General features: G+C 34.3%; 1 long non-coding RNA gene and 1 pseudogene across 1 annotated transcript; one reads left to right on the top strand and one right to left on the bottom strand.

Moving 5' to 3' along the window:
- Positions 1–47,559: 47,559 nt before the first annotated feature.
- On the bottom strand, positions 47,560–130,744 carry LOC120588978 (uncharacterized). The gene is made up of 4 exons (XR_005649358.1): positions 130,389–130,744; positions 108,793–108,923; positions 96,340–96,505; positions 47,560–47,604 (listed from the first exon to the last, which is right to left on the bottom strand). It is a non-coding gene; the product is annotated as an uncharacterized LOC120588978 (long non-coding RNA).
- A 12,448-nt stretch (positions 130,745–143,192) lies between these two features.
- LOC120588977 (RNA-binding motif, single-stranded-interacting protein 2-like) overlaps positions 143,193–144,179 on the top strand; it is a 1,268-nt pseudogene continuing 281 nt past the window's right edge.

Genomic DNA, 144,179 nt, shown 5'->3' with positions numbered 1-144,179 from the left:
TATTACAGAAAATGTTGGAGGGACTTAAGAAGAAAAAACATGTATCAAAAACATAAATAAGGAATGATAATAACTACATTCCTATCAACCAGTATCACGAATGAAAAAGAATTAAGTGCTCCAACCACAAGACAAAGTGGCTGAATGGATAAGAAAACAAGTTCCCTAAATATGCTGCCTACAAGAGACTCACTTCAGATTAAAATAAACATAGAGACTAAAAGAAAAGGGATGGAAAATGATATTGCCTTGATGGATCTAGAGGGTATTGTGATGAATGAAATAAGTCAGATATAGAAACACAATTATCACATGATTTCATGTACATGTGGAATCTAAAGAACAAAATCAACAACAACAACAACAACAACAACAACAATAAAAGCTCAGATACATTTTGAGAGCTACTAGATGGGAGGAGGTTTGGGGGGACAGCGAAAAAAGGGCAAAGGGATTAAGAAGTACAAATGGATAGTTACAAAATAGACATGGAGATATAAAGCGTAGCATAAGGAAAATAGTTAATAATGTAATAAATATGTAAGGGGAAAGAGTGGTACTAGGTTAAGTAGAGTGATAACTTTGTGAGTTATATAGATCTCTAATCACTATGCTGTACAACTGAAATTAATATATTATTATATGCCAACTATAATTGAAAAAACTCATTGAATTGTACAATGTAAATATGAGCAACTAATTATCTATTATGGTTCAATAAAGCTGGGAAAAAAAGGCATAGAAATCATAAAAAAGAACTAGTAAGAAATGAAGAATATTCTAGAAGAAATCAACAATAGATTAGATGAAACAGAAGATCAAATCAGGGATTTGGAAGATAAGGTAGCAGAAAACACCCAATCGGAACAGCAAAACAGACTAAAAAAAAATTAAATGTGGATAGTTTAAGGAACCTCTGGGCCAACATCAAGCATAACAAACATTCGCATCACAGGAGTACCAGAAGGAGAAGAGAGAAAGCAAGGGATTGAGAACCTATTGAGGAAATAATGATTACGAACTTCCCTAACCTGGTGAAGGAAATAGACATACAATTCCGGGAAGTTAAAGAGTCCCAAACAAGATGAACCATGACACATCATAATTAAAATGGGAGTGGCTAAAGACAGAGAGAATTCCCAAAGCAGCAAGAGAAAAGCAGCTAGTTACTTACAAGATTACTCTCAAAATAATGTCAGCTGACTTCTCAACAGAAATATTCAAGGTGCTGGAAAGTTAGGACCTACAACCATGCCTATTCTGCCCAGCAAGGCTATCAATTAAAATTGAAGGTGAGATAAAGAACTTCCCAGACAGGAAAACGGTAATGGAATTCACCGCCACCAAGCCAGTATTACAAGAAATGTTGAAGGGACTTCTTCAAGAAGAAGAAGGGGAAGAAAAAAACATAAATATGAATAATAAAATGGCAATAACATGTACCTATTAATAACTACTTAAATGCCCCATTCAAAAGACACAGAGTAGCCAAATGGCTAAAAAAACAAGACCTATACATATGCTGTTTACAAGAGACCCACTTCAGATGAAAGTAATGAGATAGAAAAAAAATATTTCATGCAAATGGAAATAAATAAGTAGAGTAGCAATACTTATATAAGACAGAATAGACTTTAAAACAAAGGCCATCATAAGAGACAAAGAAGGACATAACATAAAGGGATCAATCCAACAAGAGGACATAATCCTAGTAAACACTTATCCACACAACAAAGGAGCACCTAAATGTATAAAGCAAACATTTATAGACATAAATAGAGAGATCGACTGTAATACAGTAGTAGTAGGGGATTTTAACATCCCACTGACACCAATGGACAGATCTTCCAGACAGAAAATCAAAAAGGAAACAGCAGCCATAAATGATACACTAGACCAGATGAATTTAATTGATATTTTTAGAGCATTTTACCCTAAAGCAGCAGAATATATATTTATCTCAAGTGCACACAGAACATTTTCCAAGATATATCACATGTTAGGCCATAAAACAAGTCTCAGTAAATTTTAGAAGACTGAAGTCATATCAAGAATCTTCTCCGATCACAATGTTATGAAACTAGAAATCAGTTACAAGAACAAAAATACACAAACACATGGAAGCTAAATAACATGATACTGAACAATGAATGGTTTAACAATGAGATCAAGGAAGAAATAAAAAAATACCTTGGACAAGTGAAAATGAAAACACAACAACCCCAAATCTATGGGACACAGTGAAAGTAGTCCTAAGAGGGAAATTCATAGCAATACAGGCCTACCTCAAGAAACAAGAAAAAGCTCAAATAAATAATCTAACCTTACATTTAAAGGAATTAGATAAAGAACAGTAAACAAAGCCCAAAGTGAGTAGGAAGAAGAAAATAATAATCAGTGTGGAAATAAACAAAATAGAGTCTAAAAAAATACAAAAAATAAATCAATGAAACCAAGCACTGGTTCACTGAAAAGATTAAACAAACAAACAAACAAACAAAAAAAACAAAAAAACAAGTGATAAACCTTTAACCAGATTCATCAAGAAAAAAAGAGAGATGACCCAAATAAATAAAATCAGAAATGAAAGAGAAGTGACAACTGACTCCAGGAAAATACAGAGGATTATGATAAAATACTATGGGCAATTATATGTCAGCAAATTGGACAATCTGGAAGAAATGGATACATTCCTAGAAACATACACTCTTCCAAGACTAAGTGAAGATAAAAACAATTACTACTAATGAAATCAAATCAATAATCAAAAACTCCCAACAAATAAAAGTCCTGGACAGGATGGCTTCACAGGTGAATTTTACCAAACATTCAAAGAAAAATTAACACCTATTCTTAAACTATCTCAAAAAATTCAAGAGGAGGGAAGGTTCCCGAACTCATTATACAAGGCTGCCATCACCCTGATTACAAAATCGGACGAAGACATTACAAAAAATAAATAAATAAATTTTTTTAGGCCAATCTCTCTGATAAGCATACATGCAAAATCCTCAAAAAATATTAGAAAATTGAATTCAGCAATACATTAAAAAGATCATAACCATGATCAAGTTAGATTTAGTCCTGGGATGTAAGATTGGTGCAATATCTGCAAATCAATTAATGCGATATACCATATTAGCAGATTGAAAGATAAAAATCATATGGTCATATCAATAGATTCAGAAAAAGCATTCGACAAAATCCAGCATCCATTTACGATAAAAACTCTCAGCAAAGTAGGAATAGAGGGAACATACCTCAACATAATAAAGGCCATATATAATAAAAATCACAGCTAACATCATATTCAATGAGGAAAAGCTAAAGCATTTTTATTAAGATCAAGAATAAGAAATATCTACTTTTACCACTTTTATTCAACATATTAGTAGAATTCCTAGCCACAGCAATCAGATAAGAAAAAGTAATAAAAGGCATCCAAATTGGAAGAAGTAAAACTGTCATTATTTGCAGATGACATGATACTATATATGGAAACCCTAAAGGTTCCACCCAAAAAACTGTTAGAACTGATTAATGAATCAGTAAAGTAGCAAGATAAAAAATGAATATTTAGAAATCCGTTTCATTTCTATAAGTCAAAAATGAACTATCAAAAAAATAAATTAATTGTAAATCCCATTTACAATTGCATTAAAAAAATAATAAAATACTTAGGAATCAATTTAACCAAGAAGGTAAAAGACCTATATTTGGAAAATTATAAGTTGTTAAAAAAAGACTGAAGAAAATACAAATAAATGGAAACATATACTGTCCTCATGGATAGGAAGAATTAACATCATTAAAATGTCCATACTACCCAAAGCAATCTATAGATTCAACGCAATCCCTATCAAAATACCAATGGCATTTTTTACAGAACTAGAACAAATAATCTGAAAACTTATATTGAACCATAAAAGACCCCAAATAGCCAGGACAACCTTGAGAAAGAAGAACAAAGTTGGAGGTATCATGCCTGATATTAAACTATACTACAAGTTTATAGTAATCGAAACAGCATGGTACTGGCATAAAAACAAACCCATAGGTCAATGGAACAGAATAGAGAGGCCAAAAATAAATCTATGACTATTTGGTCCTTTAATCTGAGACAAAGTAGGCAAGAATACACATTGGGGTAGAGACAGTCTATTCAATTAATAGTGTTGCAAAAACTGGACAGATACATGCGAAAAAATGAAACTGGACCACCTTCTTACACCATCTACAAGATTAACTCCCAGAAGAAAACAGGCAGCAAACTCTCAGAGTTTGGTCTTAGAAATATTTTTTCTGACATATCTCCTGGTCAAGAGAAACAAAAGAAAAAGTAAATAATGGGACTACATCAAACAAAAAAGTTTTTGTATAGCAAAGTAAATCATAACAAAACAAAAAGAAAACCTACTGAATGGGAGAAAATATTTGCAAATGATACATCTAATAAGGAGTTAATATATAAAATTTATAAAGAACTCATGTAACTTAACACTTAAAAAACAAAAAATCCAATTAAAAAATGGGCAAAGGACCCAAATAGGCATTTCCCCAAACAGGACATACAGATGGCCAATAGACATATGAAAAGATGCTCAATGTCACTAATTATCAGAGAAATGCAAATTAAAACCACAATGAGACATCACCTCTCACCTATCAGAATGGCTATTATCAATAAAACAAAAAACAAGCATTGGCAAGGATGTGGAGAAAAGAGAATCCTGGTGCACTGCTGGTGGGATTGCAAATTGGTACAGCTACTACGGAAAACAGTTTGTAGGTTCCTCAAAAAATTAAAATTGAACAACTTTATGGCCCAGTAATTCCATTTCTGAGTATTTATCCAAAAAAAACCCAAAACACTAATTTGAAAAAATATATGGGCCTCTATATTCATTGCAGTGCTATTTATAAAAACCAAGATATGGAAGCAACCTAAGTGCCCATTAACAGACAACTAGATAAAATAGATATGGTACATATATACAATGGAATATTAGCCATAAAAAATGAAATCTTACGATTTGCAACAACAGTGATGGACAAAGAGGGTATTATGTTAAATGAAAAAAGTCAGACAGAGAAAGACAAATACCATATGATTTTACTTATATGTCTAAGGAACAAAATAAACAAACAAAGCAAAAACAGACTCACAGATACAGAGAACAAACTCATTGATGGTTGCCAGACGGAAGGGGAGCTGGGGACTGAGTGAAAAAGGGGAAGAGATTAAGAACTACAAATTGGTAGTTACAAAATTGTCGCAGGGATGTAAAGTACAGTATAGGGAATATAGTCAATAATATTCTTATAAGTACATATAATGCCAGGTGGGTACTAGACTAATTGTGGGGATAACTTTGTAAATTATATGTGTCTAACCACTAGGCTGTATACCTGAAAGTAATATAAAATAATATGGAATGTCAACTCTAATTGAAAAATAAAAAAATTTAAAAAGACACTTTTGTTTGTGACTTTGTGGTCTGTCTCTTATAAGGTTTGTTTTAGTGGCATCTCATTTTTCATGAGAAGAATAAATGACTTGGAAAAGCATAGACTGAATTTGGAATGCAAAGTTTGACTCTGCTAGTCTTCTTTAGGGAAAAATAAAAAATAAAAGCTTTCCCATGGAGACAGACAAAGCTAAAGAAATCCCTTTGGCAATAATGTTTACAGTCAATCTGGCCAGGGTAATGCCATCAGCACAAGTGAAATTCTAAGCAGCTCTCAGTGTTCCAAACAGATTAGCTCTCACAGTTACATAGACAGATGTGAATCTCACCCACTTGTCGTCTTAATGCTTCCCTGTTGCTAATGATGTTCCAAAGTATCGAGGAATGAAAATAAATGACTGGCCTGGTGGCTGCCTGGAGCTGCCTTAAGTGCTGGGCCTGCTGGGTATCAAATGTTTGTTTGGTGGCTTTCAAGGTAGAGAGGTACATTGATTTGTTTAAATGCTGCAGTGCATTAGTGCTTCTTGTCTCCTCCCAAGACTTCAGCCTCACTCATCTCATTCAGAAGATAACATACTTTATTACAGAGAGAACACGTGCTATTCGGTGACTTGAAATAGGATTGACTGAACTGTATTGATGTTACCAAACTATGTCTCAGAAGCACTTTTGAACTGACACCGTGGGTAGGGGATGAGAAGAACGGATTTGGGGGAAAAAAAAAAGCATTTACACAGGCACATTGGCCACTTTTCTGATTCTCTCAGGAATAACTTTCCCAAATTAGCTGCCCTAGGAAGTTGCCACTATTTCACCTTCCTTCCTTCCTCCGTCCGTCCCTCCCTCCTTTCTTCCTTTTCCTCCTTCCTTTCTTCTTTCTGTCCTTCCTTACCTCCCTCCCTCTCTCTCTCTCCTTTTTTTATATCTTTTAATTTCCTTCCTTCCTCTTCTTTAATATCCTTCTTCCCTCTCTCTCTTTAGCCCCACTTTCCTCTCCCTCACCCTCCTCCTGCATTTTTTCCTTAATGATAAACTCTTCAGCTAATCTCGTACCCAATCCCTCAAAACATATAACTTCGAAATGATGAAGCACTCCAGGACAACAAATGTAAAATAGTTTAAGAGAACACTAAGAAACTTAAGGGACAGATAATAGTAATGAATACAAGTTGTCATTCAATACCAGTACTTCAGAAGGCAGTTTTCCCCTCTGATAAATTGTTCAATGTGACAGTTTTTCCATCAATTTTGATTTAAATTCAATAAACTCAAGGCTTTCTTTTTCTCTGTGCTTTTCCTCAATATACTCTCTCAATTCCAAGAATGCTTATGAAAAATTATGGTATCAGAGAGAGTACTCAATCTTTGGTTTTCTGGCGATGACATCTGGTCTTTGACAATCTGCTTCTATCTCCACTGGCATCTGCAGAGATGGCCAGAAATTTTACAATGATGATGTCCTCTGAGCCAGCTGCGTCTGGCCTCTAGCTCACAAGGTGCCACACTGATGTCTACAGCTAGGCATCCCATCAAGACTACCAGACCTTTAAGAGCTCTAACTCCTTCTCCTGGCAAACTTCCTTCTCCAACCACCAGACAAGGCATTTAGGACTTTTAAAAGATTATGAATGTAAATGATGCCAGTCTCCTTATGGGGTACCATGTTGGACATAAGTTTCAACTATTCTTTGGGGCCAAAACTTATGAGAGAAAAACTTTCCAGTAAGTATTCTTCTCTGTCTATTGTTTAAGCCCAGACCTGGGCTCACAAAAACCTCAAAAGCCTTACCTCGCTCCCAATATTATTATACTTTGTGTCAAAATTCAGAATTTCCAAAATGATTATTTCTCTTAGCTTTTCTATTAGAATAAAGATACTCTTCCCTAGCTTATATTGGATGGTGTGAGTCCCCTCTAAGTGAAGGGAGAACCATAACTAATGTCTCAAAGTTTCACCATATGACCCCTATGCTTACTGCTGGCTTCACTCCACAAGGCTGAGCTGCAAGTCCTTCCTTGAAGGCAGATCAGAATGGCTCACCTCTGTGTCTCTTACAGAGGAATTGATGGGAAAAAATAATACAATAGAGAAAATATTTTAAATTGTGATCTAAATTCCCATTCTCCAAAAGGAAAGCACTAAAAATAATTAAGGAATAAGGCAATTCTAATGAAGATATACAAACTTTTAATTTTACCTCAAAATAAAATGCAAAATATGTACCATTGATATAATTGATACAATTAGTTAAGTGTCTTCATTTGAGCATTTTTATTCCAGTAAAAGGGTAAAGAGCGGGAAGTTATTTAAGGATTAGTTGGTTTCCGATAAGTTTCTAATATTTGAAAGGCTGTATCTTATCTTTGGTATTCATTCTCTTTCACTGTCATCCAGAACATGGTTCAGTAAAAGTTTTCTTTCTTATCCTATGTGATTTAGACAGCAGCACTTACTGATTTGAACCATGGAGACCTGAATTCAAATGCATCTCTGCCCTGACATATTCTGACTGCATGGGCTTGAAGACTTTAACCTTTTGCAATCTGTTTCCTCATTTCTAAAGAGGGCACAATCATACCTATCTCATGGTGCTGTTATGAGGATCTCAACTGAGATATTATAAAGGCCCAAGAGGCAAGCTCAACACAGGTAAGTACTGAAGTCCACACGCTGTGTCCAACCCTCATCTCTCTGGAGAGTAAGATTTAACATTTTACAGTCAGAACTTGAATGTAATTGTTTGATTTTTACTGGAGTGTAGCTGCGTACCATCCCAGGTTGAACAACTGACATTTGCAGTAAAAATAACCTTATCCACAAACAACAAATAAGACCCAGCTCCGTGTAGAGACATGATGCCTATCGGAGATGTGCTGCCTCCCATCTCTGCCACTGAGTCATACCTCTGACACCTTACCCAAAAGGTATAGAACCAAACATTTTACACCAAGCAAGAATTCTAATAGGGCCAATGCTTTCTGCATGCCCTAAATTAGGATATGCTTTGCCAGGGCTTTCATCACGGTAAGGTTAAAAGAAGCACCATAGCCCTGAGTAAGAGTGATAAATGCCATATTAAATCAGAGATAAAAATATGATTAGTTATGCAATGTTTGCCAGTATTCTACTTATAGCCTTTATTTCTTGAGAATGAAGAATTGGTTTCTTATATTTCTTTTTTTTTTCTTTTTTTAATGTGCTATAGATTGTAGCTTATGCTAGAGTTATAATAATTACCAACGCTTGTTGGTTAGCTGAATAGCTTCATGGAGTTTTTATAAAACTATAAAATTTTGTGCCTCCATTTATCAAAATAGGATGCAAAAAAGAATCTTTAAAAAGTTATTTTTCAGCTAGAGGTATAATAATTACCAGTGCTTATTGGTTAGCTGAATAGTTTAAGGGAGTTTTTAGAAAACTGTATCATTTTTTGCCTCCATTTATCAAAGTAGGATGAAAAAAAAAGATCATTAAAGAGTTTTTTTTTGTTTCCTGTACTTTTTCACCTTTCCAGAATAAATAATGACTGCGCTTCCATAAAATGTCTTTCTTTTTTTCTATTAGGCACATTAGGCTGTCCTCTACCCTAAGGCATATATGTTCTCCTTTCAGAGAGTGGCTATGAGGCTCACTGGGAGAAGTCTCATAATCAACATTCGAATAGAGCAAAAGAACTTCCAAAGACAGGTATGAGTCTTGGAGAATATGTAATAAAGTCATTTATTTAGATTAGTTACCCTGGCACTCTAACCAAGTGAAATCTGGAATAGCGAATGTTGTTAAAGATACGCTATCTTATTAGTTTCTGTACATAGGGTATAAATTCATAACTAAAATCAGGAAAGAACAAGAAGAGTATTAATAAATGGACAAGGAAACTGTAATACCATGTTAGCTGACTCAATTTACAGATCATTGATTAAAGTTCTTGAAAAGTGTTTGTTTTCTTAAAGTAAAATTTCTACTTCACAGTTTGATAGATATCACTGGACTCTGAGTTAAAATGCTAAGGGTTCAAATCCTGGTAAGACCATGGATCAATAGAATATATCGAGAAAGTTTTCCTGAACTTATTTTCCTCATTTAGTGTCTACCCTAACCCCTGGCACAGTATGTATTCAATATTTTCTAAATCGTACCCTTTAATTGGGTCATTTACCACATACATGCCTGGTACTGTGCTATGTTCTTTGAGGAAGGACCCCGAAGGAGCTTACAAATACAATTATGAAGTAACACTTAAATTTACAAAATAACCAAACGATTTACAAGCACAGTAATTGTAATTAAACAATAATTACCAGTAAATCATAATTTGTTGAAAAAATAATACTGAAAACAATACTGATTAAAGCTGGGGAAGGAAATCTGGGGAGGTTTTTGGACTGAAGGTTAACTGAAACTGAACTTTGTGTTCAGTGTAGGTTGTTGTTATTGATGTTGTTGTTGTTGTTTGTAGTGGATATGATAAAGTTGACAAAACTGATTGCATAACTGATAAAATTATGAGGAAGTGGGTAAACTCCACCTGAAAGAAGATAGTTGAAATCAAGGAGAAAAGTTTGCACAAGGCTGATAGTATCAATTGGTAGAGGATCTGGAGTGTGAAGGTAAAAAGTATATTCGATCTGATAAGTTATGAACGAAGTCCCAAAGGTTTTACTCCAAAGAGTTGTCGGTGACATCATTGCATTGTCTACCCAGCCCAGGACCCTGCTCTGAGAAGAATAGTCCACTCATCCACACATGGGGCCCTTGAAAATGTAATTATATAATACAACCTTGAGCACCCTCCCACAACATTATTCTTCTGAACACTTTTGGAAAAATATTAGAAATGAATACCTCATGTGAGAAAGGGAGGGATAGGTCGGATATCAGATTTTATCCACTCTCTAAAGAATTTAGAAATGAGAGTTAAGAATGTTTTTATTGGGAGGGGGAGGTAGATGGGTTAAAAGGGGTCAAATATGTGGTGAAAGAAAGAAATCTAACTATGGGAAGTGAACACACAGTAAATATATATATGCCTTACTGTTAAAATGTACAGCTGCAACATTTCATTAACTAATGTCACCATAAAAAATTAATTGATTTTTAAAAATAAAAATAAAATAAAATAATAAAAATAAAAATTAAGGATACTAATCAACAACAACAACAAAAGAATATTTTTATCAGTCTCTGTTGGGCAAGTGAGTGGAGACCATGGGAGTCATGTGCCTTATGAGCATTATATTGGGCTATAAATCAATTAAACATGGTAAACCTTAACAGAGAGGATTTTGCACTCCAGGAAAGAAAGGATGAAAGCTGAAGGTGCAGACGTAAGGTTTATTGGTATAGGAATAAACATCAAAACTTGAGAGTGAGAGGTTTGGGCAAAAAGGGGTTACAGTTTAGCTTTAGGGGAATTTTTGTTGAATAAATACTTTAGTACTTTATACTTCAACAAAATTATTATAGGCTTGAAAAAATTAAGTGCAAATAGGAAAACATTTAAACAAGAATAGCCATTAAATTCACCGATACTCTGTAATCTCATATCTACTGCATAGGTCTGTGCTATAAGCAGCTTTCTCCTTTCTCAGGGCAAGGCTCGATACTTATTCCTCATCAACGTGAATCATGTGCATCTACAGATCTAATGATATTAAGTGCCACTGATAATGCCTTAGGGATTCCTCTCACAGGTGTTACTAGCCTTACAGGTCTCCGAGAAATAGAAGTTGAGAGAAAAACATGGGGCATCTAATCCCTCTGAGGAAGCCATATACATGGCCAGTACAAGAGCCGTGGTGAGTGGAACTCAGGTCATCAATGGCGAAATCGTATCAAGCAGCAAGAATAAGGGGCAAAGCAAGAAATGGAAAAAGAAAATGAGAGTGTTCTAATCAAGGTGGAATCATGATTAGAAAGGGCTGTGTTGAGAAATACTGTTCAGAGCAATGATTTTAATGGTGAAGTCAGGTTGGATTCAACATGAATGTAATATTTCGTTTGTTAAGTAGATACAACATAATCTGATCAAACAGGTAATGTTTATCTATAAAAATCTACTAGGTCACTCTACAGATTATTGGTATATTTAATACTTACTAGCCATGCACATAATATATGCAAGACATTGCTCTGGAAACTGGGAGAAATTCATCATGAACCTCACAGAAAACTTGTTTTCAAAGTTGAAATTAGCAAAACTTACAAAAGAGGCACACTTGAAGTAGTTCGGAACATTCAGAAGAAAAATTTTTAATGCTCTCGGAAGATTTTACCTAAAGTAAGCTCATTCCTAATGAAGGGAAAAACCTCTGTTCTACTATTTCTAAGGAAAAATCCAGCTAGTATGAATGAGGGCTCCAAGTTCATATCTATGCGCAAGAAAGAGGAAAGGAAAAAATGAATAGGAGGTCAGAAAACAGTGGGGTAGAAATAAAAAACTACACGAAAAAATTCTAAGAAAGGCATGTAAGAAGAAATTACCCTTTAGGCTTCCCAGCTGATTCACAACAGACTCATGATTAGAGTTGGTCAGAGGAGGCCAAGGCATCGGGGGTTGGGGGTTGGTATGGGCTCTGACATGTTTCTTCCTGGGCACAGCCTGGAGTTAGAAGCTATCAAAAAGATGTCTCCACCTTGGATGGAGTCCACACTGCTGCTGGTCCTCTTGCTGCTAATATCCCTCAGCTCCCACAGAACTTGCTCTGCTGTGACCACAAAGTTGAGCTGCTGGCAGGGGGCAGATTGCTTTCAACAGAGATGACCAGATGTGGTTTCCTTTGCTGCTGTGGCAGCACTTAGGTAGCGGCTCCATTGAAAGAGGCGAGGCAAGTGATTAATGTGCCAGTTTAAGCCAAAAAAAATTCCAAGTACTCTGCTCTAGAGAAGATTAAGTCAGTGGGAGATCCAAATAATGAGAGCCCTGAAGAACCATTCTGAAAATCAGAGGAAATTGAAAGAAATACTTAAAATAAAATCTTTTTAAAAGGAAAAGAAAAAAAACAGAGAGGTTTAATAAATTTATATGGCCTCTTATTGGACTGTAAGCATTTAAAGTGAAAAGTAAATAGAAGAGGGAGTGATGCAAAAGAGAAAGAGACTTTAGATGATGCTTACAACTCTTCAGTGTTTGCCAACCAAATTACAATTCAGATCAGACAGGCAAACTGGCTGAATTTCTTTGGGGATTCCTCAGAGTATGAAGGAGGAGAAAGGGAAAAGTTTGAGCTGCAAGAGAAAAAAAGAGAAAAATAAAATCTCTATAATTTTGCTTTTCTAGTCCTTGAATTTTAATAAGCAAACACTGAAAAAGAGGATTTAAGAGAAGAATATATACTAGAGATGCAGATGAGAAATAGATGACACAGTGCCTGAATATCTAAAGCCGATGATTTCTGAAGATTCTTACCCAACTTCGAACTCACTGGTCCCATGTTTCTGGGGCTCTGGGAGTAGAAGTAGCCTCTAAAATTCTGTGCTGTCTTAATTCACTTAGTCCTGGAGAAAGGACAGAGGAAGAATCTTGCTTCTGTGTTTGAACCCTCCACTCTCATGGTACAGCTTCTGCTTTTAAATTTTTTTTTAAATTTATTTTTACTGATTTCTCTGGCAACTGCACAAGAATGACAAATAACCATATGGCAGAATGGGTTTTCATTTTTCTATTATCTTCCTTTATTTCAGGGTCATGATGCTGTTCGTGGAACTTAATCAAGCATCTTAAAAATCTTCCTTCTCTCTCTCTCTCTTTTCCCTTCTGTCCCTGTCTAGGGGCTTGGCTCAAGCAAGTTTTAGATGACACTCAACTGAAAACTGAGGAAAGATCAGGGTATGTCCACGACTTGCCAATGTTAGCCTAATCACTTCAAGGTCATCGCATCAACCAACATTGTACCAGCATCTGCAATTTCTAGGTGTTTATAGAGTATTGTGGGAATCCAAAGATGACTAAAACACAGTGAGTCCCTCAGGCTAATATAGTGGGAAGAGCACAAGGCTGAAATCAGAAGCGCGTAGACCTGATTCTGCTGCTATAGTTATGACTGCCTTCCTTCTACATTCCCTTTTTAAAAAATAGTACTCTGCCAACAGTCCAGGGTGACATGATGGGCCTGGCTGAAGAGGCTTCTTTCTATTCTGTGTCACCAATGCACACACCAACCACAAGTTCTCAGCTCGGAGATAAAGTTGGGCTGAGATGATCAGATGTTATCTCTGAAATGTAAATTTAGAACATTAGACCTTATAGTGCTAGATTTAGGGCCAGAATCAATGCTACGATGAGGCAGAGCCAAGGCAAGCTGAGGTTGAAAGGTACAGAAAGTTAAATAATTGCAGAGAAAGCCAGTATACAGAGAAGTGAAAATAGCAAGTAAGCAGAGAGAAGCAAATGTGAGACAACTATTGAGAGAGTGAGACAGAGGTTAAGAGGAACGGGAGACAGGGAAAGAAGAAGAGAGGAGAGAAGCAACTAAAGACTATCTTATGAGGATGATGCCTTGTTGCAGTTCTTGCAAAGTGATCTGTGACATTCTTCGTATTCTTATAGTGACTCTTGTTTTGACTTCAGCTTGCGTATTTTTGTCTTTGGAACAACAACAACAAAAAACAATTATAATAAATATTGAATGATGTGTGGGTCATCTTACCTTGCTTCTCAAAGCTATACATTGCTTAATTGTATGATGGTGACATTAATGTCTCCTGGTGACAGAACAGGTGCCACATGTGAAAATGCTGCTGTGATCTTTGGTACTTATTTCGTAAAGGGTCTCTGAAGCTGAATCTGGACCACTAGCCAAAGTGTTAGTGATGGAGAGTATTAGGAATACCCCCACCCATCAGGAAGAGTAGAAGATCAGAGGTCTTTGGGGCAGATAAAATGGCAAAGGCAGGGGAAGGCAGGAGAATCCAAAATGGTACCGAGGTTGACGTGGCACATTTTGGCTGGGCTGTGGAAATAGAGATTGAAAAAGACATTGGAGTTTGGCCAGTGCTTTCCTGACCAGATTCATGGGTTTGAATTGCAAGTTGGTTTTGCTTTATTCTCTTTAAGACATGTTCAGCTTATTAAAAAATCAGGAAGGGGGGCTAACAAATGCACTATTAACACAAAGTTCCTTAATCTTTTACATCCATGTCACTCCAACAAAAATTCTGCTGTGTTTTGTAGTCTAAAATTTGCATTTATAAAAGGGCTGGAATTTTTCCAAATATAAATTTATATTATACTATTAAATATATTTATGAGCATTATATTATTCCAGTAGATTAATACATATAAGAATCCTAGTTAATTCCCCCTCCCTAACCCTTTTCTCCATTTCAGAATCAGCACATTTGAAATGCTACCCTTATGTGTACTGTGTACCCTATGCCAGCTACATTTTCTCTTAATACAAAAAGCAAGATTTTTCTTAGACATACTATAACACAGTGCCTGGCATGAATGAATTAATATTTATTCTCAGTTTCCAATGATTATTGACAAGTTTTACTTCAGGCATTTCAATTCTATACAGAAGAATGAAGAAAAGGAGAGAGTGGAGGAAAAGGAAAAGCAATCTTTACTTTTTCTTTAAAGAGAAAATCGGACAACCTTCCAATCATAAAAACACACTGCTATTTAAATACAAATGGTTTATTTCTACATCTTTACTCCTCACCATCTTATGATCTGCAACCTTGTGCATATCCTTTTGATTTTTAGGTTACCGGCCCTATTAAAAGAAATCATTATTTAAGTTAGAGAATATAGATGAAAAATTAGAAGACAGGTTAAAAGTTTTATTCTAGTTATATAAATGCTACATGTTCACTGAAGGTATAATAGAAACAAAAGTCCAGGTATAAAAAATTAAAAATAGGAAAGCAGTAATTTATAAAAGAGAAAAATCAAGGCAAGGACAAAATATATTTTAGATTGGCCCTAGGATGGGAATACAGATTACAGAAGGGAAAGTCAATGAAGATATTTATAAACAGTGTGAAGGGTAATTACCCAGGTCTCTAAATTTTGTAGCCCCAAGGCCCCTTATGGTCTATTATTATTGTCTTTTTAGTTAAGTGTGGGTGCTGGTAGACTGTACACAACACAATTTGTCTATTCTTTACCTTAGTAGGGTTTTTGATTAATTCAATCATCAGCAGTCTATTCCTTGGGGCTTATCTACCCTTTCCCCCGCACCCCAACCACAGCGTGCACGCGAACGCACATACACAAGACTAAATGTTTGAGATAGAAATGCTATCCTTCACGGAGTCTCCCTTAATTTCTTTCCATTGAGGCAAACACATAAACCTATTTCTTTTCAGTATTTGAACACTGTGAAAAAATGAAAAGGATGACCAAAATAACATTCATAGAGAAAGTTTAAAACCCACTAATTCATATAGGATAGTAATCTTAGTTTTGTTTTTGTTTTTGTTTTTGTTTTACCATAGATGTGACTCCTGAATACCTTATATGATGAAACAAAGTTGTCTAGGCTACTGCTCTCCTTTTTTTTTCCCCCCCTTCAAACTAGGCATCACAATTCCTTCATTCTGGAATTGCCTTAGTAAAGGCATTCTCTGAGGTAAGTTTCTAAGCATGCCAGTATTTTCACTTGCAGGAAAAGGGATAGGAACAAATTGCTCTCTCTGCGATTACACCGGGCTGGTCTATTGACACACAAGGGAATGAAATGTTTATACCCTGAGAGGGAGCCCCTGCATTATTCTCAAAATTACAGTCCCTCCGATCAGCAGTGATTGTCTAGCCCTAGAAACTTGCAGAGATAGACAAAGAATAGGGAAGGAGAACATAGCAGGCAGCAGTAAATAGCTGTATTTATGGTATTGTGTCATAATAGAAACATCAATTCTGTTTTCTGGGCAAACTACTGAAAATCCTAACCATAATGTTGTCCTCTACTCGACTGCTAGATTGGCTTATAACTTATTCTTTCAAAAAGCCAGAAGCTAAATTCTCAGTGCCATACAGAGTACAACCTGAAGATGAAACAATTTCGAAGGCTCGTTTAACACAGAAACAAATATATCCAACCATCAAACCATTGATTCCAAGGTTGGTTTCTGAGCAACATACAAATTTGATAGGTAGGTGAGGTGGAGGAGTACTCCAGTACCTAGCCTGATATTGGACACAAAATAAACAATTATAATACTGACTAATTGATTGATTGATTTGAAAAGTAAGATAGCACAATTGATTCAGAATTTGTACAAAAGTTTCTGAAGCAAAAATCACATTTGGATGTGTATGAAAAATAATTTGAGATAAACTCTAATGTTGTTTATGTTTAGAAATACAATCTTTTCCAACCACAAATCTTTTATCTAATAACTAGACCAAAAGAAGTGTAACACTGTAGTGCTGACAGCTCAAAGGGGATTCATGAGGAAAAAAATAATAGTCTCTGATGACTTCATTGAAGTGTCCTGCTGTCAAAATCTCTAATATCTTTGCCTCTTCTTCACACAGGATCTCCTTCTATCTCCAAAATTTCAACTACTACACACATCAGATGGCTTTGAGTGGACTCAACTTAAGATTTTCTCCTGAATTCTAGATTTTACAAACATCAGTATTTCAGCATTTATAGATCATCTCTTCTCCCTCCTCCACACCCACCCCAAATATGCACTTTCTTTATTCTCTATTCTAGAAACTCAAAAAATAGGAGCTAACTTTGCACTCATACCCACCCTAATATGAACGACTCAGCCACTAAAGTTAGAAAATGTCAAATTTATATTTGTATACTCGTATGTAGTCTTATTCCATTAGGCCCTGTCATACAAATTCTATCTTTTTAAACATCTCTCTATTTCCTCCTCTCTACATATTCTATCTCTACATTAATTTTGTTTTGTACTGCGTTAATATTATTTCATATTTCATCATGCCTCATAGTCCATCTAATAAAATGACACAATCATTGTTCTTATATGTAGATTCAGTCATGTCATTCATAAGCATAAAGAAATCTCAATGCTTTCTAATTTTCTATTAAATGAATACTAAACTCCTTAGAATAGTGTTCAAGTCCCTTCACAGACAAAAGTTGACGTGAGCCTACTAGAATATAGGCTCCATGCAGGTGAATATTTTTTCAGTTCTGTTCACTGCTGTATTTCTAGTACCTAGGAACAGTGTCCAGGACATAATATAGTTCCTGGTATCAGTAATTATTTGCTAAATGATAAACACTTCCAGCCTTACTCTTCTTCATTTCCTCCGAGGCCCATAATGATGATTTTTCCTGATATGCTCTACTCTTATCTACTCCTTTTTATTCCCTTAGACTCTCTAGTTCACCTTGAATTTCTATGTTTAGATGTGAGCCATTTCTGTGGAATTTTCTCTACTTCTTGTAGTAAACATTTATAAAAAAGTTATGTTCCTCAAGTAGTCTGTGTAGATATCTAATTGTCTTACTTAAACATTTTAATGCAAATATTTGTGTATATCTTCAGGAACTGTCATGAGCATCTATGTACCCCCAGGTGCTAATCAAAAGCTAGATGCATAACAATAATTCAATAAATACTTGGTGAATGTAAAATGAATGCGCATGTTTACAGAGGTTTGTAGGAATTCTATAAGAAACAAGCATTTTTTAAAAAAACAAAAGTTTGAACCCAAATATAAAAAGGTAGAAATGTTTCTTTTTTATTTAAGGGAAAACACAAAATACAGTTAAAAGTAATTTGTAATAAATATGTAAATTTAAGAAGAAATTTTTATTTTAGCTACTAAATGTCCTATGATAAACCAGGGCAGAGATAGACTGCAGTATTGACAGTATAGAGAAATGCTAGAAAAATAAATAACTAGTTATTTATTTGTCTAGCATTTCTAAATAGACTCTATTTCAAAAGTTGTTTTATAAATGAGTTAAGTCGTGTTTGAAAGATATTTCTTAAAGAAAGGAAGGAAAGGAGGAAGAGAAGAAAGGAGGGAGGAAAGAGGAAGGAAGGGGAAGGAAGGAAGGGGAGGGAAGGAAGAAGAAACTATATTTATATTCAGATCATTCCATGGAATATAATTTAATTCAAAATATACCAGAGATGGCACATATACTACTGCTGAAAAAAATTAGCAATATATATTCCTCTGACCACCTGTATGTTGTCTTCTATCTTGAGAAATGTTCTCTCACCAAAGCTGTACAATTGTTATAAGTGACACTTTATAGATCTGGCTTTGCTCTGAAATTATACTGACATGCCCTTAGTAAGAGGCCTTATACTGGCTCAATTCAGACTTGGAATTGTGGGGCAATCTAATTGCCTTAAGAGTAGTAACCCATCCCCAGAGAGGCTGGAAGAAGGGTTAGATTTCGTATTCGAGTTTGTGTGTGAGTGTTTTGGCATTTTTAAAAATTATATTTGGAGAATGTTATGCTCAACCCATGTTCTATTTCAGTGCCAATAAAATTTAGCAAGTTTTCAAAGTAATAATAATATGAATAATAACCCTCAAGTATCAAAAAAAGAGTGAGATGGTAGGGACTCAAAAATTTCTATCCACATATGTACATCTTTACCTTACCTGCCTTGGCTTCACAATGCTTCTGTATTGGCTACTCTATCATTATTTTAGTCACTGATAAAATGGCTTAGATTTCTCTTCCTAGAGAAAAACAAAATATCTGGAGAAACACATACAAAACTGTTTCTTATACCTTCCTATCACAAGAGCCTTCGCTTGGTGTATTAAACAAGTGTAGTAGGTTTTCTGTTTGATTACTTAGGTTCTCGGTCAATTGTGACCAATTAACTAAGGCAAGAGTTCATTATGCTTGGGTGCTGTTTTTATAATGAGAATCATTCATTGAAAAAGATTGTGTGTCTGCTTTCTCTACACATACATGGCTGGGTTAGCCAAGTACAAAAGGAATTTAAAGCAGCCCCCAAATAATGATTTCAAATCAAGAGATATGTGATATCAAATTTCTTTCTTTATTCTATTTTTTCCACTTCTTCCTTGTGCCCTTTTCTTCTTCTATCCATACATCAGTCTTTTGACTCTTCTTACCTCATGTAATGAGATAGCACTTGTGTACTTGTGGGCTCTCATTCTCTCTCCTTCCCTCCCTCTCTCTCAGAGAAGACTGACAGTAAATCAGTGTACCACTCCCAATTGTCTTTACTTGCTGCCCCTTGACAGATCACAGAACATTCCACAAGTCCAGGCAGTACTAAATGTATCAGTGAACTCCAGAGGAGAAACATATTTTCTTTGTCTTAGTAATTATCCAGTCTTGGCCACATGACTTGCTAGATGTCTCTCCTAAGTTGAGCATTAGCAAATCTAAAGTCAGATCACTTTACCTAATGGAAATAAGTAAGGGGAATGGAGAGAAATGGGATCCCTTTAGACTCTGGAGAAAAAAAAAAAATCTTCCATTGCTTGATGACTACCATGCTTCTCCTTCATCAGACTTAAAACCTCTTCTACCTTTTCTAAATAAATGGTGCCTGGATGCTTTTTTTCTCTGTGTCTTCTTCCTCCTTTGGAATACCCCCTGCAGATGACATGATAAGCTGCCAAACAATTTAAATTAATTTTGCTAAATTGGGAAGAAGTAGATGTCTCTTTCTGACACAACAGAATCTATCCTCTAGATACCCAGAAATAACTCAGGAGAATGATTAGCCCTGTAATAGATTCCCGTGGTATGTGCCAATCTTAGACTGTCACTGATTTTTTTTTTTTTTGCTAATAGGATTTTGTATTCCATGCCAAACATTCTTATGTCACTGTTACATTTTTATAAAACCATAAAATTATGACTAACATGTTTTCAAAAAACTAATTTTCTCCCCAAGAAGAACCCTGGAAAAATATTCTGGTGAACAAAATAATTTATTTCTTAAGTGTCTGATTGCAAATAAAAAAAAAATGCCACTGTATTCAACTTTCAAATAAAATAACCATAATTGACAAAAAAAGAAAGAATTTAATTTAAATTAGAAAGAGGCTTAACTATCTAAAGGGAAAATATTGGTTCCGTGATCAAAAATCTTCTAGTGACCACCATCACTAGCTTTTCTGAGATAAATTTGTTTACATGGTAAGTAAAGAATAGAGTGTTGAGGAAGTCATCATCAAGACAAAGGCCTGCTTTTTCAGGTACCAGGATATTTTCTGAAATACTCAATATTCTCCTAGGGACTGACTTATAAGTTTTATAGCTATATCCATTTATGAAATCAAGATACTCCAGGAAAATTCCTATCATTAATCTAATCCTTTAAAACTTGGAATACTTAGATCATCTTTACATGCTCAGTAAAAATAAAATAGGATTTCATTTTCTACAGTTTAATGCTATTATAAAGTTTTAAGGGGAATAAATACCATAGAACTATCAATTTCAACTATCAATTCTCTCTGTTGGAATTTGTGATCAAAGACTGAACTAAAGTTTACTCTTGTCCCATAATACCTTTCATTTTCTAGCAATTTATAGCTTACAAAGAACTTTCATGCAGATTATCTCCCTTATTTCTTAAACAGCTTTAGAAAGTTGGTAGTAATTTACACCCTTTTACAAGACAAAAAATGAAAGACTATGTGCGACTATAGAGCCGAGACTATTAGACATGATATCTAGGCAATTTAAATAAAACACTTGCACAGGCAAGGCAAACATTCACTCACACAGCCCAAGGTTGCTTTAATCTACTCAAAAAAGTAAATTGTTTTCTTTTTCTTTTATATCTTTATGAGATCATGGATGTTAATCAAACTTATTGTAGTAAATATTTCACAATAAAGTAAGTCAAATCATTATGCTGAACCTTAAGCTTCTATATGCCATATGTCAATTATATCTCAATTATACTAGGGAAAAAACAAACAAAAAAAGATTTTATGAAGTAATATAAGGATTTTTTATATGAAAATAGATACTGTTGACCTCTAGTGTTGGCCAAAACAGAATCATTGGTATTACAATTGACCTTTTACTCAAAACTATAAAACTGAATAAAGTTTATGAAGAAACAGTATCTATCCACCTTAAATAGGAAGTAGCACAGGAATATGATCCTTGAAAGAAGAAAAACAAGTGAGGTGAGCTTATCCATGATATCGGCCTCGGCTTTCTGCTTTGAACGCATTCTTGCAGTGGAGCAGGAAGTGGACCAGTAGTGGAACAGCAATGTTGATACACAAGGAGGTGGAAGCAAGTGTTCTAGGACAGAAGTCTCTAACTTTTTTGGCACCAGGAACCAGTCCTCCTATGAGAATCCAAAGCCTGACAATCTGAGGTAGAGCTGAGGTGATGATGCTAGCGTTGGAGAGCAGCTGCAAATACAGATGAAGCTTCATTCACTTGCCCGCTGCTCACCTCCTATTGTGCAGCCCAGTTCCGAACAGGCCATGGACTGCTACCCAGTCTGCAGCCTGGGGACTCGGGAGCCATGTTCTAGGACACTGAAATGAAGCAGCTAGAATTTGTGACAGAATGCCAGCAAATTTGGAATGTAGGCAGAATGAGGACCCCACAAATCTGTGTAGGCATTCACTGTGGGTGAGATTATACAAGGCTCAGGAGAAAGCACCTGCCAGAGGACTGACAGTTGAAGAGCGACATCAGTGACTTAGTAGAATGGAATGAATTAGAGTTCCAGCTCAGCCAAAATGCAAAGACCTCACTGAACACATCAGTCGCTCAGTTAAGACAGCAGAATGTCCACTAATAAGGAATTAAAACCATACAATAGAATCATGAGTATGCCCTAAAACTAAATTCACAATTTGAAAAGATCTACCCAAATAGAGAGCTGAAGCAGTCTTGACAGACCAAAATAATGTTAGTAATTTAATGACATTATCCATACTCTACATATACTATACCTGCAACATCCAGCAAATAACTGCACATAATTAGACCTATGAAGAGACAGAAATGTGATCCATAGTAAAAAGAAAAATAGACTAGTGGAATCTGCACACGGGTCTTTAATTCGGAGTTATTTTAAAAGTGTTCAAGGACTTAAAGGCATAATCATAATGAAATAATATACGGGAATATCAGAAGTAAAACAGAAATCTTAAAATTTAAGTGAAAATTCTAGAATTAAAAAGTATAATATCTGAGATAAAAAATTCAATTCCGGCAGATTGAAAATGATAAAGAAAAAAATCATTAAACTTGAATATATACCAATAGAAATAATCTAACCCAAAAGACAAACAGGAAAAAATGATTTAAAATAAAAAAATAACAGAGCCTCAGTAACTATAAATCTATAAAACATGTATTTGAAATCCTAGAAGAGAAAAGAGTGGGGCAGAACAATACTTGAAGAAATAATGATATAAAATTTACAAATTTGTTTTAAAAAAAACCATTAGGCCCCCAAATCTCTGTAAACTCCAAGAATAAATATAGAAAAACACACCTAATCACATTATAGTCAAACTTCTGAAAAAAAAGATAAAAGGAAAACTTTGAAGTAACTATGGAAAAAGGTAAATGATAGAGCACAATGATATAAATGACTGTTTTATCAAAAAAAATGGATAGACAACAAATTAATTCTAGCTTTTATAAAACGAAAATATAAATAGGTTTATTTTATTTGGAAAAAATAGATACTGTAATTTACCACATTAACAGTTATTAGAAAATATGATTCCCTCATCTAATGCAGAAAAAGCATTTGACAAAATTAAAACAATTTTTTAAAATAAAATATCTCAGCAGACTAGGTGCGAAATGAACTTTCTCAACCTGATAAATGGTATCATTTGAAAACTGATACTTAACATCATATTTCATGGTGAAATATTTAACTTTTTACAAGTATGAATGGGAATATGACAAAGATGTTCTTTCACCACTTCTATTCAACATTTTAATATAGATTTTTCACAGTGAAATAAGGCAAAAACAGTGAAAAAAGTATATGTACACTAAATAATGTTCAAGAAATGCCAAAGTAATTTAAAGAAAAAAATATGTCACAAATGTGTTAGACTAACTAGCTATCCATATGTGAAAAATACAAAGAACTATGATCCCTTACCTCACCCCATACACAAATATTGATTTAAAACAGATCAGACATAAATGTAAAAAATTAATAGTATTAAACTTTTAGAAGAGAACATAAGTATATGTATTTATGATTTATAGATGGCAAAGGTTTTTGAGAAAATATGTAGAAGCAATAACCCAAGAATAAATTAAAAGAAAGATAAATTAGACTTCACCAATATTAATAATCTTTGTGTCAAAAAATATTAAGAAAATAAATAGGCAAACAACAGATTGAAAAAGAGTTTGCAAAGAATGTGTAGGCAGTTTAGAATTTTTACAACTCAAAAAAACTGAATGCAAATTATATTTATAATGTGCTGCCACACACTTACTAGATGCCTAAAAAATAAAAACAGAAACAAAAACAAATAAAACAAAAACAAATTTTTTTAAAAGTCTGACACCCCCAAAGTGTGACAAATATAGTTCAGCCAGAACTTCCATGTATTTCAGGTATAAATGTAAAGTAAACCACTTTGGAAAAAGGTTTTAGTAGTTTCTTATAAAGTTAAATATATGCCAATCCTGTTATTTTGCAATTATACCCTATGATATTTACTCAAGATAAATAAAAACATATGTCCATAAAGACTTGTATATATCATAGCAGCAATATTCAGAATAATCCCAAACTGGAAATAATACAAATATCAAAAAAAGAGAATGCATAAATGTATATTAGTATTCATTCATAGAATAGAATACTACTCAAGTAAAATACATAATACATATATATTCATATATGTATATATGTTATATATACACACACACACACACGTGTGTGTGTGTGTGTGTGTGTGTGTGTGTGTGTGTGTGTGTGTGTGTATAAAACGTGATTTCACAGATGAATCTCATACGTAGAGAGAACGAAGCCAGAAGCAAAAACAAAAGTACATAATGTGTGGCTTCATGTACATGAAGTTCCAGAAGGAATCAGGCCATGCTAATTTATACTGAAGAACTTTTCATACAAATGACTCTTCTGGGCAGAGGAGTAATGACGGACATAAAGGCAAACAAGCAAACTATACAGTGATAAAAAGTGCTCTGCAATTTAATACGGGTGTGAGTTAAAAGAGTATTCACTTTTCAAAACTCATCTAATTGTATATTTAAGATTTATACATTTCACTGTGTGAATTTTATCTCAAGCAGAAAATAAGTTTGTAAAAAATGATGAATTCAGATTTATTGTGCTTTTCACAGTAGTATGTGTTGGCAATTCTAAATCTAATTTCTATATATTCTAGGCTTGCGCTTAGAGAATTAAGGATAATGAGAGCTCACTGGATAGGAAGATTAAAAATTAGCTTAAGTAGGAAAGTTAGATTGTCTTCTGTGGCATGGTACTATTTTTTTAAGATAGATAGCTAGGTAAATTTATATCTAATCCTAGCTGTTTGATGAGAGGGCCTAGAGATACTGATATACAAGTAGCAATGAGTTCATGTAACATTCAAATTTTATTTCCTAAATGAGGCTGTTGAATGATCTGATCCTGAAATTCTGAAATGTCTTGTGGCACCAAAAATATAAATAAATAAATAAAAATTTAAAAGGCCCTGAGGCTGATTTCAGGGATAAGAAAAAGTTTAAGCTGATCCTGGAACATCTTATTGGAACAGAAAGTAAAGAAATACTCAAAGAATGAGAGTCATATCAAAAGAACAAAATCATCAGCCCAGAAGGACCCCAACTGGCCAAATCTAGGATAATTTGAGCTTCAAAATTAATGATGATAGCAAAAATTTGTAAGTCATTGAATAAAATAAGAATTTATAACTCCATACCAATATAAATAAATCAAAAGTTTACTGGAGAAAGGATATTCTCCTTATAGTAGAAATCCAACGATAATAAGGAAGGAGTGATGGATTTAGAAAATTATCAATGTATGCTATTCCTTCTTAGTGAAAGTATGATAAGGAACAAAATACATAGTTTCAAAGTATGACCGTATAAATTGATTATTAATTACAAAGGGAAAATAGTAACTTTACATTAAAGAAAACTGGTGGACACTACTTTTATCAAATGATCAACACTAACATCATCAATTTTGAGAAATCAAAATCAATTGTCTCCCCATATGATGCACTTAGTTATCAAACAAACATGTCAAAGTGAAAAAAGACAAAGGCTGGAAGAAGTGTGTCAATTTAAAAAAGACTAAAAAGACATGACAAATGAAATGCATGAAACTGTATTAGATCCTGGCTCAGGAAAAAAATAGCCATAAAGGATATTATTGTGACAACTTAAAAAATTCAAATGTGGAATATAGATTAAATAGTACTGTAGCCAGTTAAAATTTCCACCTTTTATTTACTGTACAGTGAAATATTCACTGAATAACTGGGAGTAAAGGGCACTATATCTCTTACCTACTCTCAAAATGGCTCAAAAAGTATTTCATACACATATTCATAGAAAATATGATGAAGCAAATAGGGAAAAATATAAGCCAACAGTAAAGCTGGGTAAAGACTACATATGGAAATTCCTTGTACTATTTCTGATATTCTTTCATAAATATGAATTAATATCATAATAAAATATTGTAAGTAAAATATATATGCTTCTAATTACAGATAATGTATCTTTATGTTTTAAAAAGCAAGATTTTCTACCAAGAGAGCACATTAATAAATGACATTGGATGTACATATGCCAATCATTTTAAAACCTGCTTTATAATATAGACATTAAACTGACTGAAAAAATAGATCTTATTTAGTATGCATAAATTACTATAAATTAATTTCCTTGATATCAACCCAATTGTTAGAAGTATGATGGTCTGAACATTTTTTTCCAAATTATATTGCACCTTTTTTGATTAAGAAACTAAAGTTTCACGGAATTTGAGAGACTGGCATCCAATTAAGCATCCTGAATTAAGAAAAATGTCTCCCAACTTGCTAAGTAAATCAACAATTTAAGATTTTAGAGATAGGAGTATGGGAATAAAACTCCCTCACTGTATATTGAAATGGCATATTTTAAAATGCATACTTTACATTCGGGAAATAAAGTTTAACAAGTTCTCTTGGGAATATTATGCTTGGAAAAGGAAATGTTATAGCTCTGAATTAATCCACTTCACTAAACATAACTTTAAAACACTTTTTTTCCTTTGAAATGTGAATTACATTAGAAATGTAATATAGTAAGAGAATCTGCTATATCAATGACAGAATGATGTAAATGGAATAAACCTATGGACTTAATTTTAAATTCAAACTTTGTTGAGTATTCAATTGATTGTTAAAGCTTGAGTCAGAATCCCAACTATTATTTCTATCTAGAAAAACAATTGCTAAATTTGAATTATGTCTTTATTTAGGTTCCTCCTGGCACAGTTACTTGTTTACATAAGAGTGTCCTTTTGAATGTCCTTGAATATTCAGCTAGGTGATCATGGTCAACATCAACACCGAAAACATTAGGAATGTCAGGAAGAAAGAAAAAAATAAAGCAAACAAAAATATAAGTTAATATGGTAGACTGTCCTTCTCTTCTTGAGTTTTCTAACTTATGTTTGAGTTTGAAGGAAACAGTGAAAGAACATCTGATGTGGTTCTAAATGTATATAAAGGAAATAGTTAAGGTGCTAATGCTATAAACAGGAGAGCAAAGGAATGTAAAGAGCGGTAAGTTTTCTAAACTACATTCACACATGTAAATGTGAGATCACTAGGCTGTGATAAGTTATATATAGACTGTACTACAACTAGAGAAATGACCAAAATTGTATAACGAGTAAAATAAACTCAAATCAAGCAGAAGGAAAAAAAAGAACAATGGAGAACAGAAATCAATAAAATCGAAACAACAAACTACAAAAAAACTAATAAAACAAAAATCTGGTTCTTTGAAAACAGTAATAAAATTGACACACTGTAGCAAAACTGACAGACACAATTTACTAACATAAGGAATGAAACAGGGAATACCACTACAAACCCCATAGATATGAAAAGAGAAAGAAGAGGTGGGGGGAAAGATAGAGAATACTATAAACAAATCTACACACATAGTAGTAAAGAGAACTTCCTCAATTTGATATAGAGCATTTATAAAACAACAACAAAAAGAATATGCAAAATACCTATAGCTAATATTATTCTTAATTATCTAAGACTGAATGCTTTCCCAATAAGATCAGGAATAAAGTAAGTTTATCCACTCTAACCACTCTTATTTAGCACAATGCTTGAAGTTGTAGACAGTGTGATAAGTCAAGAAAAGGAAATAAAGGTCATACAGATCAGATAGAAAGAAATGACATTCTTAGTTTTGTAAGTGACATAATCATCTACATAGAAAATCTTAAGCTACTTAAGAAAAAATTTGAGAACTAAAAAATTAGTATAGCAAGGTGGCAGGACACAAGATAAACATACAAAAATTATTTTTATTTCCATATGCCATCGATGAACACATGGATACTAAAATTAAAAATATAATACCATTTACAATTGCCAAAAAAATGAAATATTTAGATGTAAACCTAACAAAATGTGTATAGTACTTGGAGGCTGAAATTACCCAACCTTGATAAAGGTAAACAAAGAAGATCTAAATAAATAAAATATATTACATGTTTATGAATCGAAGACAATATACTAATGATGGATGTACAGGTTTAACATAATTAATATTGAAATTACCCCATAAATTTTTGTAGATATAGACAAGAATAATATAACACATATAAAAAAAGCAAAAAAAAAAAAATAGAAAAGCTAAAATAAACTTTGAGAAAGGACAGTAATGTAGGAAAAATCATTCTACACTATTTAAAGACTTAAATAGCTACAGAAATCAAGACTGTTGTACTGGAGGAAGGATAAGCACGTAAATCAGTGGAACTGAAGAGAGAATTGAGAAATAAACCCATACATATATGACTGATTTTTGACCAAGGTAGAAAATTAATTGGACATCTAGAGAGGGGAAAAAAGAAACTTTGACTTAAATTTTCATACTTCATAATAGTACATCAACATGGATTGCAACTTAAATTTATAACTTAAAACTATGAAGCCTTTGGGGAAAAACATAGATAATATTTCTGAGATAACACCAAATTCACAGTCCATAAAATAAATAATTTGTAAATTGGACTTCATCAAAATTAAAAACTTTCACTCTGAAAAATACCCTGCTAAGAGTTCAAAAAGCTAAACCATTTGCTGGGAAGAATCATGTCAAACTACATATCCGATAAAATAGTGACATGTAGGGAATACACACACACACACACACACACACACACACACACACACACACACACACACACTAAAACCATAACAATACAAACAAAAAACAAATTCAATTAGAAAAAGAGAAAAACACATAAAGAGACATTTCACAGAAGATATCCATTTGGCAAATAATCACATGAAGGAATGTTCAACATTAATATCATTAGTAACGTACAATTACTATTTCCTTAAAGAAGACATACAAATTATCAATAAGTACATGAAAATTGCTTATATCACTAATCATCAGGGGAATGAAAATTGAGACCACATTGAGATATCACCTCATACCTTTCAAAATGGCTAATATTAAAAAGATGAGATAGCAAATGCTGGTGAGGATGTGGAGAAAAGGGAACCCTTGTACACTTTTGGTGGGAATGTATACTGATAAAGTCACTATGGAAAACAGTATGGAAGTTCTTCAAAAAATTAAAAATAGAACTATTATATAACTTACCAAATCCATTGCTATGTATTTATCTAAAGGAAATGAAATTAGACATTCATAGAAATATCTGCACTCCATGTTCATTGTAGCATTATCCACAAATTCAAGATATGGAAACAACCTAAATGTCTATTAATGATAAGTAAAGAAAATGTGGAACACACACACACAGATACACACACACACACACACACACACACACACACACACACACACAGAGGAATATTATTCACTCATGAAAAAGATGGAAATCCTGTCATTTCCAACAACATTAAATGGACCTTAAGGGCATTATGCTAAGTGAAATAAATCAGACAGAAAAAGACAAATACTGTATCATTTTACTTATATGCAGAATTTTTAAAAAAGTTTAATTCATAGAATCAAAAAGTAGAATCGTGGTTGGCAAGGGTTGAGGGATAGGTGAAATGAGACGCTGGTCAAAGGCTATACACTTTCGGTTACAAGAGGAATAAGTTCTAGGTATCTGATGAATTGCATGATAACTATAATTAACTATATTATATTGTATATTCATATGTTGCTAAGAGTAGATTTTATCTGTTCTCACCAGAACAACAAAAACGTAATTAGGTGAAGGATGTATTACCCAATCTTACTGTGGTAATCGCTTCTCAATGCATGTATCGAATCATCACATTGTACACCTTAAACTTACACAATTGAATATGTAAATTATATCTCAATAAAGCCAGGAAAAACAATTTATGACATATCCATATCATGCTATTCATCAACAAAAAGGAACAAACAACTGATACACACAACAACCTTAGTGACTCTCTAGAGAACTGTGCTGGGTGAAAGATCCAATTCCATAAGATTACATGCTGTATGATTTCCTGCATGTAGTATCCTTGAAATGGCAATATGACAACAGATTATTGGTTGCCGCAGGTTAAGGAGGGAGTGGGTGAGAGGGAAGTAGATGTGGCTCTAAAAGGGCAACTTGAAGGATCCTTGTAGTAATGAAAATGTTCCACATCTTGACTGTATCAAAATCAGTATCTGTGTTATAGTATTCTCTTTTAGTTTTGCAAGATGGTAAAACTGGGTAACAGGTATATGGAAACCTTCTGGATCATTTCTTACAATTGCATATGAATTATCTACAATTATGTAAAATAGCTACAATTATCTTAAAGTTTAATTTAAAAAAGACTTTCTGAAAATAAAATATGTGTTACATGCAAACATACCTAGTAACTAAGCAAACAAATTAAATAAAAACTGTTTTGATTCCTGGATTTAGTAATTAAACTTCTCTGCCATGACTTTAAGTTCTGTTTTTAAGTCCTACATAAGTTCAAAACTTGTGAAGAGAGTCAAATGCACACATACCACATACTTTAACTTGAAAATGAACAAGTAGATTTGTATTTTTACTACATGGTATGGGTTATGCCTAAAGTATTTTTTATATTGTGATCCTGGCACAGTGCTTTTCAAGAAAAGGGCAATGTTCTGTAAAGCAATAATCATATTGACTGATAAATCAATAACTGTCAACACACATTCTCTCACACAAAAATCTCTGACCCAAATATCCTGACATTGTGGCAGCAAACATGCAAATAAAGAGAAGTGGGCTGATGTTGTTGACATTCATTTAGGAATCTATATTTAGGAACCTTCAATATAACCCCATTTGTAGAGACCAGGTCCTTGAAGCAAAAGCTACCCTTGCAACAAAATTTCTTTAGTTATCCAACCAATTAAACATATGTTTATGCCTATAGACACTAAATTATAAGCAATATCATGGTACTTCTGTATTGTGAAACCATTTGAATTTAAGGAGAAACTTGATATTAAGGTATAATCAGCTTTAGTGATTTTTTTTGAAAAAAATTGATGGATTAATTTCATTTAGTTGGTGACTGCAAATAGGAACAATGAATGTCATCCACAAGAAGGCTCTAGTGCTTTTTTTCTTTTTCAATATTAACCTGAAACAATAGAATAAGAAGTCTAGTAGTGTTTCATCTGCTAGAATCCACTAACTGAGTCACTTTCCCTGGGGCTGAGAGCATTTAGTTTTGGTGTTTTTTGGAGATAAACAGACTTAAGAGATTCCTCAACCTCAAATCCTTTGACACAATGAGGCAATCTCATCTGGTAGAAGTGGCTTGCCTTTCGAAGAACCTTTGCTTTTTTCTCCACTGAATACGGCAATCACTAGGATGCAGCACTAAAATTGGCATGTGATATACTCATATCTGCTGTGTTTGTTTTTTGGACGTCAGCATCCACTCAGAAAAATTTAATGAATTTAAATGCCCTTAGTTCTTATCTTAGTCTTTTAAAGACTAATTCCAAGAGCAAGGTTTTGGAAGTGGAAAAATGGTGTGTCAGTGATGATGCTACTTAAATGAACTACGTAAATATATTTTTACAGCTCGTTATTATTTGCCAGTAGCATAAAAACAAAAAGAGAAAAACAAAAAGCTGACTGGCATTTAATAAGGTAATGTGTTTAGACAGGTTCAGGATAATGAAATGACACACACAGTCGAAATGTTCCCTAACCGTGTGTATTTAGAAGGTGGATACATCTGAGACCTAAATAGGTGGACACATCACTCATTCTAACATCAGCCTCCCAAGATTTTCATCTGTGTAGGAGATGTTAAGCACAGAGGATTAGTGAAGTCTTGTTCATTCTCGTGGGTATTCGATTCTGGGCCAGTGCTGAAGTTGAACCCAAAAATGAACCATAAAATATTTGAAATTGTAACCACCTTCCCCCAGCTCAAATATAATGAAAATAAAAAGGCAAATAACATATAAGTGGTTGATAACAGAGCTAAGACTGATAATCTAATTAAATTGTGACCTACTCATGGTTCAACTTAACAAGAAGAGAAATCTGAATAATCGGCCCCTTAATACAACTACCAGACAGAAGAGAGAGCTTGCATACATTGGTGCATAAAGAAGCAAATCCAAATATTATTACACTTTTGCCTCCACTTTTATACTCAATATCTTTAATATTCAAATAGATGAGTCATATAAAGACACAGAAAAACATGGTCCATAATTAAGAAAAACAAACTGAATAAAAGATGATCTGTATGACCCAGTCACTGAAATTATTAGACAATGATTCTAAAGTAATAATTAAATATTTTTTAAAATAAGTGAAGTTATATAGTCAATATTATTTTAATAAGTTTGTACAGTGATATAGTTACCAGACTTACTGTTATGATCCCATCATAAGGAATATAAATGTAGAATCACTATGTGTTACTCCTAAAACTAACATAGTATTGTATGCCAAGTATATTTTAATTAAAAAATAGTAATATGTATATATAAAGAATGGGTGAAAAAATGTGAAGCAGAAAATGTTGAATGATGGGAGAAACATGATTTGGAAATAAGACATGGGAACAAAGAGTAAGTTGATTTCTCCTCCTAGAGAAAGAGAAATAGAATAAATAACCTCATGAGAAGAGCCAGAGGTAAATAATTCATATGGAAAAGGCAGATGGCAAATAGAAGTATTTACTCAAAAGAGAACGGTACCATCAAAAAACAAGAGTTCTATTTAAGCAATACTCATCTGGCATTTATAAATATCCTATTGTCAAGCATCATGTTATGCATTTTTATATATGCTCTCAATTAATTTATACCATGATGTGATCATGCATCTATAATTTGGAATTTTATAGATAGGAAATTGAGAGATTGAGAAATTAAATAATTATTCTCAATGTCCGATTCTGGACACTAATCTTAGGTTTATTAGTCCAGTGTTGTTACCAAGAACCATACGGGCAGAGAAAGGACTAAAAGGAGAGAAGGGAGGTTGGAAGAAAGACATGTTGTACGTATGAATAGGGAAATGACATACTAATTATGAGAAATGCATATTTTATAGTTATGTTTATTTTAATTCTTAATTCTTTATAGTACCTTAAAAGCCCATCTTCAAAACTTCTCAAGATATAACATTAGTACAACATCTGGGTTTATGACCCCTATATAAGTTACCTCCAGCTGAAATACATTTAAATTTCTATAGTTCAATGGTTCTCAATGGGCAGTAATTTGCCCCCCACCAAGAGACATTTTGCAATTTCTAGAGATACTTTTGATGATCACTACTATGAGGCTGCTACTGACAACTAGGGAGAAGAGGTCAGGGGTGCCGCTAAACATCCCACAATGTACAGACAGCACTACTTAACAAAATGTTGACAGTATTGAGGATAAGAAGTACTGCTGTACTGGGAAATGCTTGATTTGTTGGTACCAAAATTTGTACCAAATTAAATGCACTGATAAGTAGCCACCTCTAAAAGAGAGGCTGCTTTGCCTTAAGGAGCCCGAGTCTTTTATGTTTAATATTCATACATATTCAGTGAAAAACTGAAAAGTACTTCTATCATTTGACTGAATTATCTTGATCCATCTTTTGGATCCTCATTCTTTACCTTGTTTTCTCCATAATACATCTCAGGGTAGGAACGTAAACTCAAAGACTAGGGCAAGAAACAGGCTGCAGTGCCCAATCCAGAAGCATGGGCAGGACAAAAAGTTACTCCTGGAAACTCCATGTAGTTTTTCACTTAATGGTCATATGCCCAGGTACAAAGGAAAGATACCATTCGCATCTTTTTTGTGTAAGTGATACAATCTGTTTATCAGAATTTGTAAATTCCAAGATTAACCTTCAGTGCTTTTGCTTCTTTAGAGAAGAGAAAAACTGCTATTAACCTTAGGATTATTCTTTCTCTCAATTCCTTTTCACCAGCTAGAGAATAGAAACCAAATTGCTTTACATTTTAAATCAAATTCCACTAACTAGATAAATCCTGAACACATGTTTTCAACTCTCTTGGCCTCATCTTGTTCGCTTTTAAACTAGATGTGATAATACCAAAATGACAAGTTTATTAACACTACTCGATGAGGCAATTTATAAACCATCTAACACAGTAGTAGGCATAGAGCAGTTAGAAATCTTAGTTTTCTCTCCCTAATATCTCACTAATAAAAAAAGAACAACTTCAGGACCAAATTCTGACTATCATGAATAATTTGAGGTCATTGGGTTCATGAAACACTTAATATAAAGAAATTTACTGCCAAAAAAAAAAAAAATTGTACACCAGGGAAACAATGAACAATTATAAACAGAATCCTGTATTCTACTGTTACATCTTCCCTGGTATATTTCCGTGGTAACACTATTTAGAGAGAGTTTGAAAAGAAATGGAATTCATTTGAATTTGTATATCCACTTGAGCTTCCTTTGTCATTCACACTTGTTTAATTATATTTAATATTTACTGTAAAATTTATTTTGAATGCTTCCCTATCCTTGGATTTCATATACAACCTTCAAGGCCAACAACATTTTCTTTAAAAAAAAAAAAAATACACCATTGATATCTGAAATTGCATTAAGTGCTTAATGTGGCAATATTATATAAGTCCCCATGCGGAGTTAAGAAGCAAGTGGATTTGGAGTAATGTTCTGTAAATTATGAAGTTAGCAGTGCCAAGAAAATGATCTCAGTAAATCTCCATTTTCTAGATTTCTACATATGTTTTATTTGATTTGTCATATAAAGATTTCTAAAAATCAAATCTATTAGGAAACTGTAACTTAGCTAAGCCTCAATTATTAAGTCATAGATCGTATACCTTTATTTAGAAAATTGTTATAGTAATATTTTAACTAACTATGTAAAATGTTTTTCTGGAATTAAAAGGAATATTTGAGATTATTTATTCTTTCCCCACTTAGTTTATATGCAAGAAAACTGAAGTCCAACTACATTAAAAAACTTATGCTGGGCTATACAATTCTAGAATAATAAAAATTAAACTATTCTAATGTCCAGATTCTAAGTCCAGAGTTATTTGCACAGTGTTCTCTATATTTATAAAACTTTTAAAATATAATGGAAGTATAATTATCATACATGTTTCCAAAATCTGCCATTTTTCCCATTAATTGTCTCAGCATCTTAAACAGGCAATAATGCAGATACACTCATGGTTATGTTTTTTTTAAAGAAAAACTAGATCATATCCCTATGACAAAAGTTAACTCTGCAGTAGAAGACATAATCGATAAACAGAAAGAAACATCTATTTGAAGAGAGGTTTGTGTTATTTGACCTTAAAAATATAATTCTCTTTCACCACTTATAAAAATAAATCTGATCATTCACTGGGGATAAAAGAATAAGATTTGGGGCTAATAAAAAAATCATTTTAACAAAGTAAATAGTAGCAGAAGCACTTACTCTGTCAGAAATTTTATTAGATGAATCTATAAACCAAATCAAGAAAGTTTTAGACCTATTAGTCTCAATATTTTTCAGCCTCAATTCAATAGAAAGATAGGTCACATCTCATCAGCAACAGGTTTATTTTTAGGCCAAGTTTAGTAAGGACTTAGAGAAGGACTGAATAAAGTTAGGTAAAAACTTTGTAGTTTTTAAAAGCAGGTAAGTCTTACACGGCATATGCGATATGTTCCTTGTCTCTAGCTTAAAAAACATGTTTTGAGGAATTTATGCTTATGCACAATAAACCTAACAAAGTACTAATTTCCAAGCTCTGTTTGTCTTCATGTTCTCCCACAAATTATTCCTTGGAGTTTACGTGAGAGTGGGAAATTTGAGCTGGACTGACATTTTTCTACACTAGACTGGCATTTTTTAATTTTAAGGTAACTGATTTGACAGACTTGAAAGGGGACAATAGAAAAGACAAGAGTAGACTGAACTAAGGAGAGAGAGAGGGTCAAATAGAGAAGTCAGTTCCTCTGAGAAAGTCATTTCTGCAAAAGCCTAGCCTTGTGAACTCAAGGGAATCACATAAAATATCATTTTGAACTTTCTACCTTCTCAATCTATTTGCATTCTAACACCTCCCCAGCATTATCTCGATATTATAATGTCATGAATAGAGTAAGCTGATAATATATAGTAATCTAAAATTTAAAAAAGTAAAGATGGTCAGACTGGATAACAGTAGTAAGCTCTTTACAGGAGATGCAATAGGAATGTAAAGATACAGGAAGTTTGAAAGGATAAGGATAAAATTCATATAAAGGTGAATCCTAATAAAAATAAAGCTAGTACAGTTATGTTAATGATAGAAAAGTAGGCTCTAAGGCAATTTAATGCAGATAAAATCCTTAAAGTGCATTACTTTGACCTCTGCTTCTGACTGCTTTCACTTTTAAGGACCCTTGTGATTACATTGGGCCCATTTGGGTAATCGACCTCTACCTATCTATTGGGCAAATCTATCCTATAGAAGATTGCTTGAGTTATATAGTATCATTTCATAATGTAAAAAGTAAAAATTTATAAAGAAAATACAATATTTAAATAGTATGCGCTTAATAATATAACCCCAAAAGAAAAAATCATTGACAGATATTAATAAAAAGCAGACAAATAACAAATTAGAGTAAAATGTGGAGTTAATATTAGATATTAGACTGAATAGTTTCACTTTAAATTCATGAGCTATTCCCCTCTTCACTTTCATTATGTATTAGCCATGAGGTTTTCTGGGGAATTTAAATTGTAACTTTAAAGGCATAGATTAGATTATATGGAAGGGTGAAAGTGAACGAGTTAAACTTTTTCACAAAAATATTGTAAAAGAAGAGAAAAATAAAACAAAAAGTAAGTGGAAAGCAGAATAATGGCTTCCCAAAGATGTCCCCACCCTAATCCCCAGGATCTGTGAATATGTTCCGTTGCATAGCAACAGGGAACTAACATTGCAAATGGAATTAAGGTGCCAACCAGCTAATCTTAAAATAGGAAGATTATCCTGTATTATCTAATTAGGCCAAATATATTCACAAGGGTCCTTAAAAGTGAAAGAGGCGGAAAATGAGGTCTGAGTAATACGAGGATATGACTCACTATTACTGACTTTGAAGATAAGGAAGGGTAAGGTGCCATAAGCCAAGGAATGTGGACAAGCTCCAGAAGCTGGAGGGAAAAAAAAAGGAAAGAGATTTTCCCCTAGAGCCTCCAGAAGTGTCACAGTCCTGTGAACACCTTGATTTTAGACTAGTGAGACCTCCAGATGGGAAAATAATGTTTTAAGCCACAAAATTTGTGGTAATTTGTTGTAGTATGATAGAAAACTAATGAAGAGGAATAAGAGAGAAAATGATAAAGAACAGAACTGAAATCAATTAAATCACAAACAAATACAAAATAAAAATAATTGAGAAATTTTGTTCTGTGAAAAGATGAAAAGACATGAGACGGCACAATGTCAGAAATGAAAAAAGGAACATCAGAACAAATGATACAGATATTAAAAATCATGAAGATTGTATGAACAACTTTTGAAAATGTAAGTTAAATAGGTAAGTTCTTAGAAAAATATAATTTACCAAAATTGATTCGAGACAGAATAAAAATTTTGAATAATCCTTTACTAAACAAAACCAATTAGTAGTGAAAACATCTTTCCTCCAAGAAAATCCCATACAGGGTGCTTTATCAGTGGGTTCTAACCATCACTCGAAGAAGGCATATTTTTCTGTCCTTTAGAACATCTTGCAAAGAACATGATATTTGACCAGAAATTTATCAATAAGAGGTAATTACAGGCTAGTCTCACTTATGAACATAAATGCAAAAATCCAAAGCTAATTATTATAAAATCAAATTCAGCAATAACTAATGAAGAACATGCACTCTGAGCAAATTTAGTTTATTCATGAATGAAAACTAGTGGGAATTGGTAAAGATGAATCTCTATATGAACACTAAAAGAAACTTGGTAAGAAAGTTGAGGAATAAGTATAGTTTGGAAACTATGGAATTACTTTTTCTTTATACAAAATCAATGTAAAAAAAAAAGATATACTTTAAAAAAATGCATCCTTCCCTTTCACAATCAGCAGCAATTGTCTGAGATACAATAAAAATATTAGTTAAATTTTTAACATCACAATAAAAATAAAAACGTTTTTAAATCTTGATGTTTGAGTCTATTTGAAAATCTTCACAAAGATTTATCTCAATTTGTAGAACAATATATATTTTCAGATAAAAGCTTCCTCATTTCTTTAATTTTGTATATTTTTCTAAGAGTTACATTCATTGCAACACATATTTTCATAAAAGGTACAGGACTTAAAAAGAGTTTAAAAACTCAGTCTAAAATATAGTTCAAACCTCAATTTTAGAAATAAAAATAATTGTTCTGAACTATTTCTTGTGATTTTCTGCCTTTATTAACCTTAAGAGTGCAATATTAGCATTTTAAAAAAGCCTCCATGATGATGTAAGGAAATATCTGAAATCTAAAACCGGTAAAGTGGTCCCTTCTCAGAGAGAACACTATAGAAAGAATATATTTCTACACGAGGTCAAAAATACTCTACAAAAATATTATTCGAAACTCTAAATAATTCAGAATTTTTTGGTGGATAAAAAAGTTGTATAAGAGTGAAATATATATCATCGGTTCATAATTATCAGCCCTGTGATCCAATGATCATCAGCTACTTACATGCCCATTAGAAGCCTAGCATTTTGGTGTAGTGGGGTCATATCATACTCATTAGCTACAGACTGGGCTGTAACTTTAAAATAAATGTAATTTATTTTACATTTATAATTGTAGTGAGATCGCCTACTCTTGGTTGCATATTGATTGACATTGGTAGTGGTTATAGTGGGTACAGAGAGTAGAGACAATGTTTTTCCCATAGCCCACAAAAATGCTGTGCCTAATGCTAACATTTACTCATTTGTTTTTATGCTGATTCACCTGATTGAGGTTAGAGGATTATTTGGTACCACATAACAGAGAAAACTCAGCTAGTCTCGGGAGGATGAAAATTTTGAGTGTGGTCTCATTTGAACTGGGGCGTAACCAACTGAGGTTCAGTGGACCCTCCAGCACCAGTTAAACCTTTGAAAACTGCAGCTCTCGTCAACATCTCGACTGACCTCATAAAATATATCAAGTCAGAACTGCTCAGCTAAATTTCTTCTAAATACTCAGCCCACAAAAACTCTGAGAAAATAACATGTATTGTTTTAATCAACTAAGTTTTGAGTGATTTGTTACACGGCAATATATAATTAATACATAGTGCTCATTCTAGCAGCTTTCCATTAAAAGAAGATTCAAGATGTTTAATTTACTTGAGTCTCCTCACTTAATGTTGAGGAAACTGAGGCCCAAATAAAGTTAGTGACATATTGTTCTCTAGAATCTCAGTTAAGTGCATGTTATCTAATTGGAAAAGTAATCAATAAACTATTGTATAAGCCATGGAATAATCATTAGCAAGAATCACATTAACACATTTTGCATATGCAAGCTTTTTTGTTGTCAATAAACCTAATATTGTGTTTAATGGTTTTCCTTGGAAGTTCTTAACCCATAAAATAGGCAGTTAGAAATGTAAACCATTGGTGGAAGAATATAAAGACATACTGCTTATTTCTTTTCTTGGTTCATAGAAAACTTATTAGAAAACAATGGTTTCTGTCCCTTCTGAACATTTACAGAAACATAAATGTGACTAGAACAGAATACCAAATCAAGAACTCACAGTTAAAGTATAAATGGTAATGAGAAGACGACTCAGTGCTTTAGTTACCCTGGATCAATCTGTGTGTGTGTGTGTGTGTGTGTGTGTGTGTGTGTGTGTGTGTGTGTGTGTGTGTGTTGGGGGGAGGGGTTCCTCAACACCAACAACAAGCAATACTACAGACACTAGCTAGGTGTCCTACAATTCAATTCAACTCCAACACTATCTATCCAGAGATAGGATCACATTTCATAGGGTATGCATTAGGGGTCAGTCCTACATGATTGTTCTTTCCCCCACTTCCTTCTTGTTAGAATCAAAAATATCATGTCTCTTTATCACATGTTGCTCTACTATAAGGATAGCCTATATCATAAGCAGCTCCTGTAATCATGTTTTTAGCATTACTTCAAGAATAAAGATAGTTTTCAATGAAATTCAAACACTGAATCATCACAAGCAATGTTAAATTATTGTTCCATCTTTCTTGGCGATTATTGAATTTTTGTCTTAAATATTGGCAACAGTATTAATTCAGTTCCCTAGACTATTTTTATGTGATATTACCTTGGTTTACAGATTTATATGAACCTAAACTTCCACAAGATTGTTATAATGTAGCTTTGTAGCCACCAGTGGAATCAAAAATAATTTTCTGTAAACTAGCTGAACTTAAAAATGGTTGATCACTTATAGACACTTATGTTCCTAGGTATTAGCTATTCCATAGTTTGTTTTTACATGGATATTTTGCAATAAAGATGATGCATTAATTAGCCCTATGAATAAATGACAGATTTTTGTCATTAGAGAACATTACCTTAAGGAGTGTTTTGTTTTATTTGTCTGTTTTCAGAAGTAGAAAAGGGATGCAGTTTATCAAATTGGGAAAGCTCAACTTTCTACAATAGTGGAACAATTGCTCACTGTGTTAGAAAATATCAATGTGAAAAATGAGATCAAACTGCTCTTAGTTTCAGAAAATATGATGAACAAACAGCTGTAAAGTCTAAAGATTGTATGAGAAAACAACCTGAAATTTAAACAACCAAGAGGACATCCATTATTCAAATTGCCATCACTAGACAAGTAGAAAATTTATTTGATGTAAGCATAATTTCTGAAAGGTAGCTAAGAATTTCCCTCTTCAAATGAAAAATAAAACTCGATGCAGAGAGCTTTGGCATAGAGCAGTCTTACATTATTGTATTATCTGTGCTTCCCACGTCTTGCATACCAATTGGTAGAAAGAAAATGAATATAAATATCTTTCTTGGCAAAACTATATTTAATAATGATGACATGCATAAAACTTCAACTGACAGTAGTAGAAATCTTGATCTACAGCAACAATAAGTAATCTGAACATATCTTTGTTCTTTGCTGAAGGAGCCTAAATATGTATGTAAGCAATACATGATTTAATACTGTGCAACAAACTTTTAAACGGAATTCAAAAAAATCAAAACCATTAAGCCAGGAAAAAAATGAAAACAGGTGTCAAGTAATGAAGTTGAGATAGGGCATGGGAGTTCATGAATGTGTAAAGGGGTAGAGGTTGGTGACAAAATTAAATCAGAAATCAGAAATCTATACACAGAATGGCAGAAACTTTTCTTCAAAAAAATCTTTTTTTTTTTTTACTTTAAAAACATGTTCATTTAAAATTTCTGAAAACTGTTCTAAGACCACACAACAAATGGAGAAACATTCATTTAAGAACATCTACCAAGTCTCAGTAAGAACAGTGAGAGTCTGTGGTATTTGAGCCATGACTCATTTACTCTCTTTGAACTACAGGTATGGGTTATAAAAGCTCTAGCTTGGGGGCTCTACTCCAGGAAAGTATAGCCAAGGAGACGGGTTTTCTCCCCCTCCCCAAATCCCAGTCTGGTTTCACTCTGGGAGGAAACGACTGCCATTGACACCATCATGTTTCATTAGTAAAGAATTAAGCAGGTACAAAATATGCTGTTGATAAGAGCTGAAAGTCAAGTTACTATAGAAAAACAAACATACAGTCTGAAAAAAAAAAAAAGCTTTATTAGAGTAATAATAGACTAGGTTGCCAAATGTCACAATTATCATAAAACTATATTAATTATGATTATCTGGGAATAACAGGAAAATAGACAAGGACTTCCATATAGTCAAGTAGAGAGTCAAAAAAATAGATTCTAATACATAGAACTATGTATTAGTTGATATAGATGGTGCTTTTAATGAGACATTTGTTTACTTTTTAATCACCAAGAAACAAAGGTTTACTACACACCAGGAAACAGAAAAGGTTATTTATACCAAAGACAGACAATTATAAATTCATAAACTCACATGCAACATAATTAGAAAAAATAAAAATAACCAATTTTTTACCCTATAGACAACTATCAAAATACTCAATAGTATACACATAGATAAAGGAAAGATGTTGCTGATAGAATAGATGTTGCATAGCAAAATGGAAAGTATACCTATTATTTGGTTTGAGTATTCTACATCTATAGCTTTATTTTATATTGGATTCAAATATGCGGGGGTTAGATGTTAGGAAAATGCCTTTGCATCTAATTGCTTCTAATTCCAGCTCTGCCAAATGTGTAAACTTTGGGAAATTATTGAAATTTTCTCATTTTCATTTTCCCCATATCCAAAGTAGAAATAACAAAGAATACCTCATTCATAGGATTCAATGATAATTTACTCGTATAATATATTGGATAGCTCAGAAGAGTGCCTGGTATGGAGTGCTACATAAGCACTTATTATTATTAAAAGTTAGCAAAAAAATATGTACAATGAGGTTAATTATAGCATTCTTTTATAATAGGAGAAAAATGTGGAAAACAGTAAAAAAAGTTAAATTCCATATGACTGTCAGTAAGGGATATTATGTATTTTTATAGTAAAATGTAAAACAGATATAAATATGTAAATATACATCTACTGATATAAAATATCATCAATGCATCCATTGAAAATAAAAGATAAAATTGTGATATATAACATATAGTGCCCTTAAATTTTTGAAAAAGAAAAAAAATAAGAATCTGTATGTATATCACCTATGTTTTAGATGCATAGCAAATTTCTTGAGCCACAAGAAAATGTTACCAGTGTTTTTGGAGAAAAGATGTGGCTATCTGGGGTGTAAACTATCCTTTGTTTTCATTATATACTCCTTCGCCTTATTTAAACTTATTTCATTTGTACAGATTATTTTTAATTAAAAAATACTCAAAAATTAAAAATAAAATGAACCATCTTTTCAACAAAAATAGACACTTTTATGACCTGTGTTCTTAATTATTTTCCTGGTTTATAATGCTACTCATCCTAGCGAATCTAGGACACTAATTTACAAAGCAGTTTTATAAATGATAGGGTTATATAACTAAGTTTCACTTGATGTAAAATTCTTAAGAATGATATCTAGACAAAAATATTGCTTAGTAAATCCAGCACCAGAACATCCCTGCTCATACTACTTCATTTACCCCCTCCTTACTTCTAGCCACAGCCACTGAACTCCTTCAGGCCCTTAAATATACCATCCTCCTGACATCATGTTCTTTAGTGTTATTTTTACTCTTTGAGATAACCTACTTCTGGCTACCAATTAACTCCAATATATTCTTTAGATGTTAGCTCAAATGTTACCTCGCTAAATAATGACATAAGTCCATTCACTTTTATGTTAGATAAAATTATAATATTTCAGTGATTTTCATAAACTTGGCTTCCCCCTAACTTATCTAATGAAAACAGAAATTGTACCACCACATCATGTTGTCCCTCAACTTCTAACACAATGTTTGACATGCAGTAGATGCTCAATTAAATAATTTTCAATAAATAGTGTATACAGTCAGCCCTCCATGTCCCTGAGTTTCACATTCAGGAATTGAACCAATTACAGATTGAAAATAGTTATTTTCTATCTGGGATTGGGAATCTGTAGCTGCTAAGGGCTGACTTAAATTATATGCAGATTTTCCAATGTGTGAGTGTGGCACCCCTAATCCTCACATTATTCAAGTGTAAACTGTATGTACTTTGTTTTTTCTTGTACATACATCCCTATGATAAAGTTTAATTTACAAGTTAGGTTCAGTAAGACATTAACAAGAATAACAAAATTGAACAATTATAACAACATGCTATAATGAAAGTTATGTGAGTGTGGTCTCTCTCTCAAAATATTTTATCATACTATATGTACCCTTTCACTTACAAGAAATACTTTATGGCTTCTCTTTGGCATATTCCAATTGCCAGCATCACTACTCTTGAACTTGAGGACATTATTAAGTAAAATAAGGGTTACCTGAGCACAAGCACTGTGATACCTTGACAGTGAATCTGATAACCAAAATGGCTACTAAGTGATTAATACGCAGGGACCATATACAGCATGACACACTGGACAAATGGGTGATTCGCATCTCAGGTGGGATGGGGCAGAGGACATGAGATTTCATTATGCTACTTAGAATGATGCACAGTTTAAAATTTATGAATTGTTATTTCTGGAATTTGCCATTTAATATTTTTGGACCATGGTTGACCACAGGTAACTGAAACTGTGGAAAGCAAAACCACAGATAGCAAACGACAGACGGCAAAACCACAGATAAGGGAGTTACCGTATATTAATTAATCACATTTGTTCTCACTTTGCTTCTGTTTGGTTATTTTATTTTGCTTTCTAGTACACTTCTAAAATACTATCACATTATTTAAAGCATCTTCTCATTTTATGGTAGAATTAAGCATTTTCTTTTTTGTAAACACACCACAAAGTGTTCCGGATGAAAAAAAATCTATTTAACAAATAACCTGAAAAAACCAATATCTGAATGGCTTAGAAGTCAAATTTTGTTGCTTGCCAATTCTACTGCCTCTCCCTTGTAATGGTTTATTGCGTTATGTGTTTTTAAATTTGAATTATGAAGTCGTATTTATCTGGACTTTATCTATGGGAGTCATACAAAGCCTATGTTAAGAGTATATTTCAAATTTACCTGGTGAATAATAATGTGAAGCTAATTTTATGTCTCTTACACAGTTAATCTTGTTTTGGTATCTACTTCTCAAAAGACACAACCTAACACAAATTCTCTTTAAAATAATTGTGTTTATGTAAAAAAAAAATGAATTAGTGGATTAGAACATATTAAACAATAAAAATGTAAGTAATATAGAGATTTTGAACAAGATTATGAAGAATTTATGAAGTGCCTTAACTTTGAGGAAAATTGATTTAGAGCACCTATAAAGCATTAGAATTATAACTTTGCTATATGTGCTTTAATTATATTAATATCTCTAATAGAATGCTTAGATATTGGTATGGTTTTAAAGATATCTCAAATCCTTTGAACTTCTCTCATCAACAGGTAAAGTCTAATCCCTCCCTCACTGAATATGGGGTGGCTTCAGTGACTTGATTTTTAATAAAGAATATGAAGCAGAAGTGCCTTGGCCATAAAAAGCAATACCACTTATACTTGGTTCTTTCTCTCCTGGGATATGTGCCTTGGAAGCCCTGAGCCTACATGTAAAAAACTGCCATCCTGATGCCACTATGCTAGAGAGATCATATTGGGAGATCACATAGAGATATAAAGAAAAATCCCAGAAATCCCAGCTTCCTCAACTGCAGATGCAGGAGTCTTCCCAGCCTGGGTACCAGACACTTGATTCCAGATTCTAAACTTCAAGCTTCCCTAGCTGATGCCAACTGAATCCGAAATAAGCAGTCTCAACCAAGGCTGTCTGTATTCCTAAGCAGAGTAAATATTATTGTTTTAAGATACTAAGTTTTGGAGTGATTTGTAGTGCAACAAGAAAGTTCTGGAACTATTAGATTTCTAGATCTTACCATTTTATAAGTTGATGTTCAAGTAATTTAACTCCCTCCCCAGCCCCAAGTAGATATGTAATTTCATTTATTTTTGGAATTATTCTAGCGTAAAGGTAAGAGGATAACCTTAAGTTTGGGAAGTAATTGCATATAATCAACCCTGCTAGGTCCTCACTGTACAATGTAATAAATGTATTTTTTTTTGTAATATTCAAGCACTAAAAATAAAACTAGTACAAGATAATAAATGTAGCCTGGAAAATGGATTTAACGAATTCATCAGTTCATAGGAATAGGTAATCCAGAACCCAGTTTCATTTCATTTGATATTTAAGAAGCAGAATCTGGAATTAGCTATGCTCTTCAAACATACTGAGATCAATAATATGTAAAAAACAGTGTTGTCTCAGTAGGAGATTGTAAGGCTCTAACTTCAAGAAAATGCCACACAAGAACAAAGTTCTGTTACTGTATCAACTACACAATTATCAACCCTCTAGAAACCTATTAACAGAACATTTGCCTTTTCCAGCTTTTTGAGCAAAACAATGTTTAAAAGCAAACAAAGAGGAAAGAATATTAATAATGCCACTCTGGGCAGTTTCAAATATATCTCATTTTCATTTTTCCTTTTGTAAAACTGAAAACGCCTATGTTTGAACAAGCCAAGAACTTAATAAATGTCAGCTTAACTAATTAAGTTTTTATCCCATACATTTGAAATATTTCTTTACCTCCTCAAATAAAAAAAGTTATACATCTATTTTAAAATATAATTATTGATTATTGAAACTAACAATGAAATAGATGACAATAAAACTTAATTTTTAAAGTGTTTCATTTTCTGAGAGCTCCGTAGTGACAGAAGCAAAATTATAAGTGGGACCTAAAAGCCAGCTCACTACACAAGAGAGTAAGAATTAATCTATGAAATAAAATGTTTATTGAAAATATGCAATAGTGAAAATATCAAATTGATTTTGGAAATTTAAGATCTTCATGAATGTGAACATGTCAAGGCACACTTAACTCAGACTTTGTCTAATAATCACATAACATCATCTTCATTTTCTCTTCTATCTAAGTTTAAAGTGATAGAACTAATACTGAGATTTAGAGTAGGTTGTATCTGATATAATTGTTATTTCTGAGGTTTCCACAAATTGAGTCTCTTATCTCTTACCCTTTTTTCCTCTCTTTTCTTTCTTACTCTTCTTCTCCAGATAGTATGTCATGTGTATCTTCTTTTTGTCTCTTCTGGTCTCAAGGGCAATGAGATATTCCTCTTCTCAAGGAAATATTAAGATACAGATACAGCTGATGAGTTAACAGGTGTCTTAATATAAGAGGAGATCTGAGAAAAGAAATCAAGTGAAAGTAGAATTAGAGAATATTGACTGGTAGATATATATGTTAGTTCAGGCCTTATTGCCTATACAGAATATGACAAAAGAAAAGGCAAAGAAAAACAGATCATTTGGAGTCTGAAGCAGTGGGGAGAGAATTACAGAGACAATACTTACAAAACAATTAAGCTCAAGTAAGGATATCTCTTGGAAAAAATGAGACTTGAGTGAGACTTTGAATGAAAGATTTGCAATTAGCAGAGAGTAAGACATTTTCAAATTGTACTGAATATCCATTCAAAGTATTTGTCACATTGATATTGAATTGGGTTGAAGCTGTAAGTATGGAAAATATGAGGAACAATTGCTCAGAGTCAATGGGGTGGGATGACTGAGAAACTGAGTCAGAAGATAAGCATGACAAGAATATAATACACTAGATAGCCAAGTCAAGATGGAGTTGAGGTAACTGATAACGAGGAGACATCATTGGCACTCACTGGTCTCAATATGATTTCTTTGTGATGAATATGTCTTAATCTCAAAGCCAGAAAAAAGACACTAAAAAACAAACAAACAAACAAACAAAAACATTAGTGCTTCCCCAAATAGAATGTCTCCCCAGAGCCACCTAACACATTTAAATTCTTATCCTGAGGCCTGTGTTAGGTGTCAGAGAGTTGGCAATCAGATCCTACAAGATATGATACAAGTATGCTCATTAGAAATGTCATTTTCTTTACCATAAAAATTAGGGAAGTAGTCATCTGGAATTGCAAGATGTAATGCCAAAGGGAACAATTTTTCACGAGTTATGTTATTCATGGTTTAAACGCTCATGTGCTCAGAGATCTGGCTGATAATTAAAATGGAAGCTTTATACAATACGTCAGCCTCTTGTCTATGCAAGCAGGAATCTTCCAAGAAATTTGCCCAAGATAATTTGTTCTGCAGTATCCTAAGTTTGCCACCCTTGAAAATATCACCTGTCTTCTAGGCCCCAAAGCAGATATATTGCCTAGCTATTATATAATAGGTAGATGCTTTCTCAGTCTGAAATAGCACTGCTCTAGTTTGTACATGACACAGGAGCTGTGACATGCTATTCTAGTTTGTCAGAACAGCTCAGGTGGCACTTGGCTGACACCTATTGGAACAGTCACAAAGCTATTCATGCTTTGATGGCTTATGTGGCAATTTGCTAAGGGTTCAGTACTAACTCTGTTCCATTTATACTTCTTAGTAAGTCTTGTTTTCTTCTGCCACAGCCCTGTCTCTCTAAGCATCATAATGAGCAATGGATTTGTATTGGTTGGCCTATAAACAATAGGTCAACCTACGTTGAATTGTTCAAAGTGGCCAGGTAAGTCTTAGAAAAACATGTTCATGCAAGAGGTAAGCTAACCCTGGTAGATAAATTTACTTTCTTTTCAAACTGCTGAGACACTTAGCCACATCTTGAAAGTTCTTCCTCTTTAAGGCATGTACATTTCAAAAGGGCTTGATCAACATCTCTGTTGGGATAAGCAATCAATTTTACCAAAGCAATATGTCTCTCATCCACTATTCAATCATTCACTTAATAAGCATGTACATCAGAGTTCACAAACTAGTGGCCAATAATTTGCATTCAGTCACCAAACACATTATTCTTCAACTATTAATTTTTAATTGAATGAGTCACCAAAATCTTCAAGTAGAAAAATTTCATGTAAAGATCTGGATTTCAAGGACTCCCCAGAAAAATCAGAAGGTCTGGTGACAGTCTATATTCCTAGAAGGCAATAATTGGCTGGGGCCCAGTGAAAGCCGTCTCTTCCTGACAGGCCCCTGTGAGCTCTCGTTTGCCCCATTCTCCACCTCTAACCAATTCCCCATTACATTTTCAGCATGTACTCTTCAACTAGGTTTTGATCTTAAATAGAGAGGCTTTAAAGAGCTTTGCTAGAAAATCATACATCTTTTAGAATGGGAAAATAAATTCTCTTTCTTGGTGAAGGAGCGGTGTGTTATTCTATGTGCCTGAGATGTGGCTGATAATTATTGAATAGACTGGGTTTCTTCTGGCAATTCTGTTCTTAAGGGGGAGAAGGGGAGGGTTTGACCAGTTTTGTTAAACTCTTTTAATGAATGCCCAATCCAAAAAAATAGACTCCTGTCAGCAAGAATCCTATGTCACCCAGTTCCCAGTGAATATAAGGAAATGGATAAAGACCCAAGGTAGGCCAACAAGATTCTCTCTCCCAAGCATTTGGACATGGATTTTAAAGCTCTCAAATGTCTGCATGTGACAAGAACTATAAACTCAATTTCTGTGAATCAGTCATATTTCACAATATAGATCAAAGAGATAGTCTTCAGAGAACTATAACAATAGCAGTAAATATAGTAGATTCTTAGTGAGAAACAGAATTGAGGAATAAAATCCTGACCACTTTAGAGTTGCTAGTCACTCCCTACTCTTCCTTCCTTGGATTCTAAGAGATATCCATGTATTCTTAAAATTAAAGTCCTCCTTTGCTTTCTAGCTTAATCTCCATTACTTGAAACCAATACCTTCTAAACTATTACTGTGGAAAAAAGGAAAAACTTGTTATACTGAGGCCCTGAAAGATGAGGCAATACTCTGGGCATTCTTTTCAATCACCAAACTGGACGGGCAAAGAGAATAATGCAAACTCATCTAGTTAGTTTAATTCCATTTGTCTACAATCCCCTAGGTTTTCTAAAATCAAGCCACATTCTGCACTATACATAATTCTGGTTTTAAGCACGTAGAATTGTAAATCATTAGTTTTATTATTGCTATGTTATTCTGTTTTATTGTTTCTCCTAGTTTGAATGTTATCGCTTCTAAATTTAAATGTAGTAAGTTGAAGCAATAAATTAATATTTATTTTATTAGAATTCCAGTAATAAATGCAATGACATAGAATGTTTCCAAGGCAGTTTTTAAAACTTCTTTCTGAGGAAGTAGTTTGAGACCATCTCTTTTCTTTCTCATTAATGAATTATTTTGCATATGAAATCTATGCAGTCCTGGTATGGGAACCATAAAGATTATTGAGATAGGAATAATGCAGTAAGCTGAAGTGATATTCAACTCCAGTGACTATTTATTTAAACCATACTTCAAATGTTTTAGTATAATGCATCAAGTGGGACCATTTCTTAAAATTCATGGTATCTTTTTTGTTTGTTAACCTCAGATAAATCTTACCTTCCACAACTCATTATATAAATGGAAGGGATGGGGGAGTAATTAAATTGATTTAAGAATAAATAAGCATGTGTATAAAAAACACAAAAGGTAAATAAGTTTGCAAAATGATCTTTTTTTTCACAATGTTTTAATGATAGATGGTTTCTTATCAGACCAGTACGCATAAAGCCTGAAGGCAGGTATAGTCAGGGTACTCCCTTGAACACATGCTTTATGTCATTTTAAAGTGGGAAGAACAATTTAGTCATTTTCCTTTTAATATAGGAACCACTCTCGTTTACAACTTTATATATATATGCACATATTTATATGTACACACACACACCACATTTATGTAATAAACCCTTATATTGAATACAAAAAAAAATGCATGATTTTGTTCATAAAAAATCCATTTCTCACGCCTTCACTAAAAAGAATGGGTTGAAGGGATACATAAAATACATTGGATTTAAGGATTATGGATTTTTCCAGATTTTCTGCAGTATAACTGACAATTAAAATGGTATATATTTAAGGTATTCAACTTGATTTGATATTTGTATACCATGCGAAACATAATAAAGCTAAATAACCTCAAATAGTTATCATTTAAAAAATTTTTTTCTGTTGATAAGATCTCTACCCTCTTAGTAAAGTTTAAGCATATAATACACTATTGTTAACTATAAGTCATATTGTTGTAAACCGATACACAGGGTGAGGCCAGGGACTAGAAAAAGGAGGAAGGGTGTGGGATGGGCACTGGGAAACCAGTTGATGTAATTAAAGCACAGAGGCCATCGAAGGAGTGAGATGGAGTGTTAGCTAAAAGATTGCACTTACTTGATGTGAGGCATTTTTCCATGGGAGGATTTGAAGGAGGGAAATGCCTGAATAAAGCTTTGCTCCAACACTTCCTTGCCACAGGGCAAAGTGTTTATGGCTCCAGGGGCACATCAGGACTTTCAAGAGCCCCAGGTGCTTTTTCCTTCCTGGTCCCTTCATTTACATATAAAAACATTTTTTTTAGACCTAAGGGTACATTTTTTTTTCTTCTGATTTTAAAAGATATTTCACATTTTCATGGGACCCTAAAAGTATTATGAGCCCTAAATACTATGCTTATGCTGCTTAATAGAGAAACTGTCCCTATGTGGTCCCATAAGAGAAATTGCACTTTTTAGGGGACTATATAGTTAGGAGATAAAGGAATAATCTAGAATGGTGACAGAAAGATTAATTAAAGGGAGCAGAAGGAAGAGTTAAAAGCTGATGTTCAGGAGGAATTAACAGGACATAAACATTATTTGCAAGTGGAAGTAAAAGATAAAAGTCAAAGGTCATTTCTAGGTTTCCCTAAGCAATCCTAGGGGACATGGTGCAATAGACAAGGTTCCCCATTTCCTTTGTCATTTTCCCCTCTGTGTTGTCCACAAACTTCCGGTATCTAATGTTCTTAAGCTGCCTCTGCCCTCTTCCCACATGGACTCTAATATCTACCAAGGCACTTGACATAGTACATCACTCTTTATGCCTTGAAATATCACCTTCCTTTGGCTTCCAGGATATCCACTTGCCTGGTTATTAGCCATTTTTCTAGTAATTCCTCTGGCTCTTTTGCTGAATCTCCTTCATCTCCCCAACTTCTAATGTTGGACCTCTTTTCTTTTCTATATTGGAAATGCACGGCATTTCCACCTATAAAGTGATTTAATTCCATGTTGTGGCTTTAAATCGTATATATGACAAATTTATATTTCCAGGCTGGATTACTGCCTTGAAAATTACACCTGTATGCACAACTGCTCACTTGACAAGCTTATTTGGACATAAAATCAGTAGCTCAAGCTTAACTTGTCTAAAACTAAACTCAGAGTATTTCTTCACAATCTTTGCCAGAAGCTTTCCTCATATCATTTAGTGATAACTTCATTCTTTCAGTTGCTCAAGCAAAAATCTTGATGTCATCCTTAACTGTTTCCTCAGCCTATTTATAATCCTTCAATAATCCTATTAGATCTACTTTTAAAATATACTCACTCCGATGCTGACCTCTTTTTAACAACCCATCTGCCAACATCTTCTCTAGCTTGGGTTATGTCATTAGCTTGTTAAATATTCTCTCTTCGATCTTTGATCCTTGTAATCTCTTCTTAAAACAACAGAGTGATTCTTTTAATATGAGATCATGACACTCCTATTGTGTATCGGTTTGATATGATATCAAATCCACTTGTTTATGACAAAAAAATTGAAGTTGTTTTTAAGAGTGAAGTTGTTTTGATCTAAGAATAAAGTTGTTTTTATAAGTTTTATAAGTTGTTTTGATACAAGAGTGAAGTAAGCTGTGTCAATCAACTCATCCCTCGTCCTTGATAGGCACACAATAGCTCAGCTGCTGAAGAGTACCCCTGGGGCTAATTGATAAGAATCTATGAAGAAACAACTCTGGCAAGGGGACCTGTAGACTGTAAATACCCAGAGTTTGTGAAAACCATCAGAGTTTTCTGTTTAGTCAAGGCTACCCTTTGCTGATCTAAATAGCTCTAGGTCTTCCTTTGGGGAAGATCCTGCCCCAGGAAAGGCAACTCTTTTACAGGTAGTGCAAAAGCCATGCAATAGCCTGGTGAAGGAGAACATCCTGTGCATCAACACGAGTAACTGGCAACATGCTCTAACATCAAAGGACTTTTGCTTTTACGCTGGCAGCTGTACATCAGCTCTCAGTTGGCCAAGCAGTCTCTCTCAAGTACCAATTGGTATAAAAATACACTTCAACAAAATCTGGACTTTATTCCTTTCATCTCCCTGTGCCTAAAACAGTAGTTAATTAATCTATCATTGCTCTGGAGTATGTTATTCCTTCATTGGCTTATTAAGAGACATTATCTTATATACCACTTCCTGTCTTATTAAATTATTATAATTCCCACGGTGAATTTATGTTAGATAAAAACTATTGGCAAAGACAATCTTAGTCTCTGAGCAAAAAACTGCCCCCCCCTTAAAAAAAAGAGCTATGCAAAAAACACTAACAGCTATTCATCTCAGAATCAAAGTCAAAGTACTTATTATGAACACAAGATTCTGCACAACATTCCCCTATCACCCTTTAATTTCATCTCCTGTTTTCTTTTTCATTATTTCTCATTATTTCTTATCTGGTCATTTGGTCCTCCTTGTTGTTACTTGAGTAAGTCCCTGCCTCACAGTCCTTGAACCTGCTGTTCCCTTTGCTTAGGGGACATCTGCATAGCTGAGAACCTTCATTTCGTTTAAAACATCACTCACAAGTGCACTTCTCAGTGATTCCTTTGCTGACCATCTTCAGTCTAACTAAAACTTCAACCCTACCTCTTCATATCACAATTCCTGTTCTATATTTATTCTAAGCTTCTAAAGAACAAGATTGAGTTTATCTTTTTCACTATTATAACTCCAGTAGCCAAAAAAAAAAAAAAAAAAAGTGCCTGGCAAATAACAGCTGCTAAATAAATATTTGTTAATTAATATAAATGATTAGCCCTTTCACTTTACTCCTTCTATTTAGGATTGTGATTCACTCCTATCTATCACCAGTAAATGTCTAACTTTTCCTAACCTATTTTCTCTGGATTCTGTCAGACAATTAACTAAGTCTGATAAATCAGTTAATAAAAATCATTAAACATCTTTTCACTATCACCTTCAGAAAAGGTTTAAGTGGGAGGAACTTATGAATAATCAACATGAATTTGAGATTAGTAGAGTCAAATAAAGAAATAATATGATAGGAACACTTATCACTTCTTAAATCCATAGCACATTGACAGCTGCCTATGTCACTCCAAGTGAAGTTATCTCTAATGCTCTCTATATCTGTGGAGCATAACCAACAGAAAATAGACTTGCTTCTTTGCAACTCTACAAGGTATGACACAATCACAAATATCTGATTTCTCTAGAGTACTAAATTCTTCTAACAATTACCTGAATGGAAAACAATATATTGAATAAATGGCATTCTGATATTGGATCGGTTTTGTTCTTTAGAGATACATTTTACCTGGAGACCAATATTTCACTCATGTTTAATATAATGGCAATATAGGAAAACACTAATAGGCATTTTAAAAGAATTTTTAAAAATTCTTTTATAAGTGACAAGCTTCCTTTCTGGTTTATTTAATTTTCAAAGATGTTAAAAGGAGATTCTAATCACGTTATTTCTACTAAAGGGAACTAATTTTACAGTGTGTGTGTACACAACAGGTTTTGAGAATAGGGTTCCATTTGCTTCCATTAATACGCATTGATAACTGACATAGAACAAGCTCTCAACAGAAAGCTGGCTGGATTAAACTGTAGGTCTATGCATCTATGTCTTCTCATTTATGCATGTATTAACATAAATATGCAAATCCTTCTGCAAAGTAGGCAAGATATAAATAGTGGATAACTGTCTATAAATGTAATAGGAGAGTATCTACCTCACCAGCCTCTGGGTTTGGCTGAAATCAGAATAATTACTTTTGGGCCCACCTGAAGTTCTCATCAGCCTTTTGCCTCAGTGTTCTGGAATGCATTCTCAATGTCTCTCAAGAGCTCATGTCTCTTTTGTTCCTTTCCTCCATCCAGTCCAGTTGATGCCTTCTAGTATTAAAACAACCTGTCTGTCTGTCTGTCTGTTCCCACTATGGAAATGTTGATGTCCTGCAAGATGTCCTCGGAAACACAATCTCTAAAAGCAGTATTTCTGAAGGAATGGTACATTGTTTTGAAATTTTGTGGAGACTTTTTACTTCTTACCACAATGATTAAGGTATGTCATTTGCATGTAGTAGGCAAGTGCCTAGAATGTTAGATATCCTATAATGCAAAGGACAAACATAACAATGAATTTTTGTATCCTGCATAAATTTTAAATGTCCTTATGGGCATTCACATAAGTAAAACATATAGTTATAATTAGCTAAATCTAAAACCTAAGTCTGTGTCATATGAATATAAACTGTTAGGTAGCTAGTCAAACATGAGTGACAGAGGAACAAAGAAATAGAGGTCCAGCCTAGAGACCACCCAAAAAATACACAAATGGTAGTAGAATTCTGAGTAAGCCCATGGGCACTAGGCAAAGAATTATATAGCAGCCAAGTGTCAATTAAAATGACCTCACTTGCCAATCACCTAGGAATGCCTTTGGAACCACCCATCGTGGCCCAAATATAATGCAGACATTCCCACTCTGGGTTGTTATAGCTCTCTTCGCTAAAAACCTGTTCCTCCTTGGAGTGTGCGTTGTCTTTCTAAAATATGCTTTTAATAAATCTTTTCTAAATCTCACTGACCTGATTCTTCACTGCATCAATGAGGAAGAACCAAGGAAAAATGCTAATTACACTTCTACACCATTATCCTCCCCCTCCACCTTTGGGGCGACACCGAAGTTCAAATCACCCCCAACGGTAACAAAACTATTATGTTCACAGTGATCCTACATAAGTTTGAGCACCTGAATATTTTATCATGTGGTCTAGTATAGTCATACCTGAGTATTTACATACTTAAATACATATTAATGTATTCTAAAGTATATTTATTTTATTTCTTTATATTACAATTAAGGAATTATATTGATTTGAAAATCTAGATTTTATTTAAGGATAACAAACAAAATTTCCCAAAATACTTGTTATATAAAGGAAATGTTGGGTTTTATATAGTTGAGAACCTCTGCCCAAGACAGATATCACAAAATAATTAGTGTACTGAAACTGTTAAGGGTGGAAAATTTTCAAGTGAGCCAACTAGCTAAGTCAGCTACAGGGAAGAAATATCTTTAGATACCAGAAGTTGTCCTACTTGCTTGTGTGTGGTTTAGGAAGTGTATTGTACAAGATATGAAGATGGCCAATGTCTGCTTCTATAATCCATTTACTTGTTAATTAAGGGTGTTGTTCCGGGCAAAGATATGCTAACAGCCAACTTCCACTTCTGTAATCTGCTTGCTTGTACAGGAGACCACCAGGATATGGCCTTAAGCTTTATCAGCTGCCTCCTCTGAAAGCTCGGGGCTGATCTCCTCTAGCCCTGCGTGGTAGAGAGTCAGTCGCCAGCCGGCTAATAAAGGCTCATAATTAATCTCAATTGGCTCCGTGGGTCTCAGAATCGTTCATGCCATAACAAAACAGTAATATGTTCTGCAGATAATGGAAAAGAAATTTCTCTTCTCCCTTACATGGCTAACTCCTTTGGCTGTGATATGCACTCCGTCTCTTATGAATCGAATGGGGCCAAGTAACCAATATTTGAAAAAGGAGACAATTCTGAGCTTCTTATACAATTGTCTTGTGATATTTTGGTCAAAATTTAATTTATATTTACCTTTAGGTGGAAAATAGCTAGTCTCTTAAAAATCATTTCCATTTGATATTAAGTGGTCAGGTATATTTAAACCTCAACTTGGCTCAAGCTGCATGTATAGAAGAATTCCTTTTTGATTTTCTCTGTGATCAGAGAAGTAGCTAGAAGTTCTCCATTCCACTTTTAGGAGATTAAAATTCTTTAGGAATAAAATGAAAAATATTTTAGGAAACCGAGATTAGTTAATAAAAGCCTCTTGAGTATAATTTATAAGTGTCCTCCAAAAGAAAGATTATTGACTAGCAATTACAGCTTGGTAATGCAAGTAGTCTTTAATGTTAAAGAATGTATGCATAGGCTTCCAAATATAAGTAAGCCTCTGGGCCCTGATATATTTTGTTTGCCCTAGAAATGATGAAGCAAGTAAGTTCTATTTCAAAGAGTAAGATGACAGAGGTAAACTAAATGAAACTTAGGTTGGTGACATAAGAAAATACATTGTGAATGGATTTTGTGCCAATTTCTGGGCAGTAGCAGAAAAGAAAAAAACCCTTTCTCACCTAAATAAAGGTCTCTGTGCAGTTAGAATGCTGCTTAATGAACTCTAAGAACATGTGGCATTTTAATGATCCTATTTTCAAATAAGACAAGTTCCCCTTTTGCTGTGTTTCAAGATACAGAAGGAGGAGGCATTTCTGGTACACACACGTGTGCATACACACATACACACTTTTCACATCTAAAACATAAGTTCATAGTCTTAAGGGATATCACAGAGGAAATTGAGTCAAGTTAATACTTGCTAAGACTGTTTATAGAAATACAAAAATGTTCATCATACAACTAAGTAAAATTCATATCTGTCATCCAGTCAAAAATAATCAAACAGAAAAAAAGAGGCAGGAAGATGTGGCCTATAATGAGGAGAAAAATCAATTCCTCAAGACCAACTCAGAAATATCATGGCTTTTAAACCATTAGACAATGGCATTAAACAGTTATAGCTGTATTCCATATGTTCAATATGTTCTATATTGAAGTCTACATTTTGAAACGTTAAATAGACGCATGGCTTATATAGAAGGCACTGAAATTGAACTTTGAAAGATATAAACTACAATGTTTGAGATAAAAAAATACACTGGAGAGAGAATTCCAGTTTCAGCACTGACACTTCAAGAGCTTAGAAGTTGTCACTCCCATCCTTACAATAAGAAAAAGCTGGGCAAAGTGAAAATCAATGGCTTTCGTTGGATCCATCAGCGATCTGAGGATGCAGTGCAAATTGTCACACCAAAATATGGAGACAGGTGTATTCAGAGAGACACAGCTGAACACTGTTCACTGGAACAGAAGTCCTGGAGCCATAAACAGGTAGGCTGGCTTAAATGGCGATTCTGATGAAATACATAGACTAGCATGATAGTGAAAAATAGCTTGGGAGCTGTAGTCACAAAGGGATTTATTCCAGAACACCAGGTTCTCAGACCCAAGGATCTGAAAAAAAAAAAAAGATTTCCTAATTGCTCTGGCAGGAAAAGGGAGGAGTAATCATTTTGAAGTACAACCAGAGCATTTTCCATAACAAAGGGTTACTCTCCAGGGGAAAAAGATTTCTCCCAAATCTTATCCCAGCTAAGCAGAATGGAATTCTCCTCCCTTCAGTCTCCTCCAAACTTCCCATCTCATGTACAAAAAATGAACAAACAAAAAATCTTTGGTAAACAGGGTTAAAGGCTTCAAATTTTTTTTATTTGGGATGCTGGAGCTAGGGAATGGAATAGGGTGCTTGTGGGAAAACTGCAGGCATACCTCATTTGTTCTGCTTCACTTTATTGTGGTTCACAGATGCTGTTTTTTTACAAATTGAAGGCAAGATCTTCCACCAGCAAAAAGATTACAACTCACTTTACTGTGACACTATTGCAGTAGTGTGGCAAGGAACCCCCAATATTTCCGAGCTATGTCTGTATACCAGTAAAGAAACCATCACATAGGTCACAGACCAGAGATGTGGGACAAAACAAGAAACAAACAAAGAAAAAAAAAACAGCAACAAGAACAACAACAAAAACTACAGAGCAACAGCTTTCATGAATATAAATATAAAAATCCTCAACACAATATTAACAAATCCAATTTGATAATTTATAAAGAGAATCACCATGAACAAGTGGGATTTGTTCTAGATATGCAAGACTGATTTAACACTCAAAATCAATTGATATAATCCACTATTATAGGATAAATACAAGTTTGTTTTGTTTTGTTTTTTTACAAATTATATGATCATACAATTAATATAGAATAAATATTTGACAAAAGCCAGACCTACTCACGATAACAATTCTCAGCAAACTACGAACAGAGGGAACTTTCTCAATTTGTTCAAGAATCCATACAAAAAAAAAAACAAGAGCTAACACTATACTTAACGGTGAAAAATTGAACACTTTTCTACTAAAAGTGAGAGTAATGAAAGGATATCCTTTCTCACTACTATTCAACATCATACCAGAAATCCTAATTAATGCGATAAGCCAAGAAAAAGCGATAAAGGTAGATAGTACGAAAATAAATAAACTGTTGCTCTTCACAGATGACTTGTTTGTGTAGAAAACTAACGAATTTATAATTTAAAAAGCTCCTAGAATGAATATGCAATTATAACAAAATCAAAGGATACAAGTTCCATATACAAAAGTCAATTGCTCTCTTATAAACCAGAAATGAACAATAAAATTTGAAGTTAAAAAAATTCATAATGGTAACAAAATGGAAAACAGGTGTAAATCTAACAAAACAACATGAACAAAATTGACAAATTTTAGTTAGACTGATGGAATAAAAGGGAGCTACAGCTTACCAGAGCAGAGAATCATGAGCAGAAACCACTTCAGGAAACAGCGCTGGGGTAGGAAAGTATGAACTGTATTGACAAATTACTGGAGGCTCAGCATGGAGATGCCTGAGTTAAAAACTTTAGAGGGATTGGTCCTAGGAGGAGATTTCACAATATTGTGAGATTTACCTCCAAAAGCTTGATTAAATTCCACAGTAAATAGAGAAAAATTCCCTCATGTTTCAGCAGGGAGAGAGGAAAAGTAGCCACTTTAAAACCACCAGAACACTCTTGTTAATGAGGTCTGACCTCAGGGGAAACTAGTTAACCATACTATGCTATTGCTGTAATTATATTAACTTGTTAGGGTATGGTCAGAGCTTAACTGACAAGGGGGAAGGAAATACTCAACTCTAGCTGAATTTAGTCTTCATGTGGGAGAAGGAAAATACCCAATTTCAGCCCACTCTAGCCATCCTTTTCCACCTAAGGGGAGAGGAAAAAACAGAGAAACAATTGTGAAGTCACAGCCAGAGGCATGGGCTCACTGAAAGACTGAGGCCTAATCATAGAACTATAGAATACTTTCCCTTCTCCTCAACACATTACTAAAGCCCATTACAGCAGTTTCATTGAGCCAGTATATGATATCTATCAATGAAAAATTATAAGGCATATCAAAAGGCAAAATGCACAGTTTGAAGAGACAGAGCAAGCATCAGAAACTAGACATGGCAGGGATGTTAGAATTATCAAACCAGGAATTTAAAACAATTATTATTAATAGCTGAAGGGCTATTAATAATAATAAAGTAAACAGTATGAAGGAACAGATGAGCAATGTTAGCAGAAAGATGGAAATCCTAAGAAAGGACCAAAAAGAAATGTTAGAAATCAAATATACTATAACAGAAGTGAAGACTGCCTTTAATGGGCTTATTAGTAGACTGTACACAGCTGAGGAAAGAATCTCTGAGCTTGAGTAAATTTCAGTAGAAATCTTCCAAGAAAAGAGAACAAAGATTAATTTAAAAAAACAAACAAACAAAAAAAAAAAACAATATCTGAGGACTGTGGAAAAACTGCAAAAGGTGTAACATGTACAATATAATGGGAATGCCAGAAGAAAGAGATAAAGGAACAGAAGAACTATTTGACACAGTGAGTGAAGATTTCCTCCAAATCAGTCACCAACAAAACAAACAACAGGAAGCTCGTAGGATACCAAGCAGTTTAATGCTCTGCCCCGCCTCCCCCCCAAAAAACCTACATCTAGGCATATAATTTTTAAACTACAGAAAATCAAAGATAATGAAAAAATCCTGAAATAAGCCAGGAATAAAACATGTTACCTACAGAGAAACAAAAATAAGAATCACATCTGACTTCTCAGAAATCCTACAAGTAAGAACAGAGAGAAGTACAATAATTAAAGCATTGAAAGGAAAATAAAACCACCTATCTAGAATTCTATACCATGCAAAATTATCTTTCAAAACTGTAGGAGAAATGAAGATTTTTTCAAACAAAAACTGAAAGAATTTGTTGCCTATAGCCCTGCCCCAATAGAAATGTTAAAAATAATGGGAGTGGCTCCATAGTATAGTGGTTAGCACGTCTGCTTTACACGTAGAAGGTCCTGGGTTCGCACCCCAAGTAGAGCCACAGACCATACCCCGGGTGCGCCAGGCCCTGGGTGCCACAAGCGTGTGGGAGGAGATGCCCCGCCTTCAGAGATCCAGTTCTTAAGGGGAAAACGGCAACATCCATAGGTCAGGGGTGGAAATGGTGGTGGGGGAGGATTAAAGAAGAGAAAAGGAAAAATAAACAAACAAATAAAAAAATAAAAACGAAAGTTCTTTAGAGAGAAGGAAAATTATATAGTTCAGAAATTAGATTTACATAAAGAAAAGAAGAACATCATTAGTCATTAAGGAAACTAATTTCCAAATTAAAACCACAATGAGATACCACTATATACCTATTAGAATGGCTAAAATTCAAAAGAATAGCCATACTAATGATTGACAAGGATATGAATTATCTAGAATACTCATATACTGCTGATGGTAAGGTAAATTGGTACGCTCTCTTTAAAAAACACTGGCAGCTTGTTAAAAAGTTACATATACATCTGTCACAGGATCCATCCATTCCATTTCTAGGTTTTTAAGCAAGATAAATAAAAACGAACTCTCAAAAAGATTTGTACATAAATACTCATAGCAGCTTTATCTGTTAGACAAAAATTGAAAATAATCTAGATGTACATCAACATATAAATTGAAAAAAAAATTGTCAAGAATACATAAAATGGAACGATACTCAGAAAGTAAAAGAGGGTTTATACAGTTGATACATGCAATAACATGTATAAATCTTAAAATAACTATGGTAAATAAAAAAAGCTAGAAGCCACATAATTCTGTGTGATTCCATATTTGCAGTATGCCATAAAATGTAAACTAATCTATACTGATTGAAAACAGACCTGTATTTTTCTGGGTATGGAGGGGAGCAGTTATAAATGTATTTGTTATATTAATTTACATGGTTTCCTGGACACATAAATACGTCAAACTTATCAAATTGCATTTTAAAAATATATATAGTTTACTGTATGTCAATTATAACTCAATAAAGCTCTTTTAAAATAAGGCTAACTGGAAGCCATTTGAAGAGAAAAGAAATAAGATGAATCCAGTTGCAATTTGAAAAGGAATCAAAGGAAGAAAATAAAATATAGTACATAAAAAGTAAAATGGTATTCAAAATAAGTATAATTGTATTAGTAACCTCGATAAACATAAATGTTTTCTATTCAGAAGTTAGAAAATAGATTCTTACATAGGAAAACAAAAATACAGCTTTATTTTGTCATTTAAAATCACCTAAACTATAATGATAGAAAAAAATCGAAAGTAAAAGATCTGAAAAATGACAGCCTGCAAATATTAACTTCAATAGCAACAAAAATCTAGTGTAGCAGTATTAATTAAGGCAAAATAGTCTTTATGGCAAACAAGTAACTTTAAGAATTAAGAGACTCATTAACAAGGTATAACAAAGATATAACAATTCCACACATAACATGTTTTCACATAACATTATCTTTAAATAAAATGGGTTAAAATAATCAAGCCGAAAAACTTCTGAGATCATCTTAGAATTATTTACAGATTCCAGTGTTTCATGTCCAATGTAGGAAATCAGAATTGCTAAATGTAAGGTCCAACATTACACAGTTTTTAAGAATTGCTTTAATGCTTCATGAGCACATAGATACTTAAAACTTGATGTCTCTAGGTAAGCCATTCTCTGAACTCATTCTCCAAAGTTTCAGGAGAGAGGTAAGTATAATGATATGGAGCAGTGGTTTTCACTGTAATATACCGGAATCATCTGTAGAAGTTATTAAAACACAAATTGCTGGGCCTCAACCCCAGGGTTTCTAACTTAGTAAATCTGACATGGGGCCTGATGATTTGCATTTCTAATAACTTCTGAGGAGATATGGATGCTACTGGCCCAAAGGTTACACTTCAAGAACCACTAATATAAAGAGATACCAAGTTCATGGCAGTATTTAGTGAGGCACCATTCTCCCTATCTTTCACTTGGGGGTTATGGTATGTAAAGAGAAAGTTCTTAGGAGAAACCAATACTATAAAAGTAAAATTTGCTCTCATTATTAAAATTCTGTTAATTTCCTCCTGTTTCTCTCCTCAATTAATGTTACTCTTGGTGTCATAGTTGATGTATAATTCCTCACCCCTCGCATATAATTGAATTCCCAATCCTAGTTAGAACCTTGTAATTCATGTGGTCTTCTCGAGTTTCATCTCATCCACTCAGAATTTCTCAACTGAGTACTGCAATATTTTCTGAGTGCTCTCCCAGCTTTAGTTTCTCCTAATGCCTTAAAAACCTTTTGATAAGGCTTTCACAGTATTTTTGAAGCAAAGCTTGAGTTATTTTTCTTCTTTCTCCTAAGGTGTTTCTTTCTGTGTAGTTGGATATTTTATATGCAATGTAGAGTAACCATAAAAATCCTTAACATGACCTTAACATATTCACCTAATAAATATTCGTTACTTGCCTTATATGTGCAAAGTTCTGTGCTAGGCTCTGGTGACAAGATGTTAAGGAAAGATAAAAAGTGGTCCTTCTCTCATTAAGATAGAACCTAAAAGAGAAGGCAGACAGAACAGGAGATCACAGGGGAAGAGTGACAACTGGGAAGCATAATGTCTCTCATCATATAGCCTAAATTCTCTATAGATACGAATTTCTTATATCTCTACATATTTCGTATGAGTCACATCATTTTATTTCCCTTCCCCTAAAAATGTTTAATTATTTCTTATCTTTGTAGTTTTACCACCATCTGTACGCTTTTCCCCTATTTCCTCCGTTCGAAATCTCACTTATTTCTTAAGATCCAATTCAAGTCTTCCTTTATCCCTCAAGTCAGAATTGACTGTTCCATCTTCTGCACTCCTACAATATATCAAATTGCAATTTGTATAGTGACTTACTTATCAGTCAGTCCCATGAGATGCATCCTGTGGGAGGGCAGAAGCTGTGTCTGCCACTGCCAGCGCAGCTTCTTGTGCAGAGCATAAATTTAAATCACGCTTGTTAAATAAATGAAAAATGTAATTTAAACTTATTTCTTCTTGCCTTGCAGACAAAATAGCAGTTGGACACTATACATTTTTCACTTTTTAACCCATTGCTATAGAGGCTTAGAGATAAGAGAAAATGAGCCGTTATGTTCCCAACACAAATTAAAGTGAAGAACTAAGGTCTCAAAAATATACTCTTTCTTAATTATCTGCTGATCAAAATAGAAGTGATAGCTAGTTCTGATTTTTAGTGATAATTATATATATAGCACTTCTTTAATGAATTTGAATTAAATTTAAATTTATCTATTATTAAGTCGTGTCTGTAACTAAGCTGATTTTTATTTCTCTGTAAAACTTCTGTCACCTAGGCTCGAAATTTCAGCATCTTAATGAATGACTCAATATCTATCATTTTAGAAGAAACCCAAAATCTTTATCAGTCAAACTTCTGTAGTCAAAATCAGTGGAAAGGAACTGCAAATTGTGAGGAAGAATGATAATAGAAAAAGCCTGACAATTTTACAAAATGACAAGGATTTAGCTAAATCTTAGCTTTAACTATGTTTTATTAAAGAAAATAGTGCATTTTGAGAATCCATTGGTGTATTGAACATGTTGATATCAGAGCCTATCATGACCAAAACTATTTCTTGATAAAATGGTTTTGCTTACAGTCCTCATTAGGAAGCAGTGTTGGATAACCATGTTGTGTGTTTGTAAGCCCTTTAAGGTGCAGCTGGTTGGGCTAGGGCAACTTATCTATATATTATCATGGAGCAAAATGCTCTAAACAAGGCAGAAAAAAAAATAGTTACTAACCAAACCAATCAGGAATCTAAAATGAGAAGCATTGAGAACTAATGTGAAATAAGCTTCAAGACACAGAAAATGGTTGACGAAAAGGAAATGGTTGATCCACATTCATAATGAAATGGAAGTATAAAAACCAATTCTGTTACTGGATTCCTAAAACTTAAGACCTCCCAGTCCTAATGTGCAATATTTTTAAATGTAGGTTTGTTGAGGTATAATTTTACCACATGGTAAAATTCACCCTTCTTAGCTTTACAGCTCCATGAATTTTAACAGATATCAATTCACCACCACTGCAGTCAGGAGGTAGAATACTTTCATCAACCCCAAGAAAGTTTTCTTGTTTAATTAATTGCTCTCCTAGTTTTATTGAGAGGCCTTCTTAATTCCCATGAAGTCTGGCTAAAGTGAATCAAAAAAGTCAGACCCCAAAAAGTATACACTATGTGATTTTATTTATCTATCGTATCTACGTGATATAATATATCTATATTACATTTATTTGTATTTACTCATGTATCTATGATGTCCTATGATGTTTGAAATCTCACATCGATTTGGCTTCTTTCCCCTCTTGCCCTGTTTTCTCCATTTACTTTGTTTTTCATGGTGGCACTTCTGTAAATAAGCAGTTGCATATGAATCTGCTCCTCAGGGTCTATATCTGGGGAATCTGAGTTAAGACCAAATGTGGACAACTGCAATAAAGAAAATGATTCATGAAGTAGTTTTTATCTATTTATTTATTTATTTTTATTTTTGATATATCACGACATTCATTGATTAGAATAAGTAAGCTATAATGAGTTGATTACAGGGGCTAATGAAGGAAAAGTTTCACTAAACCTTGAATCTTTTCTATAACATTGGAAATCTTTTCTATAACCTTGACTCTTTTCTATAACATTGCAATTTTTGTAAAACATTGGAAGTGTAAGACGAGTTTTATTTATTAACAAACTTTTAGAGTTTTATTCGAGGTAACATTTCTCTCTGGAGCAAAAGGTTAATTTTGGTTTTAGAAGTATAACATGGGCTATAATTAATATGTTTTTTTATTTTTGCTGTGCCGTGGATATTTTAATTGGTGTTTTGATGTTTGCTTTTCCTCTAGCTAGCATTTTCTACATAGATATTTGCATTTCATAATATTCCTATATAAATTATTTACATACCATAAATTCAGTAAAACATGTATTACATAAATATAACAAAATATAAACTAGAAATACCTAATATATGTGCCTATATGAGGAAGGGACAATAATTATGAAGTATTCTTTTCCTTGGACTTTCAGAGTCAAAGTAGATTTTAGTGGAGAATTAAGCAAAATTGAATAGAATTTACTTCATGTGCAACCAATTTAACTTTTATAGAATAAGCTCAGGGCTCAAACTGTGAAAGTCTTATAGTTTTTCACTTAATGTAACCTTAATCATATAAATTACTTTGGCCTCATTCTTAAATTCAGCTTATTTAGAAGAAAAAAATATTATATACTGCTGTACTACTGGTTAATCTAAAACTCTGGGCTACTGTAAAAATTTGGCTTGGAGCACAAATGACTAAAACCTACTATGTTGATATTGTCTTCCATCATATATAAAAACTTTGTCCACATGCACCAGGACACTTAAGATGTTTTTAGAAGCAACTTTTGTCTAAAAAAAATATATTAGTTAGTGAAAGAGATATTATAATCTTATGATACATTGTAAATGTATCTCCCGTGAGTGCTCTTTCAGACCTCTCTGTGCCTTGGCACATATCACATGCTCTTAGTGATCACACCATCTGCTGGACCCAAAGGCCAACCAAGGAAATGGGAGCTAAACTGTCAGATGCAAACTCTGTTTCTGGCAGCTTTTGAAAAGTCACTTAAGAGATTTTTTGTTTTTTTTTTTTTAAATTTTCTACTGTAAAAGAAGATTTGAATGACAAAAAAAGAGAGTGTATTGTAAAGACAAAAAAAAAATCTTTGAAAGAAATGTTATAATAACCTAAGTAAAACCATCCTTTTGCTGCTTTGTAGAATTTTTGTGTGTGAAAGGCTCATAAGACTCCAATTATGCTAGGTTAGTGGTAGAATGCCAGGACTGAATACAAACTCAAAAGGCCATTTAGCCAGACCCCTTTTCTTTAGGTCATGAAGATTCTGAGAGAGATCACAGCTCATATGCTTTGGAGGCTACGGAAAGTCAAATGGGCAGAAGGAAAAGTATTTCTTTGATAAGTCAGTACAAAATGCATTGACACAATGTTAGTAAAGGTAACAGCTTAAAAAAGAAGAAAAAATATTTTGTGTGAGAGGTATTTGACTCTGATAGGTAGCTTATGAGATGTCAAGAATTTCAGCAATAAAGTTATATTACAGCCAAGAACTTGAAAAGAAATATGTCTTACTTTCTACTAACTCACCATTATCTATTTCCCAACCCTAACCTGACCCAAAAGGAACCAAGTTAGTGGGGATATCAATGTTAAAATCTAGAAACCTGACATTTAGATATTCTGTAATAATAAGGTTGTTTATGGTATGTATAGAATTTGAAGTTAGAAATATTGTCAAATTGACATTAGCCCTATAGTTGGTGCAAACATCTTGATAGGATGATTATAAATGTGTCTGGGCTCACAAAATGGCACTGATTGTGAGAAAAATATAACAGTTACATTGAAGGATATGAGCTTTTGTTGCCGTTGCTGTTTATTTGCCCCTTTGTCTTTGTTTCATACTGAAATCACACAAATTAGAAGACTCCAACTCTCTGTAGTCATTTTAACTTCCTGATCCTCTAAGGCCCTCATCAGTGCAATGAACAACAGTGGATTTCTGCCAAGTCTGAGGAGCATTTTTTTTTTTTTTGCCATTCTCAGTGAGTTGCCCCGTATCTTTAGCCCCTTCTAACTGTTGGTAACTCTGGCAATTTGCCTGTCAAATGTACAAATGTACAAATATACTGAGTATTCACTGCCAAGCCAGGTAAGTCTGAGGTTAATGCCTAGACATTCTTAGGTATTGTATCAGAACTAGGTTTGAGGCTTCTCTGAATTTCTATTTAGTCCATTACCTATGGGATTTTGATAATAATTTAGTCTAAGAACTACAAACGCGAATCTATTTTCCCAGAATTGTCAAGTCACATTTTTTTGTTGTTTTTTATTGAGAAGCTAACGCAAGGTGAGGAAGAAGTAAATTCTTTCTATCTGACCCAGGAAGCATCATACCTCCCTGACATGAGCTGAGGTCAATGTGGTTATCTTCTCCCTAAGAGAAAGCAAAGATCTCTTAAAGTTGAGAAAGGTATAAATCAATTTTCAAAAAGCCAGGTTTTATTTGAGCAAATAACTCAAAAGAGAAATGTCAAAACTGAACACCATTACTGCCCTGATATGTGTTCTCTTCTTTTTTTTTTTTTTTTTAAATGGCCATGGTGGTAGAGGGTAGATTGATTGGAGAGTTTCCTAAAGAGAAATGGGGTAAGCTGGTTCTGTTTATCTCAGTACCACAGAGGAGTGATTCTCTTGGAAGTCTGAATGTTCTATAGGAAAATGGAACTATTCTTTGCCAATTCAGGGGGCAAATCCTTTTGAATTTGTTTTCGTTTCCCAAGCAAGAGAATGTCTTTCTCTCCTGGATTCAACCTACTTTCTTTGATATCTTTATTTTTATGTTAAGGAAAGAGGCACAACCCATTAACAGATCCAGTATAAGTTTTTAAATGTTGAGTAAAAACATAAGCTATAAAGGAACTAATTCAAAGCCTCAGCAGTTACAAATCAAAACTACACCAGCTCGAGTTTATAAATGTAGCTAAGATTTCAATATCTATTACATTATTAATCTTTCCACATATGCCACATTAGCTTGTCATGATTTTATGTCATTACACTCATTTCCTCTCCTTATTCTAGTTTTTGTGGTTTCAACTTTGTAAAATATAAAAACTGCAGTAGTGCAATAATCAAATTATTTAGCACATTTGTGCTTTGAAGAAGCAAAGTGTGGACAAGTGCTCTGGTTAGTGAGAGCTTACCTTTTGTCCTAAACAATATTTCACTGGACTTTTAGTGTACTTAATGGAAGACTGGGGGCTGTGTAGCACTTTGTGCTGCCAACAAAGCTATTTTAACATTCACAAGGTTTTAAAGTGAACATTTAGGATCCCACATTTTAGACTAGGTAAACCAAAAGGTGTGCCAAACTCTTAGTGGAGTAGGCTAGTAAGGAAGAAGAAAGGCGCCAAAACTGAGACTAGAGAAAATTAGCTATAATCCTTGCTCCTGATGGGAAAAATTAATAACACAAATTAAAATGTCCAGAGTACAAAAAAGTTTCACATTAATCAGTATTGGTATTTAATATTGTGGGCAGGATTACCTTTTTATATTCCAGAGAAATGACATTTGATATAAGAACGAAGACAACACTATGTTTCTGTTGGCTCTTCCAGTTCACCCCTGGAAGATAGAGCTCCAGATCCATGTGAGAAAGAGCTAGGCAGATTTTCATTTCCAAGACTTCATTTCAGTAGGTTAAGAATCTAGTCAGGGATTAGTATTTCCATATCCCACCTGCAAGTCTGGAAAACCATTGGGAGAACAGGCACTTGAATTCTTTTGCAGAAATAGTAGTCTCAGGCTCAGATGAACTATTTGCACAAAGCTATTAATAGTAAGTGTAATATAAGGGATAAGTTTGAGTCAAAATTGATGAGCAAAGTCAAGACAAGTCATGGAAGATGAGTATTCTTGTATGAGGAGACTCATGGTAAAATGGCAAGTAAATAAAATGGTAAAAGGACTGTGAGGAGATTATAAAAATGAGTGTAGTGGAGACCAAAACATAATAGTTCAAGATGTAGAATATCACCAAAGAGAACATTATTTGGGATAGGCCATTTGCTTTAAACAATTATAATTGAGCTGAATATGAACCTTGATGGTGATAGAGAAGGACTTTGACTACTATTCTGTGAGTAAAGGTGAAATCTAGTACTATAAACTAGGTACACCTGGTAGAAATCAAGGGCCAATCCTTTTTGGTAAGCAGAAGGAAGCCAGGATTTACTCAAGGCACAATGGACAAAAGTCTTTCTGAGGTTAATTCCTGCTCCCTCAACTTGGAAATGAAGGAGATTGAAACAGAAGAACAGGCTGAGGCCAAAGGTGAGAGAGACTTCCATCAGCTGATAGGACTGAGAAATGAAAATGTGACTGAATATTGGCCAGATACTTTCCCACAAAGATCTCGTAGTCTAAAATATGCATTAAGCCTGTATGTAGTTATTGGAACCATCTTTACTCTCCACCTACATCAAATCTGTCAGCTGGTCCAGTCAATTTTACTCCTGATGTATAACTGAAAGCTGCCTGCTTTCTCCAGATGCACTCCCACCACGGTAGGTCATTCTGCCCTTGGCTTCTGCCAGCCTAACCAGTTTCACTTTTGCCTGGTACCTGCCCATCCCAATCCATTTTCTTCACAACGGTCAGAATGATTTTAATGTATATAAGTCAAGTCATATCACTTTCTGTATAAAACCTTCTGATTGTTTCTTGATGCGCTTGGAAAATAGCTGTAAGGTCTTATTCTGGAGCATGATGGCCTATCTGACCTAGCCTCTGCCTCCCTCTCCAATCCCATTTCCATCATTCTTTTCTTGGGTTATCATGCTTCAGCCAAATGACCTTTTCAGTACCAGTAAAAGGCCAGAGGCCCACGTGCATGGAGTTCTCTTTCTCCAGCTCTTAGCATGGTTTCCCTGTTTACCTTCTGTTTTCAACTCAAATATCAGTTTCCAAAAGGCTGCTTCTAAACATCTCTCAGTTTAGTTCCTCTCCCTCCTATCAACCTAATATTTCATGTCTTTATCACAATCAAATGTATTTATTTTTTTCTCTGTATCTCTTACCACTGAAATACAGCATCATCTTACTACCCTAATTCCAATTCCTAGTGTAGTGAAGGAAGGAATAAAATGAATGAACTAAATATTACAAATCTTTTTACCACGTTGCTTACGGGAAGAGATTTATCTTAATCCTAGTTTGTCCTTAAATTTTCAATTTTTCCATGCAGGCAACTAATCTTGCTTGACACCTTTTTCCTCTTAGATCCAAATGCACTGTGAATTGGTGTCTACCCAATGACAATAATAGTTATCACTGCCAGAGCAAATGGCATATGTCAGGCACTGCCTGATCGCTTTACACATACTAATTAAATTAATTATTATTGCAACCTAATACGGTAGGCAACACTATTAGCCCCATTTTATAGGTGAGAAAATTGAGGCATAGATAAGTTAATGTAGATGGTATCACAGTCAGAGTTCAGAGCTAGGAATTTTGCTTATAGTCAATGTGGTTAAATATAATTTTTACTCTTTTGGGTTAGATGCCTCTTTTACTTCATCTAGCAAAGTCACAGGAATTGCATTTAGTAGATCTTTTTGATGCAAAGAATTTAGGAAAACCCAGTTTTAGAAAAAGAATAGTAAACAGAATTCATTGTATGTATACAAGACAGAGTGATTTTTGCAGTAACCAAAAGATGTACACTCAGATTTTTCTTTTGTGTTGCTTAGAATCACTTGACAGATTCAATAAAAATATGCAGACAGTGGGGTATAGCTTATTCTCTTCTTCTGAAATTATGGTACTACAGATAAAGTAAAATAAAAAGGGGTGGAGAATGGCAAGATTCTCCAGAGGACCATAAATAAAAAAATATATCATGCTTGTACAAACAACCACACCTCTTTTTGTGTCCAGCAATATTACATATTCTTATAGGGTCGATATTATCACAGTTACTTAAAATTATTCTCAGGAATCTGGGGTTCGTCAGTTTAGCAATAATCGGCATCATTATAACGCAGAGCCGTGAAAAACAAAGAAATAGACAGGAGTACTCAGGCCCATTTCTGGTTTTCATTTAGCTATTAAGATGTTTTTGTGCCTATAACTCTGTAAGAAGCAGCTTAAAATGAGATCTCGGATTTCTCTAAGTATGAACTACATAGCCAGAGGAACCTGAAAAAATACAAGGTCTAAAAAATGATGCAGAATAAAATTAGAAACAACAACAACAACAACAACAATAAAAAAATAAAAAATAAAAAAAAAATAAACCTGAAGTGGAGGCAAAATTCTCATTTCCAGCTTTTACTCCTGATAATGCCACCATAACAACATATTTCAGGTTGCAGGTGGTTACAGTGATGGACAATGGCAGTGCAATAAAGAAGGCTTTGGGAAACTGTTGCAATGAAGAAATTATAGCTAATATAACGCATCATCAATACATACTCCTTCGTTGCACCATCATCCTGGTTCCCCTTCATCACTGACATGCTGGCGGCTAGGAGCACACACCATGCTTGAAAGGGGCAAAGGTGAGAATAGCAGTTTTGATAATAAAAGCTAGAGTTTTCAGATGAGTACAAGTGGGTTTAAAGTGAAAGGAGAAAACCATCTAGATACTGTTTAAATGTTTTAAACACTAGGGAATCTGCAAATATCCAGCTAACAGTGGATGTTTTTAATGTTTAAAAAAAAATCGCTTTTGAATAAGATTAACAGGATGAGAGATGCAATAGGAAAAAAGATCCCTTGGCCTGCTGCCTCTAAAAGTTCTGCCTGGTGAAGTGGAATTGTGAAAATGCTCAGCCTGCTTTATGAATGTGGCTGAATCATTTACTTGGTCTAATTTACCACGGCATCTCAGGTTTCTTTATTATTTTTCATAGATTCCAATTGCATTGATTTAACTAGGGGAATAGAATCTGCAGGAGGAGACTCTACCCTAATCCTCAAAGCCTCCACTGGTGGTTCACCCTAACAAAATAGTAAAGCCAGTGCCACAGAAAGTGGGGAAAATAATAGTGTGTACTTCATAGTGTTGTTAAGTGGGCAAATGTGTTAATACACATAATACATTTAGAACAGTTTCTGGCCTATACAAAATGTTATGTATGTGTTAACTCAGTATTATTTCATTCTTACTACTCCATTTATTTGTCAAAAAAAGGTGCAAAATCCTCATCAGTAGCTTCTTAATTTTCTGCTAATACTGGGATTGTTTGGATAAGGGCCAAGTGTAGGAGAAACTCTAGTATTGGCATAATGATGTCACATAACATAAATACTAAAAAAAGCATGAATGATATATTAGAAATTGGCCTTGTGTGCAAACGTGCAATCTTTGGGGAACCGAACCAATACATGCATTCCAAAAAGGAGAGGAATTCTAGAGGAAGAGAGTCAGACGTGTGTGTGTGTGTGTGTGTGTGTGTGTGTGTGTGTGTGTATACATATATGCACAGGAAGCATGAACAGCTCAGAACATTTTAATTTATAGCATCATTCTCTCAGGGCTTTCTCAGTTTGCATCCACTGTTGCAAACTGATCTTGATCCCTATTTGGGGAAAGATGAATTCACAATATTTTAAACTGATTTGTCTAAGACATATAGAAGCTAGTCAGAGACTCCGTAGAACTTTTCAACCAGAAGAGCAATGCTTTTTACTCCACATATTGATTCGTAAGCCTGAGAGCAGCGGGGAAGGAGTAGTGAGATTTAGGCCCACGCAGCTGACATTTTCTAATTCTTTCTCTTAGAAAAAGCAAACTAATTTAGAGATATCCTGAACCCCTTTAACATTATCTTACAAACGGTTTAAGAACACTGAGATTCGTAAAAAATAAAACGATTGAATTTTACGTCTAAAATGCTAATAAAATATACAAAGATTATGTCCCAACATCGAATTATAATAGAGTAAAAGGGTAAAGACAACCAATGCTTCTCAAAGTGGTCCCTAAATAATCACCTGTCCACAAACTTACAAGACTGGGACAAACAAAGAACAGTAACTAAGTTAGCACGTAGAAACCTGTATAGCAATCAGATACTGCTATGATATTCAAAGACTTGGTCATTTTCCTTGTAATTTCCTTTTATTTCATTTTACAATAGTATTGGTTTATAATTATTTGGAGATTATAAAATGTTTGAGAAGTAAAAACACAATCAAAGAAGACTGAAAACAATAAAGGACAGAGTCTAAGGTAAGTCACTGAGTATTAAGTAGGAGTCATAATTTGCCTTTAGGAAACCGTATGGGAAAGGCCGTTAGAGGTGATGCTGCCTTGAAGGCCAGATGTGGAATATTCACACCTATTTCCTGGCTTAAAATTTATACTGAATTATGGGTATGTTAATACTATTACTAACCATTCAAATGTTCCCTCCATCCTCAGCTTTAATAATTTGATCTTTCTGATACTGACTGGTGTTGGAGATTTCAGGAGCACCCTTGCTCCCTTTCGTAATGTTAGAGCCCTTGTTTTCCTGGTTTGCTGCCACTCACTTGGTCTATTTCATCTGTGAACTCAAGTGGCTCTTGGAGTAACTCAGCAGAATAACATAGCTCTGATCATTCAGTTAGTCTTACTTTTTCTCTCTCTTAGCTCTATTTTCCAATCTGTTTCTTCACATTTCTAGCTCTCACCTGCTACTATCAATAAATTGACTTTTTTTTTTTTTTCATTTCTTGCCTTGACTTATTTAAAACCACCAGGGGCATGTGCCTTCCTTTGATTTATCTCCACATGGTCACATAGGGGCCCTAGTGAAGTATACTTCTTTTCTCCAGTTAACAATATTATGGCTTCCACACCCCAGTCTCTACAATTCTGTAAACAAAACTCTTCCAATTTCCTGATTCAGATTGTCCTGTAAAGGCACAGGAGAGTTAGGGGTTACAGTTTTGATTTTTGAGGCTGCCAAAAGCTATTCAACTGTTCCTCTCCATGTCTTGATGCTATTTTCAGAAAAGGAGTTTGTAGTTTATCAAAAAATTGTTCCATGTTTTATTTTGTATTTTGAGAGGCAGCTTGTTCAGTTAAAAAGAGTATGGAGCTTGGAGTCAAAGGATCTGGTTTCAAATTCTAACTACACTGCATACCAGGCCACTGAGTTTAAGCAGTTTGCTTTATCTCCGAAATGCCAGTTTTTGTTTTGTTTTGTTTTGTTTTAATATATAAAATTGGGTTCAAAATACCCATTTTTCAAGGTCATAGTGAGGAGCAGCTGAGCTAATGTTAAGTAATAATGTGTCTTATAAATACTAGTTGATATTTTTATCTCCAACAAATACCCAAAGCGTGGCATTAATCTTTAGTTAAATATATCACTATTAAGGGAAATATAACACTGACCACTGTTAAGCAAAATATAACATTGAATAAATGTATATGCTCCCTAAATTTATGATAGAATAACTCTCCAGCAATGGATAGTAATAGTTCAGAAAAAGAAAGAGGAATTTGTTCAGGAAGGCAAGAATTCACAGATAAAAGAAGAGTTTGTCTTCAGTGACATATAGGAATAATGAATAGATATAGAGAGATTGAATGAGCCAAAAGAAAATGAAAGCGACAGTGCAGTACTTACTATTTCTGGTTAATTAAGAAGAACCTTGAAGAGGTACAACTATCAGTAAGATATCTTCATCAACCATGTATTCTCTTGTTACTATTAACTTTAACTAATTTGTAAATAGCATTATAATGATTTTTATACCAGAATTCATAAAAAACTCCCTAAATCTTTTTTTATAAAATATCACACAAAATTTCATATGCTGTAAACATGATTAGTAAGGTATGAACCTGTGACTTTTAATCTTTGATTTTCATGGAATAAATCAAGTGAAATTGACAAAGTAAAAGAGCATTTGTGGGACCATCTCCTATTTCCCAAGTTCTCTTGTGTGAAACAACTCGTTGAAAAGTGTTAAATTATACTTAGGAGCAAGACTAGTGGATCTAGCCAAACATCAGTAATGAAAATACATTTCAGTGCAATTTTTTCTTGGTTAAAAAATAATGGTATGGAGTAAAATAACGGTATGTGCTTTTTCACAGTTCCAACTATAACTTCTTGTGAAATGCATGACCACACATTATTAACTGCCCCTTTATTATTTTATTGTTTTAAGTCACTATAATAGATAATTGGTTTTTCTGTAATGAGCAAAGCTGCTAATCAATAATTACCTACCAGCATACAAAGCTAGCAATCTTCAAAATTATTTCTATGTACTTGAACATTAAGACCTAAAGGCAAATATTATATTATCTCTATTGCTGAAAGATGGTCATAAAAACACAAGAAAGGTGAGATGCATTTTCGTTTTATTGTTCTTAGTTATTTAATACCTGTCTACCACAGTTTCCAAGTTTATTGAATTGAATTATGTTAGAGTACAGAAATTTAGAGATAGAAATTTTATTTTAGCTTCTTGTAAATAACTGCCCTTGGTGATGACACTCTTCATTTATGTGTTATAATAATTCAGAAGAAAAGAGTTTTCATAAACTTGATCAAATCTCAACACCTTTAGACTGAATGGGAGAATTTTTAACAATTCAAGTGTATCTATAAAATTTAAAGAAAGGGGCCAAAATGGAGATAAGTTAGTAAGTGGGAGTCATAGGCAGCTTTTTACAAACGTTGTTGCTTTTTACCTTGTCATTTTAATGTTGGGCACAAAATTAAATGTTATTATATGAAGGAAAATATTCTTAATCATTTTCAAGTCAAAAAACAGATACCGTAAATATAAAAATTGAAAAGTAAACTTCAGACAAAATTTTAACTACTTATTTTATATCGGGAATTTAAAAAATGTATCTCTTTTCAAATTTTTAGTTTGTAAATATTCAAATATATGGAAAGGTTGCAAGAATTGTAAAATAAACACTTGTAACATGACTTCACTAGATTTACTAATTGTTGATGTTTTCTCTATTTGCATAATCTCTATCTCTAGATATATGTGTGTACTTCTGTCTTTGAAAATTCATCATAGATAGACAGATAGACAGACAGCGAGATAGATTCAATGTGCACACCAATATATAAACGAAATAAAATATATATCCAAATAATGATAAGTGCCAAGAAAGAATAAAACAGGATAATACGATAAAACATGATTTTGTTGCGTTTAAATGATGGGATGAGAAAATGTCTCTTTGAGGAATAGCTCTTAATGAAAAATTGGCAGCCAGTTAAAGTGTGAATCTGAGAGTTTGCCAGACAGAGATAATAACCAAAGTACTGAAGCAGGACCATACTCAGCAAACATGCTAAGAAAGGCATTATATTTATGTAACACAATCCACTGGAGAGTCCTACAGAAGATGCTCCATTTTCTAGAGCCTATATCATGATGAGGCTTTCTTCAGAGTTCAGAAATTTTGCCCAAATAGGCCCTGCTATTCTAGAGCAATGGGTCACTGAAAATAAAGCTAGTGGTACTCAATCAACTTCTTCCTCTACATAAATTTCCATGATATGGCAAGAAAAGGTGGTGATGTAAGAAGGAGAAGGAGCAAGTATCAGTACACGGACAGAACGAGTTATTTTCTTAAGGTTTTCTTTTTCCTTCTCTTATTTAGGGATGAAGCAGATAATTTTCCAGGGTAGTGGTGACTATCAGGGTGATGGCATACCACCAGGGGAAATGGAATCCATGGGAATAGAATCCCTGGGAGGTGTTGGGAGACACCAGAATAAAAGAAGTTGGAGGAGATATGCCCATGAGCCTAGGGAATCTAGAGAAGTCTGATATGTAATGACAGGTGTGATATTCAAAAGAGTGGTGAATATGCAGGAAGCTGTTTGACTATGGAATTCTAGCCATGAAAGCAGAGACCAGGAAAATCATCAATGTTTCAAAGAGCCCATGTCCAGGAAGACAAGCAGGGTCAAAAATCAAGATTTAGAGGAAAGAGACAGAATTTTGTGATGTTATATTATAGCTTTATCCTGTTCTCTTTCTCTTCACTTAATAGGAGCCCAACTTTAGGTTCCTGATTGCCATACAAATTTATAACTTCAAGGCTTAATAACCAATAGACTTCAGTTTTACTTTCGGCCTCACCATTTACTAACTGGAATCTTTGTTACGTGGTATGAGTGCCTAGGTCCTGAGGCATCTCTCCTCATCGACCTTTATAAATCTTTTAAAAGAAAAAAACCTGATAATGCTTATAAAGTATTTAGCAATTGTCTGGCTGGGGCTTTCATGGGAGCTCCATACCTGTCTCTATATCCTATTTCTCTTATTGGCTTAAACAAGTATTCGATCCAACTTGAACATTATTTTAATGATTATTTTAGAGAGTTGCAGTATCATAGCAATGTTATAAAGCATAATCCTCATTATTTCTCTTGAAACTTCATTTCAAATAAAAAAACAACAGAATTTATATTTTATAAATGTGGAAATCTTCTAAATTTAGGAATAAAATGTTGAAATTAAATATTATAAGTTTTGTTGCATTTGAAATCCTAGGCCAAAAACCACTAAACAAGAAAAAGTTAGAAGTCACTTATTCTAGGATAATTCTTGACTCTAATATTAGAAAGAAATATCTTCTACTATATTAGTTTCTTGACTGGATGTGAGGAGGAATTACCTAAATGAAACTGTCCAAATCAAAAAAGAAAAAATAGCAGTAATGAAGTGTAAAAGAGGTAAAAGAGGCCTTGCTTTTAGTTTGAATTCTGCCATGTTTCTCAATGTGTGACCCAGGGATGACAACAAATGCCCAATGTGACATTACCACGTCATCTGTCCCTCTTAGTTTCAGTTTCCTTAATAGTCAAAAATCAGGGTTGGTCTAGCAAAGACCTCATGCTGATGACCTGAGCACCAGCTCCACTTGGAAGATGTATTTTGTCTGCTCATGGTGTTCTTAAAATTTGAGAGCCAACATCTTAAAACTGGCATAGTTCACATGAAAGTGTATATTTCTGCCTGTTTTTTGTTTGTTTGTTTTTATGGCGACATTGGTTAATGAAGTCCAGTAAGTTTCAGGTGTACAATTTAACAGTAATATGCCTGGTTTAAAAAAAAATGGTATCATCTGACAACTTCCTATTCCTATTTGCCAACAATTTGTTAGAACTAAGCAGCTGCTCCTACTTTTTAGATAGAGTGCGTGTGCTCCAGTGCCCACCACTCACTGAATATATGCAATGTACCAACACCCAGCCCATTTTAATCTATTGTTACCTACCTGGATGTACAGGCATTTGAAATTGGACCTTGAACTTAAGGATTTCTTAGTTCTTTCAATTTTGATTTGCAAATTTTATGACTGTGCATAGCAATATAATAGTCAAGATAAAACAGAGCTAACATTTGCATAGTTAAAGATCACAGGCTATGGATTCATGAGAAATAGGACTTACATTTGGATCTATTATTTTACTAATAACCACTAACATTTATTGAGCATATTCTCCAGCAAAATACTCTGCTAAGCACTTTACATATAACATCTTATTATCTGGATTAAAGAACAGCCCTACACTTTTCACATGGAAAAATGGGCTTTAAGAGGTAAAGTAACTTGCCAATGTCACAACCGCTAGTAAGAATGCAACTAGCACTGGAATTCTGGTGCCTTTCATGCTGGTGTGCAAGTTGAGCTCATATCAATACCATACTATTATGTTGCCCATTTGCTAGACATGAAGCCTTGGGAAACTTCATTATATTCTCTGTAACTCTATTTTCTTACATTTAGCCTGGGGTTAACATTGTCTATCTCATGAGATTATTTAGGATGATTAAATGATATATAATAAATAATCTAAATCTAGGAACTGGTATGTAATAGAGACTCAGCCAATATCTGTACCTGTTTCCAAGCTAGGCACTTACTTAGTATCCATGACTGATTCTAGTATAGAACTGCTCTGGACTGCAAAGGAGCTAATGATTATACAAAAAATGCCTTAGGCTTCCACTGCTGCTAGACCAAAGAATTATTTACAGACATTAGAAAGATAGCATCAGGGGATCTGTCTAGAATAAAATGAATAAACTCATTTGCTGTCAAGTATCCACTTTGAGAGAAAGTTTTGAATAAGCACCAGGTGGACAAACAGCATGTGTAAATCTGCCATCAATCTGCAGACTTTATCAGCTCAAAACTAGAGTCTGGAGAGAGGAAAGATGCAGCCGAGTTCAGCCAGCGTACGAAAAGGCATAAATGCTACGGCACCAGCCGAAAACAACAAACAAGTCTGTGAAGATTGTAAATGAAACGGTTGTCACATTATAGTGCGATCCATCCTGTCTTCTGTTCATGCAAATGTTTTAAGCTACAGTTTATTCCAAACTCTTCTGCAAAGCAAAAATGTACAGAAATGTCTACTGCCCAGGCAGGCTCTGTGACCCAAGTATGAGATGCAGGTGCAAGTGCTTAAAGGGGTATTATCCCATTTTAGTATAGTTTCTCTCGCGCATGCTCTCATTCATGTGTGTATATATATATATATATATATATATATATATATATATATATATATATATATATAAAGGCTTTTGTCCCATTACAAATCATATGTAATTAAAACTTAATTTGATATGTTTTATTTTGTTTTAAGACAAAGAATATTATATCTCCATTTTAAGAATAAAGAATATAAAAATATTTAACAGCTACAACATATACTTTACTTCAGAAGTTAGCAAATTATGAAATTATGGCTTAGGAGTCAGATTCTGCCTGTTGCATTGTTTTGTAAATATATTGGAACACAGATAATGCTCATTTGTTTACATTATCCATGGCTGTTTTTATGCTACAATGCAGCTGAGCCGTTGCAACAGAGACTATATGCCTACAAAGCCTAAAATATACTATCTGGCCCTTTACAGAAAAACCTCTGATTTGGTTCAATACCACGGTCTTCTCTGTTTAATGTCACTTCTTCATTCTTCTGTTGGGAAAGGGGAGAGATAAATCTAGGACTTGCTGGAATAGGAAAACTTCATGACTAAGAGAAAAAAGAGATATTCGAAGATGAAGAGGAAAGAAAATAAATGACCTGTGACCAGTCTCTCCTCAGATCACATATCCTTTAAAATTAGTTGAAGGAAATCTATTTCTTACAATCTGCCTGGAATTGAACGTGGTCTCAGGGAGAAGCATTGAAAAGAAGATAGACCTGAACAGGGTATCAAAACATGGGTCATTCTGCTGAATTTTCATATATAATCAATAATCCAATTGATTAAATTGATCAACTAGCACAAGTGGGGCTGACAGATAACGTTGTTTTTATCACTAGAATAGACCGAACTAAATTAAGACAAAGGCTGATCCAGGCCTCCGGGATCAAACAAAACTACGTCAACTTTAAGCTAATACAGGTAGCTTCTTTTTATGCAAACAATATCCAGAGATTTTTCAAACCCAATCACAAAAAGATAATTTACTGAATCATATTGGGTCCCCTTTACTAAAATGCCAATGAGAGGAATCACTGAATCTAAAGATTGGAAGTAATCTAGAAAGTAAGCCAATAAAGGTCTCTGACTTCAGACACGTCGTAAGTATTCATACCCTTATATTGTGCTGTCACATTTTTTCTTTGTTTATATTTGACATTGCCACTACTCTTCCATCTCCCTTAACATCTTAAAAATATAAACTGGACCTAACTTACTTTTAATTGCAAAAATTACAAAGTGTTTAAGAAACTCAAGTTTAACTTTACTACGAGGATTCTAGAGAGACACAGAAGAAAAGCCTAGATGAAGCCTAAACTGGGGCTCGGTGGCCAAATTCCACCTCCCACATAGGTCTCTAAGGCCTGTGAGCCATGAAATTTTTTTTAAATGATTCAGAAAAAAAATCAAAATAAGAATATTTCATGACACATGACAATTACATAATATTCAGATTTCAGTATCCATTAATAAAATGTTATCCGAACACATCCATATCCATATGTTCATGTATTGTTTGTGGCTGCTTTCAAGCTACAACACCAGAGTTGAGTAGTTTTGATAGAAACTGTATGGACCACAATCGAAACACGTTTATGATCTGGCCTAGTACAGAAAAAAGTTTGTTGGCTTCTGACTTAGAGTTGTATGTCATTTATAATAAATATTCTGCCCCATCCTGGCCTCTAATGCAATTTCAAAGATTATTCTAAGTTTTTGTTTCTGATCAGTGTCATTTATTTCTTAGGAAGCCTGAACCAGACTACATAATTCTTCAGAAAGCAGACTCTAAAATCCGTAGTCAATTATTCTGCAAACATTAATTCATTCATTCAATAAACTTTTATGGGATATTTAAATCTAAACTACTTATAGTAGTAATAAAATCTTATGACGTTGAGTTTACTAAAACTATGAAATTGTGTACTTTTTAATCAATGTTGCCAAACATAGTGTCTGACATGTAGCAAGTGTTTTATAAATGCTTATGTGAATGAAAAACTATGTGATTTCTGTCCCAGAATAACACACAGTCCAATAGAAGAGACAAACACATAAAAACACAGAATTGCTTTAAGACCCATGAAAAAGGTATAAATAACTACTCTATAATGGCAGAAGAGTAAGGTTGCACAAAGGTAGCTTTTGAAAGGGGTACTAAAGAGCAGGATATATATACATACACTGACCCTCTATTTAATTCTCAGAACCATGTGGGAGGTATAAAAACTAGGATTTGGAAACCAGAATCCTGGGAGTAACCAAAGAGCTGGGATGAAGGAACTAGAAAGATTCATGAGGGTGGAAGACTAAACCAAATGCAAAAACAGAGGAGTTAGCTGTGCACAGGCAATCAATGCCTCAGAGGAAATCTTTGCAAACAGAGAATCGTCACGGGCTGTCTGGGCTTAGGTGACAGACTGACATTCCAGACAGCAAGGCAACAGCCACAAAATCTGGCAGCAGCAAAGCAAGTGACAGCATCTCAGCAAAGGAGTCTGAATTTCTGAGACAGGTCTCCCAGACCCAGCCAGTGAACCAGAACCCCGGGTCTAGAGAGTACGATGATAAGTGATAGGTACCAGTCTAGAAAAACATGAAATGTCTGAGAAGTTCAGCAAGGATAATAGCAAGTACAGAGAGCATAATGAGAAGTCCTGGGATAGATAAGAAGCAGAGAATCAGAGGTAGGCCAGCTGGAAAGTAAACAGTATCAGAAAAGTTCATCGACAGGAATGGGGATCTTGGCACCATCTTGTGAGTAAGACAGCATTTCAGTCCCCAAAAGGACTCATGAGATTAACACATCACACCCAACAAAGAGGATCTAGTCATCTGAGTAGGTTTCCAGATTAAGGAATTACACACAGAAACACACACACAGTCACACATATACAAACAAAATAGAATCCAGACTGGTATTTTTGCCTAAAGAATTAAAGCAAATGCATTATTAAAGTCCTAGTGTGAGGCATTATTAGACCTGGTGCTGGGTGGGGTGGCGGGGGGGCAGTGGGGCAGGGAGGCAATAAAAATCTTTCAAGTCAAGTAACTCTCTGGCTTATTGAGTTGATGATCCTTAAATGTCCTTCAATCATGGACAGTGTTGATTCCAGAATCTCTCATTAGACTTAGGTTAAACTTAAAATTCAAGTGCTTTGATTGTGAAAATTGGCTGAATATTAAGACAAAAGGACAAGACAGATTTCAAAACTTAAAAAACAAGCAAAAACAACAAACACTCAGTAAGCTTAATAATAATGGAAATACTGCTAAAAGCTACTAAGTAGAATGTATCAGTATAATGATCACCAGACACTACTATGAGCTGCTTTACCAAATGCAAGCCCTGCCATATTACCTTTATTTCTCTTTCAAAGTTATTTAGTAAATTGACAAATAGTGGTGAAAGATAAAAAATATCTTTAAAATTAGGTATGTATATTCTTATAAATAAAATAATGAAAGAGTGACTAATAGTTCTGTTAGGTTCTTTACACCCCATGGAAAAATCAAAGTGTTTCCAAGGTTGGCCCTTGACCCTCTCTTATTCACACGTTTATTAATGCCTGGATGAAGAAATATAACTTATATACTAAAACATTTAAAAATTCACATATAGTCTAAAGCTAGAATGGAAAGCTAGCATGATAGAGAAAACAGTTCTTTTTCTTTTAAAAAAAAAGCAAATGGCGGCATTAGATTAATGAGCCTATAGGAACGTAGACGGTTGAAGTAAGCAAAGGAAACTAGTTGAGAAATTTGGGAGCATTAACTGTTTACTTAGGCAACACAATGTAATACAAAAAAACTTAGGTAAAAGAGAATTGGGATCTGTTTTTATTTTTACAATTTCTTCGAAGTATGACTTTGAATAAGACACTAAACATTTCTGAAGCTTATATTTCTTATGTTTCAAATTTAGATGAATTTTAGTTTAAACTTTGTAATGATTCTCCTATAGTTTTTAAGAATGGATAAAACCTGGATAGGTAGAAGAGAAAGTGAAAGACATTTTAAGAGAGAATAATAATAAAATGACAACCCAGAGTTAGGAATGATCATGAATGTGAGGAAGCAAACTAAAAGACTAGGTTTCTGACTAGAGAGAAGATTTTACTTAGGTTACACTTAAAATTCAATGAAGGAAGGAAGGAAATAAGTTGAACAATTATAACATGGCCAGGTTTTTGAGGACATACCAAGTTAAGCAGGGGAATTTATTCTTAAAGTAGCTGATAATAGAAATCCAGGAAGTGATTTTGAACAAGTGAGTAAGTGACGATGTGAAAGTCAAGTCTAAGCAAAGGACAGGAGGACAACTAGGAGACTGTGCTAGCTGTTTAACTGAGATGATAAAAGGTTTTTTCATAGTAGTAGAAATATGAAAGAGATGAATGGAAAAAAAATGAAAAGGTCACAGATATGGTGACTAAATCTATAGAAGGGAATAATCAGTTATCATGGTAATTGAAAAAAGCAGTATCATTAACATAATAAAGTGAGGAGGTGCCTCAGTCTGTTCAGGCTGCTATAACAAAACATTACAGACTGGGTGGTTTATAGACAACAAAATTTATTTCTCACAGTTCCGGAGGCTGGAAAGTTTAAGATCAAGGTGTCGCCGTGGTCACATTCCGGTGAAGGTCCTCTTCCTGGTTCATAGCTTGCACCTGTCCTCTGTTTCTTCATATGGTGGAAGGGAAAAGGGATCTCTCTGGAGCTTCTCTGATAAGAGAGCACTAATCCTATTCATGACCTAATCACCTCCCAAAGGCCTCACCTTCTAATGCCATCACATTGGGGGTTAGGATCTCTATGTTAGAATTTTGTGGGGACACAAACATTCTGATCACGGCAAGTGGTGATACTTTTAGTAGTAAAATGTTAAGCATGAATATGAAGATATAAATATGATGTAATTGAAGAACATCCAAATAGAAATGTGCAGAAGTGAGTTCATGATGAAATACTGTATTTAAGCGCAAGTTTCCTGAGGAAATCTGGGAGTCTTCAGAATAAAATAATGAAAACGGCGGTGTTCTCTGAGGAGGAAGTGAATGCACAGAGAAAAGAATAGAGTGTTGAAAACAATCTAGGGAGCTCCGCTGGTTTCTTAAAACAACTTTTTTCTCTGAATAGGGGAGAAGTAGCAAAAAAGAAAAAGAGGAGGAGGGGGAGAATTTGCTGAGCCACGTTTCCTGTTTATGTCCAAATCTATACCAGTCAAACAGCTTAATCAAAAAATACACTATGCAAACTGTGAGACCTCAATACTCTGAACTTACAGGAAAATCAAGCTATGATTCTTGTAGGAGAAAGCATAATTTCAGAGACAGAGGAAAATTACAAAGCTTCGAGAATTTAAAGACCAATTAAAAATTGGTCTTTTCTGTTACTTTTGGATTTAAGAAAACAGTTCAGTGAAAGCAAGAATGTTCTAGCACTGCCACATTTTAAATGCACCACTAAATAGAAGCGCCGCTGGCTTTAATTGAAAACTTTCTATCAAATGCCAAGATTTCCCCTTTATTCAACATCTGAGGACAGATTTGGGCCCTCTACCACCAGCCTGAATCCTGCTCACAATATCACTATCAAAATTCACCTGGACTAGGGATGTGCAAAAGAGAAGACAGACAGGTAAAAATATTACCTGAGACTAGGCAACAGTTATGTAAGACACAACAACCAGGAAAATATGAGAAAATTAAGTCAACCATTTGACTACTTGGTCTCTGTGATGCCATGTGTCACTGATATGGTATAACCTAGATGCTTACGTCTGACCCTCATCACCAAGTTTCATAAGAAGGATCTCTTTTGGGGCACTGGTAAGTTGGAGAATCTTTTACAGAATTTCTTTTGGGGATTCCAAATTAAATTTATAACTTTATCTAAATTATGAGTTCTTTATTTAATTTTGTAAATAAAGAGAAGTGGTATAATAATGGGGAGTATAAATTAGTAGCCATGAGGGCTGATTTCCATGACTGTCTTTACAACAAACTCCCTTTTTCTTTGGACAAAGAAGAAATGGGAGAAAAGAAAAGACAATAAACATATTTATTCTGTATCTGCTACATAGATGCTTCTGTTTATGTATTCCAAATTAATCTCTCTCTCTCTCTCTCTACAATTCACTCTTCTTAGCAATGGAATAGGCTCACCCTAATAATTCATAAGAAAAGTGCAAACCATTCAATGGGAAAAAAAGCAAATAATATTTATATACGATGTGCAGTAAATATTTAATAAGATGATAGCTGGTATAGGTGAGAATATAGGCAGAGGTGCACTGGCAAACAGACTCTCTGAGGCAAGAAAAAAAAATGTCCTCATTTGTAGTGTTTGTCAGTTTCCATGATCTATGTGTTCTCAGCATGGCATATTTCAAGCTACCAGTGTGACATAACTGTACACAGGTTTGGGAAGAGATGCAGAATCAGCTCTCACAAACCTGGTATTATGCACTGTCAACATACTATATGTATAGAGAAATGGACACACATATGATGGGTGGCACATTCTTTTTGTATGTACCATCAATTATATGTTGTAATAAGATTCAAAATCACAAAAATAAATAGGAATTCATGGACTAATTCATCATCAAGTTATCTGTATATGAAAAATCTTGCACACAACCCAAAGTATCAAAGACTATATCAACTATTGATGTAGAATGGAGAAGATTTTTGCAGCTTCGTTTATAATAGTGAAACTGAATAAATAAATAAATGGCTACATAAACTTGCATTATACTTGTACTATAAAAAAGAAACACTTATTTTAAAAGAAAAAAAACATGGAGAAGAAAGAAAAAAAGTGATAGAAAAGAGAGAAATTTGGAAGGATGAATTGTTATTTCTCAGGACAGATATGGGGAAAGGACTTAGGATGAGGATTTTTACATTTACTTTTATATTTCTGTATTATTTAAGCTCTTTAAATAAGCATTTGTCACAAAAAAAGTGGAGCTAGTAATAATACTTAAAGTTTGATGAGAATCACAGAAAATTATGTGATGCATTATAAAAAATGTTGGTTACCTTATTAATTTCTTTTGGCCTCAGATTCTTTTATCTTATAATTACAAAAATCCTGTAACCTTTATCCTGGCATTATAAAAATGTTATCATACAATTATAAAAATCCTATCATTCTTTAACCTATTGTTTATTTAATGCTTGCAGTGGTGTGCTGGAGCTGGCTCAAACTGGTTCATGGGGAAAGCTGATTTTTAAATTTTCAGAAACGTGTAAGCCAGTAGTTACGCACAGCTACTATTATAAATAAAAGTGCATAAACATAAATAATGCTAAACCTAAAAATTGGTTTTAGTTTAATACTTACATTTGTATGAGTGTAAGAAATAGTTTACACTATTAGGTCACATATCATTTTTAGTAACGATAAATTTATTTGGAAAAGAGTTAATTGGTATGCAACTCCATTGGTTGTGGCTGAATTGCAACCATAGGTTGGCTATAGATATGTGTTCCTTATTTTTTTAGCCTAAGTTTGGCCCCAAAATTTATGATTCATGAAAATAGGCTAGAGAAAAAAATAATGTTGGTAAGAAAAAAACACTGAAATATAAATGACAGGATAAACATATTTTTGCATAGATATTGAAATTCAATTTAAAATTTTCTTCCTGAAACTCTGACAAAACATTCTGAGAAAATCTAAAGTAAAGTTTAGATTCTGAGAAAATCTAAAGTAAGGTTTCTACTACTGGGTATAGGTTGAGTAGACTAAACAAAAGAAAAAAAAACAAAATCTAAATCCATTCAGAACTTGCATTCTGAGTACCTACAGTGTGCTAGGAGCAGTGTCAGACACTGAAGGTACAAAGATGAGAAAGGCTACCCGAGTCCTCAAAAGGCTCCCCAAAGAAGTGAAAAGGGAAATCTGATCAATTCTATATTGCAGATAAGAACAGCATGCTAAGGAGGTGCTAAGTGTCCCTGAGAGGCTTGTCTCAGTCTTTCTAGAGGAATGAAAAAATGTTGTTTAAATAAAAAATAATTACTCCAGTAATCTGAAAACAATGATACTCTTTCGAGAGAGAGAAAAGAAAGGGGGAACAACCCTTATCTGCTCGGTTGAGAGCTACAAAGCCCTCTGATTCCCATGGAAACTTTCACATTGTGAGTTTTCCTCTGAAAATACAGTTAACATCCTTCTATAAAGTTACATATCCTAGATGATTACCTATTCTTTTCTTTGCTGTGATTTTGGAAAGTTCCAGTGCCAGTTTTCTAAAATCTAGCAAGCCCTTCTCCTGCTGGCAATTATTCAGAGTCCAGTAGCTTCTGAAAATGACAAGTACTGCATTCAAAAAAAGGAAAGAAAGCATGATATTATTTCTAAAAAGTGATTATTTTCTTTTATAAAGTAAGAAAAGAGAAATTCCTGAATGCTTCAATGATTTGAGACTTATAGACTAATGTCTTAATAGAGAGTACATGCTTATCTCAGGAGAAATATAAGTAATGATTTGATAGATACCAATAGAAGGAGTTATATAAATTCGTGATTGGAAATAAGCTGTGTTTCTATATTGGAGGAAGTAATCAACTGTTAGTTGATAATCTGTAGTTTAGTCTTATTGTAAGGAATGTTGACTTAAATATGTTTTTGAAACCCTAAACCGAAAGCAGTCTCTTACATTCTAGTATAAAAATGACATCATACTGGAATGTAAATATATGAAGCCAGAAATTTCTATTTTTATTTACCTTTTTTACTAATAAAAATACTATTTTACTACTATTTCTATTTTTATCCACACTGTATCTTATACTTAGAACAATGTCTAGCATATAGTGAGTGATCAAATATTTATAGAATGAATGAATGTATGAATGAATACACGAATGACAGAAAGAGGTACATAATTCTTTAATAGTTGTAAGTACCCTCAATTCCAAGATTAACATATTATGTCCGTTGTGATACAATTAGTTAGCTGACCCAGAAGATAAAAAATTCTTTATTTAAAATAATTTAAAGATGACATCAACAAAGTATCTGTACATTTATTCTGGAGAATTAGCTGAACGAATTCCTGTTTTAGTTCTGCGGAACTCAACAGAAGAAAGACTTGCACATAAAACCTTCGCTTTCTTTGTTTAATGTGATGCTATTAAGAAACTTGGAGATCTGTTAGTAATGTTCTTTCTTATTTCTTTAATAAAGGAACAAAATCAAACATATAGAGAAGTATATTCATAGCTGTCAAATACATGATACTTTAAAAACTTAGCTCTATCTTCTCCAAATTAAAATGAAATGCCCATTCTTTCTCTCTCCATTTCTGCATCATCTTTATAATAGTCTACCTCTTTACTTTTCCTTTGTTCTCTTGAATTTCCCCTTTCTTCTTTTCTCTATCTTCCTTGCATAAAATTATAAAATACATTCCCTTTGCAGTTGCCAGGTTTTCTTTAGCCACAATTGCAGGCTAGGAATGTAAGCTCTTGGCCAGATTTTGCCATCGGCTTCTCCAAAGAAAAGAAAATATGTTCTTTGTGAGTGATTGTGTTATACAGCAGCAAATTGACTTTTATGTGAGGTTTCTTCCTTTAAAAGCCTCCTAGAAGAATCAACTTATCCATAAACTCTTTACAGAATCAAGATCAGATTTATTATCCATAAATTATTCCTGTTAGAGCTTTGTTGAAACTCAGCCGTGAATAACTCTGTTGATTGTCATTTATCAGCTTTCTAGCAAGCTGGTTCAGCTGCCGAACTTTTTGTGTGGTTATAATTCTCCCCTCATATTTATCTTCCACTTCTGTTTCACTCAGCCTCGTCATATAATCTCCTAAGAGGGAAGGCACATATATAGTACTAAACATTGTCCAAAATTAGACTCCCGAGCATAATCTTTTTCAGACCTAATTTTATTAATTTAGATGCATGAGCTCTTCCAACTTTCAACTCTTTGGATCTTCCCACCATCAAGAGGGATAGACACATGACTGAGCATTTTTTCAGATGTTTCCAGCTGTCCTAACAAATACCAAGTGGTCAAAAGTAGCACATCAGAAACATCTGTAAATGACATTGTACAAATGTTCTCAAAATAACAACAACAAAAAAAGAATGGACTGCTGAAGTTCCTCATGGTGGGGTATGGTCTCTTGTTAAGCCTTAATCCAAGATTTTGAAATTCAGAATAGGAAGTGGTTAAGATCACAGAATAATTGGAAATACCCGAAAATGTGTCACATTTGAGGAGTTTAGGCTTTAGTCCCTTATCTTAGTTTTTATAGATTACCGGCTTAGCATTTGAGAAAGTAATCATAGCTTTTAGGTAGTGAAAGAATCATGAGAGTCAGAATTCCTCATCGCATACTCTCACTATATTATTTTCTTGATGAGTTGTTCTGTTTTGCACTAAATCACTAAATCTAGGGCACTGTTGTCTCAGGTCTGCAACTGCAGCTCACTTGCCTGGGTCTGCTGTAGGAGAATACATAATAATGTTCCTTTCTGTTCTCTTCTTACCCATTCTTCAATGAAGAGCCTAAAGAAACTCACCACATTTTTAGAAACAAAGGTGCTTTTATTCAATGTTCTTGAAATAACTGGAAGAAAATGCGAGGAGAACAGGAACTGGGCTCTGGTGACAAAGATCCAAAACTCAGCTTTCTCTCTATTTTTGGCAATATACAAAAGTTTCCTTACAATTTTGAAATTAATATTGCAATATCTATCATATTCTGTTATGTTGAATAGCGAACAAGACATCACATGTACCTGTATCTAGCCCAAACACTGATCACTTGTTCATTAAAACTATACACACTGAGAAGAATGAGGTATGCATCTGGGTTTGCCTATACGTCTTTTATGCCTTTCTTCATACAAGTGTTCATATTTTAAATTACGGTTTACTTTTTATTTAAAAATATTCAGTACTTATTATTTATCAGGGTGTGGATGAGTTTATCATTGTGAAAATATATACTATGACTGTCCCTGAGGTATTCCTTCCCAAATAAACAATCAACTACTTAATATGAAGAAGCTATGAAGTGGTATGTTCATAATATTATAGGATGATTTGTACTCAGTTAACAATATTTATTCGGTATACCTTGTCTGCCATATTCTCTCTGAAGAAGATGTAGATGAGGGCAGATATATAAAAGTAGGAGTAATTACGATCCTTGATTTTAAAGATCTTACAATTTATCATTTCCTATGGTCGGTGTGCTTTTCTATCCCAGATATAGGTTTTGTCAAAGAAGGCACAGCATTTAAACCATGTTTCGTACATATTAGGATTTCAAAAACTACTTTGTCAAAAAAAAAAAAAAAAGAATGAATTTAGAGATTTTTTTTTAAATTTCACAGTCATTGCAGGGAAAAAAACAACAACGCTGTTTTTATTGAAATGCAGGGGAAGGGGGAAAGATAAAGCAACCATTGAAATTGTATGTAGGGGAGTATTTTAGGGGGCATAGTGCTTGAGTAAGAAAGTTGAGCTACTCTTGAGGGAAAGAAAGAAAAGCTCTAAAATGCTGAGAGATGAAATAAAGTTGCCAGCCTCACAGTATTCGAGTTAAAATAGCCAACTCCTACTGAAGGAGTCAAGACCAAAGAATTCTTCCCTGTTGGTCACATTCGGGGCAGATTTTAATCTATTATTCTACCTGATTTTAAAACTTTCTTTAAAGTTATTTATAATTGAGTTATTTTAAATGATTTTTGGGGGAGGACTTTTAGAAATTTGCAATATAACCATCTAGATGATTGTAGAGAGAGTCTGGGCTGGAGAGCCTTGGAAATTTCTGATTTATTTCCTGATAGAAAGTTAGAAATTCGGCATTGAATGATGTTACCATTTAAAGTAGAGAATGATTGTGTTTAAACAAAAAGGGTGGGTATCCTTTTCAAAAGCCTAGCCTGATTCCTCCGCTGAAGAATCTTTTTTGTTAAAAGAATAATGTTGCTTTTTTTATTGATATGAAATAATGGGTCAAATAAGGTTTTTCCTGTAACAGTTATTATAACCCTTCATCTCAATAGAAAATATATATTAATTCTAAATAGCTATATATTAAACCCATTTATTTCCTTTATCTTCACTTTCAGAAGTCAAAAATGTTAAAATTATAATTTAGATCCAGATATATTTCAATGTGATTATTACAAAGTCACTTTGCATGAACTATAAATCTGAGTATAGAAGAAACTCTTGATAAACTCCAGTCAAGGAAAGATCAGTGACGAGAGGTGAACATTTAACTTTCTTATCAAAGCTGGTAAAATACTACATTGGATGACTGAATTTATCTTTGAAAACAATGACAGTCAAAACAGGTCTGTGCATATTCAGTGCTGAAATAGAAATTAGTTAAAAATGAAATAAATGTTAATATATGCAATTCTACCTTTTTAGAAATGCTAAATGGGTTTCATATTTAGAAAGTTCTACATAACAATAGTAGATATTAATATCAAATGTATACATTTCAGTGGCATTTTGCCAAATATTCTTAACTAGATATCATATTTTAGAAGGATTTTTTTAAAGCTACTGTGGTATTATTGTGCCGGTAAAATATTTATCTTACTTCAAAGTTTTTAGGCACTGTACTAAGCTAAGAGAAACATAATCTTTTCACATTGGGAAAATGAAATATTTTTTTTTTCGAATCTGGGAATCCATATGTAAGTTCACAAAAACAAATTTGAATGGGAAATTTAAGAAAAGAATCACGATTATCTACAGAGAAATTTGTAGAAAATTTACCATTCTCAAAAAACAGGGACAATTGTTAGAATTAAAAATACTGAATATTTTAGATATAAGTAATAAGTGAAATATTGATAAAATAGTAGACCAGGGGCTATGGGTACAACTAATCAGCTCAACTTATGGACTTATTAGATGTGGAACCAAGGGGGTTGCTTCAGCTCTGTTTTTGGTTTTTCTATTTGCCAAATGAGAATGATGATAGGATGCATATCATAGAGGTATTATCAGAGATGAATGAGTCAGTAACTATAAAACACTTAAAGGAGTGCCTCACACCTAGTGAACTTTCTACTTACACGTGTTAAGTGAAAACATAAGGATCCAGAGATCAGAGAATAAAAACAGAATGGAGAGACTCTCAGTATGTTTAGAAACTATGATACCACAAAGCACAGGCTCAATAATACCTGATTTATGATGAGATGCCATTATGGAACCTCTGTCAATATTAATAGCCAAATAAGCTTCCTAATTACTCTCAGCTAATTAAATTGATGAGAGTAAATAAGAAAAAAAAGTGACTAAACAAAGTGAGATCTAAGGATTAAATTGCCCAAGACTGACCCCCATAGCCTAGGTGCTCAGAGGAGAATGAGATGGTCTCCTGCAGAACAGAGCAATTTAGGAAATAAGACCCACCGATCAATGGAAATCTGATAAGGCTAAGTGCTTAAGGCAGTCATTCCTGATAGAAAGCTGAAGCAGCAGATCATGGCTGGAAGCCACATCATATAACCACCACTGCAAGCCCTATACCCTCATCACCCAAAGGGACTGGCGCTCCAGCCTAGGACCAGAGGCTGCAATTTATACTGCTGTAACCACAAAGCTTGTATTCAAGCTATTGATTATGCTGATTGGGGTGGAGTTTGAGCTTTCCTAATCATGCAGATGCTTCACAACTCAAGATCCAATGGTCTTACCTAAAAATGTTCTATCTTGCTAAATTCCTGTGTGCTAATTTAGAATGCAACAGGTTTTGGAGGAACCATGCCCCAGCCATAGTTCTTACATCCATGAATTATTCCCTCATGTGTTTGCTATCTGGTAATTCTCTCCTGTTTGCTTGATCAAAGGTTTAAGCCAAACCAAAACTTGACCCACTGGCTTCCTTCACAGTTTCAAAAGCATTGATGAACTATGAGGGATCTAAAGCATCTCACGGTGCTTAGGTAGCAGCATCCTAGGTTATCACTCATGTCTATACCGTACTAAAAACTTGAAATACTTCAGCGCTAAGTACAAAGAAACATTCCCAAGACAGTCCTAGCCATATTGACCAGAAAATCCCAGGAGCTAAAGCTCCCTTAGTGACTGAATAGAAAAGAAGAAAATAAAAAAGAAGAAAAGACTGAAGGGAGGGAGGGATAGAGGGAGGGAGAAAGGAGGGAGAGAAGAAGGAAGGCCACTGATTTCCTGTGCTTAAGGGGCACTCTATTACAACAGGACTTGTGAAGGAACCATACCGATAGAACACTTTCAACTTCACTTGTTGAAATAACTGTCAAGTTATATAAGCACAAAAATAGCCATACGAAGGACCAGGAAAGTACCTTGAGAATAAAGCCCTGACTCATCTCTTCTAAAAGAGTTTATTCAGCCACTCATTTATTTATTCAACAAATATTTTCTAAATACTAACAATGTCCTTGGCGGTGTTCTAGGTACTGGTGAACAAAACTAAAAAGTCTCCGCCTTATATAACTTTTATTTCAGTGAAGGTAGGCAAATGATAATTTTATTTATTTTTATATTTATATATGCATGTATATATACACATAAACTGTGCAATATTATATTAGATGATAATAAATGCTGAGAATAAAAGGAAAGCCAGATAAAAGGATAGAGAATGTTATGGTGTTTCAATTTCAGACTGAAAAAGTGAATTTTGAGCAAAGATTTGCAGGAAGAGAGGGAACTAATCATTTGATATCTGAAGGGAGCAGTATTCTAGGTAGGGGAAGCACAGGTACAAAGTCCTCAGGACAAGAGCATAAAAGTTACACTAAATGGAAAATAAAAAAGCAGAGTGTTGGCAGGGAGAATGGCAGACGGTGGCGAAGTTAGCCAGGAGCGAAGTGATGTAAGACCCTGTGTGCCATGCTGAGGACTATTTTCCACTCTGAGTGAGAAGGGCAACCACTGGAGGATTTTAAGGTCAGGATTGATGCGATTGTAATCTTACTGAGCTGCTCTTTAAAAGGATCATTCAATAGACTATGGGGAGAGCAGAAACTGTTGAAATAGTCCAGATGATGACAGTCTGAACCACAAGGGGGCGCACTGAAAACTATGTGCGGCAGTTGATTTTGATTATATTTTTAAGGTATAGCTAACAAGATTTGCTGCTAGATTAAGAGAGTCATGTCAAAATGTTTGTAAATACTGAAAGAGTTTAGGGTACAACTGTGTTGTGCTGAGTAAATGTGTGTGGTAAATTTAAACTTCAATATGAAGACACGGATGCTTATTATTTATTTTTAATACGATATTACATATTGGATCAGTTGTTTGACACAAGGGTACTTAATCCTAGGTTCAGAAATACCCTAGAATGTTGAAATAGTGGCATGCAAAAGGAAATACATGATGTGTTGCTTCCCACCCCTCAACATGCTAAAATAATTTTTGTTAAAAGAAATGTGTAAGAAAAACATTTTAAAATAACATATTTTTAAAACATATCTTAAAAAACAATGCCTTAGGAAAAAATTGTATTTCTATTATTGTTACTCTTTTGATGATAAATAGGCAAACCCTTTTCAAGGAAGGATCTATCCTTAGGATTTTGAATGAGCAACCACCTTAGGAAAACCTTGTGAAGTGTGGATTTTTACAGTAAATGTCTCTGCCAAGGAAACTAAAGAAAATGGCTCCCCTACCCTTAGATCATAGAAAAACTCCTCCAATAGAGTGGCCTGATTTATCACTTTCCAGCAAACATCTGGCAGGTACATAAAAGTAAATAGGTACTAAGATCCCCTTTCCTCTGTGGGAAGACTGAGCTAAACATGGTCTGCTCTGAAAATTTATAGATTGATAACTTTACAGCCAAGCAAGCAGAATGTGCTCCGAAAATGAGCCAGTAATAAAATGCTAATATTTACTCACAAATATTGCTTTCTGTACGACCAATCTGGAAGTAGCACAGTTTAGTGAGGTCCCATTTACTTATTAAAGCAACAAATATTGTTTTGAGTGGTCCACATAAGGTTATAGACATACCAAGATGGTGAAGGCAAGATTTCTACACGGGAGGCATAAATAATTCGTTATAATGCAACACGAAAACCGCCATCGTCGTTGTGGTTGTTAGGACTGTTCACGCATTTCACACATCTCAGTTCTCACCTGTTAGTCGCACTATGAGGCTTGTCTTTCTCCACTCCCTTTGAAGTTAGCTGAGGCCATAGGAGTTGCTTCAGTCAGTGAAATGCGACTGGAAGTGATTTTGGTCACTTCTGGTTAAAAGTTCTAAAAGCCAGGCCATGATAGACCATGTCGTTTCTTCTGGGCACTATGATTTCAAAGCAGGAAAAAAAGCATGATATTATTTCTAAAAAGTGATTATTTTTGTCACAGCTTTTCTTTCTTTTTTACTAAATTAAGATCATAAAGTTCTCAGAAGAGAGTCCAGACATGCACAAGTTCTCAAATTTTATCCCTTTCTCCCTGAGAGATAAAGAAAACAAGTTAGTGTTTACCAATATGTAGGTGGGAAAGTTGAGCAGATAGAAGATGCATACTGATTTGAATTTAGTCTTTTTAAAACTCCATTTGAATATGAAAACATAGAATATGCTTAGTTAGCAAGTGATTTATGGATAAGGACGAGTATTTTTAGTTTCTTTAGCAAGATAGTGAAGTTTATCGTGCCAGTGATTCAGATAAATAGATAAAAATTCAGGTTAGCTGAACACCCTCACTGATGAGCAAAAAGCCAAAATATATTCACATGTATATTAATGATTTACCTCTGGCTAATATTACTTTAGGGGCTCTTCTATAATTTTGTTTGCAACTGTTTACTTTGAAAATATAATATTCAATGATAGAACACATGGTAGGTTACTTCATTGGTGTAACTTTAAAGTGAAGGGATGTCTTAATTTTACCTATATCTGTGGCAATACTGGGCAATGTCTTGAAGACATTTTTGGTTGTCATGACTGTAGGCGAGTGTTACAGACCTATAGGGAGTAGACATCCAGGATGTTCCTAAACATTCTACAATGCATAGAATACCTCTTCCAGCAAACAGTTATCAATGTCAAAATTTTAATAATACTGAGATTGAGAAAACCTGCCCTGTTTTTATGGCTGTTTGGAGTTCCATATACCCCTCATCTTTGATTGCAGACGTATTTAATGCTCTGCATTCCTTGGGCTTTCAATGTCAGCCTGATCCCAGTGAAGAAAGCATTCAAATAAACATTCCTGTGAATGGTGTCAAAATACTGTTTAAAAATAATAATAATATACAGAGATATCAATGCTCAGTTATAATTAGAACATCAGTAAATACTCATTGCTCATAGTGTCCCTTTGGCATAAAGCATGATATGATAAATGGTCACGTACTTAATTATTTCATTACAGCTTCAACATTTAAAATACAGTTTTGGAAGCAATTAATCTAAAATAGATTAGTGTTTGGGCAGGACTATGACATACACACAAAAAAATGCCAATGTCTTTGGCACAGAAATCTATCTGCTCCCAGCACAGGTAGGCTCTCCCACAATATAGATACTCTGCATCCTTTATTTTTCTCATTTCTGTTATTGTCACCAACATTATTAAGAGCAATAAGAATTGTTCAGACAAAACAAAAAAATACATATTTTTTTCCTGACCCAGCAACTGAAATTGATTTTACTTATATTTCCAAAGTAATGTTTTCATGACTTCTTACTGGATCAAAATACGTGTATCTACATCATATACATCTGTGGAATACAACCCATTTATGCTCTACCATTTGTCACCGCATTATTGCATTTGATCTGTCCTCCCTCCAACACATTCTCCTCCATATTGCCAGTTATAAATATAAACACAGAGCTCCAAGCATGTTAGTCATATATTTTAAAACCATGAATTCACTCCCTTGACAGTAGGATAAAATGCTTCGTGGGTCACACAAAACTATGTGCTTGCTGGCACCTCTCTAACTCTCTCCAGATTCATCTTTAGTTGATTTTCTTTCCTGACCTCTCTGTTGCCATTCCTGAACAAACCAGCCATTATTTATTAATTTATTTTTTAAGACCCAGTTCAAATACGATCTCTTCTCTGAACCCCACCTTTATTTCCTTAGAGACATTTAGTCCTATTCTTCTCTATGTTCCAAAAGTTCTGTATATTAACAGGTATAATATCTTTACACCTATGATATTAACTACTGCTTTCTTTTGACTTTAGGTCTATCTTAACCATTGTGATCTCCCCAAACACCGTAAGCATATCCTATTCTACTTTGTAGCATAAGCACCTGGCCATTTTGTTGCTTATAATGTCTTCTGACGAAGTTTTTGAATAACTCAATAAATACATTGAAACCATTTATTTTATCTTTGCCCCGTTATTAACTTTCGCCCAAGTGTGTACCATTTAAGAAAAAACTGATTGTCTGTTTACTTGTCTTTGTGGCATTGGTGTGGTCATCGAAAGAGCAGACAGAAAGAAGACCCAAAGAGTCAGACAACACAACCAGTTTATTGGATGACTGGCTCCTGGCTCACCAACTGGGTACTATGGGATAGAAATCATGTCCAATCTAAAAGTCACGATTTTAATTTATGGAGCAGACTGTCACCTTATCCTTTTCTTTTCTCCTCGGCATATGTTCTACAGTAATTTTGACATATTAACATATTTCTTTTGATGAATCAGCAGCTCAGTATAATAGCCACCTCAAACATGAGATGGCTAATATTATTCCATAGGTGTTTTAGAAAGTATTAACGTTAAATGAATGTCGATAGAAAGGGTATATGCATTTTAGCCATTTAATGTATTTGTAATATCAAAGAGAAGTGGTATAAAAGAAGCTATCAATATTAAATAAATGTTTTAGCAACATACATTATAAATTTTAAGTGACTGGCATAAACTATGAATAAAATACGGTGCTTATTATTAGTCTTAGACGGTTTCTTTTTAAAGAAGCCATTAATATTGTGATGACCTCAGGTATACTGTAATAGGCTTTAGAGAGAGTCATCCATTAAGCCATTATAAATTTAACAAAGATAGAGTAAATTCCATAATTATAGGTAGCCCCACACACACAAACATGAACTGAAGAGAATTTTTAGGTCAAAAAAAAAAAAATCTGTGAAAGAGACGGAGACCTCAAAGTGATACAAGAAAGTCCTTTAGTCCTTTATCCTCTCTTCAGCTTTACAACTCTATCATTTATGTCCGTATTGTGGCTACTTTTCCTTGTTTTTTTTTCTTTTTTCATATTCCAGTCTAACTAAACAAGAAAAAAATTTTTTCACTCTAGTCACAGAGGAAGCTAAGAATTAGAGTCAATCAGACATAGGTTTACAATTCCAGTTCTATCAAAATTCAGCAACTTACAAAACCTCATTAAACCTCAGTTCCCTCAAATATAAAATGGGGATACAATAGTAATTGCACTATGAAATTGCTGTATTAAATGGAATATACCTAGAATGCCCTTATTATAGTAATCATTCAATAAGCGAATGGTGTCTTATCTTTTTGTTTGTTTTCTGCTTTTTGTATTCCAAATCAAACCTCTATGAAAATATATTTTTTCAGACTGAACGCAACTTTATGATTCATAGTTTTTCATGACAATACAAGGTTGGACTAATTTCTAGTTTTAATATTTTGTCTATTTGTATACAAGTTACAGATTGTTTGTTTAAACAATATGGGTTAATAGGCTGCTGTCCAAAGCTGTAATGTCCCATACGTTAGCCTCTAGGCACATGTGGCGATTGAATAAGTGAAATGTGGCTGGTCCAAATTGAGATATCTGTGAACTTGTTATATTCAACAGGATTCAAGTATGTTCTGCTTATTATGTTTGTTGTTATATGTCTTAACTATCTTTAGGTCTCTTTTAACATAAATCAGTCTCTCTCTCTCTCTCTCTCTCTCTCTGTCTCTCTTTCTCTATCTGTCTCTGTCTGTCTCTCTCTCTGTCTCTCTGTCTCTCTGTTTGTCTCTCCATCTCTCTCTCTCTCTGGTTTAGATATTAACAGGCTTAAAAAATGCAGCAGTTGCCTTGCAGAATGTTCTATATTCTAGAATTGGCTGATTTCTTCCTTGTTATAACAGTCACACATAATCCTTTACTATTCTCTGTTAGTTAAATCTAAGGCTTGATTAGATTTAGACTCATGATTTTCCTTTGGTCTGAATACGTAGTTTGTTTACTTATACTGCATCACCTCGGAAGGTTTGCCATCTCATTTTTCTTAATGTAAGAGTGAGCAAGATATTCAGGTTTGGCCTGCCTGATCCCTTCACTGTTAAGCTCCCGAATCACCTCTACATTTATTCATTTTATCATCTGGATCAATCAGAATTCAGCCAAAAAACTGAGCCACTCTTTCTATTGTGGTACTGAAGATTTATTATAGGAACTTGACCTATGCAAATGAGGGAGGAACTGAAAAAGCAAAAGTCTGGAAGGAAAGTGTCAGGATCAAAAAAAAAAAAAAAAAAAAAAAAGGTCAGTAGCTAATCGGTCTGAAATTCTGCAGCAAGGACATCAGAGAAGCCAATGAATGGGCTTCAGGAGCAGTAGGTGGACTCTCTGGGAAACCATGCATCTCTGTAGCACCCACCTCTATAATCTGCAATGAACAGCTTTCAGTGAACCTGGGGCCACTATTGACCACTTAGGAAAATAGATACATAGCAGAGGAGAATGAGGACGGATGGGGTAGGCGTCTTGCCTTTGTTGGTTACCATGTTTAATCACAACACATCTCTGAAATTTACAGTTTTTGCTTCACATTGACTTCTCAATTTGGGGCAAATTACTCTTTTATTCAATTCTAGTGTGGGTCCATACAAAGAAGGGAATTCCAGGAAGCATAGTTCTTGGCGGTAGCCATGTTTATATAACACAACCCAGCACACCATCTATTGATGGTACCTAATTAAGGGTTGTAAAATGGTGATTTTTCTAATTCTATATTCTAATTCTGAATTTCTTTGTGGATGTATTACATAGAATTCTTTTTTAATAAGAAAATTCATTCACCAGATGTATTTGGTAACCCAGAAACAAGTCAGAGAAATAGAATAAATATTAATTTCCATCTATTATAAATTTTCAGGGTAATGAGTTGTTGTCCTAGCAACTTTCAGTGGTGTCTGATGAGTGACACTATGCTCTCTCTCTCATTTTTATCCCCTCCATTATTCCTTATTGAGGAGATATGCCAATTTGAGCTCCTGGATTTCTTATATTTATTTCCTTTTTAAATTCATTATAATCTTTGCTATAAGGTTCAGACTGTGCCATATTTATAGAGTACTTTCTCTTTGTCATTTTGTACTTAATCTGCAACTTGCGTTTTCTGCGAGTTTTTCTGAAATTTGTCTTCCCAGGTTATCACTCTGCACGTAGTTCTCTCCTATGGAGATGATTTTTGTTGGTTCATGGTACAATTTATGTCTTACTTCCTTTTATCTTTGACTCTACCACTATAGAGAATATGGTGCTGGTGTATGTTTTGGTCAAATCTGCCCATATCTGAGATTTCTAGGAATTTCTTTTTTATAGAATTTTGTTGAAAATATCTTTTTTTTTTCCTCTAGGATTTTATTTGTTCTACCTGTTTTACGAGAGTATTTTATAAAAAGCTATGTTACCATCATGCTCTGCCTATAGGAGTTTCCCCTATCATCTTTGCAGAGATTTAACCAGGAATTTATTTATTAAATTGATCAGAAATCTATTCCCTCAAAGATTTCGCCTAAGGTGATCAGCTTCAATTCTCTATTTCTAAACCCTTAGGAAAATAAATTTAATTCTTCTTGTGTAAAACACATCTTTAAAAACCCAACTAAAACAGTTACCATATCCCTACTGAGTCTTTTTTTTTTTTCCATTTTGAACATTCTATCCTTCCCTTTAAACATTCTTTACATATCCAACAAAAGGGTTGTGAACTAATCTGCATGTCTATATTGGAGTTCTAAAATAACAAGGCTGACATGGAAATTTTATTTTTCATTGAAACTTTTAATTCTCATAGGAAGAAATGGAGATAGAAAAGCTAATGGTTATGTCCAGAAACATCCAAATAAACCAACTTAGGAAACAAAGGAGGGGTGAGCAGATGATTAGACAAAATTTTGGGCTTAAGAGAGTATCCAGAGAAGGAACTGATCTTCATTTAGGAGTAAGATAATGATGAGTGTTTTAATTCGTTCATTTTGCAGTTAATAAGAGAAGTACACTCCTAAATATTATAGTCATTAATCTGAGTACTAATTTAGTCTACAAGGAAGATGCTTGATTTATATCTGGTAGAGTTCTTCCAGTGTTCTTGGGAGCTTATTTTATGTTTCTTAAAAGAGAAAAATGAAAACAGAAAGAGGAAGTTAATATTTTGAAAGCCTGAAAGGATATAATCGGTGGTAGGAATTCCCTTTTCAAGGATTCTTGATCAGCACTGTTGGGAGCTAGCAAGATAGATAAAGAAACACTTACAACAAAGAATTCAGCAGAAATGGTAAAAATAGAAAAACACAGTCACCATCAATACGATAATATTAGAAAAGGGATTGCTGGGTGGTTACCACAGTGATGGCAGAATACCACAGAGGACTGCTAAGGCTGCTAAAGAAATTTATGATTCTTGAGTACTAGTCACTTTAAAGGTTTGTAGATCAAAAACAATAATGTAAATATAGCACTGGAACCCATAACCATTTATATTTCCAGGCAAGCATTTTGAATTTCTTCCCTGTTGTTATCCCATTTTTTCCAACCCTCCTAAGCTGAATGAGCATAACTGAGTTTAATAATGCAGGTGTGAGCTGATGACTAAAGGTTAGGTAAATGAGACTTAAACAATGTTGCCAACAGCCTTACTGATGAGCTGGTGATTTTCTTGGGTAGATTTTGTTTTATTTTTCCCTTCTTTCAAGTCACTTTATTCTCCCTATATTATGGCAGCATCTATTCTTCCAGTTATGAAAAACGAAGGACAATTATTGTACAGGAGTTTTCGGATCTTGTCTATGGAACGCTCTGATTCTGATTCTAAATAAAACAGGAGAATCTTTTTGGTAACTGATGATGCAAAGTATTTATAGATAATAAGTGGCCACTACTACTCTTTAGAACTTTACTAATAATTCTTGGTATCGTATTTATTCCATCAGGCCATTGTATCCCAAGATAAGAGGTTTAGAAAATCCAAGCACTTAAAAATCATGGGATTAAATTTAAAAATCAACAATAAATTACATTAAATGCCAATAACCTCATGGCAGGTGAATACTTGAGAAACAAAACCGTCTTTTGTAATGTGCACCTTTACTTCTTTTGTTCATTTCTCAAATATTAAATAGGTATCGATTACTGTGGAGACAAATATCAAACCCTATTAAATGAGTAGTTAAATATTGACAAATGTAAAGTGGAGACCGATACTTGCTGCAGGGGACAGTAGTGATTGATATTCACTGGGAATAAGTTTAATGTACACTAATATTATTTTCACCAAAATAATTGCAAGTCTTTCCTTTAGGATCTTTAAATTTAATAATGTAAAACCTCATTTTATCCAAATATATTTGAGAGACCAGAGGCCAATTAAGATTTTTTTCCTTCTAGCCAAAACAAACAAATATTTAGATGTCATTAGACATAAACTGTATTAAGTATGAAAGTCTTAATGACCTTAAACTAAGCATTTAGGGCATCTCATTTTTATACACAATTGATAAATGTTTTAATATCTTATGGAAAAATCTTTGGGTATAGATGGTTTTCAAAATGCGTAATTTTTAAAGTTTTTATAAAAGAAATATTAGAGTACGTACCAATTATTATGCAATGCCCCTATTATTGCTAAACCAGCAGTCCATAATCAAATGTGATACTATTTCTACAGCAAGGAGTTCAAAAACTCACACTAAGCAAAATAAAGGAAAACAAAACAAAGTCTATTTCGGTTCATGTCAGTTTTGTGGCAAAACCAATTTTTGATAATTTAAGAGGGAAGAAAACTTTGTTTTAGAGTATTAAATTGTTTAGATCTATTTAAAAATTAGTACATAATTTTTGAATTATTAGTAGTTATGTTATTTTCTAAAAGTAGTATGGAAGATGGATAGTTTTATTTTCATTCAATTAAATAAATATTCTCCATGGTATCTTGATAAGAAGTTATCTCACCTCTTAATTTAAATACAGTACAAGATTATTCATCAGCCATTCCTAAAAGGACCTCCCAGTCATGTAGAAAGCATAAAGGGAGGTTCTATTAAAGACTCAGAGAATGTAATCATAGTGGGCTTTTATGGCACCTCTTGTATGCCTGGGGGCTCATCAACCTCTTTCTTCCACCCATGTCATCTAGATCCTTGCTACTCCAAATGTTTTCTGAAGGTGAGCAGCATTTGCAGCAACTGGGATCTTGTTAGAAATGCAGAATCTCAGTTCCCATTCTAAATCAGTGCAACCAGTATCTACATTTTTAATAGATTCCAGCAATTTTAAGAACATTCAGACTGATTAATAATAATCTACCAAATCATGAAGGAAGAAAGTCTCAACTGTTTCTAAATAGGCTTTCTCCATTCTTGTCATTGTTTATGAAATTGTTATTTACTTAATGTTTGTACTTTAGGGAAGCTTTTATATAAATGATAAAATTTTCTCTGGATTAGGATAAAGCCTTAAGTCTTTAACATCCATTTAAGCATTTGGGTGGATTTCTGGGATATAGACCTATGCCTGGAAAGTGTCCGCAGAGAAAGGAGTCTACATGGCCCAGGACTTGGTTTGGGGGATTATTATAAGGAATAGAACTATCATGGCCTTTTCTAAAAATGTGCAAAGGAGGGCAGCAAATTGGTGGATCTTGTCCTTAGGTGGATAAAATTGGCTAGAAGAAATCTATCTACACAGAAAGCTACTATCTCAGAAAGACCTCTGGATCTAAGATTCGTGATAATGCAAAGTCTTATAAGATGCTGGAACACTGTAGTTTCCTCTTATTTGTTATTTTTGTTGGTATTTCATGGCTTTATTCTCCACCATCCCTTTCTTTCACTGGAGGAAATTTTGCTCTTGTCTTCAGGAGTAGTCAAAAAAGAGGAGCTAGGAATATCTTATTCTGCTTTTGAGCTAGCTTTTGAAGAAACATAATCACAAAAACCAAATCCATAGACTGAGAGGTAAACAATTAGAATTCCTGCTGCCTGAAGCTCAAGAGAAAACAGACCTGATAAATAGCCCTAAGTCTTAATAATAGAAGAGCTAATGTGTGATTCCTTGAGGTATAAGTTTGTCTATATGAAATTTCTAAATATTACTTTTTTAGCAGATGGTTTGTTAGATTGTCTGAAAACCTAAATACATGTTTTGTTCTAACTGTTCCACATCAAGTGGAATGAGTAAGCAGGTAAATGATATAGGGATGTTGGGAAGAAGAAAGCAGTGTATCTTAGCTACTCTATGATCAACTGAAGAGCAAATGAACGAAAGAGATTCAGAGTCATGGTATGATGAATTTTATCTCTTACAATCAGGATTAATTGCAAAAACTTTTGACAATTTGGGGATTCAATTCACTTGAATCCTGATAAATTACAGATAATGTATCAAAAGTTTACATATTTTTTTGGACTTAAAAACTGAAATAAACAAATAATTGTTGCTTTTAATAACAAAATGCATTTTCACTGACAGATAGGGCAGTTTATATTAAAGAAAGGGAATAAGTCTGACATTTTTCGGCATCTTCCTGACCATATAGGAATCATAGAAATTTCCACATTTGCTTCTGCATAGAAAGCCCTGCAGAAGTCTTCTCCCAAGGCAAGAGGAAAAATAAAACAATTTTTAAGTGTTTTTTCACAGTTGTAAAGAGATGTAACCCAAAATCGCTACTTAAAATTAGTTATCTTATTAGGGGTTTGTTAATACAATTATACCTTTAAAGAATTTAATTTAACTCAATAACCTAGTTTGTTAATAAATATAGAAATACTGGCAAGCCTTGTTATCATAGAATTTTTCTAATCACCTTGTATAAAGTTGATAAAGTTTTTCAATCTTAGCATGTTCAAGCTTATATAAATATAAATTCATCTTCCATGGGTACCTGTCAATGCAAGGCACTACGTGCAATTTCACTGTAAAATAACAATGGGGAAATTTGAAGCAGCTGAAAACTGAAATATTTGGGAAACCTTGGTTCATCATCATTCTTGTTTCTCAAGCATTGAATCTAATTCACTTTAACCGATTTTTTAAAGGAATATTATTTTAAAATTTATTTTTAAAATTAACATACAGTAAAACTGATATTTTTGATGTACAGTTCTATGAAAGTTACTGTATGTATAAACTGTGTAATCACCATCTCACTGAGGATACAGAAGAGTCCCATCATCCTCCCTTGTACTATCCCTTCGTTTCACTCTCTCCCATCCCTAAGCCCTGAATGACATAAATGAAATCATACAGGCACCTACTTCATTGTTCTGCTCTATTTATATTACTTTTTTCCTTCTGTTTGTTTGGGGTTTACCTTCTTCTTCTTTTTCTAGTCACGTTAGCCAATTTTTTACTGTGTCTCTACTCTCTTGAACACTGAGCTATGTGAGTGTTTGGTCATCAGATGAAGGATCTCAAAGAAGTTTTCAGTTGAGAACATTGTGAGAGGTAGGGACAGTAAGAAGAGGGCAGCCAAACAGATCATTACAATAAGCATTGGTAAATATATGACTACCAGAACTATTGCAATAATGACAGTAATATTCAGCAAATATCCGGTACTACTATGAATAATTACAACCAAGTTTTGAAAGTTTATCTAAATAGCTATCGTGCTAGTTATTTAACATATTAGAATTTTTATTCTATTTGTATAAAACAAAAATCTCACTTGAATTAGCTTAAACAAGAAGAGAAAATGTATTGCATCATAACTAGTAAATAGGATTATGTCTTGAGACAATCAGGGATAAAACTGCATAAGACACTCTTTCTCTCACATAGCTGTTATTCTGCTTACTGCCTTCTTTTCTCTATGACCAAGGACAGATTTTTTTCCCCAATAGACTGATAAAAAGATCGTTAGGTCCTTGAGGCTTACATTTCCTCAGCTTTGTTACCAGTTATCAAAGGATTCTCCATACGTCAACTCCACAAAAGTAGAAAAATTCTTAAGAGTCCCCATGGGTTTTGTCCTACACTAACGGTTGTTAGGAGAATGCCAGAAAGCTTATATTAGCTTGGCCTAGAATAGATTGGGTATCTACCCTTAGAACAATTACCACAACCAGGGAAATAACTGATTATATTTGGATCTCATGATAAAATACATATGTACTCTGATGGCAGTGGGACAGGAGAGATTACTGTAAAAAAAAAAAAAAAAAAAAAGATACAGCTACTAGTGACCAAGCCATCCCAATTTGCTTCCACCTTGATTTCGGATTTTCACAAGCATCAAACTCTAAACAGAATTTTGCTTTATGTACCCTAACTCACATAATTAGTGAATTGTAGATCTAAGATCTGAACATAGATTTGTCCATAGTTGTCAACAGTGTGACTCTTATTCCAGGGCAAGCCTGGCCTGCCTCAGCCCATATCTCCAGGTATCCCTGTGCCTCATTTTGTACCAACACTTTGGAAGCCAGCATTCACAATGGATTCCTAAAAAAGGTCTAAGTCCCTTTCCAGGGCCTGGGATTAGCTGGGGCTGGCAATGCCATCTTAGTGGGGTAGGTAGATGCCTGTTACTGGCTCTTATGCATCCACCTCTTAGTTTCTAACCTACCTCTAGCTTATAGCCTGTGGTCAGTGAGGATGGTGGCAGGCATCCTTTCTCTGTTGACTATCTCCTACCCTTCTTCTGCCGCTGACAACCAAGATACCAGGATAGTAACTCCAGTCCCTCTGTAGGCTCTATGCCGTATGCCAATCATTCCTTTAGGAAGGTCATGCCTATCTCATCCGAGGTTTCCTAGACTCTTGTTCTCTAATACTAAGGAACTCTTCTGACATTCTCTCCTGTGTCAAATCAATGTGGTGACTTTGTGCTTTCCCTGGTCATTCTTGAGCTGTGCCAGGCAATGGATGGGGATTCCTAATGCAAGTGGGACTGTTCTTCTCATTCCATCCATAGACTCCCAGACTATCCAACCTGCTGGTGGTAGTGTGTGGAAGACAGGGATGTCATTACATTGAAAGGGAAATTCTAGAAATGCTATGAATGTGGCCTACGGTCTTGCAAAGACTTGTTTGGAAGATACATTGGTCTATGTTTAGAAAGGGTCAAATTCACATCATAAGAAAACAAATCATCTCTTGTTTTCCTGCACAGACTGAGTAAAACTTGCCTTTGTGGTCATTATCAAGAAGGCACACAAAACTTTGACAAAGTCCTTAGAAGCTAGAATTCACAGTGATCATGAAGGATGACGCAATGTCATAAGCAATAATGTAATAATCACAAAGCAAATAGTGTCAGGGAATTTCAGAGGCAAGAATATCTGTATTGTTTCTATATTAACAAGTTCCAAAGAGCCATGATATTATTATAATGACAGCATTCCTACCTTGCGTAGTGGTGGGAGATATGAAATTAGCCAAGAAGAGCAGATCTGATGATGAAAAACATGAAGAGCTGGTTCTTGAACTGGAATGAGAAGGTAGGGTGCCTGGAGACTAGAAACAGTCTTCAGAAGCTCTGGTGGAACAACAAACAAATACATAATTACCTCTTCTTTGCCCATGATCCCAAATATATATATCAACAATCACTATATCTCTCATGAATCCATTAGTTATGTAATATATTTTAAAAGTAAATTGTTTATATAAACAGGAACCCTTCAAAACTATTTGCCTATACACCCCAGTGGTCTAGTGACAGCCTTGGTCTTCAATATACAAGATTTGAGCATAAGCAAATGAAATAGCTATAATCCAGTGTGTTAAGTGCTACCACTCTCTGGAAGTACTACAGGAAAAGTGCATGAATTGCTATGGGAACTAGGAAATTTTACTGCTGGGGCAGAGAAAGTGAAAAAAAAAAGTGATATTTGAGTGAATTCTTGAAATATCAGTTGATATAAAGATTATTTCTTAAATAATATGTGTTAAAGGATTCTTAAATTTTTGGATGGAAAAGTAAAGCTTGCATTAGGTCTTACAAGGCAAGTTTCTCTGCAGGGTATTGTCAAAATTTTTATCATTTTGAAAATAAAAGCAAAGACTGAGATTAATGCAGTGGGAATATTTTAATCCAAACACTATTCCTGTGCATCACAGGCAAGAATAAATTTGTACTCACCAAAATAATCTCAAAAGAAGAAAGTCATGAATGTTTAAATATGTCTCTCTAAATAAGATCAATTAGCTGATCCAAGAATAAGTTGATTACCACTACTTAATAGAGGTCTTAGAAGAGACAACTGATTGAAAGGAAACAGTTTCCTTTTGAATTGACAATGTGTAGGAGGAAGAGAGACCTTGTTAATGCTCTAATTAATATGGCATGGCATCAGTTCTTTAAAGCAAAAGTCCAGTGTAACCTGTAGTTAAAAGCAATACTGAACAGTAGTTAAGAGTTCTGGGATGTAGCAGCATCAGTTTGCATCATGTAATCACATCTCAATTCTCAAACTTACCAGATATATGACTATTGAAAACAATTTATTCACTCAATGCCTCATGTGTAAAATGGGGAATATAGTATCTCAATCATGGAATCATTACAGCAATTAAATCGATTAATATCAGTGAATTGTTTGGATCAGTTCCTGGCATATGCAAATGTACAGTAAATGTCATTTAACATTATTTTTATTAACTCTGAGAACTGTGATTATTCAGCAAAGTTGCTGAGTCACAAAACAGCAGAAAGCATTAATGCTGTCATCAATGTGAGCAACATCCTTTAATGTAGATAAATTCTAAGACTCATTATTATCTTCTACATCTGGGTCTCAACTGGAGAACAGGCAGGCATTAGAGTGCGAGGGCTAGGTACAGGGGGGAAATGGTGACGTTACAAAATTTTCCTTTTTCTAAAATTTCCATTCCTCTAGAAATCTTTACATCATATCCAAAATCAATTCCAGATGGATTGTAAATTTAAATGTTAAAAAATAAGACAATGTAGTTATGAGAAGGAAATACAGACTATTTAAATGAAAAAGACTGGCATAAAAAAGTAAAAAGGCAAGCTGCATTAAGTAGCATGAACATTTTAACAATATTAATTCTTCCAATCCATGAATATGAGATGTCTTTCCATTTATCTGTGTCTTCTTTCATCTTCTTCATCAATACTTTATAATTTTCAGTGTCAAGTCTTTCATCATATTGGTTAGGTTAATTCCTAAATATTTTATTCTTTTTGTTGCTATTGAGAATGGAATTGTTTTCTCAATTTCTCTTTGAAGTAAATTATTATTCATATATAGAAATACACTGCCTTTTATGTTGCTTTTGTATCCCACAACTTTGCTGAATTTAATAGTTCTAATAGTTTTTTTCTATTGAGTTTTTAGGGGTTTCTACATATCTTATCACGTCATCTGCAAATAGAGATCATTTTACTTCTTCCTTTCCTATTTGGATGCCTTTATTTCTTTGTCTTGTTTAATTCCTGTGGCTAGGACTTTCAGTACTATTTTGAACAGAAGTGGTGAAAGTGGGCATCCTTTCCTTCTACAAATCTTACAGATAAAGCTTTCAGTTTTTTGCATTGATCATGATGTCTGGTATGTGATTTGCATACGTGGCTTTTATTGTGTTGCGATAAGTTCCTTCTATACCTATGTTATTGAGAGTTTTAGTCATGAATGAATGTTTACCTTTGTCAAATGCCCTTTGTGTGTCTATTGAGATAATCAGGTAGTTATTGTATTTTGTGAATGTGGTGTATGTTATTGGTTGATTTTTATATGTTGAACTGTCTTTGCATTCCAGGGATAAATTTCACTTGGTCATGGTGTATGATCCTTTTAATGTGCTGATGAATCCAGTTTGCTAGTGTTTTATTGAAGTTTTTGCATCATCTATGTTTATCAATGATACTGGCCTATAGTTTTCTCTCCTTGTAGTGTGTTTGTCTGGTTTTGGCATTAGGGTGATGCTTTTTGGAAGAACTTAAGAAAGAGTAGTATTCTTTTTTGACTCTTTGGTAAAATTCACCCATGAAGCCAAAGGTCCAATATGTCCATAAACATATAAAAAAAAAGTGCTCAAACCAAAATAAGATACACACCCAACTTAACAGTAAAAACTAAAAAAGGATAATAAAGAAAAAAGAAAAAACTAACAGATAACCAAGTGTAGATAAGGATGCGAAACAAATAGAACTACTGTTATATCTAAATACTGCTATTATAAATAAATTGTAAATTTGTATAACTACTCAAGGAAAGTTTTGGTACTGTCTTCTAAAAAAAAATGTATGTAAACATACACTATGACTGACCATTGGTTCCACTCCTAGATGAACCCAACAGAAATGCATCCATATGTTCATATGAAAGGAATGTACAAGAATGTTCATTATAGCACCATCTATAAAAGTCAACAACCAGAAGGAAATATTAATCAATTGTATGTTCCTGGAAAATAACCCAGAAACAAAAGAGCACATGTTATAAGATTCCATTTATAGAAATTTTTTAAAAAGTGAAGGAAAGGGAGGAAGCAAAAACCATGTATGATGTTTTATTTCAGGATAGTAATTACCTTTAGGGGTAAGTATTCATCTGGATTAGTTGAGTGTAAAGAGAGATTCTCAGGTGTTAGTAATGCTTTGTGGCTTGATCTTGCACTGGTTACACAGCTTTGTTAACTCTATGAAGGTTCATTTGGCTATATACTTTTCATTTACGTACATTTCTGTTATATGTTATACTTCAGTAGAAGTTAATATCAAAAATTTCTGAGGTTAAAAGAGGACTTTAGTCCATGAAACATTGTGGATTTAATAGAGATAACTGCCAGATGCTATCTGTAAATTATTGAATAGAATTTTACAAGGGAGGGAAAACATTGCAGATTTCAACAGAGGAAGCATCAACAGCTAAGTATGACGGCAGAAGTAAACTCCAGGGTGTAGAAGAGTTCCTGCTACAAGATTCAAGGACTCAAGAAAGGTTTGGAATATTTGGATGTCTAGAGGTAAGAAAGGTTTCAAAGAACAGCAAGCAGCCCTGAATGCCTGGTGCATAAGACACATGGGAAGAAACTGATAAGGAGTCAGGCACAAGGAGCATCAAGTCATAAAAGATATCATAAAGTAATTTGAGAATTTGAGAATTGAGAATTCCAAGATACTGAAAAGAAAATGACTGCTTTAATCTTTACTTAAAACTCATTCATTCATTCTTTCCAAAAAATGACGAATATAGTCTTTGTTACTGAGGAATCGAAAAAAAAAAAAAAGGAAATTTAATTGATATGAATAAGCTTTAATTTTTAATGTGACAACTTAGAGTTTAAGCCAAACGTCAATCTTACCTTTGAAAGAGTCTAGCACAAATAACTTGTTTTATATAAGAAAGTCATACATAAAAGAAATTCAGAATTGGCAAATACATTTAAATGATGAGGAAGTCATTTATAGAATTTTATAGTCTCAATTAATTCTCATAATAATCTCTAGTGGTAGCTAATAGTTCACCCAATTTTAGACAAGCTATTGAGTCTCGGTTTCTTTTAGTAGTCTATCCATGTTCACAGAACTAGTTTGCAGCAGAGCCAGGAATGAGATCTAGATGTAATATTCTCATTAGGTTCTTCCCATTAAAGTTTATGGATATAAAATAAGTAGTCAATTATTCATAAAACTCAGCCTCATACATGGGTGAATTTTTTATAATCATGGGTTGGGGAAAATTTCCTGACTCAAAATTGAGAAGCCAAAAGAAAACAGCTTTAGACACTTAATTGTATAAAAGTAAAAAATAAATTGCATGGCAGAAACATCAGAGGCAAAGTAAAAAAATTGACAATCTGCAGAGAATATTTGTAGCTTAAATTATAAATAAAGTTACTATTTATGTTTTAAAGGTTTTTTAAAATAGAAAAAAAGGTCAACTACCTTAGAGAGAATGTGCTAGAAATATGAACATGACCTTCATAGAAAAAACGCAAATAGAACTTAAGCATATTAAAGAAGCTAATCCTAACTTATAATAAGACAGATGCAAATTAATGCTTCACCAAGATAACATTTCTTACTTATCAAACTGGCAAAAATCAAAAGCTTGCCAGTTGACTCTCTTGGCAAAGCTGTAAGAAAAAGTCTCAGATATTGTTAGTGGAAGTGCAAAATATTACTACTGTTAAGGAGAGGAATTGGCAATATATATAAAAATTACATGAGCAAAATATGAAAAAGCTATTCAATGGACCAGTAATTGTAATAACAAAATACTGGAAGCAGCCTAAATGTCCATCAAAAGAGGGTCAGTCGAATAAATTATAAAATATCCATGCAATGTAGCTATGAGAAAAATGCTGGAAAATGAAATGAGGTATCTCTGTATATACTAAAATTGAATAATATTCGGCATTTAAAGTTAAATGAAAAGTGAGACAGAAGGAGCTGTATATGATATTTTGCCATTTCTGCTCTCTCTGTGTGTAAAGAGATAGCAGATAGTTATTTGCGTATAAAAATACTAAATAGAAAAATAAAACATCACATTAAAACAAACTTTTTACCTATAAACTATAGGGAAACCAGGACAGATACAGAAACTAAACTTCTCTCAGTATACACGGTCTTGTATTGATCTTTGGAATATTTTACAAAACTTTAAGAGAAATAACTTTCAAAGTATGCCAAAAAGCAGAAGCAAAATGAAACAAATCAGCTAATTGTAACTCAAGCTGATGTTATCACCATAGAAAGGAATAATTCCAAATGATTAAAACAAGATATGGTTTCATAGTGTAGCAGTTAGCACGTCTGCTTTACATGCAGAAGGTCCTGGGTTCGTGCCCCAGTGGAGCTACGTACGGTCCATGGTCTACAGCCATGCCACCCTGAACAAGCCTGATGTCTGATCTTGGAAGCTAAGCTGAGTTGGGCCTGGATAGAACTTGGATGGAAGACCACCTACGAAGACCAGGTGCTGTAGGCATAAATAATAATAATAAATAATAAAAAAATAAAAGTGTAATTTAATGGTACATTCTTCATGAGATATTTTCTAAGGCCAAAAATAACTGTAAAATATATTAAAACTTTTCAGTCATATTGTTGTCAGTCAGGTTATATTTATTTCGAGAAATAGTATGTATCTTGCGGGATAAAGAAAATGGCTGATTTTTTTGACATCTTTAAGAACTGACTTTTGGCACAGAAGAAAGGAAATACAGGTGGAAGACGAAAGAGGTTAAGTGACAACTCTGAAACCTAGAATTTGAATTGGAAGTATCAATATGAATTCATAAAAAATTTATAAACCTAACTGGAAGAAGCTCTCATTGGCCCAAGTTGGGACATTTAAATGATCAAGGTTAATAATTGCTGAGATGGATTTTAACATATAAACTGTGTTTAAATCCTTAAGTAAATAATAACATGAAGTAAAAAAAAAAATCTAGTTAGTATACCATTGCAGGATGCAAAGAAAGCAACTTATTTTGAAAACCATAAATAAATATTTAAAAAATCAAATATTTATCCTAATTTCCTATAAAAATATAACTTAAGAATCCAAACTGTTGAACAAGGGAGATTGTCCTTAGAGAATTATTTCTTCTAATAGATGAAGGAGGCGTGATTATATTGGACAAACACCATTTTTCAGCCCCTAATGAAAAAGAACTAGGCAGTGATCACCAAAGGCTGCTCGCCAAAAGCCAGACATTATGTCCCTTCTGATCAAAGTATTCTTACTCTTAAAAAAAAAAAAAAATTACACCCAAATCTGATCAAGCCTGGAGATCTAACTACCAATTTACAGGAAATGTAGGGAACAAACAAAAACATTAATTAACACCACAGGGATGCAATCAGCACGCAATACAGCATGTAGGAAACTATGGGACAAACCCAATTTTGTCAACAAATTAACTGCAAAGCAAAAACAGTCATGGAGGAAGAGCCCATAAACTAAAAGGTACTCATGAGGCATCTCAATCAATCATAATAAAGGAATCTTTGAATCATGTTTCAAACAAGAGGAATGGTCATGCATAAGTGTGTAGGGGGGCGGCGAGGGGGGTAGGTGCCTGGTAATGTTCTTCCATTCATGTGCATGCCTGTGGATGGTAACTTGGGATATTTTTAATACTTACTGGATATTTGATGACATTAAGAAAATATAATGGTTATGTTAAGCACAACAAGTATTATGTTGTGTTAACAAGAGTTCTTAACTTTGATAACTACTTACAGAAATATTTATGAAGTGATGTCCCTGGAATTTTCTTAGGTCAGAAGTAAATGGGAGTGAATATGATAAAGACTGACCATGATTTAAAGATGAATGATGGGTACATGGAGGTTCAGAATATTATTCTCTGCCCTTTCATATAATTTTTTAAAGTTTCCACAATAAAAAGTCAAAAAATATATTCAATTTTATTCTATACATGACCTTGTTTGTACTACAGTGTCTCTTTCAAAGCGGTGTTAAAAAGGCACAACTCTTAGAGTATATAGTCAAACACTCTATCGGATATTTTGTAAAGTTACAGTATATGTCTTCTGAGTTACTTTTCATTTGCTCAGATGCATTTGCAAAATTGAAATGAGAGCTGTCCCAACCATCTTTCAATTTAATTTTACTCACAGTGTCTTCCCGGTTCTGTTATTATAGGACAAACAGACATGTTCTGTTTTATGAGATCCAAGAATAATCCAGCAAGAGCCAACATGGGCAACCATCACCTCAAAATAATCCAGCAAGAGCCAACATGGGCAACCATCACCTCAAATTAGAATGTTTTTCTATCATCATAAAAAAAAATAGAGCAATCTCAACATGAAAGTTTTGTCCAAGTCATTTGTGGGTCAGCGTGCTTTTTCTCTGTTAGAACACTTATTTACAGCTGATCTTTTAGGATAAAGCTGTGAGTTTTCTATTAAGGACTAAATGAGTCAGGCACACATTAAAACACACTCTATCAGGTTATCTGATAAACTCAAGTCTCAAATGTGTCTTCTCTTATAGGAATTAAAGATGAGAGAGTTTGACATTTATTACTGAAATGATTGATTATTTTGTGGAGATCTAAAAACACCATCTTCACTCTGCCTGTTGACTTGGAAACCTATAGAGCTTCAGATATCTTTGGCTTTTTATCCAACATTTAAATACATAAAAGGCTACATTGAAAGAGACAGAACCACTGTGGAAAATGAATTTCATATCAAGGAGTAACCTTTTATTGGTTTAATATTTTTAATGTATCCTGGCATTAAGGGAAAGTGAAAAGTTTCTCCTAGACCTTTTTCAATCATGACTTTTGAGAAACTAAAAATATTAGAAATTCTCCCTTCTTCCACTCCATACCCCAAAATTTTAGGAATGCCATATATGCAAAATCAGGAGTAAAGTAACTTACTAGTGAAAGCATGGAAACAATAAGCTCAGGTTTTAAGGTGTAATATTTGCTTCACTATTTTACCAAATTCATATTCCAATCTAAATAGAGCTAAAAATATATGATACCCTTTTTTCATAATTTTCTTTTTTTAAAAAATCAGTTTTATCTTGACCATTCATTTAGAGCTAACCTGTTTGCTTTTCTCCTATAGTTTCCATCACATTCACATTACATTAATTTAATTATATATTATATTATACCACGTTACATTAATAGTACTTGAATATATAGAAAAATAGAGAAAATGTAACTCTATCAATATAACATAAGAAGCAAATAGACTAGTCTACATCCATGAATTGAGGAACATAAACTTGACTTTCAAAATATCAGTAGCGCATATGATATTAGTGAGTATAAAGTTAAAAAGAGAAGGAAAAATAACCTACCATAATTATAATCTTCAAAGTAATTGTATGTGTATGTGTGTTTGCTTCTGACCAGCATGTATACATCCAACCTTCTATGACAAGTAATCTCGTGAATTACCAATTGATAATTGTTCACATTTCAGAAATCCTATGAGTTAAAACTAATAAAATTATTAATTCTGAACTTAGAAGATAAAGAGGGTGATAAAAAGGCCATAAGGATTCATTTTGTCATTTTCCACAGCCTTTCAAAATTGTCACTCCTAAATTCTCAATGAAAGAATTTCAAATTTTGGGGTAGATACCCAGATGGATTGCTGGGTCATATGGTAATTCTATTCTTAATTTTTTGAGGAAATTTTGTACTGTTTGTTATAGTGGCTGTACCAATTTACATTCCCACCAGCAGGAATATAAAACTAAGGGCAACAAACGAACAAGACAAACAAAACTCATAGACACAGACAACAGTTTAGTGGTTATCAGAGGGAAAAGGTTGTCAGAGGGAAAAGGGGTGTGGAGGGAGGTAGACAAGGGTAAAGGGGCTCAAACATATGGCGATTGGAGGAGATATAACTTTGGGTGGTGAACACACAATGCAATATACATATGATATATTTATTAAACTGTACACTTGAAACCTATATAATTTTATTAACCAATGTTACCCCCATAAATTTAAGAAAAAAAATAGTGATTATTATATATTACTGTTTTATTTTGATTTTTTGGTCATGTAGCATTACAGTGGCAAATGTTACCTAATCCAGACATTGGTAACAGAACTAAGATTCTGTTGTAAGAAAAACCTACAATGTATTACAGTGGTTGGGGACAAAGCAGAAGAGGAGAGAAAACTGGTATCTGATAACAGAAAACAAATTGCCTATGTGTCTCAATTTCCTGGATGCTAAAATTTGAATTTGAAAAATATAATTCATAGTGACGATATGAACGTTTAATTGGATAATAATGTGTGTTAACTGCATAACCAGTGCTTGGCACATACTAACTATACTCGATTTTTTAAACAGATATTTGAATAAAAATTATCTTCGAAATAAAAGTAATAGTTGAAATGTGTGAGAATTTTGAAGCGATATTCATGGATCTTATATTAAAAAAAAAGCACTTTAGGAATGACTTTGGACACCCTAAAAGCCATGTAACAAAACAGTATGAGAGAAGAAGCAGAGTCTAGATCATCAACCTAACTTACCCCATTAAATTATTGCAGCCCAAATCTTCTCCCAATCTGTGAATTTCCCTGGGGCAAGGATGCAAGAGTTTCCTTTTATCTAACGTCTATTAAATGTTTATCACCTGCCAGTAAATGTGTGAAAGAGTTCAATATTAACCCCATACGAAATTCAACAAGTAGCTATGATGTATTATCACCATTTTCCCCAGTTAACAGACACAGCAAGTAAGATGACTTTCTCATACTCACACTCCTAGTAGGTGAAAGGACTAAGATTTGAACTCAGGATCATCTGATACACAGTCCCTGCTCTTGACCACTGTATTCTTACTGGAGCCCAGAGGTTCTCAAACCTGGTTGCATATGGGAATCCACTAAGGAGCTTTGAAAATATATCCACGCCCTAGCTTAACCTGCATAGATTCTCACCTCATTGATTTAAATTTAGGCCAGAGATTTAAAAAATACTTCCTGTGATTCTAGAATATAGATATGATGAAAAACCTCCAATATCGTGGGAGGAGACAATGCAGCACAGTGGGTAAGAGCCTGGTACTACAATCAGGCTGCAAAGGTTTGAATCCCAGCTTTGCTACATAGAGAAGCTCTGTTCCTCATTGTCCTCACTTGCAAAATGAGGATTATGATTGCACAACCTCATAGGATTGTTATTAGGAGTGAATGACTTAACATTTGTAAAGTGCTTGGAAGAGTATTTGGATATAGAAACTGCTACCCCGATGATTCTTAACTAAAGAGAATAAATCTGGAAATAGAAATAACTTGGTTCAAATGGACCTAACTCCTGCTGCTGCTTGCTCGCTGACAGTGAGAAAGTCACCTCTCCATGCCATAACCTTCTCTCCTACAATGTGAGAATTGAGGGTCTTCTTTTTCTCTACCACTCCCTCCTCCTCTTCCTTGTCTATTTTATTTAAGTTTAACTAATTTAATTATGTTTCAAAAAAATGTTTAACCAAGGTAGTGTATATATATATATATTCTGTTTTATTTTAGAAATATATTGGAAAATTTGAACACTGATCATTGAAGGCTGAAAAATAAATCCTAAAATGTTTAACATTTCGAGTCATTTCTAAGTGGCTTATTTTATGCCTATCAATCATTCAAAGGCCATAAGTGGGGTTCAAGCCAAACATTTTTTTTTTTTTCTTTCAGGTCAGGTCACTCACAAATTGCATGGTAAATACAGGAGAGCACCACTGGGCGGGGGGAGGAAGGAGGTGAATTTAGGATCCCTTGAATTTTAATCAACTCATTTAGAAAACAGCAAAATAACAGATTGTCATTGAAGTACGATAATTCAGTTCTTCGGGAAAGGTTTTTATTGAGTCATATTTTCTTTCTTATAAAGGGAAATACAGGATCTAATATTATTCAGGTCTAGGCAATTTCCCAGCAAAAGTTGCTGAGATAGGAATACCTGTGATGGCTTTCATATTTGTGAAGGTGAAATCATTTCAATTTGGAAATATCTGCAAATATTGGAAGTAGGGGGTGCAAATTATTTCCAGATCCAATTTGAAAGACTCCATGCGCTGTGCTTTTTCTCCTGGATCTATTTGTATTGTTCCAACACAGATAAAGGTAATCAAAGCTTGTGTTTTGCTGTATTTGTTTCAAGAAGTATTATTTCCACAGGCCTTAAAAAGTATTATTTGATTATGAGCCAGATTTCTATACTGCATCACGATGTTTTATAAATATTTATTCGTATTTTGTTTTCCTCATGAGACCACAGTCTTCTCGAGGTTTATGTCTGTGTCTTTCTCAGATTATAAACCAGTGCACATGTGGGTCTATGTGCTGTGTGGTGAGATAGCACTTTTTTTCTTCGGCAAGATGAATTATTGATATGCAAAGCTTGAAGGTTACTGAGAAAGAGGGGGTGGTAAATGTCATGGGGAAATCAAGTAAAAGAAAGGATACAAATTCTTATCTGTTCTGCCAGCAAGTCTTTCTGAAAGACTCAGGTTTTTCTAACCAAGATTCATATGCGAGGCAGGCTTCTGAGATAAATATTACCACATGTCTGGGAGAAAACAAGGCTTCTGCGATAAATATTACCACATGCCTGGAAAAAGTCAGGGCTAGCAGGCTGGGCCCTGCACTGAGTTAAGTGGTTGTGGAGAAAGATGATTTGAAAGGGCTGCATTGAGAAGGAAGCAGATGCTGGGCCCTCTCCTGCTGCAACCATGTAGATGCCCTGGGAGAAACTGACTGCCTAGCAAATATTAAGAAATGTGATGCTAAAGAGCATTCTGGAATGAACCACTCTTAATAGAATATAACCTAAGAAAGTTGTCATCTTATCTTTTTCCTTGAGGCGCTTCGGTAGTAAGACAATTATCTCAACTAATGGCAGTGAGAACATCGATAGGATAAAGTTCAGCTAGGACGTAATTGGTGACTCTTACATGTTTGCAATCTGGTGAGTGCAGATGGGATGAGCAGTGACAATGCTCTGATGTGCAGGTTTTAGCTGTGATACCAGGGCTTGGCAGTGGCAGGAGTCAGGGCAGAGCGTGAACCATTCTGGAGCAACCAGGACATAATAACAGCAGCAGAAATACTTCAGAGCCTCGTCTTCAAGGGACTGGCACTTAGGACGCAAGAAGGTTTTCCAACATGCATATGCAGATACAAAGGAAGAGAGGTTTTTTTTTTTTTTTTTTTTTTTTTCGGACTGCTCTTGTGTCTCTGTCAACACTGGGCTTCTTGTATTGTCAGAGACAACACCAGCATTGAAGGACTCTGTAGAGAGCCCACCATGAGATTAAAGTCAGTGAGTCCATGTGGTATAAAAGCATGTATGAGTTCCATATTTACAGGCAATAAAACAGAATACCCAAGCAACACACACACACACAAAATTCAACGGATATATCGACTCCCTATATAGTCATAGCTCTGGAGATGCAATATAAGTTTGATACTTTACATAGAAAAACCTTGGCAGTAACCTCGTTTGCTTGAAAACACTGAACTCAAATGACCCTCTTAGTTTGTGAATCAGTATCCACGCATGACACTGCAGGACCACTCGTGATTCTCTGAGCTGGCAGAGTTAGCACCCCCATCCCAATGTTACTTCCCTTTTCCCTATCCTGTCAAGGCCCTTTGTCTTCCCTAATGGTCCACATATATCTAAATTCACTCCTACTCTCTTCTGATTCCCTACTTCATCTTTATACCACTGAACAATCACTATCAAAGTACTTATTTAATAAATATACCCAAAATGACTAGGAAATTTGAGATAATCATCACTTTTCATAACAGAATATTACATTTGTTATTCTATTATTAGATAAATTCTTTTCTAACTCTCCCAGAGAACTTAAGCATAATTCGCATAATTGTGTCTTTAATTCTCTCATTACTGACTGTATACACTACAATTGTAGTACTCATGATGTTATATGGTAATACCTATTTATTTCCTATTAGACTAGTTCTTTAAAAGTAGGGACGATACCCTACCCTGATTTTAGTACTTACTGCATTTATCACAGTGACAAATCTATTGTGAGTGTTTAATAAATAGTTTGAATAAAACCATATTATCTAGGGTTTGTGGATATTTTCAATCAACAATAATGAATAGCTTTTTTTTTGAATATTGGTATGAGAACTTTGCTATTTAGTTGATAATGTTAACAGCTGAGAAAAGATAACTGATATTTGGGAAGGCTAGTCAGTAAAATGTGTCTATTAGTCTAGTCACCCTTCTTCAACAACTACCTTAGATGAAAGAGATCACCTAGATTACATGAGATTTGATTTGGAGTAGATAGAGGTTTGGGGGGATGACAAACTTATGCAATTAAGGGCACCCTCCTTTAGACAAAGAAAGCAAATTGAAAACACAAATTTGTACAGAGACTTAAAAGGGGCCCAGGTCCATGAGGGGCTCTGAAATTTAGGTCATTTGCATGGTAAATCTCCCCTCTCTGGGACGTATAAAATTACCTTAATAGAACAAGATGCAATGCATTTTCTCAAATATACATAGTTTCAGTATAAGAAATAGTCATATGTGGAATATAGAAAAATTTTTTTATTTTGAGGGGAAGGAGGGATACATCTATTGAAAATATTCATTGCTTTTGTTCGAAATTCCTTATGTAAAACTCTATTAGGAATTTTATTTCCCTTCAGAACCCAAAGCAAGATATAGCCTATTTCTAATTTATGAAGTTTCTGTTTCTTACTAATAAAGAAAGAGAACTTCATGACACACCAAGAGTCTTCTTTTCTTTAGAAGCCAGGAAAGGATATAAATGATGGATTCAACTTGTTGTAACTCCTTACAGCCTTAGTTTTCCAAATCCTTTTTCCTTTTCCTTCCTTTTTTTTGATCACTTGCATTTTCATCATTTCTTTTTTTTTTTAAGTTTTCTAATCTTACTGCTTCTGTGTTTATGTGTAAGTTACTTCAGATCAGCTTGTATAAATAAACAAGTAAAGTCTGAATTATTCACCTAGGAACCTAGCAGTTGAAGAAAAAAACAAATGGAGGTAGAAAAGATAGGAATCATTAGAGATGGTGTATATGAACACAGCTATTAAACTTTCGCATCTCCATTCCCCAACTCTAATCACTCAGCAGAAACCTTTACTCTCTCCCCTTGTAATGGGGAGACAGACCTAGGGTCTGTGTGAGAGGCAGAAGGTGTGGTTACCCTTTCTGCTGTGATTCTTGTAAGGTCAAGGCTTGCAACAAAATGTACTTAACTGGAGTTTCAAGGAAGCTAAAACTCAACACACGGGAAGATGAGAGTCCAGCTGGGTTAGATGAGATTCGGAAAGTTACTGAGGCAGAGAAAAGTTCCAAGACAAAGAAGTCAAAAACAAAGAAGTCAAAAACAGGTGACTGAAACCAAAGACACCAGAATGGTGAACTGGGAACAGAGAGCAAGGCATGGGGGGAAGAGATGGGCTAAACCGGCGATAACTCATGATTGACTCCCTTTTCCATTGTCCTGTGATGCACAGGCAGGTCAGTTTCATTTAAAGAATTAGTGTAAGGAAAGATTTAGGGGACATAGTCCATGTAGTTTTCAGAGTCCACCACAGTGTTATTTCTAAGAGAAATTAATTTCGACATTTGCGCAAACTGGAAAAGGCTTTCAGAAATGAGTTAGCTTTTAGGCTGTCTGAACAGCATTGTGATCTTCAACTCCATCTGCTTTCGGAACGCTTCCTTGATGAATCTAATTTAATTTCCAGTGCTCCTTCAAGCTCACCTGGGCTTCTCACACATTAGTGATATTATATGTTTTCACATCTACCCTTCTACCATAATTATGTTTTTAAACATCTTAAAAACAAAGACTATGACTGTCTGTCAGTGTAGTTTCTAATTATTAGATTAAAAAAAATTCTATATAACAAGATTTTGTTTTATTTTACATGGTGTTAAAAAACCACACTGACATTTATTCTCATTCATTATACACAAGAAGTCAGAAATAGAGCATTTACATTAGTACCTCCTCCTGTTTTTTGAAGATGAAAAGTCTGCGACATAGATTAATTTACTCATCTATAGTCACATAGCTATAAATAGATCTAGGACAAGGACCCCAAGTTTCTTAAAGTTGAAAGTTCTGTCTTTTATGATGGGGGAGTTTTAATTGAGTAGTTTTGACTGGAATACCTTAAAGTTCTAATCTTAGCCACTGTGAACACAAAAACCTAGGATCCAGGGGTACAACCCAATCACGTATTCATTCAGCCTTTCAGTCAAAATTAGTTGAGCAGGGTCTGTGTGCCAAGCTGAGAGCTAGTTACTAAAAACTGGGCTTGCATGCTAATTAGGTGGCAAGTCCGAGATTAGAGTCCATCTTCTTGCCTTTAGAATAATGACAGAAAGAGTCAACTCAAAAAGTCCAATGCTAGCATGCAGGATTCTACACCAAAGCAAAGCATACGGTGTGCTTTGGATGTTAATGCCACCATGTTAACCCAGCACCAATGAACAATGCTTGGACGCACATGGCCAGGTCTGGAATCATCCTGATGCCAGCAACAGGGAACAGAAAATTGGCTCAAGAGCCACAGACATCTCCTCAGCATCACGTGGCTGCCGTCAGCCTTGGAGATGGTACCAGTCCCAACTATTTCTGCAGCTGCGTCTGCCAGCTATGCTTCTCTAAATGTTCACAGTTCTTGCTTTGGGAGTGAGCTCCGTAGCAGGTGGAATTTAGGGAAGCCCTAAAAGTTTGGTGGGGTAGATCTAAACAGTAGGCAGATTTGGTACATCTGACATTAATCAGCAGACTGTGCATAAGTCAGTGGAGAGAGTGGACGAGCTTGTTTCCTCTTCTCGAAGGGAGACTCTCTGTTTCAGTGACAAGACTATGAGCTGTGGAATATAGGAGAGTTGGGTCTACATCCTGACTCTACTATTTACTTTGTGGCCTTGGGCAGAATTTTCAGAAGTTCTGATAGTCGATGTCCTCATCTGGGTAAATGAATATAACTACACTTTCTCTCCAAGGCTGTATTAAAGATTAAATTCATTTGGATGTGAATGATGTATAATTAAGAGGAAGGAAAAAATAAAGACAGCAAGTTGTTGATGAATACGTGTAACACTCTCCCATTTTGTTTCAGATGAGAATATAAGGATACAGAGACAGATTAACGGAGTGCGTTCTATCTGAAAGACACTCGAAAAAGTCTGGAAGAATCTAGACTGAAAATAGGAGTGAGGTGGGATTGAAGGGACCTTAGGCAGAAGCTTTTATTTTATATTTTATAAGTATTTCAAATAGTGGTGAGATTGTGAGGGATTTTTACTCTGTGTTTCACGTAAAGATAAGTAAGAGATACAACACAGATAGCACATGTAAAGATCCTGGGTCACACTACATATTCTCTATAAATTCCTTTTTTTTTACTTTTGCTTTACGGTCATCTAAAATACCCAAACTGCCATCCCTGGTTATTGGTATCTTCTAAGACAGATGCCACAGAATCACTGAATAACCTGGGAAGTTGGTAGAGTACAGAATTTTGAGGAAGCAGAACATATTCCTAGGAAAGAGAACGTAGTATTCAAGCCCATTTAAAATAATCCAGCAATTGGTTTAGTCATCTTCTGCCTGTGTACTGAAGATGCCTATTTAATTGGCATCCCAGAAAACCCAAGAGTAAAATGCAAAGAAGAACAGATTTAGAATCAAAACAATTGTGCTCTAGTCCTAGATCCGCAACAGAAAATCACTAGTCACTGAAACCATACATCCTAACATTTCTAATCTGAACAGTTGCTTTGATTTTTCTTCTCTTTAAATGATAAGCTGAAAATCTTTGTCATGTGGTCCAATGAGATGGTGAGTTTCAAATGCTTTCACTCACTCATTAATTTATTTACTCATTCATTCGAAGTTGTTTGAGGACCTAACAAGGAGTGCCAAGATAATAGAGGGAAAAGCCCAGGGGAGGAGGAAGCCACCTTATAGTACACCAGAGTAAAAGTCACAGTTCTTCTGAGCCGAGAAAATGACTAGCTACCAAGAAGAATTGCTTTCGCTTTGCAAACTTTAAAACATTTTACAAAACCTAGAGGTTTTTATTATTTCTAATTGGCTTGTATATCTCCCAAGGAAAGGTCTACCTGTGAATTGCCAACCTATTATGTTTTACATTCAGCTAAGAAAAAGGAGACATTTTTATTTTCTTTCTGTAGTTCTTCAAGTGCTCTTTATAAACAGTTCAACAGATGAACTGTTTCCTCCACTCTCACTCCACAGACACTTCTGTATCTCTTCCACTCTTTATTCCTTTCTCCAAAATGTTCTTGTTACTTACAATTTGGCCTATAATCATACTCCAATTACTGGTGTGAACTGATACTTTTAAACCATAACTCTCTGTAAATCAAATGTCCTCCCACCACACCAGCTCCAGGTAATTGGGATGATCACTTAACTACAGAGTTTTGCTACCAATTAGAATGATTTTACTGTACGAGGCATGAGATGCAGTTTCTCTGTCAACTCATCTCTTTCTGTTAGTCAAGGTCTGAAACCAAACAAATTACTGTGGCCATCACTATAAGCAGACTTTCTGTCTAGCCCTTGATCAGACTCACAGATTTCTGTGCAAGCTCAGGAATATTTCTCATTTCAAACAGCATCACTTGTGAAGTAAAAATCAGCGCCTTCAAACAGAGAGCCTCTCAAGGCAGAGTTAGTTAATACGCCTTTAACACACCTCAGGGAGTGAACTCTAGGCCCCTGACCACTGAAGCTACAAACCTGCTGGCTTCTAATTGCCTAGATATATTATAGTACTCCCTTGTAATATAACAGTTTTTAAGTTGGGGGAGAAGTTTCCCTTCTCATTAATCACATTTGACAAAGCAAAGGGGGAGCCAACCTCTCTTACAACACATAGGCAATAAAAATCCTTTTTGTGCTGGTTGTTTTTATATGTAAACAACTTTTTTTCTACTCTTTAATTGTATGAAGCTTACAGCTCAAAATAAATACCCTGATTTAACCATCTGGAGCTAAACTGACATTGCTATATGACTTTTCAGTAGCTTCTGCCATAATACATTTTTCTCTTGAGCATGTGACTAAATTACCATTTTTTTTTTTATGTGCATGAAGAATTCAGAGTGGATCTGAGACACTCAACTTCCAATAAGTTTCTTATTTATTAGCATCATTACTTATAAAGTGGTCCATTTCTTGATGATATAATCAAGGAATAGACAACTTTTTGTATCTCTAACATTTATGATAAGTGGTAAATATAATTAAAAAACAATTTCCGCCTAAATCTTATGCTAAATGCAGGATGGGGGTAGGGACAAGATCGACATAATCCTAGTCCCGCTCTGCTCCCCTCTTTTCCCTATTTTAGCAAACAGCATCACCATTCACATAGCCATTCAAGCCAAAATTCTACAGTTTTCATTGATTTATCATTTTCCCTTCCCCGACTCTCTATATCCAGTCATCAGCAAATTTATGCTGAGTCTATCTGCATGACATTTTCTGAAAGCAACTACTTTCTCCATCTCTACCACCAAAAAAAATTGTCCCAGTCACCATAATCTCTCACCGAAAATGTAAGAAGAACCTCTGAACTGTTCTTCTTCTTTGTGTCTCTGAAATTCATTCTCCAATAATATCTGATGATTCTCTAAGACCTTATTATTCTAAAGACTGACTCTGAATCAGTAGCATCAGCATCAACTGGGAGCCCGTTAGAAATGCAGAATATCAGTCCCCACCCAGACCTGCTGAACCCCCATCTGCATTTTTAAAAAGTCCTCAGGGAATTTACATGTGCAATGAGTTTGAGAGGCACTGATCTGGTACATAAATCAGTTTTGGTGCCCTTCTGATTGAAAGCCTTCAGTAGTTTCTTATTTTATCTAGAATAAAACTAATAAAGCCCCAACTCCTTAATATGGCTCATGAATCTCCATGTATCCTGACTTTCTGTCATACACTTTGTTCCAGTCTCCCCTATACCCGCTAAAGTCCATTCCTAATGTTTTAGTAGGAAATAAATCTGCTGGACACAACTTACATTTCATTTTAACATGCTATATTTGCCTCTAACATAAATATATTCTGCATCAGGCTTCTGATGTGAACTCCCTAGCGAGTTGATATCCCTCTCTCTTATTGCATCAACTTTTACAGGTAAGAAGAGAACAGAGAAGGTTGCCTGTCAACAAGAGCATTGGAGTCTTCATATAAAAACTAACAATGGAGCAAGAACTTGCCTATAGAATTCATTGTCTTAAGGATGCCTGTTGACTGGACAGGAAGAAAAGAAATCAATAGTTTATCTAAGTGGCAAGTTACTGACAAAGACAATGTTCCAGCAGTCAGATGCTTTCTCCTGCTGAATAAAACATTGTGAAAACGCTGTGGAAGTCTCCTAGGAGAATAGCATTAGATCACTGTAGAAGCTCTTACAAGCCATTAGAAACAAATGAGTAATCAATTAAACAATCCCTTATTTTGTGAATGCGGTACCTGGTCAAAGAGGAGAGATTAAACAATTTACTAATAATTAGTTCCACAGCAAAGTACTAGAGGTTTCTTAGACTTTAAGCTTAGAACAGAAAGTAAATATTTGCATTCCCACTTTAACATTGATTACAAAATACAATAGATAATGGTCTCTTCTATTCTACCAGCTTTCTGGTACAACACAGTGTGAAGGCAACAGGGTTTAGAAAAGGACTTGCATCTAAGCAATAGCTCTGGAGAGTATTAACGGTATATATTTAGACCATTGTCTCTCAGCTTTTGTTTCTCTATTTGTATATGATACGGAAAAGAGCAATTACTTCATTGTGTATAAGTGGGTGGGAGGGGGGCGGCAAGGGGGTCTGTGCGAAAGTGATAAAATGTGTGTCAAATATAGAGTAGGTACCAAAAAATTTATGACTGTTGTTTTGGGTATGATTAAAGAAAATGAATTCAAATGAAGTTAGTACTATGGATAATTAATTAATAGATATAAAAGTAGGCTATAATATATAAAAATAAACATGCGATTATAAGTATTATTAAAATATGGTTATGTAAAAATTTTGTTATGTTTACTATTTTCCTAGTAAAGGGAATTTACTAAAGCTTATTTAACCTAAATAATGGATCAAAAGACTCCAAGGCTATATAAGGTCTGAGATAAAGATTAGCTATTGTTATTATTACCATTTCTCAATATTTTGAGTCATTGCATGAGAGCATGTCTCATGTAGATCCATCGAAATCTAACTCAGCCACATTCTATGAACGCATTGCTCATCATCATTTTAAAACACGTGACACATTTTCTTCTTTTTCTCTTTCTACTATTTTAAAATGAAGATTTACTAATTATCAATCCACCCTTCTGAAAGTTTGTAACAATCACTTGAGGATGGCTAGTTGCAACATTTTTGTGATGATTTCTTTCAAGTGTGTTTTATTTTTAATCACTAAAACATTGATAGGTGTTATGGACTGAATGTTTGTGTCTCCCCCCAAATCCACATGCTGAAACTCTACTCGCCAATGTGATGGTCTTAGGAGGTGGCACCTTAGGGAAGTAATTAGGATTTGATGAGGTCATGAGGGTGTGGAAACCTCATTAGTGGGATTGGTGCCTTAATAAGAATCTTGAGAGAGTTTGCTCTGTTATATGATGATAATCACCTTCCTCACTACCCCCACATAATTTATTTTTCCCCTTGATTATTGTCTATTTGACTTTCTTTACACAAGTCACATATCGCCTTCTCCCTGAAGCTTTCCTTGATTCCCCCAGACATTAATCTAGCCCAAGAATATCTTAACTGTCCCTTATAACGTAGGTCAGCCATAGTTTGGTCAAGAGAATGAAAGCCCTTTAAGTGCTTAGAATTGTAGGAGGTTTAAATCAAGGAATTAGAGGTTTATACACTTTTTGAAGTTTGGGAATCAAAGGTCAGACAGGTAACATTAAGAAAGCTCCTGGTGCAGGACTCATGGGGAACCTGCTATCGAGGGTCTCTACTGCTTACCACACTGATGTGGGTGGTACCCAAAAAGGAGACCTATAGTTCAGCAGGAAGTACAAACTTCAGCTGAGCAAGAATTACCATTGAGGTCATCAGGTTGGGAAATCAGAAGCTCACCACATCAACAGTGAAGAGCAGCTTTCTAATACCCTCTTCAGCTACATAGTAGTCTCTCCTTATCCGTGGGAGTTGCGTTTTGAGACCCCCAATCTTGGATGCCTGAAACCACAGGTAGCACCAAACCCTATATAGACTGTATTTTTTTCGTATACATACATAGTTATGATAAAGTTTAATTTCTAAGTTAGGTACAATAATAAATCAACAATGATAACTAATAACAAAATAGAACAATTATATAACAATATCCTGTAAAAAAAAGTTATGTGAATATGTTCTCTCTCATTCTCTTGCTTTCATAACATCTTGCACTGTACTTACCTTTCTTCTCGTGATGAGGTGAGATGATAAAATGCCTACATGATGAGATGAAGTGAGGTGAATGACATAGGCTTTGTGACTTAGCCTTAGGCTACTATTGACCTCTGACAATAGATCAGAAGGAAGATCATCTGCTTCAGATAATCTTGGATCATCTAGCCATGAGAAGGTCAATGACTGAAGGTCAGGAGCAGATGACCTGGATGGTTGGGGAAAATGAATATTTTCAAACAGCAGTTGACCACGGAAAGCAAAACCACAGACTATGCTCTAGTGATGACCAAAAACAAATATTCTGAGAGCCCTTCTCAGGTGACCAGATTAATCTTGGACTGTCTTTTCAACGGCTAACACATAAAAAGAATACCTCTGATACGCCTTTGTTCAATTATTTTTCAATGACAAATGTAGAGTTTAATTTCAATTTCTGCTGTATTAGAGCATGATTCTCTTTAAGTAGCTCCATACACAGACACCACTTTCCTGGGTAATTATAGAAAATGGAAGTGAAAGTTTTGACTCGTAATATAGTTCCTTCTGAGCATTTTTATACTGGAATACTTATTATGCTATAAAGTGTGTTCCTCTTATTTATCCTTTATGTTACATGTCAGAATAGAAAAGAGAAATATCGCTCTACTTCAATAAGTACATAAGTAGGCAGAAAGACAGGAAACAGACGGATTTTTTTTTTAGTGAAAAGAAGCAATTGGGTCTGAAGAGGTTTCATGAAGCCCTCATTTAAAGGTAAAGAAGAACAGCTTCATTGATATTCTTGTTCCTATAATATGTTCTTCTTATGACACTCACTTAGCATATTGTTTTGAAATTATGGTTATGGGTCCATTGTCACAACTAGATTTAAAAATTATGACAGTGGGAATATTCTTTTTATTTTTATAACCCACTCATCCAGCATAGAAACTGAAACATATTAATATTTATTTTTAAATTTTTTGTTAATCTAATATACCATGAAAATTTACTTTCCTCATCTGTAAAGAGAAGATTCTATGTTATAGTGTTCAGATTCGGAGAGGATTTAATTACTAAAAATATAATTTACCACATTATTTGGCATGTAGTAATAGCTTAGTAAATGTAGATATATAGTTGATGCCTTCATTCTGAAAAACGTGGATTCCTAACTTCTTAGTCTGTTTTATGGCATCACTATACTCTCTACTGCAAACTTTTCTGTAGTATCAGATCCTCAGCTCTATTGGGAGCATCAGCTTCCTGGACCATATTCTGTCCAAGCCTTTGCATATTCATGTCCTAATCTCTTATTTTCATATTGATTTTTAAGGTCTTTTTAAAATTTCTCTACAAAACTCAGTGAAAGTCACCCACTAGTCAAAGCTGTAAAAAAATGATACAACTATTTTGCAGATAATAGGCTAATTGCATTTTAGATAACAGGAACTAAATACCCCCTTCAAAATATTTACATGGATTAGCACATAATTGGAAACAAACAAACAAACAATGCAAAACATTTGTATTTTCCCTCCTCTTTATTTTCCTGTCCTCCTCCTGGTCTAGAGACAACAGTGAGTCAAATGGGGAGGGGGGCGGAATAGAGGGTGAGGTGAAGTGTAGACTCAAGGGAATAGGTGAATCCATTTCATAGGCTAGAAACTGGCCAGAGTAATGCCACTTCAACTAAACGACTAACATTTTAACTAACGTCTCAAATTGACTCTATCTGCAGAGAGTTTGACTCTATCTGAAATTTCAGAGATTATAAATTTAACATTTAGGAAATGCATAATATCCTCCAGGTTAATGATATAAAGCATTTTGTTTTCAAACAATATCTTGGCAATAGTGACAGTGTTAAGCATTACATAACAATAGGTTTTCCTAACTGGGGTTTTCTGAGATTGTTCCATGAGAATATTAATGGGATTTACAGAAAATGTGGGACAAGTAAGTTAGGGAGTCATCTAAATGGTTTTGTTTTTCATGCGAGCCCATAATAGGTGAATGTGAAATATAAGTCTCCTAGTGGCAAGCAGTTTCTCACACTTTTTGTGCATATTGTGAAATAAATATTCTGTAGAAAATACTGTTGAAAACGATTGTTGTTAATCTATAAGCACAGTGGTATCACATCATATGTACTGCAATCATCATCATTTCATGCGTCTCCTCTGTAGTTGGTGCTCTCCTTTAAGGTGGAAATCATGTTTATGAATTTCCCTCTCATCAGCTTTTAACATGGTGCTTGGCATGCGAATGGTACTTAATAAATGGTTGTGGAATATATGAATGGGTGAATGGGAAGATAAATGAGTCGACAGAGATAATGTCTATTCAACGATTGTGAATTAAACACATGTCTCCTGGAATTAGGACCAAGTTCAAGCCTGGTTCCTTCACACGTAAGCTCTGATTGTACTGCTTTTTCTTTCATCTTCAAAACTGAGATAATAATACTCTCTAATACATAGGATTGCTATAAGAATTACATGAAATGAAATATATACTAATGCTTCGCACAATGTCAGACACACAATTAATATATGATAACTTGTATGATATTAATATTAAATAAATTAGCATACAAAAAGGTACTTAAGAAAGATAAGATATAAAGTAATAAGTAAATGTAGTTTAGTTCACCTTATTCATTTTTTAAATAGCTTTAACTCTACTCCTTTAAAAGCTGCTCTGTGTAAGCTAAAATGTTCAAATGTTAGATGAGCTATAAAGCAAACTATTAAGAGTCTATAATATGATGCTTTGTCAAAATGCTTAATCTTGGTAGTATTTATGTTAAGTAACATTATCAGATTCCTCCAAGGAAAAATGTTGCTGCTGACTTAGTAACGTTCGGTATTACTCATTGCATTAAAGGACATATATTTAAACATGAGAAATTTATTATACAACATTATGGAAAGACGTTTGAAATGGAGAACTTAGGTTGGCATCTGCAAGGTGTCTTTTTTCATAACCCTTTGAATGGGTGGGATGTTTCCCTCATGTGGCCTAAAATGAGGTCAGAGATTTTAAAGAAGTGCTTTGCGTCAGAAAAGCAGCAGCTTCGACTTAAGTCATTGTATAAGTGATAATCACTTCACCGTGATACTTCCAATCTTGTCACTAACGAAAATATAGAAAGTCAGCCTCCTGAGAAACCCTCTATAATTTAGGGCAACTATTATAATGTTTCATCTGGTAGCTATGGAGGCACTAAGAGGTTTTCCACATCAGCACGACAAACAAAATTTGCTTTTAAATTGATATTATAAAGAATAGTATGATGTATGGCTTACCAGGGGCAGTTAGAAGCTGATGAAGATTATGACACTAATGCCTTAAGTGGCTATGGAGCTCTTTTGCAAAATTTCGCTATCTTTTATCCTTGAAAATTATCTTAGTAGCCTGTACATATGTGTCAAAGCTAGCATTTTCTCAAAGCTCATTGATAGGAAATTTGAAACTAAGTGAAATGCAAGCTCTTATCTGTACTGGCTATCTGAGAAATCACAAAAATTCTTTTAACTTAACTAGAAGGAAATCAGACAGACCTGGGTTTGAATCTTGGCTCTAACATTGTATAGGTGGCAATTTGGGGCACTTAACCACTTGCTACCTCAGTTTCCACACCTGTCACAAGAGGCTTTACTAGATTCTGGCATGAGACTGCTAGTGTTTGAATCCCAGCTGCTGCATAATAACTGTGTAGCTATGCTTATGCAACCTCTATGTGCCACTGTGTAGTCACCTGTTATAATGGTTGGCTAGAGCTGCCAAAACAAAATGCCAAAGAGTGGCTGGCTTAAAATAATGGAAATTAATCTCCCCACAGTTCTGAAAATTGAAAGTCCAAGATCAAAGTATCACCATGTTTGGTATCTTCTGAAACCTTTCTCCTTGGCCTGTAGATGGCCATCTTCTCACTGCGTCCTCACATGGGCTTTTTTGTGTGTGTGCACATACACTCCTTGTGTCTCCCCATGTGTTCAAATTTCCTCTTCTTTTAAGGACATCAGGCAGATTGGTTTAGGGCTCACCCTAAGGGCCTCATTTTAACTTAATCGTCTTCTTAAAGGCCCTGCTTCCAAACACAGATGCATTCTATGGTATGGGGCTTTAGAGTTTGAACATATGCATTTTGGGAGGGACACCTGTAAAATGAGAAAGATAATAGAATATATCTTATAGTGAGAAATAAATGAGTTAATGTACCAATGGCTTAGAACAGTGCCAGTCACTAAATAAGTACTTAACATATGTTACTCATTATTGTTATTCTACTTCACTTTGGACTAATAAACCAATCTTTCTGTCTTGTTAAAACAGATAATCATAGTACCTTCTTATAGGGTGTTTGCACGAACTAAAGATCATTCATGTAAAGTACTTAGCTCAGTGCCTGGAATTTCTTAAGCTCTCAATAAATGTTAGTCATCATCATTATTATTATTGATATTACCATTGTTGTTGTTGTTATTTTAAATTATAGTTCCATGAACCAGATATTTATACTTATTATTTCACATTATTTTAAAAAACTGCTTTTTTTGAGGTGGGGGGAGGCGGGAGTCGGCATTATTCAAAATAAAGCATCAGGTTCAATGCAAAGATTCGGCGCTGAAGTATTGGACAATCGGCAATGTTCTGATCAGACCCAGCCAGTGGTATGCTAGCTGCTCTGTAAAAGTATAGAGAGAGTTGGTGTATAGTATGTTGGTGTATGATAAAGGAAGAACGATGGCTTAAGTGAACTTGAATCATTCATTCAAACAACGGATTCTGGACTGTACAGATACAGATGGTAAATTAATCCTTCTAGTGGTGTCAACGGGAACATCTCTTTTAAAAGATTTAAGGTCATTGCTTAGAGAATATTATTAACTCAAAACCCTCAACTTTTCCCATAATCAGGATTGAGTTATTATTGTGGCTGACTCTCTATTATTGGTTTTGTCCAAATTCTAAATAGTGAAAAGGACTCCTCATCCCAGAGCAATTCCAAAATCAAGGTCACTAACAGCTCCTTATGGAGACTTAGAAGACCATTTTTCCCACGATCAATGATGAGGCCGATAATGTTGAAGGTGTAATGTTGCCTTTTTGAAATAAAGCTGATATTGCCACTCTAAACTGGCTGCAGAGCCATTCTTCGGTATATATTTGGTAGGAGGAAAAAAGTATTTATCTATTCAGTTTGGTTTTATCTATTCAGAAATGGTTTTAGAATTTGCTTTAAGCTTTGATTAATATTAGCTTAGAATTTTTCTTTAAGTGTGAACAAAACTAATAGGTGTATTCTAATCACCGTCACTGTTAGAACATTTATCTCATCTTTACAACTCTAAAGAAAAAGAGAAGATTGAACAATTTGATTCTGTCTCTTCAATCATTAAGGATAATATTTTTCATGGAGAAAAAAAACTTGATAACAGTACATATCTACAAGTACTGTGAAGAATTTGGTTTAAGGAAAAATTATTATAGATCCAAGGTATTTAAATATTGCATTAATAAATATTGGGTCATATAGCCAAGTGCTGCACATAAATAGTGTGTGATCAAAAGACAGCTAGAAGCTTCCCTGCTAGTCCCCTCCTTTGAAGCCTCTCTCTCACCTCTTGCCACTGTACTTAATATGAATAAATATTCAAGTCACTCCATTGAGGGCTGAAATAGCACTTACAGAAATCTCTGCTGAAATGTATACACAATACCTATCATGGTAAAGGTAAAGATGTGCTTTATTTATCACTGTTAAAAGAAACTATTTTGTTTTATTACTCATTATCTTTAAAACTCATAACAGTATCAAGGGGTATCGCCAGTAAGGAATTTTGATGGAGGAAAGGTAATGTGAAAAAATTAAATCTGGAGCATAATATGTGTATATGGCAGAGTGGCAGAGGTTGGAAGTACTGCTGGAGAAAGGGTCACTGTCTGTGGGTCCCCCCACCACCTCCGGGAAAAAGAAGGCTCAAAGTAGACGGTGGGTTGGAAATAAATGTTGTATGCTTTGTAAATGTATCTCGGGCTCTTTTGAAACTTCATGAGATAACATATTAGGTATCTTCATAACGCAGAACTTAAGGATAGTACTATAATAGGCTCCCAGCTTAATAAGATACTAACGCTGTTGTTTGCATATATGATATCATCATGTTTAAAAAGTAATATTCATTCCATTTATGCAATTTCTTTTCCCTGGATATTTGTGCTTTCCAAGATGAACTAATGAGAAAATAAACAGCTCAAATGGCTTTTCCTCCACACTTTTGTCAGTTCAGAGAAATAGGATGACAATAAATGAAGAGATCTAACATTTATAAAGGGCTAAACAGCAGGTAGGCATTATGCTAGGTACTTTATATATGTCATCTCATTACATCTTACACCTCTCCTTCAAGGTAAGCAGAATTATCTCCATCTCATAGATAAGGCAATGGAAATTTGGGGATGTTAAGTAACTTGCTTGAAGTCACATAACTTGTAGGGTAAAAGCAGAAAAGCAAATCACAGACTGCCTCGTTCAATAATCATGGCCTTTACACTATGCTGCATTTGGAGAATCATGAAATTATAAGGTCCTAAGAAGTCATTGACTTGAAATTCCTTCCTCTGAGTAATTTTCTTAAATACTAGTACCTATCAAATTACCCAAAGGATATCCTTTTACTCAAAAAAACAAAAAAACAAAATTGAAACAAAATGGTTTCTCTCCACCATCACTTCCTTTATTAAAAGTTTTAGAGTACGACACTGCCAAAGTATGGTCTAGTTAATATGTTGTTCATAGTAAATCCACGAGAACATGAGGAAAACAGCTAGACTCTCTCTCAGACTACAACAGCAAATCATTTCATCAGCTACCCCCACTGGGCATGAACATTTAGAAGATGAACTGCAATCTATACTAGGTAAGACCTACTTGACACTCATAGAAACAAAAAATTGGCAATTACTTATTGTGCTCAAAGTAAGAAAGAGATTTCCTTCTTTGTGCCTGGAAATTTAAATAGTTTCCTATTCAAACAACTGTGTTCTATAGACCTGGACTGAATCTATTGCAAAGCTGTTATGAAAACATGCAACCCTTAAAATATGGTCTGAGGATTGTATAACCAATCTTATCACAGAAGTCTTTCTCAAAGTGCGATTTGTATAGGAATCACCTGGGCATCTTGTTAAATTGCAGATTCTGATTTAGTAATCCTGGGGTCTGACCTGGGAGTCTGCATTTTTAACAAACTCCCAGGTGATGCCAGGGATACTGACCCATTGCTCTCATTTTGAGTATGAAAAAATGAGATTATTCAGAACACTTTCCTGTGGTTCATTGCTATAATTGTGAAAGTCTTTAAACAAAGCTAACGCATTTAGCACCAATTACATTTTTTTTTTCTGAAATTATCTTGAAAATACTCTTGCCCATTCTTGAGCTACCTGGTTTTTGTTTCTTATGACCTAATTTAACTTAGCTTGTATTGATTCATTTGCTTCTAAGGTTGCAACTTGTATTCATCTCATGCCTTTATTCCTTTTTAATGAGCCACCCACCTGAGACATTACATCAATACCTAGTTCACCTGTCCACTAGTCTCAAATCACTGCTGGCACACTTTCTCTAGAGAGAAACACATTCAGAAATGTACTTCCTTCATCTTTCTGATCTACAGAAAGATCTCATGCCAATTTCTCAGGGAACAATAAAAGAGTTAACAACAAAAAAAAAAAACGTGTCAAACAGTTCCCAAAATTTTACACAAAGCCATTGAAAAATATGGGTAGCTGTCATAGGAAGAGTTACAGTGGAAGTAGGTTGCTATCCTTTAATACAATGTGTGCTGGATATGAAAGTGAGTCATGTCTGTAATACCTATCTCTTCCCATTAGACAATAAACAACTTGAAAGAAAGGACGATGTCATCTCCATCTTAATATCCAGCATAGAGTATGACAGATAGAAGAACGAAAGTACTCAGAATGCCTTTTTTTTTTTTTTTGAATGATTGAAAAAGAAATAAATGGCAACCTAGGCTTGGTTTTGACTCAATGTTCGCATCTACAAAAGGAGCCGAGTTAATCTGTACAAGTACAACAGAGTTCTTATGTAATGTAAACAAGGTAATAGCTATTATAGTACTTTAAAAATTTAAAGCACTATGCATATATAAGCAATTTTTATTACGTCTGTTACGAACTATATTACTGGTGTTTATCAAAAGATGGAGAGCTAGAGATTGTTTTAGACGTTCAGGAAAAACCTCCCTTGGTTGTTAAAATCCCATACATACTGCTTGCTATTTAAAATTCAATGATTAGATATTAATATTTTTTTAATTTAAGCTTTAGCCCTATTAAACTTTCTTTTTCCTTAGAGAAAAGTATCACATTATGTTTTATCAGTAGCCAAGTCTCCTGAACAATGTAACTTTATGCTTCTTGTCTCATATGCCATTCAGTTAATTTCGCCATTTAATCTCAAAAAGCCCCTCATTTACCTGATACATAGTCAGCTAGTCAGCCCGCTTAGTAGATATATTTACAACTTGATGTTAAAGAATTAGTTTCATCTTTTGACTCAGTAGGCATGCTCTGAACAAGGTAAAAGTAGAAAAGAAAAGGATATGTTGATGGGTCTAACATGATGTGGTAGAGAGTGTGAGGTTTTATAATCTGAAAAAAAGGAGGGAATATAGGAATAACAAAGGAAAAATTATTTTAGCAAGGGAAGTCTGGAGTCAGCAAATACCATGTGGTCTCCCTCAATTCTTGGCTAAGAGACATTTGTTATTAAGTGTCTAGGGCAGAAGGTGGCTATTTCCCTGGGTCTGGTGAGAGCAGGTATTTATTTAGAAAGGTTGGGAAATCAATATGTCTCTGAGGTTTGCCATCAGAGTCATTCAATTACTAATAGACATGATTGCAGCATGACTCTGTTTCTGCAATTTGGACAAGAGAACAAACACAGAATGATTGATTATAAAGAAAAATAAAGTCAAAGGGATAGAGCATTTATTCTTTCAGGAAATAGACCTCTAGAGTGAAAAACCAGAGCCCATTTTCTTCCGAGGAAGTATAATGAAATAACACAATATACACATACCTATCTCCTTGAAGATGCTCCAGCTCTTGGAAGGAACAGAGGCAGAAAATGCTACATCATCACGATTCTTCCACTTTAACAGCTAGGATAGGACAAGCTGAAAACAAGAATTTTGTTGGCTTTGGCTGGTGGTATCAGATTTTATATAGAAACTTGACAGCTTGCCCCATTTGTATTACAATGCACTACAGGATATTTCTCAAGAATTTATCAATGTTTTCTCCCTATTAGAACACTTTTTCCTCATATTTTCAATTTAATATTCACTGTTGAACTATTCTGTTTTATAAAAAGACTGACAGTTTCAAATCTAGATAATTTAGAATTAGATAATTCAAGACAACCAGCCTCTGGTGAATATCTGATTTAGAATTTAAAAGAGTTGCAAAGTTACAAATCGGATTATCCATGCTTATCTCTTAAGAAGATTTCTCCTTCTAAACATGTCACTGGTTCCTTAAGTTCAAGTTCCAATGGGGACACTAGGCATTGATAAGATTCTTCCAGTAAATAATGACCTTGATGGCTGACTTAACCAAGAGTCATTTCCTTCAGAGAAACCATTCAGAACACAATAGGTTATCCTTAGGATAAGAATGCATCAGGTAGGTACTAGATTTAGCAGGGTGATCATTTTATGTTTTTATAAATGTCTACTCATTATGTGTACACCTGAAACTAATATAATATTGTATGTCAACTGTAATTGAAAAATAAAAAAAATATATATTAAAAAAAAAAAAAAAAGAATGCATCACTCTTTCTCTAGAAATAAGGTGTCCAGTTCTTGAAAGCAAGTCTAGGAGAGCCTAGTGAGCATGCATTTACATAAGATTTTTAAATTATAGAAGAAATTCAATTTTTAAAAGAAAACTAGTTTACTAGTTTAATTTTAGGTTTACGGGAGAGTTATAAAGACAATATATTGCATTATTAACCTTCAAGCAGCTTTCTCTAATCTTTTAGAGAAATAACTTTTACGTTATACAAAGCCATGGTATATTTATTGAAACTAAGACATTTTTAATGCTGATACAATACTAATTCAGAAACAAACTATTTTATTTGGATTCTTACTAGTTTTTTCACTAATGTTCTTTTTCTCTTCAACGTCTGTCCTAGAATACTATATTGTATTGAATCATCATGTCTCCTGAGTCTGTGATGGTTTCTCAGTCTTTCCTTGCTTTTTTACGACTTTGATTATTTTAAGAGTACTGACTAGTTATTAAACAAACCTTGAGTTTGTTTAATGATTCTCAGGACTACACGCAGTTTATTGCTTTGGGGAAAGTATACCACAGAGGTGACATGCCCTTTCCATGATATCATATTGGGGAATCTGGTATCAATATTGCTGACGATGTTGAAATTGATTATTTTGTTAAAGTGGTGTTTGTCAGGTTTCTCCATGAAAACTTAATAATTTTTCCTTCTCTTACTCTATTTGTTACAAATGTCAGTTTGCACCTAAAAAAAAAGAAAAAGAAAAAGAAATGTTTTTTGAATAAAAGACAGGTCCCACCTTGGGTCACTACTATGTATATCAAAGCTATAGGACAGAACTGAACTGACAGGAGTCTCTTTGAGAGAAAGACTAAGGAAATTTAATTTATTTTGACCCAGTCTCCACCTGACAAGTGTTTTATTCTAACAATGTAGAAGCAGAAAAAACTATATACAAAAATTTAACAGTAGTTTCCTATGATAGCTGTAAGACGTCGGAGAATGAGCAACTCTAGTTTGCCATTACATTTTTGGAGTACAATACAAAAAGGAAAGAAAAAATAAAGCATTTCCCTATCAAACAAACAAAAAAAATCTGTGGGAAAACCAAAGAATCTAGTGCATCACCGCAGCAGCAGCAATTTGCAAACCAAGCACATTCCGTGATGAGTGGAAGGGGCAGAAGAACATAATGGGTGCACAGAAATGAAAAGAAGTCTCCTAGTCGAGGTCACGATGAAATCTGAAGGGGGTTAAGGAATGAAGGAGAATGAATCTGTAGGGTTCATTACTTGAGAAGCCAAGGAATAAAAGAGAGGAGGTTAATTACTTAGGTGGGGTGGACTTTGTAGACCCTTCATGATAACCAAACTTTCTAGATACTTCCAACAATACTGTGAAGAAAGGCAGAAGGACATGGCAGAAGCTGAAGTTCTACATTAGTTAGCAGCAACAGACTCCGAATCAATTATCCAATGAATGTGAAAAAATTCATTTGGAATGTATGTATATATAATATTGTATATTTATTTAAAATCAAGCTAATCACTGTCACACCTCATATATATATTTTTTTCCCTCAGGAAATAGTGACCTTCAAACTAGGAAGGTACTCACAGACTCAAGAATGTTCAGATTTTTCCCTATAGTGAGCTTGTTTGCTGAAGGAATTTTAAAGCTCAAAAACTATTTTACCATGACAGCTGAAAGTCTAGCAGGATGAGAACAGGAAATAATTCAATTAGAGACACATTTAGATGAATCTTACTTTTCATCCAGTAAGTCCAACTGCTCTCCAAATTTCAGAGTAATAATGTAAAATGCCCTTCCTACCAGCTTTGGGTTTTCATGCAAGACATTAAAATAATTTGTCCAGATACAACCCAAGGAAAGTAGAAGAGTCTTTTTTATTGTATAAATATATAAATATTAAAGCACTGAAAATAAGTTGCATATTTTGGTTTGTTACCTAGAAATAGAAAGGGATATATATATATATATATATATTTGGTCATCTATACTTATATAGTCTATAAACTCATTACTGCTCATAACTAAATCACTTCTTTTTTAAAACAGGCATCATGGCAGGCTGTACTCACATGGTTCACCCTATAACTACAAAAACACACAAAAAAGATGTTTCATAACCTATTTAAAATACACAGCCAAATCAGATGGAAGAAAGACAAATCCCTCAGATGTTTGAAATAAAGAAACAAAAGCAGAATGGTAGGCAAGCCTAATCAATATGGATCCATGAGGTGTTTAGACCAAGAAGAGATTCTAAAGATCTAACCATAAATAAAATTTAGACAGGAAACTAGAACTTTTCTCGTTGTTTAAGCCTTGAACTCTAAATACTACCTATCATCATGATCTAAAAAAAATTTCATCCAATATCCCAGCAATGAAAAGTTATAAAAGCATTTCTTCTTTCTCATCTTTGGATAGGGAAATAAATATAAAAACCCCAAGAATTCATGTATCTAGGTATAGAATACTAATTTATAATACCTACATGGAAGAAAAACTACAAAATAAGAAATGAACAGAATCTGGTAGAACCACTGAAATTCTTGGGATCCCTAACAGAAACCAAACAAGCAAAAATAATTGAATTTAAATGCCTTAATAATTCAGGATATGCAGAAACGATACAGAGTAAAAAATAACCCAAGCTGAAGAGTAGCACACCCACACAAAATAATTACAGACAACATGAGGAAATAAACTATTGTAAGAAAGAGTCCACACATAAACAGAAATAGCACAAAAAACTGAAAATAGCTAAATAATCTGAAAGTGGCTATTACATAAGTTTGCTTAAAATGGTGACAGGTATAATATGAAGGACTAGAAACTGAAGCATAGGATACTATAGCTCTTCCTCTCTCCCTCTCCCTCCACAGCTCTGCCCTCCCTTCCTCTCTCCCTCCTTGTCCTTCTCCCTTTTCCTTCTCTCAGCTCCCTAATATAAAGAGAAAATGCTGCTATCAGTGTCTTCCAGACCTGGGATTTTGACTTTTGGCTATAACAAAAGCAACAAGAAGCCATACGTGTCATTGCCTCAATGGATGGCACCACCGAGTCCAAGCAATAGTAGCCCTAACAGTGGCAGTGGAAGCAATGGAAATGATCAGCTGAGCAAAACCAACCTGTACATCTGGGGATTGCAGCCAAGCACTACTGACCAAGTTGTGTCAGTCATATGGCGAGCTTATCTCCACTAAGGCCACACTGAACAAGACCACAAAAAAAATGCAAAGGCTATGGCTTTGTGGATTTTGACAATCCTTCAACTGTAAACTGTAATAGCCCTGAAAGCCAGTGGTATACAGGCACATATGAAAAGCAACAGGAGCGGAACCTCAGAAATTTATACATATCAAACTTCCCACTCACAATGAATGAGCAAGAACTAGGGAGAATTCTGAAGCCCTTTGGCTAGGTTATCTCCACTTGAACCCTTTGAAACATCAATGGGACCAGCAGAGGGGGTGGCTTTGCCAGGATGGAGTCCACAGAGAAGTACGATGCCATCATGAACCCCTTTAATGAAAAATATATTAAAACACCCCTGGAGTACCAAGCCCATCTGATCCACTGCTTTGCAAATTTGCTGATGGTGTTCTAAAGAAATGACAGGATCAAGAAAAATCTGTGCAAAACTGACAGGCCTAGCCAAGGAATGGAGACATGGTGATATTGCCTTGACCTATGGCCCCACCACAGCTCTTCGGAATTTTACCCAGCTCCTTATAACATCACACCCAAAAGGATGCTTGCTCAGTCTGTAGTCTCTCCACATCTTCCATCTCCTGAGCCTTCCTACCAGATAGTAACTCAGACAACTCCTCTACAAGTACCTAACTTATCTTGGATGCACCACCAGTCATACTTCATGTAGCCTTCAGGTTCATTTCTGACACCAGGGATGAATCACCTCATTTTTCTCCAGCTTGCCTCCATGA

This window comes from Pteropus medius, unplaced genomic scaffold (assembly GCF_902729225.1).
Source record: "Pteropus medius unplaced genomic scaffold, Ma_sr-lr_union100, whole genome shotgun sequence".
In the NCBI taxonomy this organism is placed as follows: Eukaryota; Metazoa; Chordata; class Mammalia; order Chiroptera; family Pteropodidae; genus Pteropus; species Pteropus medius.
Note: the sequence above shows the minus strand (reverse complement) of the source record. Positions and strands in the feature narration are given on the sequence as shown.